This window comes from Chroicocephalus ridibundus, chromosome 10 (genome assembly GCF_963924245.1).
Source record: "Chroicocephalus ridibundus chromosome 10, bChrRid1.1, whole genome shotgun sequence".
Taxonomy (NCBI): domain Eukaryota; kingdom Metazoa; phylum Chordata; class Aves; order Charadriiformes; family Laridae; genus Chroicocephalus; species Chroicocephalus ridibundus.
Window position 1 is genome coordinate 22,662,231 of NC_086293.1, and position 142,138 is coordinate 22,804,368.

At 50.7% G+C, this 142,138-nt stretch overlaps 3 protein-coding genes and 1 long non-coding RNA gene across 38 annotated transcripts in view; 1 reads left to right on the plus strand and 3 right to left on the minus strand.

Annotated features, from left to right (window-relative positions):
• Positions 1-2,888: 2,888 nt before the first annotated feature.
• Positions 2,889-9,571, plus strand: DNASE1L3 (deoxyribonuclease 1 like 3). The gene is made up of 8 exons (XM_063348382.1): positions 2,889-3,335; positions 5,072-5,160; positions 5,770-5,862; positions 6,133-6,245; positions 6,779-6,891; positions 7,258-7,415; positions 8,334-8,430; positions 8,689-9,571. Exons 1-8 carry the CDS (start codon positions 3,204-3,206, stop codon positions 8,815-8,817), a joined length of 924 nt encoding a protein of 307 aa, XP_063204452.1. The 5' UTR covers positions 2,889-3,203; the 3' UTR covers positions 8,818-9,571.
• A 1,263-nt stretch (positions 9,572-10,834) lies between these two features.
• Positions 10,835-12,657, minus strand: LOC134521675 (uncharacterized). The gene is made up of 3 exons (XR_010072828.1): positions 12,250-12,657; positions 11,417-11,592; positions 10,835-10,962 (listed from the first exon to the last, which is right to left on the minus strand). It is a non-coding gene; the product is annotated as an uncharacterized LOC134521675 (long non-coding RNA).
• Positions 12,658-18,678: 6,021 nt separating this feature from the next.
• On the minus strand, positions 18,679-94,774 carry FLNB (filamin B). 4 transcript variants are annotated; one of them, XM_063348570.1, is made up of 47 exons: positions 94,390-94,774; positions 68,409-68,657; positions 67,323-67,420; positions 66,301-66,448; positions 63,114-63,232; positions 62,275-62,352; positions 61,323-61,485; positions 59,854-60,051; positions 58,007-58,144; positions 56,703-56,829; positions 56,002-56,138; positions 55,444-55,637; positions 54,976-55,089; positions 54,321-54,464; positions 53,839-53,962; positions 53,420-53,580; positions 52,259-52,349; positions 51,842-52,011; positions 49,527-49,644; positions 48,522-48,784; positions 47,305-47,902; positions 46,900-47,073; positions 46,349-46,511; positions 45,809-45,969; positions 44,481-44,648; positions 43,785-43,874; positions 42,837-42,960; positions 42,478-42,634; positions 40,592-40,781; positions 38,090-38,337; positions 36,287-36,361; positions 35,482-35,584; positions 34,435-34,575; positions 32,692-32,820; positions 32,067-32,240; positions 31,758-31,916; positions 31,161-31,364; positions 30,416-30,568; positions 29,966-30,088; positions 29,113-29,379; positions 28,526-28,663; positions 28,320-28,435; positions 26,317-26,449; positions 25,018-25,194; positions 22,383-22,601; positions 21,229-21,432; positions 18,679-20,514 (listed from the first exon to the last, which is right to left on the minus strand). In XM_063348570.1, the coding sequence occupies exons 1-47, from the start codon at positions 94,736-94,738 to the stop codon at positions 20,327-20,329; spliced, it is 7,959 nt and encodes a 2,652-aa protein (XP_063204640.1). In that variant the 5' UTR covers positions 94,739-94,774; the 3' UTR covers positions 18,679-20,326. The 4 variants fall into 4 exon arrangements, with proteins under 4 accessions (XP_063204640.1, XP_063204637.1, XP_063204638.1 ...); XM_063348567.1 differs by lacking the exon at positions 43,785-43,874; XM_063348568.1 differs by lacking the exons at positions 36,287-36,361; positions 43,785-43,874.
• Positions 94,775-138,521: 43,747 nt separating this feature from the next.
• Positions 138,522-142,138, minus strand: part of SLMAP (sarcolemma associated protein) — an 87,678-nt gene continuing 84,061 nt past the window's right edge. For 20 of the 32 annotated variants that reach the window (XM_063348530.1, XM_063348523.1, XM_063348518.1 and 17 more), the window contains one exon: positions 138,522-140,514. In XM_063348530.1, coding sequence (XP_063204600.1) covers positions 140,425-140,514 — 90 coding nt within the window. In that variant the 3' untranslated portion in view covers positions 138,522-140,424. Of the gene's footprint in view, positions 140,515-141,554; positions 141,645-142,138 lie in introns of all 32 variants that reach the window. The other 12 variants (XM_063348540.1, XM_063348534.1, XM_063348535.1 and 9 more) reach the window with 1 other exon arrangement.

Below are 142,138 nucleotides of genomic sequence, written 5' to 3' on the forward strand. Positions count from 1 at the left end.
TCCCCCAGAGCCACACACTCCCCTTTGCGGGGGGGGACAGGCTCATGGGGGTGTTGAAGGGGGCAGTGGGGACACCCTGAGGGGCTGGGGCTCGGGCAGGCTGGGCCAGCCCCAGCACCCTTTGCAGAAGGGGCAGAGCAGCACCGGCGTCCCCAGCAGTGCTAAATGCCCCCCACCAGCACACAGCCACCACGTTTGGCCCACGGGAGGAGGAATAAAGCTTCAGCGTTATTTTCAGGTGCCAAGCAAAGCCCCAGGGCCACCCCGTGCCCCATGGGTGCTCCCCTTCCCCCATGGGGCACCCCGGGGGTCACGCTGCTCTTCAAGCCCAGAACAGGCTTCCTCTGCCAGCGCAGAAGGGGACACGGGCTCGCCTGCGGTCTCTCCCTGCGCAGGAAACGTCGGAGATCCTCTCAGCCCACCTCCGCCAACAAAAACGAAGCTGCGGGTGCCCCCCCAGGGCGGCCGGGGCCACGGCTGGAAGGAAGTGGCCGTGCCTGAGGGCTGGGCGAGGAGGAACTCCCACATCGCTGCCAGACCCCCGCCGTCCCACGGGGACCCTGAGCATGGGGACGCATCCCACCCCTTCCGTCCCTCAGCCTCCTCCTGGGAGCGGGAAGATGACGGAGAGCTGAATCACTGCTCCCGAGATAGCAACACACCAGCCACAGCACAGGCCACCAGCAAAGCTCGGCTGAAGGACCCTCAGGAGGAGCCACCAGGGCCTGGGCAGCACCTACTCACTGCTCCGAGCTCCTGCCCAAGCCAGCTCTGGCACCATCCACAGCCCCTTCTCCTGCACCTTCTCCCCAGGGGGAGGCTGAGGAGGGCCTTTATTAGGGAACGTCCCGCAGGTGCTGCTCAGCTGCAGGTGATGTCCCTCACTCAGCATCATTCAGAGCAGGGGCCAAAACCCAACCCAGGGTGGTTTCACCAGCGGCTCCACCCCTCTTGCGCAAGGCCAGGACAGCCCTGAACTGGCAGGGTTCGCCAGCCTGCGTCGAGCGGGTTTTATGGCCTGATAAGGAGCGGAGAATAATAAAGAGCACAGAAAGTGCAGTAAACAGAGAGATAAAGGGGTGCAGAAAGGAGTGCGAGTTCCCTGTGTCCTCCCTGCAGGTCATCCCGCTGCTGCCTGTCCCTGCGGAGGCTGGCTCTGCCTGTCCTGCTGATAACGCCTGGGATGGAGGGGAAAGGGGATGCCGATAAGCGAGCAGTGCTGGGGACAAACATGGCACCGACGAAGGACGAGGTTCAGGGTTAAAGCCCTCATAGGCACCACAACAAACATTTGCTTTTTGATGCCAGGGTAGCCAAAGCAAGGCCAGTTTGGGGAGGGGGGGGAAGCTCCGGGTTCTGATGACTCTGACCCTGAGGCTGCAGCCGCCATCGCAAGCCCTTGGCTCACGCTGCGCTTTCAGCAAGGTCAGGCGGGAGATTTACAACCCCTGAAGCCGTCGCTTTCCCTCCCTCTTTACTGCCTTCCTCCCGAGCCTGTCCTGCCCCAGGCTGGCTCATCAGAGACCCAGCGGAGAGAAGGCACCCTACAGCCCCTCTGTCAGGAGGTGGGACGCCTGCTCCCCAAGCAGCTGAGTTCATTAGTGAGCACCAGGGCGTGCAGCCATTGCTCCAAATCCCCCCATCCAGCCAAAATGGAGTTATGGTGCCCATTCCCCAAGCAGCTGAGTTCATTAGTGAGCACCAGGGCGTGCAGCCATTGCTCCAAATCCCCCCATCCAGCCAAAATGGAGTTATGGTGCCCATTCCCGCTCTTGTAGCACGGGCCCTGGAGAGCCACAGCCACCCCCGCTCCCCCAGCAAGAGCGGGATCTCGCTGTGGTCAGCGTTGCTGGGAGCCCCCCACGTGCTACGTTTTGTGCCAGCTCCATCTGACCCGCTGTAATTGATTCACTGCACTTTGAATGCATTTTGAATTGCGTTTTACATGCAATTGAATGCTGCTGCATCTGCCTCTGGATGGGCCGCCACGCAGGCAGGGCGGCGGGGCGCAAGCAGCCTTCGTGGCTGGTTTCAGGAAAAGGCGAGAGGATGTGAAAGCAGCCTGTAAGCACAGGGAGAAAAGTCCAAGACACGTGAAGACGCCTTTTAGCCTGAGTTCTTGTTATACCTCCCGCCGTTCTACCCGACCGGGGGCCAACAAATGCATCTCCAGCCAAGGGCAGGCACCCCGCAGAGGAGGAAGGGAGGGCAGGGGGATGGTTTCTCTGCAAAAGCTGCCCCAGCTGCAGCGTCCTCACTCGAGTGTCGTCTTGGCCAAGCTCATGTGTCCCCTTCCACCACACAGCACGAGCCAGACCCACGTGCACACGCCTTGGGTCACCCGCCCGAGACTGCTGTGCTGGGGACACTTGGCTGGCAGTTTGGGTGGCAGCGCTGGGGACATCACGTACCTTCCCCAAGGTGCACCGCGGAGGCTGAGCCAGCGGACCCTGTTAACTGTGGGCAAATGAACGCGGCCACCCCACAGCAACCGTCCCGCAGCAGGGCACATCACAGCTCTGGGCAAAGGGAGAAGCGGGTAAAAGCACACAGCCTGATGCACTGGGCGGTTTATCACTTTCTCACGGCATGACTTTCTGACCAAACCAACAGAAGAACAAAACATGGACGTAGCCAAAACCCCCATGCCCAGGGTGTCCCACCACCATTGCCTTTCACTGGGGTTTCTCATACCCACCACCAGTGCCCTCCAGAAATCCCTCTCTCCCCACCGCTGCTTCCCAATCCCTTTCACCATCTGCCCCATCCACCTCCTGGTCCTTCAGGCTCTTCACCTCTTACCTGCGGTGGTCCAGGGAGCCCAGTCCTGGCCCGGCACAGCCCGGCATGGTCCCGAGCGGTGCCCAGGCACCGGAGGCATCCCACAGTGGGTGCCTCCCCATGGGGAGGGATGCTGGGGTCTGGCAGGTCAATTGTTCCTCCAGGATGTAGATTTTGGCTCCGAAGAGCCGGTTTTCCCCCCAGGGCAGAAGTTCAAAGTCCACGCTGCTTCGTGCCGGGAGATGGAAGTGAGGGAAAGGAGGAAATGGCGATTCCTGTTCATGTTCGTGATCGACACAGCAGACTGCTCAGCGTGACCTCCCAACTGGCCGCAGAGGGACGCAGGCACAAACACACTCACACACACATACATATATTTATAGCCACGCTCTCAGCAACTCATTTTGTCCAAGTTCCCGAAGATGTTGCTCTTCATCTTGCTTTCACTCTTCAACTTCAACCCATCTCTGAGCCTAAAAATCTGCTCCTTCAATGTAAGGTCTTTTGGAGAAACAAAAATAGCCCGACCTGAAGTCGTCGATGCCGTGGTGAAGGTACGTTCATTTGCCTGGATGAGGCAGACATTGGGCTGTCTGGGCATTTCTTAGTCTTGCACTTTATTTATTTTTCATGGTTGAATTTCAAGTTAAAAAAAAAAAACAAACAAAGAAAAGAGTTAATAATTTAAATCATTTTGTAGCCTTAAAGTGAAAATCAGCCTGTGGTTGAGTAGGGTGTTTGCTGTTATTTTAGCCTGTGCGGGAATATAACAGAAACAACATTTGCTGTTTCCTTTGGAAACAGAGTTAGGAAAGGAGGAAAACCTCTGTGCAGAGTGAAAATAATTTTCGCTTTGAATTCAGACAGCTTTGTTTTGCGATACATTATTCACCTTGCTCATGTGCTAATTATTCTGAAATATTATTCTCTAATTAAACATATTCTCATGACAGCAGAGAGCATCATAGCAGAGCGCGGTACAAAATTGAAAAGCCTGATTGCTAATTTATGTAAATAAGCCCTCACCGTCAGGCTTCCTCTGCAGCAGCTGAAGATAACTCAGCTTTTTAGAAAAACCATGTTTTGGATTTAAAGTTTTTGCAAGTCCCTTCCGAGACGCCACAGTAACGGGGGACGCGGTGCTCGGTGTGAGCGGGGCGGCTGCGTGTGCTGAGCGGCAGCAGCGAGGAACAACACCATTTATTTGGTCTTTAATCCTTTCACTGCAGTCGGAGAAGAGGGATTTGCCAGGGTTTGCATTTCTGGATCGTTCTTCCTATACTGTCAGCACTATGGGCAGTATATGCCAAATTATGGGCAATACATTAATTCCTTACAAGCTTCAGGGGGCAAAAAGGGGCTTTTTTCCATGAAACCCGCAAAGTTTTCAAACTAGGAAAGTTTGAAGAGGAACAAAACCGGGGGCAGAAGGAAGCTCCTGAGCGCGCCGGGCTGTGGGGCGAGCTGGGTTTTCCCGCGGGGAATCCCGGCACCGTCCGTGGGAGCTGAGCCGGCCTGGGGCAGCCTCGCCCCCTCTCCCAGCGCCCTGCGGCCCCTCTGCGGTGCCACAGCCCACGGGCGCCGGCACCCTGTTTTCAGCCCAGGGGTCACTTTTTGGCTCTACGGGCTATTCCAGAGGGGTCTGAAGCAGACGGCTGGGGCAGGCGAGTGCTGACAGCACACGCAGCTTTCAGAAGGCACGGCATAGGGGTAGGACCTTAGGGGTATTTACACCAGGAAAAGGGTGAAAACCATTGCGGTGGGTTGATGATAGACACTAACTGGCTCCCCTCGATACCCCCCAAAACCTCCTGCCACGTCCACCTGGGCACCCTGTGAGTTGGGATGCTTGTGCGCAGCACCGGTCCCAAGCAGAGAAGAAAAACCTGTGTGGCGGGGGGCAGGGAGGGGAGAAACCGGCCATAGGACCATGGCAGGGGGCTGAAAGCAGCACCCCAGCAGTGGCGGGGGCAGAGCGGGCTCGCAGCAATGGCTCTCGCTGCCCCTTCCCCTCCGCACTTACTCCTCAGGGGCAGACACAAAAGTTTTTCAACAAACCCGAAACCGCTCTTCTCCCAAGTTCCCTCTCCCAGCTCCCGCGGGGGCGTGTGGCGGCTCTGAAAGCAGAAGGGCTTCGCTCCGGCCACTGCCCCGCTGCTACGACCCCAGGCCGGGCTCCGCTTCTTCCACAAAGGACTTCCCCTGCACCAGTAACCACTTCTTTCTGGCGTCTTTCTCATCCTCCAAAACCCGCCGCGTGCAAACTCGCTTCTGCTCCTTCCCCTTGCAGATCGTTTCTCGCTGTGACATCATGCTGCTGATGGAAATAAAGGAGAACAAGAACCGGGTTTGTCCTCTCCTGGTGCAGAAGCTCACCAGGTAGGGTGGCCACGGGCAACTAGGCAAAGATTGGGAAAGATGCTCGGCAAGAGCCCGTGCTCTGCTCAGCACCACCTTACCAGGGCAAAAGCTCAGGGTCTGGGCTCTTCCTCTTCCAGCCGTCGAGGAAGGACTAGGCTCTGGCAGCCTTGCTGAAGTTCAGGAGCAAAGCCAGCTCCAGACCATTGTAGGACGCATGTTTTTAAACCAAAATAAGATTCAATTTGTTAAAGATTAATTCTCCAAGGAAAACAGAAGGGAGGGACGGGCCAGCACCATCTGCGTCAGGGCAGCCACCTTTCCACAGGGTTGGGATTTGCTTTGGACCGGGGATTCCCCGCCTGGACTGAGGGTCCGGAGGAGGGAGCAGCGTGCGCCTGGCCGGACGTGGGGCCCTGCACCAGTAGGGTGCAATGGGCAGCGAGTGGGTAGAGCGAAAGAGCTGATGAGGGAGCACAGGTCCAGACAACGGGTCCTGAGAAGGTTGTTTGTCTCTACCAGCCGCCTCTGAGGCCAGGCAAGAAACATCCCTGTACCCTCGGGCACAGGCAAAATTATCACCCCCTGCGAATGCAGAAATAAACTCAGGAAAACCACTGTTCCTTCCAGTCAGCTGAAGGGGTCAAAGGAGGAGTACAGCTGCGTGGTCAGCGAGAGGCTGGGAAGGAAGAGCTACAAGGAGCAGTACGCCTTCATCTACAGGTGAGCGAGATCCCCTCGCCAACCAGCGGGCCCCTCGCTCTGCCCTAGAGGCACGCGAGGCACGGCAGAGGTGGCTTTGCTGCGAGGGAGGTGCAGGATGTGTGGGTGGGATGGGTCCCTGGGCGCGGGATCGTCCCAGGCGCTGCCCCCAGCCTGGTTGTGTCCATCCTGGACCATGGCCGGGCTCCAGGTCAGAGCCCGGAGTCAGCGTCAGACGTGTCGCAGCGAGCTACAAGCATGACGTCCCCTGTCCTCTTTATTCTGCTGCAGACATCCTCTGGTATCGGTGAAACAAACCTACCAGTACCCTGACACCCAGCCTGGGGACGAGGATGCCTTCTCCAGAGAGCCCTTCGCCGTCTGGTTCCAGTCTCCAAAAACCGGTGAGACCTTTCAGAAACAAATCATTCCCCCACTGGCGAATCGGATGGAGCGCGACGGTGCCGGCTGGACCTGGGCATGTGGCGGGGGCAGGTGAAAGGGGCCGTATCCTGACCCCACGCTGCGTTTCTTACTCGAGCAGCATCCCCCTTTGGGGCTGCCCCCTCTGGCATGGCCCGCAGCTGGGTGCACGCCGCAGCCCCGTGGCCAGCAGCCCCAGGAGAGCCTCTGCCGCCGCCACGGGGAGCGGTTCCGTGGATGCGCTCCGTGCTGCTGGCACAGCCCCAGGAGCGGCCATTGCTTTGCAGGGTTTGCCCTGACACAGCACCACACCACGTCGCAGCTCAGCATCGGCTGGGCAGCTGATGGCGAGCACCGTGCAACCACACAGCCGTCACCTCTGATCCACAGCCAGAACAGAAGCCGTTTCTTCTTCAGAAAAACCTTCTTCCTTCCAAGTCACTCTCTGTTTCTTTGTGACTCAGTGTGTGTTTAACCGTTACATTTTTTCCTGTTCTTTTGCCTTGTTTTTAAGCTGTCAAAGAGTTTGCTATAATCCCTCTGCACACCACACCGGAGACAGCAGTACGGGAGATTGATGAGCTCTATGATGTGTACTTAGATGTAAAACAGCGCTGGAAAACCGAGGTTAGTTGACACATCTACATTACTAACAGCGGCTTCGGTACCGAGTCACCTGGCACACTCTTCACAGCCCGAAAACCTTAAAACCATTGATAACAAGCCCCAGATCTTGAGTATCTCTTTGATGTCTTTTCATCAAGTTCTCCACATTTCAATCGGTAAACCTGAGCTCCCGATAAAACGGCCGCTTTATCAGCATGCCTCGGTGGTGAGCCCAGCAGAAGGGAGAGGCCCCACTGCACTCAATGAGCGCTCACTATTTGAGCTGTGTGGGCTATTGGGAGCACCTGGTGATCCTAAAAGTCCTTGCGGGTCTTCTTTTGAAGATCTGTCCTCATGATTTCCTTTGAAAACCCTCCTACCTTCCAGAACTTCATCTTCATGGGGGACTTTAATGCTGGATGTAGCTACGTTCCACAAAAGCAGTGGAAGAACATCCGGCTGAGGATTTACTCCGAATTCGTCTGGCTAATCGGCGACAAAAATGACACGACAGTGAAGAGAAGCACAAGCTGCCCGTATGACAGGTAAAGGGTTCACTGCCAAACCGTTCCCTGTTTATGACTTTCTGAGAAAAAAAAAATATGGAAAGGTGTCAGCGATTGTCAGATAAAGCAAATGTGCATGAAGCCTTCAAAGGTGAAACGGTGTCCAAGGGGAAATGCGATGGGAACACTTCTAGTCAGGAGCACAAAGCACTTTGCCGCCTTGTTGGCAAGTAGTGTTGCAAAAAGGGCAAGATTTCACACAAGAACTAGCTGTTGTTGTGACTTAGGTGGACATACGTGACAGGCGATTACGCAGCACTTCTCATCTGCAGGGAGCCCCGCGGGCACCCAGGTGGAAGGTGCTGCTGCCTCCTCCCTGCTGGCTTTGTGCCATGGTTTTTGCTCTTGCATGGGTAATTTGGATTGACAAATGCAGAATCCAGTTCTCTCTGGAGGTGGGACACCTCACCTTTCCCGGACACGGGGCAGGTCCAGCTGGTACCTGCAGGTCCCTCAGCAGGGACAATAAACACATCAGCTTATTAGAGCCCAGAGGAAGTCAAGACTTAAACCTCTTGCACAACGAGCTTCTGGATCAAAGCAGGACTTCACTGAGACTCCAGTCATTGGTATCCTATGATTTTTGGTATCCAAAGTACGGCTTTGAACTTTGCAGCACTGTTGGGGTGTGTTTGGATACAAGTCATTTAACGTTGGCTTCCAAGGCCAACACACGCCATGATATTTAGGTATCTCACTCCCAAGGAAAGCAATCAGCCAAACTCAGCAGACAGCAGATGCGTGCTGGCATCTCTAAGTAGGCAGCCCACGGGAAAGGACAAACCATACGTATCTGTGACTCCATCAAGGCCACCTCTCTGGCCACCGGCTCGGTGCAGCATGGCTGCCGCTGGTTGAGCACCCCATAACAGCACCTCGTTCTCTTGCCCCTTGTAGGATCGTGGTCAGCGGGGAGAAGCTCGTCCATGCCGTCGTGCCACACTCTGTCAACATCTTTGATTTCCAGGAGGACTTTCAGATGACCGAGGAGCAGGTAGGCACAGCACGGCCTCTGCAGTGGTGGGAGAAGGGCTAACACAGGAGGGCAAAGCCAACGGTATCCAGGCAGTTTTGAACATGGTCTTGTCCATAAGACCGTTGTATCCTCCCAAAGTGATGCAATGCTCCCTCTGCGCCCCTCCCCCCCCCCGGCACATCCACCTCCCCACCGCCGCGGGGAAACCCTCTGGGACAGGGTTTGGAAAGAGCATGGGTGACCGGCTCCCAGCCCCTCTGTGCCCTTGTCTTGCAGGCGCTGGGGGTGAGCGACCACTTCCCTGTAGAGTTTGAGCTAAAAGCAAAAGGCGGCTTCTTCAACTGGCTGAAATCACAGTTTTCAAGGAAGAGGAGACCAAGGAAGAGCCGCCGCTTGAGCTCATGAGCATGCTGAGGCCTCTCACGTGCCGTGGAAATACATGGTTGCCAACAGACCTCGTAGAAGACTAGTGGAGATATATTCAGAGCAAGTGCAATATTTAGTGGAAAAAAACACAAATATTTTGTTAAAGTTCAAATATTTGGGGTAAGAAGGTAAATCAAACCTTTGGCTTATTTTCCTCATTGTACGCAAAGATATATCAGCTAGAAGCAGCATACCGTACTTACTGTACTGATCACTAATGCAAGGAGCTCCTGCGAGGGTAAAACACTTCTGTGTGCTTTATCTGTATCTGAAGGGCAGCGATCCCGCGCATCACCTGGGCCCTGGAGCTCTGCCGTTCCTTTGCAGGGGCAGGGGGATTAAAGAGACCTTCCTGCATCACGGGTGTCTGTGTGGATGCTTCAGAGCTGCAGCCGGCGGGACACGGGTCTGTGCCTGGCGATTTGCCGCGTGAAATGTTGCCGAACTTGGGAGCGTTCGACGGGTGTGGGTTTGAAACTGCCCACAGGATCGAGGGCTTGGGGAAAGAGAGAAAGAAAAGACAGAGGGAGAGGCAGCGAGAGCCCCTTTTCTGCAGTAACCCATCCGGAGACGGGCGGTGTTCCCAGCCCTGCCTGCCAGCCGCCGCCACCCTGCCTGCCACCCTCAGGCGACAAGTCCCGCGGGACCCAGGTGACAGCGCTGCCAACAGAGAGCGTCAGCAAAACTTAAATTAAAATCTGATTTCAGCATCCCGACGTGGAAGTGAGCTGCATCCCCCACCACGCCCCCCCCTCCCCCCAAAAAAAATCCTCCGTGGCAGCCTGAAGTTCTCCGCCAAACGAACCAGCCTTTAATGATGATTATTTAACGAGGTGGTGCAGCAATCTGTTTTCTCAGCTCAGCCCACAGGCTGTATTTAGTGCAAACCAAACCCTGTCACGCAGATGGCAGCTGAGAAGTGAGAATAATCCAACTGTTAGCAGAGGCAAATATTCACCCCCCTTCACCAGCACCCCCCGGTCAGGCTGCTGGCGGGGCAGGGAGGGCCAGAAAACGAGATACGCTTTTAGGGGAGGAAAACAGTTCGGCCTTTGCGAAACTCACTGTCTGGGGAGAAAGAATTTGAGGAAAGAAACTAAATAGAGAGGAGATTATCCCGGGGGGCGGGGGGGGGGTGTTGCACGCAGGGCAGACAACAAATCCTCCGACCTTCAGCAGCAATTCATCTTGAAACGATACAGCACTTTCATAAGCTCCCTCGGTCCTAATCCAGTCGAGGCAAAAGGAAAGAGCCTGATTTAGAACAAATATTTACTTTGGGATTTTTATAGAAATGCCACCGTCTGGCTGACAGCGGCGAGGGTTCATGTGAAGGCTGAAATCAGTCGACGTCTCTGGCCTCACATCTTCGTCCTACATAAGTCCCCGCTCTCTTCTGGCTTTCAGAAAGAAGCAATGCACAAAGGAATAAATCACACTCCAGGAAAGCAGTAATGGATGCATTCAATCATAAACAACACGTAAATATGACTAAGTTTTACTGAAAAAGCTTTGTCCTTATTCGTGATATTGAATATATTCCTTTACTCAGCGTCTGAAGATTAGAGACGTGTCCAGAGAGCAGCGGCTGCGGCCTCAGGCATGATGTTAGCGGCTGTCGGTCCGGAGATGCTCTTGCAGAGAGACTGGCAGGGAGACATCTTCATGCGAAACGATGCTCCTCCGTGGAGAGCTGGGACACGATTTTGTGGGACTCAAAGCGGACAGGCAGCAGCTGCGCTGGGTTCATAACATTTGATAGGGGCCGGGAGGTGCCCAAGGCTTGTACAGTCAGCACAGTCGGTCTCTATAGATATTCCTGTGTATATTCCATACAGGCATTAGACAGCATTATAACTACATCCTAAAACATTTAACAGTTCATGTCGTCTCTAGATTTTTTCCCCACCAGGGGATCATGACCCGGCTGTCCCAACTGCAAAGGGGTTTTTAAGTTGTTCCAGCCTGCAGGAGCCTCGACGTATTCTGCAGCCAGAACAAAGCTTCTCTTTCGATGAATGAGGCTTCTCGAGCTTTATTTATGATCAAGCAGAAGTTTCACACTGGGAATCCAAAATGGCCTAGAGAGACTTTGTCTCATGCAAGCCAGGTCTCAGGTCATGGCTGGGAGAGAAGCAAAGAGACTCTTCAGAAGCTGAAAACTCTGTTTCCTCCACAGCACCCCCGGCCAGGCAAGACCGCAGAGCAGATAGATAGGGTTCAGCTGAACAAAAATTGTCAAGACCCCTCAGTCCCTCAGGTTTGGGTCCTTGCGAAGCCTGTCTCAAACACGTGATGCCGGGGCATCCTCACTTCCCATAGACCCGAGGTCTCCACCACCCCGCAGAGACCCCTCTCCCCAGCCCCACGGGAGGTCCTTGCTTTGGGGATGGAGCAATGGTCCCTGCACTGGGGATGGAGCCAGAAACCCGCAGGAGCATGGCTGCTGCTGCCCTGGGGGAGTCCCTTGGCAGGGAAACCCCCAGGAACCCGCAGCAGCAGCCCAAGGCAGGACTATTTCTCCATAGCCTCCATCATCTCCACTGGCTAGGTTTGTCCATCTGCACCCGGGACTCACCTGGGCAGGGCTTGTGTCCTCTTCCTGGCCTTGGCACCGCTCCCCACTGGCCCCCGAGGGCCCTGACACGTCTCTGTCTCTGCTACAGGGTGAGACACGCTTTGGCCGCGGGCAAGGCTCCGTGTACCTCCTTTTGCCTCCTTTTAGGAACTGGCAGCGATGAAGACACAGGAGAGCTGGTACAAAACCCCACGGGGACCCACTTGGCTTGTTTGTTCGGGGTCTGTATGTCCCCAGACACAGACCAAGGCAGCATGCACCGCAATTGAGCATGCAGTATTAGGGGAACGTTAAGAAATGATATACAAACCACCACCAATCAGACAAACGAGCTGGGATGCGCTGTTTAACAAACTGCACGGGACGGGGGTCAGCAGGGCCGGGGACTGTCCCCTCTCTGCATCAGGGTAGGTGTCCCCAGCTCTGGAGCCCTTCGGCATGGCAATACCCGTGTGCAGCCCAGCCTCTTTTATTTGGGTTTACGTCCCCAGTTGCTTTGCTTTCCTGGAAGTTTAACTGTGCACAAACACACGCAGACAGGAGCCGTTGAAGCCCGAACGCCCTCCAAAGCTCCTGCTGCTCCTCTGCCACGTGGGCGATGGGCGAAGAGCAGCAGGTCCCAAAGCCACCACTGATGGGGTTTGGGCTGGGACCCCTATGCATCCTGTACCTGGACATACGGATGTAGGTGTGTACAGATGTACGGCCACACACAGATGTGCAGGAAGCAATTGAGCTGCAGCCCCGAGAAAGAAGGCTGTGTTGTGCTATCGCACAGCAGGGCTGGTACCACTGATAAAAATATCAAAAGCAGAAAAAATCAAAGAGCTTACCAGCACGGGACTGCCGAAACCAGCGGTTGGTCCCAGCCTGGCTGCTTCACAGCTCCCTTGGTGTCTGGAGGCATCGTGGGGAGCAGTCGGTGCCGCAGGCTGGACTTGGCCACACACTGATGGAGCACGAGCCACGGAAAAGGGCCAAGAGCGGAGCAGGGGCTCCCGGGGCAGCGCTCACATGGCACTACGGGGAGCTTGTTCTCAGTCTCCCCAGAGCACGGGGCTCAGTGGCCCCTGGTGAGGCTTTTCTCTGCTAAGAAGCCAAGGAGATGGAGAGCAGAAGGGGAAGACAGCAGTCATCTTCTCCCTGCCTTTATTCAAAAAGAAAAACAACGTGATAATTCACTTTCCTGTATGTTTTCTTCCACCTATCTTCATTAAAAGCATTTCCACAACCTCTGTCAGCCCCTTGCCCAGGATAACGCAGGTTCCTCGGTTCTGCGAGGGCCGCTGGCCACCCCACGGTGCAGAGCCATCATGCGTTACGTGTTATCGTGGCACCCTCTGGTGGCACCGCCATAAATCCCATCATCAGAGGGTTGTCCCACGGTATTTAGTCCCAGACGCCAGGGCACAGACAGCAAACCTGGCTGTGGAAACATGATTTCGTCCTTTGCTGGGAGCTCGTAGATCCGCGTCCCCATACGTGCCTCCATACAGAGCTTTCCACTGGCGAGACCTGGCCCGCAGCTGACCCCAAGGTGTTCCTGGTCTGGAAATGAGTTTTGCAACAAAAAGGTAGCACGTTTTTTGGCTCCAGGCCTGTTTATTCATTGCCCACAGTTATTTAACTAGGAAACACGCTGCGATGACCTTTACAAGACTGTCCTGCTTGCCAGCAGTGGCTCCCAGGACCAGGCACTAGCAGGTCATGGGGCACATCCCCCCAGGGGACGCCTCGGTGTCCCTTGCCACCCCTGCGCCACGAGCAGCAGGGCAGCTGGCTTGGTCCAGCAGGCATCCCCGTCTTTTCCAGCCCACCCAGCCCCTGGGGATGTCTTTCGGTGACTCCGCTTCTGCCCTTCGATGGCTCGGACCTGGTTTTGGGATTGATGCAAGGCTGCTCCGGGCATGAGCGGCACCCATCGTCCCCTCGCTGCCGGGCACCAGGCGCCCCGGACCCCTTTCTCCAGCACTGGGCGAAACTGAGATCTGGATCGGAGGCTCTTTCTGCACCCCCGGGGCCAGATTTAGCCCATGTTCCTCTTTGCCATCCCAAGGGCTAAGTGACACAACCCCTCCACGATCACCTGGCGTAACACTATGAACGCCCTCCCCACACCGCCTCGTCTTCTAGTCAGCGCAAAGAACAAGGTTAAATACTTCAGGTGTCATTTTAAATATAGTGCCTCAGCTGTCGGCGTTTGCAGGGCACTTTCTGTTAGTCCAGAGACAGATTTGTAGGAATTAATCTCCATATTGGCAAAGGAACCAGAAACCTTCCTTGAAAAGCTCTGCAAACGCCGGCATTTGAGACGTGACCTCGCGGTTGGGAGGGGGCCTGACCCCAGCCATTTTCAGCGAAGCCAGATGCAAAATCCCCCTTCCCCCCCGCCAAAAAAAATATTAAAATACCCCCTCAGGATATCGCTGTCAGAAAGAAATACCCTCCCGGCTCCTCCACGGGGCTCAAAGGAGTCCCAGGCTTCCAGCTGAGCGTGGATGTAAATATTTGCAGTACCAAGGTCCCGCAGAAAGGCAGTTCATCACAGGAAAGAGCTGTCAAACACACCTCCGGGTCCTGCTAAATCATATCTTGCCTATCAATTTTTTTAATTTTTTTTTTAAAATCACATATATCAGCCTTTCATTCATGTTATATAAAGAATGCGCTTTAAATCCTGGTCAAAGTAATAGCGACACAAGCTATAAATCCAGCCTGATTTAGTGACAATGTTTTTTCTAAGCGTGCAGCATAAATTCGCGACTACGAAAATTAGCCCTGAAAATCCGAGGAATTCTGAAAAGCCATTTAAAAGCATTTTCCCAGGAGGCCCTGGGGAAAGAGCCCCGCACAAGAGGGAGAGCTGGCAGCGGGGCTGTTTTGATAACCTTCTGCAAGAGGGACCTGCTGAATGTTAATGGTTACTGCAGGCTGCGGAGAACAAAATATACTGCTGTAGCCCGTCCTGCGGCTTCCTCTTCAGCTCGGATGGAGCTGTGGAGACGTGTCGCCTCGCGGCGGCATGGGGAATGGCTCCAAGTTGCTGTAACACAGGGGAATATTGCTTTTTAAAAATAAATACTTGCTTACAGGAGTTGGGGAGTTTGATGTTTAAAGGTGTGGGTGCCAGGCAGGTTTGCTCCGGGCCCAGCTCCGCGGCAGGGCTGGCTGCTCCGGCGGCTCGTCCTGCCGCTGGCGGTGACAAAACTTCAGCCACTCCTTTCTGCTACTCTGGATGCAGGCGGGAGATGTACGGAATAAGAAAAATTAAAAAAAAAAAAAAAAAGAAAGAAAAAGAAGAAATAAAAAAAAAAGAAAAATAAGAAATAAAAAGAAAAAAAAGAAATAAAAAAAAAAAAAAAGAAAAATAAGATCCTCCAAGCCAGCTGCCACAGAGAACAGAATAATCACCTGGGGATGCTGACGGCCGCTTTGCGAGACCCCGTCCCCTGCGTGCCAGCAGGTCCAGGGCTGTCCCTGACCTGGCAGAGGCCAAACTGGGCAACCGGTTTTGTTTGTCCCGTGGGAGAGAGCGGGGCAGCCAGCTGTCACGATAACAAATGTTTTCTTCAAGCAAATAAAAAACACTGTGTAAAAAAGCCTCGTGCCATTCCCCGAACTAGCGGTTTCACGCAACTCCACCCCAGTTTCTGTCAAGTGATGTCTGTTTATACGCAACCGCTTCGGACAGGCTTTTAAAAGTGATTAATACATAATTTGTGTCCCTTTTTCTAAGTGAGAAAGGTGCATTGTCTTGCCTGCAAGTACATTTTAATGTGGGGGAAAAAAAAAAATTGAAAATAAAATCACATCAGTTTGAAACAAATAACGTCTACAAGTTAAAACCGAGTAGAGAAAAAAGCAGGTTCCGGATTGGAAACTTCACAATCTCGCTTTCCACAGACAGTTAGAGGGAAAAGTAATTACGGGGTTTGCATAATCTGAACAAAAACCCAGAGTCCTGCTGAGCAACAGCCCCGCCACCTGCATCGCTGATACACCCCGTAAACGCCCGGGCAGCTCGGGGCGTCTCGGGGGGTGAAGGGGGGTGGTTTTGGACACACGCAGCACTCCGTGCAGCCCCAGGCCTGGCGGGGACCGGACACTTACTGCTGCAGTACCATCGCCCGAAAAATTAAGTGTAATGGATTGTCTTTTATATATATACACACACACACACACACATCTATATATTTAAAATACTTCAAGGATTAATTTGAAATAATTTAAAGATGTAATAAATTAAATTATTAAAGTAATTTAAAGATGCATATCTTTGATTTGTTACGGCTAATCGCTTAGGCTGATGTTGGAAAGGGCAAAGAGGCACCGCCAGCCCCGCGCTCAGCCCGGCCGCTCAGCCAACGCCCCAGCCGCCGCCAGCACGGGCTTCACGGGGGACACCATTTAGCCCGTGAATAAAGCACGGCACTTGGTGCTACACCCCAAACCATACCATCCAAGGCTGATTATAGCGCAAGAAGAATAATATACCAGGTCACAAATGGCACAAGGGCTATTTTACTGGCATGCAAGCACTGAAGGATGTGACCAACCCTGGATGGATCACCTTGTCCCTTGCCTGAGGCAGGGAGCCGAGCAGAAAGAGCACCTTATGCCTTTTAGAAGGAGCTGCACTTTAATGCTGTATTCCAAAAAGGCTGAAGCTACTTGGAAAAGCGGATCCCCAGGCTGCCAGGGTCACGCTGGGGCGAGTGATAGAGGTGGCAATGTTCACAGTGTGTGCTGCAGCCTGGCACCAGCCAAGGCTGGAAGTGCCCATGGCCAGGGTTTTCCCCCCAAAACGATGTTCTGCCGGGCACTGGAGCCCTGCAGAAGGCAGCTTTGTGCCCAGCCTGAAGGACACCCACAGCAAACCGGGACCTTTACGGCTGTCAGAGTGCCTGACAGAGCCGGGCCTGTAACAAGCTGCCTCCCCCAGCTAACGCGGGACCTCCTGCACCTTTTGTATTGGGCAAAATAAAACAAAAGGCGTCTGTTCACATTTGTGAGTGGTGCAGAAAGCGAGGGCCATGCCGCCAGCAGGTTTAAGGACACTATGAGTGTTTGGAGCGGCCAGCAAGCACCTCACCTCCCGCCAGGAGCAGCCTCCAAGGCGCTGATGGGAAGAGAAGTGGGGGATGCTCTCCTGATTGCGTTCCTGTAACAGAGCTGCACAGGACGAAATACAATTCTCAGTTTTGAGCAATGCCCAAGTACACAAGAGCTCTGCCATGCTGGCTCCAGTGACGGCCATCAGAAACAGATGGAGGCAAGGCCAGGGACACCCAGAGGGGTCTGAAGAGGGGACTCCAACAGCTCCCCAAACCAAAGGCGGCCAGCAGGCAGCAAATACAGGTGGCACCCCAGGCTATGGCAAGAACAAGCACAGCACAGGGACAGGGACTGCTACAGGACAGACCTGAACAGTGCGGAGTGAAGGACAGGCTGAGTGTGCAGGCTGTGAGGAGCTCCAGCTCCTGGACATCATCGCCAAACACTCCTTCTCCTTGACCATTGAGATGAACAAATGCTCCTGGCACCAAAACCCACCAATACCAGACAGGGGGATGGGACGCTCTTGAGAGTTACCATCCTTGGGTAACTGGTGTGTTGGGGGGACTTACCTTTCACCACCCGGCAAAACATCTTGTGAACCTCCTGGAGGTGGAGTGGGTCCCAGCAGGCTTTCCTATGTGGCAGTGCTGTGACTTATGGGCTGTCCTGGGTCACTGGCCACCAGCAGGCGAGGGTCCAGCTGGCTACCAAGGGCACTACCAGATCTAGCCAAGCGCTCGTGGGACAGTTTGGGCCAGCTGAGGAGCGATGGATGAGTTCCCAGTGGCACTCACAGGTGCCCAAATCCTACTGCAGACCACCACCAAGGAGAGAGATTATAAACAGAGAAAAAGAACCTAAGTTCAAACAAATTAGCAGAAAAAAACCAATTCCACAGCTAGAGGCAAAAAACCATGCCAGTCCTCCGTAAATAATGAAGAAAGAGCATCTCATACCATTACAGGTCTACCCAGCAAGAGGCGCTGGGACGCCAGTAACCTGGTAAGCTGCCACCCCAGCCCCACAGCTGCCTGCCAAGGTGGGCCCTGCAAATGGAAACCTTCGTCACGGTGCCGAAGACCGAAAGCAGAGCACAGTGTCCCCCAAAGCACCGCTTTGTGCCCAACACAAAGCCAGCCCTCAGCTGCCAGAGCTGGTGGAGCTGGCTGAATGTTACTGCCAAAGATCAATGCAGCCAAGTGGCACCAAAAGCTCTTCTCATCAGCACCACCAGGTCCTTGCTGCCCTTAGCAAGTTAATTGTCGTGGCCACCCCACAGCTCTCAGTGCCCAGACAAGGCAGAGTTGCTCCCTTGAAGCAGAGCTCAGCTGTCACTGGAGGTAACCTCAGACCCGGTAACAATCAGGGTCCATCGACTTCACCAACAGCTCCCATTAATTACAGCTGGTGTGATGAGACCAAGACGACAAGCGGTGACAGGCAAGAGAAGGCCAGACAAGGGCAGGGTTACTGGGAAACAGGAGTTACACAGGCCCGAGGCTCTCAAGGTTTACTCAACCCAACAGCTGTATCCAGGTTTTTTTGGTTTGTTTTGTTTAAAAACATTAAATAGGAGGTTCGGGCTGACGTAGCGCAGAGCTAATGAAACACAGTTAACTATAAAAAGGAAATAATCTGATAAACCTGGGGCAGGAAAGTCCTTGGCAGCCGCCGCGTCTCAGGTTTCAGCTGGGCTTCCAGCGGGAGCCGTGTTTGGGAAAACATCTGCTGGTTTCCATGGCCGGGCGCCGGAGCCGGCCGGCCCCAGGTGCAGCACCGTGCCGGGAACCACCTTCTGCAAACACAGCCCCGGGGAGCCCGCAGGAGCTGGTGGGCGCTGCTGGCATCATCCCGGGATCCGATCGGGGGCACCTCGGGGACACACCACTCTCCAGCTCTGCTGCCCCAGTACCTGGGGTCTACGGTAGGGGACAAACCGTCACGGCCACATCATGCCCCGCTCGCGCTCCGCCTGCTGCCACCCAGTACCTTTATGTCACGGCTTAAACTTTTGCCAGACATTTTGCTTTGGGGGGAAGGGGGCGGGGAGGGAATCAGAAAAAAAATAATGAATGGCACTGAGATTATGGCCAAGTTTTTCAGGGCTACCCGGGCGGCTCACGGGCTGGGGGTTAGTGGCTCTGCCTGTGGTTTTAGTTCGAACCTTACTGACTACATATGAAAAGAATCCAATGTTGTTGTTTTTAACATGCACATTTTTAATGAAGCAAACATTTCTATTTAATAAGTTATAAGATACAATTTTACAATCCTGCATTTTATTCCAGTTTATTTTGTTTTTACTTCCTAGTTTACAATGTAATGAGCATTTCACATTAAGGCACAAAAAAAGCACAGTAAAAAAAAAACAACCCAACCTTCCTTTATTTCCCCAATGACTGTGCTGGAGAGTAGTGCATCCACACGTTAACTGCAGAACCGTAAGCGTGAACTTCTCCCTAGGGACAGACAGTGACGTTTCGACAGGTTTTCAACAAATCCTACCTTCTCCTAATCGCAGAGTTAAAGCTCATTTGGAGAGTTTATTAAAGCCCCAGCAGCTGACAGCAATTCAGATACGCACTTGGGAAGTAGCACGGAGTAATCCAGGACAAACAGACGAGTTATAATGGAAGTTTTCGCTCCCTGACCCTCAGCAGGGATGCCTTCTGCAGCATGAAGGGGATTTCAGGGGAGAGGAGTGTGCTTCAAGCATGTGTCCTTGGACTGAGATACAATAAAACCACTTGCACCAAAGATGGGTTTGTTGATTGGTATCGCTATTATTGGTAAATTGGCACACCCGCCCTCCCTCCCGCCCCACACCCCACTACACGTGTGGGTCCCGTGCCCAGGCTGGCCTCTCTGCGCCATCGCAGCTACTCGCCTGGCCCACCGCCTCCAGGGAAACCGCCCATCCCCTTCCCAACGCCCCGCCGTGCTCCCGCCTCCAGCAACTCCGGGTCACGCAGGCGAGAGCTACGCCTGGCTCGGCAACTTTAGGGGCTTTATTTTAACTCAGCCAAACTGGGGGGGGGTGGGGGGTGTTCTTAAAATAAATCAAAAAAAAAAAAAAAAAGAGCGTGGGGAGTTACCTGTAAAGTTACAGAAATCTCACCAGAATCCCGAGCTAATTAAAAACCGCATTGCTAGCATCATGGCCAAAAAGCTACCTGTCTAGATTTACCAAGCGTTAACATAGAAAGGCTGAAAGCTTCCAGGAAGTCATTTTCAGTCTGCTTTTGGTGTGCTATAAAAGATAAACTTTTCCTAAATGTAAACCATTAGCAAAGCATTTTCAGAAACATTTTGATTTTGAGTGGTAAAGCCACTTTTAGTAGCTTCTTACAATGTTAAGCGTTAAAATTGATCAAGTATACAAAGGCACCTATTATAGTACCAGTTTTACCTCATTTCTTTACAGAAAAGAATTTGAACTGGGGACAGCCCAAGTCATATTCCATAACTAAAACGCAAAGTCTCCAGTCAAATAAAATCAGTAGTTAACATACCCAATTACAAAGACAAATTCCAGTTTTCAATTAACACCTAAAGTCTTTAACATCCGCAAGGGAAATTAGTGTCTAGTTATCCACATGATTCTCCAAACGTTAACAGTGACCCGGACAGTACTGCAAAGGTACAATTTGAGGAGGACATTAAACAGATTGACATTAGGTTGGTAAGTAGGATAGAAGTGAAATGCTTGTAAAAAATAAAGTTACAGAGTTTACTTCTGACTGTATTGAAATGTGAGCCGTGTGTATCTAGATACTGCACTTTGCGACAGGACTGCACCCCGTGTAACTCTACATCTGAATCGCAAACGCAACGATCTGACGCTGGAAGAGTTTAAGGAACGGTGACGTGGAAGGGACTCCCGGGGATGTGCTCGTCACCCCACTTCACCGCCAGTATATAGTCACCCCTTTCCTTGACGACGTACGTCACGTTGTACTGATGGCTGCCCAAATGCTTGATGGATACCTCTTCGCAGGGTATTGTAGGTCCGTGGACACCAACTAGCAACATATTTGAACCTACAGCAAAATAACAGACTGTTAGCATTCCTAAGCTTAAACAAACAAGCATGGATGTACCCTGATACTTTAGCTCCCTAACACCAGGATTTCGTTGTTTCAATTCACAGAGTGGCAGTCTGAGGTATGGCTAAGCTGATTTGGTATAAGAAGGAATTTGATTTAAAAAAGCCTTCAACCTCATAGAGGCAAGGGTTTATTTGTGCATTGCGCCGGACCTGCCGGACCACGATCTAACCAGCGCACGGGAGACACTAACGCTGCTTGTAGAAGCGAGCAGGCGCTGCCTTTCAGGTTCTTCATTAGAAGTTAACAGCAGAGACCACGAAGATTACAGCTGCCCTGTAGTCCTCCCGCCGCAAAGCTCCCCGGTGATGCTGACCGGCGCTCGAGGCTTACGGGAACACCATGCATTACACGCTACGATGCACCGCAAGGGGCTGCTTAACTGCAGCAACCTGTTTGTTCTCACGCCGTAACCCTGGGGTTTCTTTCAGGTGCACCTTGTTCAGATAAAGCCATTTGGAGAGGAACTGGCATCTTTACAGCCTCTATATTAGGACCGATTTGTTGAGTACCATGTAAGCATTTAGAGATTTTTCTTTAGATCCAGATCACCTCCCCAAGCTCTGAATTTTAACTTCGCAAGTTGGTTCAGGGCAAAAAACGTCCCACTAAACCACCCTGACATCCAGCGAGTTCCTGGAGCCGTACCTGCTTTGCTGCAGTCCACGGAGAAGGAGCTCTTCTGACCCACAAAAGCCTTTGAGAGTCCTGCTCCCCGGGAAACCACTTTGCTAGCATCCGAGGCGGATTTGGGAATGGCGCTATAGCAAGTTTCAGTTGACGACCTCGTCACCGACTCTACCAGGATGGAAGAAGTTTCGTTGGCACTGCCTGGGCTAACCAGTCGCTGTCCTGGAAACAGAAAAGACTTCTGACATTCAGATTCACCCCATCTGAAAGGCATTGTCAAGGAGGTTTCGAAACCCTCCAAATGACCAGCATGCATTCTGCATCCAAAATGCATTTTCAGAGAGGAGCAATTTCCTACTTGGGTTTTTAAGCCGACGTCTTCCAGCAACGCTGGCAACAACCCCATCCCAGAGCCCTTGAGTGGTTAAAGGACCACAGGAACTTCAGGATTCATTAAGCAAAGCTGGCTGCTTCAGAAGAGTTAATTGTGCTCCAATCACCAAATGCCAAAAATTACTCGAGTTGGCAGAAAAGCAGGTGCAATTTTGCAATAACCCATTTTGAAAGCAGAGCATGTCCCAGCCTGGGGGAGCGCAGTCCCCGCCGCCGCTCCCAAGAACATCACCGCGCCGCGGGCACCAGGAGAGGGTTCACTAGCTCAGGGGCAGCAGGAGAGATGAACTCCAGTCTGTGCTTAAACACAGCACCGAAGAGAGAAAGAGTTTCCTAAACCGGCCTTCCTCACGTCATCTAAAAGCCTCCCAGACATTACTGACCTTTGGTTGGGTGACACCTGCCCCAAAATGAGACCAAGAGGGGCATCACTTATGCTACAAGAGACCAGATTTCAGGCTTGGGGAGGGAAAAATGGGTAAATAAATCCCATTTCCCTACTGCCACTGCAACACCCTAGCACTATCTCAGGATTTAGTATTCCCCCAGGAAGCTGCTTTACGGCCCTCCACTGAGCCAAGCTGGCAAGCTCCGTGGCTAACGCTCCCGTAGCCTCTCCTGAGATCCCTCGTCTAGGCTCTGGAGGTGACGGGGAGAACCGCTTCGCTTCTCATGTTCTTGGGCCTCTAGAGCTGAACGTTGCCCTGTCTCGGAGGGACATATTTGCCGAATGACACAAACTACTTCAGGCACGCAGTAAATACTGGTTAGCTTTTTACCTGTAACCTTTGCCTTGAAGGGGCTGCCCACTATGTGGTTAGGTCCACCATATTTAACTCCAATTAAATAGTTTCCTGGAGCCATGGGTGTGTACATGACTTTGTAACCTTCTGGAGTTTCCTGGCAGTCCATTTTCACCTTTGATGGCCCTTCAATTGTAACAGAGAGGGTACCTGGACCAGCCTTGGTCGTGTTAATGAAAAACTCCGACTGCAATCCTAGAAAGACGGAGCACAGTAAGACACACTCTTCCCTCACACCCCGTGTTACAAAAACAGCCTGTTATTACATAGGAACGGGTAATTGGGTGCAAGACGAGGCCGCGCAAGGCTGCGGGCAGGGAGGGGCAGCGTGCCTCCCCCCAGCATCCCCGCACGGGCCAGCCCCAGCCGGGGGCTCCGCACCGCAGCTCCCTCCGCCGCGCGACTGCGGGGAAATGGGTCGTGAGAGCCCTTTAGGGCCAAATTGGAAGGATTTTGGCATCAAAAGACTGGCTTGGAGAGAAAACTCTTAGAAGAGCCTTCCTACTTGGCAGCAGAGCCCGCGCTGACACGGCCTCCTGCGTGGCTGAGCTCGGGAAAGCTCAGAGCCATCCCACTGCCCGGACCGTAAATCCGCAGCGCAGAGCCCACAAGAAAGGGAGAGAGACGAGGGGCAGGAGATCTCCTGGAGGAGACGGGCGTTTGAACTGCTCGGCGACGGCACTCCAAGCAGTTTGTGGAAACAAAAGCTTGTTTAATTACAGCATCTGGTTAACACAGCTGAATTACTGCCGCTAATACTAAGCCAATGACACAATGCCAGCAACACAAGAAAAAAATTAAGCAACGCTTTCAGCCCCCAAATAATTTACTGTCGAACTCTGGCTTCAAATATTTATGATCTTTGGGCTGTTGTATCAGACACTGCTGAGGAGGAATAAAGTGCTCGAGCTCAATCAAAACCAGGATGGTTATGGGAAAGTTCACTACGGCTGCGACTGAGGCACGCAAGCGTGGTGATAAACCAGGGAGATGTTCCTAGCTTTTCCAGGCAGGAGGCTGCTGTGTCGCAATGCTGGAAGAACCCGGCTCCCACAGAGGGTCGTACCGTCTTCCAGAGTTCTAGCAGTACATCGCGCTGGCACCGCCGGCCCGGGAGCCAGGGCAGCCAGCCTGCAACGTGCACCGCTCAACCAGAGCAAAATTAATTTCCAGAGCCAGCAAGCTTCACAGCTTCCCACCGAAGGCTTCTCACCCCGAAGTCACTGCCTTTCCCCCGCGCCCCAGATGAAGGCTGGCATTGTTGGAGGCTGCAGACGCGCTGCCCTCCCGGGGGGGCCGTTTCAGGTGCTCAGCCACCGGCTATTGAAACCTCCACACTGGAGCATTGTTCGGAAACGCTGCTCGGCAGCTCCCAGGGCACTCGGCTTTTGGCAGCGGCCAGGATTCAACAAGGGGGCACAGAGTAACTTTGCTGAAGTTAAACAGTCTATTTAGATTAAAAACAACCCCAAGCACCTTTACAGACGGAGAAAAACTCCCCTGACCCTGATGCATCAGTGGCTAGTATTAATGAGTGCTTTTGTTTCCACCTATTAAAGCCGCACAGGCTATAATATCTTTACTTTACACAGTATGTAAAAGCGTGTTTCCAAAACCAACTGCTTGGTTTCTCCAGAACAGCAGAAGCTTTGACTAACAGCGGTATTTTATTACTTTTTTTTCCCCAGGGAGAAAAAAGGTATGAAATGGAATCCACAAAAGACAGCAGAAGACAGGATAAGAGGGACTGGCTATCACACCTTGCATATCAAAACAAAAGAAGATAATATCAGTTTTACTCTGCTATTCACCTGTGTGTGTGGCCCAAAAAAGCACCCAATTAAATAAAATGAAGTGCATACCCTGGAATACTTTCATACTTTCTTAAAGAGGCCATAAATCATATAAATGAAAAAAAAAAAAAAAAAAGCCTAAACCCTACATTCTTGAGTTGAGAACTATCAGATGGGGCAGCCACAGCAGATAAGTAGGTGGCAGATTTCCAAGAAGAGCCAGCACTCACGCTGCACCTGAAGCGCGTATAGCGCACTACGAACAGAACAACCCACCGCACGCCCTGGAGTTTACACATCGCATTACGTTTAACTTGAAACTTCTCCGAGGTGCGAGCACTGGAGCAGAGGTAACTGGGTACACACCCTCACACCCATCTAATTAACAGAGGTACGCACGTTAAACAAGACTCCTTCAACTAGACAGCCAACTCAATATCTGCATTCACAAACTTGCAGACATCGTGTTCACGCGTGGAAGGGAGCTAGAGAATCGCCGGAGCTCCGAGGGACCACCGACACGGAGCTAAGCTCCCCGGCAGAGCCGCAGCCCAGCTGCTAACCAGTTCAAGTGCACTCCTGCTGCAGTTGCTGCTTTACAGAGGTTTTAGGTGTGTTAAGGCTCAGTACAGCCTGCAGACTCGCTGATTGACGGTTATAAGGCTTGAGGAGCATGCGAGAAAGCAAAATTAGCCTGTGCCCAGCTCGGCAGAGAATGTGGGTTAGTCATGTAAAAATACGCCTAGGAACCGCTTCTGTCTCTCTCAGAAAGCCAAAGCGCAAACGGGTCCGTATCAGAGCTGTGAAAGAAGGGTTACCCGTGGTACCGCTCTCCAGGCCGGATCCGTAGGCCGTGACGAGCGCGGGATTGCCCGCCTGCCCCGGCTCGCCAACACGCACTTTGAAAGGGCTGCCCACCACGTGGCTTCCGTTGAACTTCACGTCAATGGAGTGGACGCCGTTTTCATGGGGGATGAACCGAACGGCGTACTTATCTGCAAGAGAGAAGTGGCTCTTCTGACACATCAGCGATAACAATAAACCAATAAAGCAGAATTAAACCCAGGGCTGCTGAGCCACCCAAACGAGTTGTTTACAATGAAGTTCTTTACAATGAGACACTGGAACAGGTTGCCCAGAGAGGTGGTGGAGGCCCCATCCCTGGAGACATTCTATAAAACAAGGCTTCTGTAACGCTTCAACGTATTTCAGTCCCAGCTTAAGCAAACTCAGCTACACAAGCTGCTAAGCTCATATTTAAGCAGGAAAACGCTGCATTTATTGCAGGAGGTGTCACGGGTTGTATGTTCACCTCGTCTGCTAGGAGCTGCTCTGAGCTGTCATCTCGTCCGCGGGGTGGGTTTTAGGGTTATTTGCCTCACACGCGCACGAAACATGACAGCTTAATCACAGCCCAACCTGTCGGCGGTCGAGGGAGCCGCGCAGAGAAGAAAAGCAGCTGGCAAGACCCAGGCAACTCTCACCAGCGGGCTGAACGTGCACCTTTATTTAATACAGTCATTTAGCAATTTGCTGCTGTTTACTATTTTTGATCGCGCGTTAACCCAGAGGAGGGCCCGATCGGCCCCAGCCGGACAGCTGCTGCCTGTCCGTAGCACAGACCATAACTCATTCAGACCTCAAGCGAAGAAGAAAAGCTCATTGCTGAAACAGGTGTTGAGCTTTCTGTGGTGTTTGCTTATATTCAGCTTCCTTGACGTTTAGTATGAAGGAGTGAGTGCGAGTTAAAAATAAACTATTAGTCAAAGATGGAAGCATAGCTTTGAAAAATAAACTTCTTCCCCGGCTAAATTCAAGAACCACATCATATTTCATTTATGACTAATGTCACTGTACCCTCCCCGGCTAGTCAAGACTTAAATATCTGTATCTTGCACAAGGTTAGGGCTCAGCCACTTCCTGAGCTATCTAGGAAAAGCACGGACATAACCCTGACCGAACAACCGTGACACCAAGCAGTCATTCTCCACGCGAGGTCCTTGTCCCCTGGGTACGCTGTTCGCGAGCCAAAGGGACTAAACCCCCTCGCGATGGGGCAAGCGAGCGTGTTTTGGAGGTCACCCAGCTTGTTTTGACCAACGTAAAGCCGTGCTCACCTGGCTCCAGCTCAGACACGTGACATTCTTCTACAGCTCCGGAGGGGCTGTGGACTTTAGCATCGATCTTGCCCTTTGCCCCGTTCAGCCTTATAGCAAAGGATGCCGGCTGATTAACTTTTAATCCAGACTCCTGAGAATGCAACAGTCAGATTATCAAATTTAAACTTCTCATTTCAGACAGCACAAGATTTGCGGCAGGGAAATAACCATTTCAGCACAGTTTTTTTTTTTGGTTTTTTTTTTTTAAAGATTTCAACCAAAGGCGTAAAGTTGTGACTTGCGCTAACTCTCAAATCAGAAGTTCCCCCCATCTCAGTGGGTGGCTGATTTAGGAGTCGCCCACGTCGGGTAGGCTGATTTTTCCCATGGTAACAAACCATTTTCGGAAGCCAGACGACTCTGCCAAATCAAGCAGAGGCAGGTTTCCGAGACCAGTCACCCATTATCACTGAGGTCAGCCCCCAGTATTCAGGCACTTGATTTAAAAGATGTTTAAGATCTATCTCCATTTTCAGCCCGTTCATTCATTCCAGATTCATTCAGGGGAAAAGCCTCTGATAATCCAGTTGTCTGAAAGAGTAATGTGCATGTTTATATTTGCCACAAGAGGCTGCATTTAGAACGCCGCCACAAGACGTCTTAACATGAGAAAGTAATTTAAGACACGAAACCAGATGTTGCTGCGCTGTCAGGCCATCGGTGGAAGGCGGAGGCAGCTGAGCATCCCTGCTGCACCCGTCCGCGCCGGCGCAGCCCAGGCAGCTATCCAGCAGCAATATTTTACGCGGAACATACTTTACCTGGTTTTGTTTTCAACTAAATCCTGAAGAGGGAAATAAATGCAACTGAGTAGAACTGAGGTACAACGTATAAAGCAATTCCCTGGCGCGGGTTTAGGGGAGGCTGATGCTGCACACCGCGCTCTGTTACAGAATACTCAGCTTTATCTGCCTCTCCAGGACTTAATTGAAGCGAGTATTCCTGTCAAAGAGTCTTTAAATGAAACACAAGAGAAACATCAGTACCACAGCGACTAATTAACGCCCTTGTAACTCCTGGTTAGAAGAGATACTATCGGATTATCGGATCAGGCTGTCATGATTCATTGACACAGCCAAGGTGAAGGAGTCCTGCACACCAGGCAAACTCCTGGGGACCACAGCTGGGACATATCCAAAAAAAAGCCTCAACTGAAGTACTAATTGCTTATCATAACTCGATGAGGACTGAGGTACAGTATATTTAGACACAAACCCTCAGTCTCACGTCCAAGTTTCTGGCTTTGGAGATTTAAGTCAGGCCTTTCATGTTGTATTTTAATGCACGTAACCACACACACACAAAAATGATACGGTGAGGTTAACAGATGAGCCCAGACCAACTACAAAGCCGTGATTCACTCTGAGATCCGCTACTGTTCATGAATCATCTGAGCTGCGACTGTGTGGTTTCCTGACATCAGCCAGAGCAAATCTGCGCTCCGGCTTCATGGCGGGGCCCCCTCCATCTGCCCGTGTCAACGCTCCAGCAGCGTCCCAGCCACGCAGCCCGACACTGCCTCACCCGTGGAAACCCAGCTCTTCATCACTCCACGTGCCAACCCAGTAGCTCGGTACCAGCATGATCACTGGTGGCTCACATTCATGTTTCAGTTCTCCTTGGCGTTCCCCTAGCTAATGGGGTAGAAAGCGAGTTTTAGCTCCTCCAATGCTCTTTCTAGAGCCTCTTATTCTTAATTCCCAAGTGTCACAACCTGTAATACACTCACTTGAGCCTTCTGCCTTGAAATTCTGGCTAGACAGAGCTGGGCCAGCTCTACCGGCCCAAGCTACCAAGGGACCAGCTGCCAAAAAGCTCTCTGGCTGCAAGCTGAGCTTGAAAACAAGCACCAACCAAGGCAAGGCTACTACTAAGAAGAAAGGACAACCATTTTGGTCTTGGAGAACAAGGACGAAATCAGTCTGTGTGGCAAGTTGTGGAGATGTTTCCTTATGTCTCACCTGAAGGCTAGTGACAGTGAGCCTGCGAGCATCATCGGAGGGGGCGATGACGGGAACCAGGTAGGGGCTTTCAGGAATGTGCTCGTCATTGAACTTTATGGACACCTCATAGTTGCCTGCAGGGAGAAAAGAAGCAGTGAGTGCCCTTAATTTCCTTGAAAGTAGCATTCAGTGTTATTTTAGCATGAATTGGTCTTGGTGCATACCTGGCTCTTGAACTATGTACGATACACCACAAGATCCAACTTTATGGTCCTCAAAGGCAATTTCTGCTTTACTTGGGCCTTCTACAGCAATAGACAGTCCTCCAGCTCCAGCTTCCCGTGTCCATATACTGAACTCGGCTGTTGAAGCACAGGAGAGCACACACAAGAGTAAGGTTGCTGCTGCTGGGTTGCAGCTTCTTCCTAACAGACGATGCAGCATCCCATACGGATGTGTATGAGGAACAGTACCTCATCCCATCATCCTGGGTGATAACACTTAGCAGTTTCTCCAAGAGGGTCCCTATTAGCCTTGAATTAGCCCTGTATAACACACCTTACGACCTCAAGCTCATCCTGTGAGAGCAGTCAGTTTCCAAAATGTGGATTTCCAGACTTCTCCATCCACGTGACGCAGGAATATTACTTCTCCATGTTTCTCCACTGACCACCCCTGGCTTGGGGCGACCCTACAGTGTTACACCAAGCTCTGCTCAAGCTCTCAGAGGAGAGGCCAACAGAAACCAAAGCGCTGCGCTGCAGACCTGCGCACGGGGGGCACTGGAGCCCAGCGAGTGCAGAGGACTCACCCGGGACACCCGTCTCTCCACGCTCCAGCCCTGGCCCTCCGGCTCTCACTTTATGGGCTCCTCCCTCGCCCAGCGGCCCCACGGTGAACTGGAAGGGGCTGCCCGGCACCGGCTGTCCTCTGTATTTGACATCCACAGTGTGGACCCCCATTTCTTGTGGCACAAAGCGGACGCAATAGGTGTTTTTGTCAGCTTCTACGATCTCGGCATCAAAGTTTCTTCCAGAGGGACTAGTTACCTGGGCTGTCAAATCCCCACAATCAATTTCTAACAAGAAGAAAATAAAAAAAAAAAAAAAATGCAGATTAGAAAGCGACAACGGGGGTTAAGTATTTTGTTTTTGGAAGCAGGACCTGAGCTCAAGCGATTACACAGTACAAATGAGGGAAGAGGCACGCAGGTGAGTTTGTACGCTCAGCTAGATGTGTGCTGCTGCCCAGCGAGCCCGGCCAGCTGCAGCTTACCAGGTGCTACGGAGGCAGATGAAGAGGCTGGGTAAGTGCAGCCAGGTAAGACTGGCCTACGTGATCCCCATTTGTCGGACAGCAGTACAAACACTTAGCAGCCAACGTCATGATCCTAAAACCCTGGAGACAGGGTGAGCTCTGCAGCCCATTCTCCAGCCTGCTGTACACAGAATAGGTTAAGGCCTCCCTGGTATTTATTTTTCCCTATCTTGACCATGGTTATGCTTGTTTTTAACCATTCAAAGAGACCGCACTGCCAGCGTTTCTTCCCTAAACTATCTTAATATGAGGATTTCTTAACACTGAAGTTCCTATTTCCATTGCTTCGGGTACAGCCACACTACACAAGCGCAAGTTCTGGTTATTAGGATAAGGACGTTGCTTACCTGGAATTTTTAGGTTCAGATCACATATGCTTCCTACTGTGGCAACAGAGGGAGCCCGTCTTGTTCGTGTGATGCTCTCCTTTACCCTTCCTTCGCCACTTATCTTCACAGTAAATGGGCTGCCTGTAAGTACCACAGCAAGTCATTCCTCCTCTGCTCATGACACGCTGCATCCAGGGGAGGAGCGAAAGCTTCCTCTGACTTGTAGTGGATCACAGGGGACGTTCTAGAGCCAGCTAAGGACAGTCGGGTCCAAGCGAAATACACCCATGTAACCAGAACAGTTTTGGATCCTTGCTGCTTGTGGAGGGTACTGGTAGGACCTCCTTGAATCTTTGGGACTTATGGTCCATCCCAGATCACACAGCTCACCCGCAGCTCCAGAGCGCTGGACAGCTAGGCAAGACCTTTGTTGTACTAACCAAAAAGTTGCCCAACACTTCTGCTTACCTGGAATATGTTCATCTGCAAATTTAGTGGACACAATGTATACGCCAGGTACAGTTGGAAAATAGGACACTTTGCAAGTTCCGTCTTCTAGGTCTTCAGTTTGGATATCCACCTTGCTGGGGCCTTCAACTGCCAGTGAGATCCCACCATAACCTGCAATACAGCTAAGTTAGCCGCAGATTTCCACATAAATTTGACATAAAACAGTCCAAACCCGTATCAGTAGCTAGCTGGTAGCTAGTCCCATGGGCACGTGGGAGTTGCACGATGCCTAAATGACATTTTTGTAGCCCTAATCAGTCAGATATTCAACGCACCGCATGCATTCAGCTCCTAAAATGCTCTGACCATACCCCTTTTATTTCACTAATGTTGAAAAGTTAGCTTCAAAGACTGTGGCCAAGGCTCCACGTTAAACCAACAGGGAAATATCTTCCTCGTTCCCTTCTTGCTGTACACAACGATACTAGAACCAGCACCAGCAAATGAAAGAAAAGCTTCATCGGTGCCTCAGTGAGTCCCTGTTGGCTGCAATGGAAGACATCAGCCAAGACAATGCAAAGCATGTCAGAAGTTAGTAGCACTGTCTGTAGTTAATAACTGACAATAATGACCATGCATGCTCACTACACTATTTGCATCTGCTGCTTTGCGGCTTATGACCTGGTGGTCGCATGCTGAGGGAGACAACGCTCCCAATTTAGAGAGGAGACATATGTCACAGTGTCGTTGCGATGGAACTAACCTGCGTCTCTTGTGTCTACAATGAAGTCACACATTTCAAAGGTTCGTCCTTCTACCAAGCCACGCCCAAACACTCTTGCTCGTCTGGCATCTCCTATCTCAGACTGGACCACCATGATTGTTACGGGGCTGTTTGGTACATGGCTCCCATTTTTCTTGATGCTAACCAGGTGTTCTCCTACTTCCCGTGGAATGAATGAGATGCCTACAAGGCAGAGAAAGGTGACAGACAAACTTATTCACTTTTTATGCGTGTTTTAGTTGATTTAAATGCCTTAATCACACCCAGAAATGAAATACTGGAAGAGCACCCTCTTTACACATGTTGAAGTGTTGCTCCCAAATGGGCCACAAAGCCATTCACGTAGGCTGACAAAAAGCACTTCAATCACAACCTGGCACATCACATGCACACTAACACAAGAGGTCATTCTTCACACTCTCCTGTCTTTGGCCAACTGTACCAAACAATATCAACCACTTAGTTTGACAACGCTCTCCTGGGAAGGAGCAGAGAAGTCAGTCATTTTACATAGCACAGCAAACTGGAGTAGAGGCCACTATGCTACTCTCTCAGATCAAGACTGTCAGAGCTTACCGATGTGGTTGTTGGGTAGCCTCTTCAGAAGACAAGGCTCATCACGACCTGACGGGGCTTTAATGCTGGCTGTCAGGAGACTGAGGTCAGTCTCATTGATGTCCAACAGAAAGTCAGCAGCAGAACCAAGCTTAACCTGGGACCGTCTTCTGTTATCATCTGAATATATAAAGAGAAAGTCAGAAAATATTACACGGCTAAGTGCAGAACAAGTCAGAGGACTTCATCGTCTTGCCACAACCCAGGCCCCCCATGCCATCAGAGGTTAATTTTCATTATGAAGTGCTTCCAGAAGTCTAAACTTTATACCTGTGATCCTGGCGGTGAATGGGCTGCCTGGGATGTGCTTGTCGTTGTACTTGACCAGGATGCTGTAGTTCCCAGGTAGAGTAGGCAGGTACGTGACCGTGCACGTCCCATCTTTGTTATCAATGCAGCTGATCTCTGCTTTTGAAGGTCCTTCAATAGCCAAGTCCAGCCCACCTAGGAAACAAGGAGAACAGCACACCGTAAACCTTTGTACCAGATTTGGTCCAAAGACTCGGTCCAAAGACAAAGATTCAGTACTTGGTACTGAAAGTGCAGCTTAGATGCCTGTTTTCAAAGGACAGCAGCAAAAAGAGCTCATGCCAACCCACTAAGACCACAACCCTAATCAGGCTGTTAGATTTACCTAACAGTGACTCCACATCCAGTCATCATCCTTCAGTTCATTTTTAATTAAATGAATCATTTGCAGCCTGTAGCACAGGGTACATCTACTGCTCTCAGGAAGAAGTAATAAGGCAGTTTTGACTGTAAGTTACAGCTTGATGAAATCCGTTTCACCTGATATTTGCACAAGTCATTTGTGTGGCACCAGAGACTCCCAGTTGGACAGATGAATGCAAATTAACACTGATGCGCACTGCACTTCCACGAAGAACAGACTTACCCTCTCCTGCATCTTCCGTGACAATGGTGAAAACTGCTGGTTTATTGGCAACCCCATAAATGAGGCCAGGCCCATAAGCAGACACACTGCCGCTGTTTGGATAATTCACGTAGAACTGCAGAGGGCTCTCTAAAGGAAAAAAAAAACCAAACAAAAGAAGCACTTTAAGGACGTGTGGCCTGGATTGCAAGAACAAAACAGACAACAAGCTGCTGCGACCCAACGGGATCTTATTCTTACTGATACCCATGTTCTTCAATGCCATTCTCACTGCTTGATATTTGAAGAACCTTTATGTGACTGTAATGCACTTAAAAAAAACTGAGTAAGTCTCCCCCTTTCATCTTCAAAAAATACTTCTCCATAATTTGTTCCACATTCAGTCATGACAAAGCAACTCTTACTCAAATTACCAGCGATAAACTTCAATGATGTTGTAAAGGGTCTTATTCATTACAAGTTTATTTTTAGCACATTAAATCAGAACATGACTCAGAAGCAGGCTTTCAGTTCAGGCACAGATCCTGAATTTTGGTAGCTCAGAATTAGGAACTAGCACAGCACATTGTCTGGCTCAATGAACCTGAACTAGCAAATTTGAAGGGTATCCAAAAACATATTTGCCAGCCTCAGATTAGCTAAGCTGGTGCACAAGAACAAAAAGTACAGTCACCAACAGCCATTAGCGGCTTCAAAAAAAGGCAGAGAGCGCTCTTATGTCCAAAGTTAGATTTTGCAGATGAGACAGCAGCAAGTTTGATTCATGATAGCCTTCAAGAAGGAAACATTACAGCACGTCACCTGGTGCAGGGTAATGGTGTTTACCGAACCAATACCTCCAACAGTTTGGCACTTGTGGAGGTGCTACATCCATCCATACCAACTGCAGCAGCAACACGCATCACTTTATCGAGCTCCCTGCTTCAGCCAAAGTTATCCCGTGTTTCTGTACACCAGCAGAGCCCGCAGCCCAGTTCAGGCAGTGCTGAAGGTATTTTGTCTCATGTCTACACGTCCTTCTACAGATCTGTCCCTTTTTGCCCCAGCCCAGGCAGCCGAAATGCCCGGAGAACGGCGGGGCAGCCCCAGCCTCCGTAGAATCAGAATGGTTTGGGTTGGAAGGGACCTTAAAGGTAGAGCTTCGGCTGGGGAGCTGGTGAAGTAAGGACAAAAGAGGGGAGGAGAAAGGGAAGGGAAGGCAGTGGTTTCTGTTTGTTAAGCAGCAGCCGGGAAGAAAGAAAGATTACAGCATAGCGTGCATGTGTCTCTTATTTTATTGCACTGGGATGGAAAGAGTAACTACAGTGTTTTAGCCACTTAGTCCTCCCCACAGATGGGAGATTTTATGCCAATGCAGCTTTAAGGATAAACACACACTGTTAACCACTAGTTTTGTTGAGCACCGCAGCAGTAAATTTCAACCTGAAAAAAAATGGTAGTTAGAAAATTGTATGTTTCTTCTTCATAATAAAATGCCACAAAAGCTGGTTTCCAAAACCAAAATCCATTTTAAGCCTGGCCGGTACTATCAAACCACACTGGAGGCTCACATGTGCCGGCACTTACTCCTTTGCTCTAGCTGCTCTCTGGACTGCTCGCAGATGCGTCGCTGCTGAACTGCAAGACGCCCCGGGCAGTTCTTACCGCAGTGTGTATGGCTACGCTACGGAAACCTCACCAGGCAGCAGACGCATCAGCAGGACACTGCACTCGGATTTGTGTCGCCTGCTTTGTCAGACTCACCTGGGATGTGCTTTCCCATATATTTTATGTGCATTTCATGCAGCCCGACCTCCGTAGGAGCGTATCTCACTGTTACTGTGCCGTCTTTGTTATCCACAATATCTGGCGTATCCGTCTTTCCAGAGGGCATGTGTACTTCACCTACAAAAAGCCACCGTGGGAGTTACAGAAGGAGAAGCTGCCCGCTTCCCCTCTCCCACCCACCAAGAACTGTCTAGCCATTTTAAACAAGCATTGTAAATTGTTAAATTCCTTACCCACAGGCACAAATAGGAGACTAATGGGAACACTAACCAGACATGTTTTCTACTTAAGCTACATGAATACAACGCAGTGGTAGACATCTGGCAAACAGTCCTGTGACCTTACAAACTCCGCAGGCAGGGCTGTTTGTTTCAGCCACTGAACTTTCCACGGCAAGCCCCAGGAAAGGCACCCATCTTCCTTGTCGCAAGACGCTCCCTCTCCTGCGGCTCTTTTGAAAAGGAAAAACCGGACTGTCCCTTCAGCAGGGACAGACCAGGGCTCGGGGTGGGATTGCTGAGCTAGAGGGCAGGAGGGGACACAGCCCGTGCGTGCAGGAGCTCGGTGCAGCCGGGGGGATATTGGGGTGATGCTCTCAGCTGCCAGACCTGTGGAAGAGGGGTCGCCTGCTTTGGGGAAGGCATGTGGCAGCCACGCAGGATTAGACTGTTTTGCAGCATCTGTACAACATAAATAATGGAGCTTATCAAGTAGCTTATCACGTAGCTGCTCCAGAGGGGGAAAAGCAGCAACAGGTCCCACAGTGCAGTCGCTCGCAGCCTAGCACTGAGGACCACGGCAGCACCAAGAACCCCCTCGTTTAACTCAAACCATCGGCGGGGCATATCCCACTCACCCTCAGCGGGTGCCACTTGATGTGAAATTAAACAACTAAGCTGCTGGCAGGATACAATCCTCCCCCACACGCTGTGGTCTAGACCACCCAGATTGTTAGCTGCAAATGGATAATCATGCTAACAAGAAGCAAAACCTCCCTGAAAGGCTTACGCACACTCCAGGTACCTGTTATTTCTCCTTTCCTTACGGCAAAAGGGATAACCATATCGAAGGGCCTGAATCCCATGCCATTCATGTCTCCAACCGGGACGTACGCTTCTTCCGTGACCTAAAAGAAGCAAAAGGATGGGTCACTTCAAAAAGGATGGCAGACCCAAGCGAGCACTGAGCAACTCCACTGCGAGCGCAAGCAGAAGAGAGCGTGCGGTGATTATCGCAGCCAGCCACAGGATCGGGCTCAACCAGAGCTCTCCTTCACGACACCACCACACCGCAGAGCAGAGCCAATCACACACGGTGCGAATGGGAGACATGCTGGAAAAAAGCTGAGAGATAAAAATGGAACACAAAAGGGATGGAAGACAACGTAGTGCACGCAAGACCCAAAGTGGCTCCATCTGAAAGGGTTTAGTTGCTTAAGGCCTGGAAGAGAAAGTGATTTTTGAATGGGGCAGAGTGATTGCAACACAAAACGGACAAAAGAAACAAGTTTCACAACGCGACTCGGGACTCAAGACACTGTGCTGTTTGACTGAGAAAACAAAGCGATGCACTCAGGTTGCTTGTGCCAACATTAGACATTGCAGAAGTAGAAGCTGTAGGTGTAATGATCCTCTTCATGTTTAAATGAGAGTTTATTTGAAGACTCCATTCAAGCAGCAAAGAAAAAACAAGGTCTGGATCCCAAAGAACAATTGACCAAACAGAAAGAATGAACACAATGACCAGAGCGATTCAAGCAGTCCCAAGAAGCAGGCTGTCATCTGAAATGGAACACAGATGGGGGGGGGAAAATGTAAAAATTGTGTACCCAAGGGCGGAATCCGGGGGGGGAGGCGCCCACTGGCTCCTGTGACCGCACGACGGCATCATCTGCATCTACGGCCTGGGCAGGGGTAGAGGCAGGTTAGGTGTTATCCTGGCACGGAGGCATCCCCCCTTTCACAGTGCAGAACCCACAGCTCCTTCTAGCTCCTCAACACCTTCCTCCCACCACACAGCCCTCCCACAGTCCTCTCGCCATCGCCAAGGACCTGGATCCAGCCGGGGAGCTGGGAAACTGCCCCTATCCGCAGGGATTGGGCGCTGGGGGAAGCCACGAGTGGCGCAGCAAAGGGCAGCCTGGGAGAAAAGCTGGAAAGCCTGAACACCACCAGCCTGAACACTGCTGGAACTGAATTTCAGAGTTGCTTTTCCTATGGGACTGGCGCGGGGTGGGAAGCGAAAGGTTTAATAAAGATGCGAGTCCCCAGCGGGGAGCGCGAGCTGGGAGGCAGGGCAGCCTGCCGCCGTGGGAAGGCTGCTCCCGGCTCATGCGCTCGGGTGAAGGAACCCAGCCCACATCCAGTCATAGCTGCAAAGCCATTCTTCTGATTCATAGCTGGGATAGCGTCGTCAAGACACCGACTGTGTTTTCCCCCAGCGCAGCCTCCCTTCCCACCGGGCATGCCAAGAGGATGACTTGCAAATTCCCATCTCCCCCACTTATCCCAACCAGAGCGGCCGGGGCTGACACCCACGCACGCAGCTCCACCGGGCTCGGCCACCCCAGCTCCTCCTGCCCGTTCACACCGCTGCAAACCACCCGAACAAAATCACCCGCCGGAAACTTCGGCATGGAAAGACTCCACTAAGAAAACCAATGCAAAACAGAAATACTGCTGTTTCGCTGTTCTCTGTCCCCAGCTGAGACACCCAAGTCAAACACGTACTATCAGCCTGCTAGGAAGTGGGAATTTTGGCTGGCCAGGAGCGGGCTCCCTGACCTCGAGAGACATTTCCTGCAGTGAGCTTGGAGAAGTGACCAAGGGAGTCGTTTTTCTTGTGGAAATCTTCATGGACACCGGCAGCAATCTGCCAGGGTGGCAGGTAGGACTCGCCGGCATGCCCGGCCCCGGCCACACTCAGCACAAGTACGGCCACCTGGCTTCATGGACCGAGATGTGCCGGAGGCCACCTCGGCTGAGATTACAAGACCGAGACTTGTTTTGCCAACACTGAGAGCCGTTCTTCACGCGAAGGGCTTCTGTGAGCCCCGAGAGGCACCTTGTCTGCTCCTCAGGGAGGCCGGGGTTCTGTTTGCTTTTTAAACTTAAACACGCTGAAGTACTGCACGTTGGAAGGAACCTAATTAGAAGGAGGGGGATTTGGCTATAACAGTTTAACTAGCACTTGCAAATCATTTTTAAGCGTGAGCTAACAGCCCGCTTCCCTGGGATCTGTCAACAGACCGTTCCTTATTTTGGGGTCAGCATTGTAAAAAGTGAGAGACGGACAAGTCAGAGCACCGTATCTGACAACGGCTGAAGTAATTAGTCGTAGAAGCCGATTACAACCACCCTTACATCACTTAGAAAAAGAAATACGTGGTCAGGAAATGAAAAACGAACTTGTTCAGAGAAGCCAAGTCTTCATCCTCTGATGGCTTCTATCCCTCTTCACTTAACTGTATTGCCTGCTCAAAATAAGCTCTGCAAGTAACCAGGATTCATTAGCTCCTCCTAGTCTAATAAATGCCTAAACAAACGTTTACACACAGAGTTAACCTATCACTAAATAAAACATGGCAGCAGGAATCCGAGTGGGAGGTATTTTCGGAGCAGAGCTGGCTTACCATGACGGTGAAAGGACTGTTGGGAATGTCCACCCCACCAAAGCGGACATAAATCACATAGGTTCCTGGTTTCGTGGCGGTGTAGAAGATATCATAAGTCCCGTCCTCGTTTTCAACAACATCTGCTTCAGCTTCTGTCCCATCTGGCGTCAGGACGGTGCACGTCACTTTTCCCTTCCCTGCTGATTTGGCGTCTACCACAAAACCAACCTCCTCACCAGTCTTCACAGTGGGTGCAATTCCAGGACCTGCAAGGCAATTTTAGTTACGGTAAGCATTCAAAAGACAGTTTCCCCAGGCGGGCCGTCCGCGAGGCGCCTGGGAAGCACGGCACCAAAACACCGGTCCCGGGGACCCACAGACGCGGGCCTGGGAGCAGATGTACAACAAGGGACGTTCGTAGCGTTGGTCAGCACAGCGGCACGCAAGAGCTGGCCACCAGCCTTCCCTCTCCTCTGCAATCAGAGAGGCTGGATGAGAACAGAGAGGGAAAAAGCTACGTTTGAAGAAAGCAATGCCTTAACCCATTCTCTTATCGTCACACTCCTTTACGCAGAGCCAAAGGCACTATTTCTGCCCCGGCCAGTGACTCGGCTGCCATGGCTTTAACAGAAACCTCCCCTATAAAAGGGCACAGTAGCAGCCATGGCCACGTTTCCTCCTCCATTACCCACAAATGATTTTCCACTGTTCCGCCACACATCCCAAAAAAAGAAAATCATGAAACAATGCCAAAATTGTAGCAATCGGATCCAGATCTGAAGAACACTGTTTAAATGAGAACTATTAAGTCTTATTTGCAGTACATATTTAATACTCCTGCTTTCGATCGGCACTTGTCACCAGGTAAATGGCCCATTTTCAAGTGGCAACGAACCTGCCATTTTAATACCTTGACAATATTCCAGCATCTACTCCTACGGCGACTGTATTTCAGCTTTACAGTGGAGACTCAGAGGCACTTCTTGGAAAGGGGAAATTTAAGCTGGCATCTGAGAGCAATCACCATCGCAGTTATTTTCAATAGCCAGCGACTTGAGTTACTTGGAAGAGTATCAGATTCAGCCATTAAGGCCTCTCTTAGACAAAATTTTGAAGCAAAGGGGATACCCGCCGCTCCGTGTTTCCATTGTGCCAGGACGGTGTTTCTGTTTAAGCAGGCTCGGAGGCATCCAGCTGCCGGACGGGCACCGGGTACGCTCTGACTGCACGAGGCAGGTCGGCACAATGGCCAGGCACTCTCACAGGCCTACAACCACAGACGAAGCCTCCCTGTTCAATTCGGGCTTGCCTCATTTAGAATCCTAGAATGCGTTGGGTGGGAAGGGGGCTCTACAGGCCATCCAGTCCCACCCCCCGCAGTCAGCAGGGACATCTTCAGCTAGATCAGGTTGCTCAGAGCCTCATCCAGCCTGGCCTGGAATGCCTCCAGGGATGGGGCCTGCACCACCTCTCTGGGCAACCTGGGCCAGCGTCTCACCACCCTCAGCGTACAGAACTTCTTCCTGATGTCTAATCTAAACCCGCCCTGCTCTAGTTTAAACCATTGCCCCTCGTCCTGTCACTACGTGCCCTGGCAAACAGCCCCTCTCCATCTCTCCTGGAGCCCCTTCAGGGACTCCAGGTCTCCCCGGAGCCTTCTCTTCTCCAGGCTGAACACCCCCAACTCTCTCTCTTAAACATTTATTTATTTTAAACATTCGGCAGCACTCTTGTAACTAGTTCCTGTCACTTCTGCTCCCTGCCACAGCCTCCGGCTGGCTGGGAGGTGGCAATGTGCCACAGTGGCCAGCCCAAAGCTGCCTGACGACCACCATCCTGAGAACGGGTAAGGGTCGAGACTATAAGTGGGCTCCTACAGCAACAAATCTGGAGTCCCTCCCCTACACCAAGGCACTGATTTTTGAGGCAATGATTTTTTTTGAGTTGTAGTAACTTCTCATCTTTAGGTTCTCTCCTTCTACCCATGCCTTCCAAAAGTCTGTTCAGACCACGGCCAACCTTGACCAGACAGAAAAGCAGCAGAAACCTCTACTAATAACACCCAGCCTGAACAGGCTTTGCTAATGCAGAAAGCACGTGGCCAGCTATTTACATCCTCACAATTAATTCTGTTCTTGCTCAGAACGAAAAGCTTCTTGCAACGCTCGCAGCGCAAGGAGCGTGATGCACTGAACGTGCGCAGATGTGCTATTTTTAAATCAACCTCACTGCAGTTCCCAGCAGGATTTATCCAGGCCAAAATAAGCATCAGACTTTGGTTGCATCTGTCTGTTTATAACAACCCAGACAATTTGAAAGATTTTGCTTGAGATTGCAAGAGATTCCTGCTCACCCGCAGGGTGGACGCTGCTTTGTCTTTAAGAAAAACCCTCTTGTAAAAGCAGCCAGATTACACAAGTCTCCAGCATCTTCTACACCCACTACATCAGCTGTACCATGCTCAGAAGGCAGCTTTGCACCAGGGACAAACAGCAGCAAGAGAGAGGAGCCAACACTCACCAGTGGCCAAGCACTTGCTGGCATCCCCAGCTGGAGACGCCCGGATCCGATAGGGAGAGGACGGGATATCGTCTCCGCCATACTTCACGCCAATCGTATAGCGGCCCGTTTTGTCGGGGACATAGGTGACTGTGTAAGTGCCATCCTTGTTGTCGTGAACGTCCACTCTCTTGGGTTTGCCCTCTTGGTCCTGAGGAACGCGGAACAGAAGATTTAGGCACTATGAAGATAGTTACTAATTCCTTTAGCAGGGCGGCAAATCTGTTCACAACCGTATTCAGATAGTCTCAAACAGATACAGAACTGCAGCTTTTTGAGGATTAAATATATTTCACTCAAGGACTACTACCAGGAACAGACTTAGCAAAAAGGCATCAGACCACTGTAAAACAACCAGTGAACCAGTGCTATCGTTAACTACCCTTTGTTTGACGTGAGAATGTTTATAAGATGCAGCAAGCCATTTTAATGAACTTCCTATTAACTGTAAGAAGTTTTAGGCTTCGTTCATTGTTATATCGCTGCTGGAAATGAAGAACACTTCCCGGGTCCCCGAGGCACATATCGGGAGCCAGCTCTGTCCTGATGAAGCACTGGGCAGCTTTGGCCAGCTGCTCCCCGAAAGCTCCGCGGTCAGGGGGGAGCATTACCGGAGTCTGCTGTCAGCCCCCCTGCAAGGTCTGCGGTTAAAAGCAGGTCTATGTGGTCACTCCCACTACCATTTCTACACCGAATGCAAGAATTAAGGAGATGCATAAGCAATACAGATCCGAGCTTCAGCATCCAGCTTTCATACCTGCAACCAAGATCAGCACGGTGCATGATGTTACCGACAGAGCGACTCCCAGCCTTCAGGGCGACTCATGGGCTGCAAAGCCTGAAGCATTTTAGAAAGTCTTCCAGGCCTGCTTACAGGGAGCCGCATGTTGACCCCGTTCTGTATCTCATGAGTTAACACTGCCTGGGGTACAGGATAAGCTGCAAAGGACTTGAGATTCCAGGTACAGCGCGAAAGAGCTTACTTCTTTCAGGAAGGCTTGTGAAACACTTGACATTCAACAGCTCAGAACGGGAAGCAAACAAATGCTGTGAGGAGGATCACCCATGCACTCCCACCATGCAGGACTTGTGGAATATCATCTTCAAAGCCACAGCCAGGCTGGGAGCTCTGATAAGCCCTTTGGATCCTTTGAGAGCACACTTGCATGCCAGAATAAAGGCAACCGCTTTGGCGCACCTGAGCAGATATCGGGACAGCACAGGAGCAAGAATGCAGAAGGGCAAGTACAACCGGCCGTGCCATGACCTAGGCATGCCAGAACTGAGAAATGTGCTTTATGGTCCACTAACCAGAGACCTTTTTGCTGAGGCCACAGAGTCCAGGCACCAGAAATTTCAGGAAGACCAATAACAAAGTAAAATAAAAACATTCCTGTAGTATCTCCTCAAGCAGCTCATGACTTCTGGCAACCTTGAGGGAGACTTGTTTCTTAATTTATCATGTAATGATCAGTGTGGATGGTATCTTATGGCCTTGCTGAACTACACTGCGAGAAGGCTGTCTCCATTTCAAATTCCAGCATTTTCATAATCTTACAAGAAACTATTTATCTCATTTTGGGCGTTTGCAGAGTGCAAGGTTAAACATGAGCCAAATGCAGCACGGGTGATGACTTTAAAACAGAAGTCTCATAAAAGCAACCTCAAGAGCTTCACAAATGCAGAGTGCAAGACCTTCCAGTGCCAGAGCTTAAGGTCCAGCCAGCAGCCCAGCCTCCAGGACACCGGGTATGTCAGGGCACAGCTGTGGACAACTCCGATAAGAGCCACTCGTGTCCACCTACAACAACGTGTTTCCACTCCTGCTTGGTTTTGTAGTTACTTACAGTGATCTGTACAGACAGAAGTCCCTGCCCGGCATCCTTAGCATCCACAGTGAACTCCACAGGCAGGCTGGCTGGTATGCCGTAGGAACTGAGACCTGGTCCGCTCGCTGTCACTTTACTGGCATCATACGTAGGAAGCACCTTCACCTTGAAGGGACTTAAAGAGAAACCCATTATTGCCACCCCTCCTCCTAAGTCAGTGGCTGATAGCTACTGCAGGACACGCTGAGGTGCGGGGGCACCTCCCCTACGGTGTCTCTGCTGTCGGCACGGCAGGCTCAAACCACCGCTGAACCCTGAAGTCGTGCGATCAGGTCATTAAATCTTCAGTTCATTTAAGTTTATCCTCATCACCTTACCTGCGAGGAATTTCTTCATCAGCATATTTCACAGAGATCATATAGGGTCCCTCCTGCGTAGGGGTGTACACCACCGTGTGGGTGCCATCTCCGTTGTCTACGACATTAACAGGCTCCACAACTCCTAAAAAAGCAATAGACAATTTTCTCAGCTGTGCTATTAAAACTCAGATCCTCACCAGCCATTTGCCGCACAAAGCTCCAAGATGCACTGCTCATTTACAGTTTGCAACAAGCTAAATTTCAATTTTTTTTAATTTTTTTTTTTAATGAAAGCAATGGGCATGGATTAGCAATCAGTTTCCCTTATTTTGTATTCATGAGCTATTGACTTGAAATAGATTTATTATCCACCGCTCTCCGGCCTCCCATCTTCTCACTGTAAAAAAAAGCTAGCATGAAAATACTGGAGAAAAATCTGCCTCTCTGTACAGTCCAGTTCAAGAGCAATTGCTCAAAATACACTGAAGACCTTTCGAGAAAGAAAATGAGTAATGGTTATAACTGCCTGAACTGTCATTTACAAGATTACATACTGTTACTGGGATTCACTGCACAGAATTGAGCCCTAAAGCCAGTTGGTGTGCAGCACTCACCAGCCGAGTCTCTCACAATTAGGTATTTGGGAAGGCAGGCTCGCTGCCTGGGCAGGAGCTGCCAAAGTCCAAAGAAAGCAGGATCAGTTATTTCGATTTGCATTAAGCTAAAGCTACAGCAGATTACATGACATATTGGTTCAGATCAACACACAAAGCAGTCTACAATTACAAGTTAGCTTTAAAACACAGGAAGGATTTGCAGCAAAGCAAGCACCAAAGAAATGTATAGTTGCCATGCAAAGCCTAAAACCAACACCGTTGGTTCCCATTCCCTCCTCCAGATGATTCTTGCTGCTGGCAGTTGGATTTCCGAGAGCCAAAATTGCCAGTAGTTATTGAGAGTTCAAACCTGTCTCAGTGTCACCCTTTGGATCTCCTTTAAAGAAATCCGAAATCGCTTTCAATGGGGAGCGCCATCCCTGGGAATCCGTCTCATCCACTAAAATTAAAGAAGGGTTACCTGAGAGGCACCAGCGTGACCTGACACTCGAGTGGGGAAGCAGCTCTCACCCTCCCAGCAAGGTGAGACGTGCAGCCAAAAGGTACTCGCTGCTGAGACACTGTGCCACCGAGACACAGCTTCCCAGGTCAATGCAAACATCATTAATGCTATCGCTCGAGGGCCTTGCTGCTCTCTGGGGACCACTGAGGGGTTCCACCATGTTTCAGGGTCTCCTGCAACTCAGTGACACGGGTTTCCCAAGTCACCATTCACAGGTGAGACTTTGGATTTACTGTTTGATGCCTAAATCTAAGTCCCAATTGTTCACCAGCGATGGTTACTCATGTCACTTCTCCCAGCTCTACAGATTAGGATAAAGCCATCAAAGACAATGCCCAAAGCAGCACTACCTAGGACACAGTTCTCCTGCTTTTACACCATGACACATGGGTCAGTTATCAAGGTGCACGCACCAGATGAACAGGAACAGAGGGAAATGCTCATTCAAGTGGTATCACCACCTTTGCAAACAGGGCCAGGACCGTGTTACCCACCCAAACACAGCGATGGGGGCACAGTTGGATGGAGTACTTCGGTTCTTACCTCTGGGTCCTGCCACCACCACCTCGAGGGGTGCTACTCCTGCCTTGCTGGTGTCTACAGTGAAGGACTGTGGGATTTTGGCTCGAACAGCTGTTCCCAGACCTGGTCCTACTATCTTCACCTTGCTGGGATCCACAACATCCTTCACAGGAACCTTGAAAGGACTGCCTGGAAGTTACCACAGGAAGCGTTAAACACCACAGAGTTAGAGGAAACCAAAGGTCTCTTTCCCCTACTTTTCCTTGGGCTTTTTTATTATTACCCCTCAACCTCAGGCAGGAATGACAACCCCACAGCCTCCACCCTACTTCTCTGCTTCCGCAAAAGCCAGAAGTGTAATGATGGTGCTTCTACGTTTTCACTGTCTACCCAACAATTCAGTTGTGATCCATCTGCTTCTCACACCTCAGAAAACAATGCACGAAAGAAACCTGAAGGGCAAACGAAGTGACACGCAGACACTTGTTTCCTTCATATTTTACCAAGTTCAGTATGTTGACAAATAAAATGGGACCAACAGGAAAGAATCGGCTCGCTCACAATGGCTAGGAAGGAATACCTAGATGTACGCTGTACGACAGCATGGAAGAACTTGAACAGGGCAGCAAACTGCGTCTGGCATTTAGAAGCATTTAATTCTTGGTATCGAGCAAAATATCTTTCTTTTAATCATGAACTGCTGGATGCCAGATGTACCTGGAAGATTCCTTAAACCTACTTCACTTCAGCTTAACATCCCGTGCAAACGCGCACACAGCTAAACATCTGGTTTAGGGAACGGTTACTGTGCTCTCCGCAGTGACCAAAACTTGCAGTGTTTAATGTAATCCCCACGACAAGCTCTCCCATTACACCACCTTAACGGAGAACCACCTTACTGCAGAACACAGTCTTGAAGGCATCCACTTACCAAAGGGCTATTTTCTTGACCTAATGTATTACGCATCATTTGGGCATAATTACCAGTTATTTGTCAAGGGCTGGTGTCCCTTTCCCTGTCCCACCCATCTGTACCCGCTCTGTTGTTCCCCCCCCTGCGGGTGCTACAGTCTCGACGAGGCTCCTCCACATCCCCCCAGAGGCCGTTTCCGAAAGCAGAAGAGACTGCAGCCCTTCCTCAAAAACTACCGCACCACAGCACAAAGCGCTCCACGCTCCCCTGCCGGGTGTGAGGAACAAACGCCACCCGCTGTTTCTGCCTGGATTCCCAGGAAAAGCAGAGCGTCAAAACCTCAACATCCCCCAGCACGAGTGAGACGCAGCCAAGGCACCGAGCCCTCAGCTCAACGCCTTCCCTCTTCTGAAAGCCACCGAGCAAGAACTCTTACCAGGAATATGCTCTCCCCCGTACGTGATGTTAACGTCGTAGTCTCCTGGAACATAAGGAACATACTCGGCGCTGCAGCTCCCATCCTTGTTATCTTTACAGCTAATTTTAGACTCTGAAGGTCCTTCAACCGTTATTCCAAGGCCACCAATTCCAGCCCCTCTGCAAGACAGAAAAACACTTTGTTAGAATTACCTGCTTCTAACAGCAGCTTCGCATGCTCTGGCTGCATTTTTACCCTTATTGGAAATGCAGTAACCTTGACTTCCGATGTCCAGCCTTCGGCATGCTCTGGCATGCAAAACCGTTCAGCATAACCTCACTGGCATTTTCCTAGAATTTTATCCTCCACCACTATCAACCCCTTGTCTCCGCAGAGCAGAATGCTCAGCATGCGATGAGGTAGCACACACAGTAATCAGAAGGACACAGCTTGGCCTTTTTCTAAATATTTGTATTGGGTTTAGCATCCTGCATCACACCCCCCACTACATTCCTCCCTCCCTCCGATATCCCTTAAGGATCAAGTAGGCCCAGCTACCTGGTGACAACTGAAAAGGCGTTTGGCTGATTGGTGAAAGCTTCTTTGAGTCCAGGTCCTTGTGCCTTCACACGTGACGGATGGCAGCCCTCTGTCACGTTCACTCTGAAGGGACTGTTTGGCACAGGTACATCATCGTACGTCACACTGACTGTGTGCGGACCTGTTAAGAGGAGGAAAACACGTCCCAAATTCCCTAAGTATTCTCATCACTTAACATCACTTCTACAAGATGTTACAGACTTAAATGTCAGTATACGGGTAAGAGCTTCAGCCCGCATTTCACAAGACTCCACTGGTGTTTCATAACCGAGCTGCCATCTACACACTGTTCTTCTGAAGCCAAATTACTGTAAAAGTCAGTTCTTCAAGTTAAAATAGAGCTACTTCCTGCAGAATTAGCTCCTCTACTGGCAACAATCTTGCTAAGATGCCAACAAGTTACTGGCAGACCTCAGCAGTTTGCCAAATGGAAGTGTCAGAAGAGCTGCCTGCTCTTGGTTTTCCCCTCTCAAGTAAAAGAAACCAACAAACGAAAACGCAGAGGTTACCCTTTTCAAACGGTGTGTACTCTACTGAATACGTTCCGTCGGCATTGTCTTGGATGAGACAGTCCGTGGGGGAGCCGGACGGGCTCGTGATCTGCGTCCTGATGTGGTCACCACCAGCCTTCGTAAGAGGTCGCGCATCCACAGTGAACTCGGTTGTTGCTTCTCGGAAGACATCTGCAGGATACATTTTTAAGAGTCACTTCAAGAACCGCATGTATTTCCGATGACAAAATATTTCATGAAGCAGCATGATAAACAATTCATTTGGGAACATAACAAAACACCCCCGTCCGAGGGTCACCATGGGAACACCCAAGGCTATTACAACTTTCAGTGCTCAGAGAACTCTGTGCAGGGTGAAGGACCGCAAGTCCTATGAATTCTGATAACAACAATTATTCTCACCTTTTCCTTCCACTCCTGGCCCAAACACTTTAACTCTGCTTGTGTCCACAGCTGGCTCCACTTTGACCCGGGCTGGGAATTTAGGCACTTGCTCGCCTCCGTATCTCATCTTGATCGTGTACATGCCAGCCGAGAGCGGCACGTACGTTACAACATAGGTCCCGTCTTTGTTATCATCGATCTGGACCTCAGCTTTGGAACCAGTATCCGACACCATGTCCACCCGCAGGTCCCCGGGACCCGCTTCTGTGCAGTCGACGTTCAGCAGCCCTGCCTCACCTACTTTACCACGTTCCAGACCCGGGCCCGTAGCAACAACTTTAGAGACATCAAATGGCATTTCTATGTCTGCCTTAAATGGCGAACCAGGAATGTGAACTTCTTCGAAGAGGATGTTTACGAAATACTCTCCAGGCTTCGTAGGCAGGTAGGAGACGGAGCAGGTTCCATCGCCGTTGTCAGAGCATTCAATTTTAGCCTCACACGGGCCTTCTACCGTCAAACCCAAACCTCCAGTTCCTGCCCCTTTGGTATCTATCGTGAATTGGGCTGGTTTTCCAACGAGGCCCCCTCGAAGACCTGGACCATGAGCTTTTACCTAGAAGAGAAAACGCAGTTGAGTTAAACTCATTTTTTCGTGTCACTGCCAGCACAGACTGCCCAGTCAGACTTGTCTGTATGTGGGATTCGATTAACTAGCTCTTCAAAATATACAGCAAGCAACGTCTCCTTTGCCCCTCCTCCCAGGTTTACTGTAAAGTTGGTGTCTCTTCTCCAAAGGTTTCTAGGCAAGGATACTCATACTCTCACCATAGCTGTTTTTCTATAGCCATGGGATACAAAAGGTAGAAACATCAAAATATTTGATGGCTGTACACATGCTTTTCTTGAAATCTATTTCCTTAGAAAGAAGCATCTCAGTTAATACAGTTGAGATGCTCATGAGGCCAACTTCTACTAAATTAGGAGCAATGCTTGTATTTGCCACACTATGCAGGATGCTTGCAGTATTCTTAATTTGTTCAATGGTTTTTCAAATACAGTGTTACAGGAATGACTTGCACGAGTCACAGAACCTGCCAAAGGAACGACTCGGCGCTCTGAGTAAGGATGCTCCCGGGTCTGGTTTGGCCAAAATCAAGCCAAGTCTCATGCAATAGCCCACAATTCAGTTTTCCGGTATCAGTTGCTGTTACAGCCCTAAACCTTTCACTCACCTTGGAGGGGTCTGGAGGTAGCGTGGCCTCCACAGTGTAGGGGCTCCCTGGGATGGGGTTGCCATCATAACTGACATCCACCACGTACAGCCCTTCTTCCCTTGGGATGTATTTTGCAGTGCTGCACTCCTTACCCAGAACCGGTTCCACCAGACACGGCACAGCTTTCCTCATAGGACTGGAAATATTAACATCCAGTTTACCTTGCCCGCCTGCTCCTTTGGTGTCAATTACAAATTCCTGATCCTTCCCTACTTCCACTCCTGAAAAAGACAAAACCCACATTACTACGTTAAGTACTCAACGTCAGACAGTGCTCCAAGAAACCTCTCATGCACATACCACCACGGGAGCAAGCACTGGCAGGGCCCTGCTCAGTCTACATCCCTCCACATGCAAAAAAACCCCTGCCAAACCAAATAAAAAAAAAATAAATAAAAATATAATAATAAAAAAAAAGTACGTTGGTTAACTGGAACTACAAAGCTACAGTGCTAAACAAGCCTGGAGGACACGGCCTGACAACACCGGAGGCTCATTTCAGGAACGCAACAATATTTCACAGCCCTAAGTTCTTCTGCTTTTAGAAAAAAAAGACTGTACGAATGACATTCTGCACTGCAGCAGTTACACGCATCTGGCCGAACAGCCATCTAGCCCCAAGGAAACCAGATTTCATCAGCAGGTTCCCAGCCTGGTGAAGAGTCCAGCTCTGTTCACCACAAGGGACCAAACCCCAACACAAACTTTGTCCACGTTGCTATGTAATCTTCGCAAAAAAAAATTAAAAAAAAAATATATATAAATCGAAATTTAGTCCTCCAGAGCATCAGTTAAGTCAGAGCGGTCAAGCTATAAGGTTGGGGCTGGTTGATCCCCAGCTGGAGCAAGTTAAAAAAGAAGTTTGTTTTGCCCACTTCTGTGCCAGCAGAACGCGTCAGCTATCACGGCTTCAGGAGACACGCCGGAGGCAGGCCATGGGGCTTCCAGCCCAGAGGTACTTACTGTTTTCGAGTCCATTGACTTTAACTTTGCTCAGGTCTAGCGGAGCAGCAACGCCCACCGTGAAAGGGCTTTTAGGGATAGGATCACCACCGTAAGTTACCAAAACCTTCATTGGACCCTAGTTGGAGAATTGACAAGTTAGCTCAGCTCCTCACGTCACACAGATGCACTAACATCTGAGCAGCACGCAAACCACTTCACCTCATCCATTCCAGCTGCCCACAGCCAGACTTACTGGTTTATGGACTTTCAAGCTCTCATCCCACTGCAGCCCTTCAAAGCATTAAATGGTTTTTATTTAATGCAGGAAGAGAGAAAAAGACAGTTCTTTCCAACGTTTAATTAGACTACATTCAAGCTGCCTGGCAAAACCTCCGGATCTCAGGCTGGCTCCCACCTTCCCGGCGCTCGGACCCGACAGCCGAATGAATGTCCCAGCGCTGCAGACCAGGTATCCCCTCCCACCGCACGGAGAGGCCGGGCCAAAGCCAAGCCTGCAAAGAGGCCGTATTATTACAGCATTTGAAATACCAGGGTTTTTAAGCCGTACAAGTCAGAAAGATTAATGCTTTTGTGTATTTTGGCTGGAATACTGCGCAGCCATGGCAAGCTCCAGCCCACGATGTGTGCTCCTTTTATTCTCTCCTACCACAGTCCATATTTTAGCTATATTCACTGTTTGCTTACTTTTCGCTCTTGGCCGGTTCAGCTCCCAAGTGAAATAATCATGGATGTTTCACACAAGCTAGTGAATAGCTTCCATGATTATTCTTGGTTGTTTTTAGAAAACACACACACGGGTAGCTGTAGCAACACCGCAAGCGAGATAGATAAGGCTGAGTAAACAGCATTAAACCAAGGCTCCTCTGCTGCTGACGCGGCCCCTCAGGAATTTAACTACCTAGTCCGTCCGTCCCCCGCTCTGAAGGGTCCAGAGTCTCATTCGTAAGCTACTGCCTACGAACCGAGAAAGGCAGGGTCCAGGAATGACCTACCTCCTCGCAGCCCGCAGGGACAACAAGGCTACTCTAATTACTGCGCAGTCTGTTTTCATCTCCTCTTGTTAACCATTGCTTTCCTGCCACTGCTATCCGTGAGCGTCTCCTGTGAGTCCACAGCCCCTCCGTGACCCAAGGTACTTTTCCCACCTGGGTCTCCCATCTGGGGGAGCTGGTTTGGGCATCCTGGCCTGTTTCACCGCTGCTTTTTGGGTGAAACACGGCAATCTGGTACCACTCACACACGCACACACGGAGTTCAGACAACTTTGCTCCCTCCTGCATACCAACCCTGACTGAACAAGCAAAAGCTTCTGCAAACAGGCACACCAGCCACATCCTGAGATCACGCAACTGCTTTATCCAAAAACAAACGCTGGCTCTGTGGTGCTTCCAAGAATGCTAATCCAGCATTATCAGACAAACAATGCTGCAGTCCCCCGTATCAGTCCACTTTTACACAGCTACATTCAAGGAAGCTGGTGCAGAGGACTGAGGAGCTCCTGTGTGTGTTTGTTCAGCAGAACAAGGGCAGCAAAACACTTTCATCTCAGCACTACAGCACCTGCGCCTGCAGAAATACAGGAGATGCCTGCGTTCTGGCGTTTAATGGCCCTTTACAAACGCGCAAGCAGAGCATAACAAAAAACACTTCTAGAAATTAGCAGCTTCCACTTTCAGCTCTTTAATGGTGTTGCCAGGAAGCATCTGCCTGGGAACCAAAATGAATTCGACTGATTTTTTTTTTCCAACCCAAGGGCAAACCCTCAAATGCAGACAAATACTTTGACGCATTTAACCTGCAGCCCAGCTGCCTTCCTCAGCACCGACTCCTTCGCTTTCCTACCTGGGAGCTGCTGCCCCATCACCCAAACGCTGTGGGTTTTGGCCCTGCTCGGGTTCGCACTACAGCTCCTTCGACAACCGCAACTTGCTGAGAGGCGGCTGCGCACGGCCCCGACTTTGCCAGACTACAGCAGCCCAGAGCAGCCGGAGCAGGCGCCAGCTCCGTTTGGGATCCGGGGAAGGTTCGCCACCTTTCCTCTTCCACTGATAAAGCGCGGAATGACAACATGAGCTGCGCGCTACCGCTTCGATATCTCACTTGTTCCCAGAAAAGAAAACAGTGACAAGCTATCAGTAACTACACCAAAAAAACACATTACTGCTTTCCAATCCCAATTGTCCTGCTGGCTTTAGGGATCACCGACAAGTTTATCTGCTCGTTCCTCTCTGCACAGGTACCAGGGAGGGAGGCCACAGCACTACGGCAACATGAGCCATTCACTCTCGTATTCCTACAGGATTCAGACCTACCTGCTGTATCGGAGTGTACCGAACAGTGTGGGAATAGTCATAGTTGTCAATAATATCCAGATCTGCCACCGCCTCTCCTGGCACCGGGCTGCTGAACTGCACATCCAGCGGCGCTTTTCCAGCTCCCTTGGTGAACACAGTGAAGTGCGTCGGCTTGCCATTTTCCACGCCTGAAGAAAAACGTTAATTCTAATTTATGCAGAGCTCACACACAGAAACTCTTCCCAAGAAGCACTGGGCACCTACAAAGCCCAGTCAAGCAAAATGCCAAGGGAACGGAGTCGTTTCCAGTCGCCTGGCACCGCACCCCCGCTGTCTCCAGCGCTGCATCCCAGCAATGCTCAGCCAGGCGGCGGCTAACCCCCAACAGCCCCTCGCGGTCCAGCACTGGCCGCGCCACCTCAACCCAGGTCTCACCAGTTTTGTTCAGCCCAGGTCCTTCAGCTTTCACTTTGCTGGCATCGTGCGAGGGGTCCACTTTAACCCTGAACGGGCTGGCGGGGATTTCCTGCAACAGAGACACAGCTCTAAACAGGGCTAGCGAAGAGTGATATAGTTACAACGAGACAGATAATAATTTTAAAATACTCCTGCTTTAACTCCAGCACCATCTTGAGCAAAATTTCACCTCACTTAAACGCTCTGCCCTTCCCTACTGAGTACTATCATTCAAAGTCTAGGGCAAAGTTAACAGCTGGGCAGTTTGCACAGGCCTCTCTCCCTGCCCCCCCCCCCCACTTTCTTTTTTAAGAAAAACCTATTTGTTTTCCCCTGGTTCCTTGGGGAGCCACTGAGGTTTTCTATCCTTTAGAAAGCAGCTTTGCCCCATCACTGAGACCACACTCATCATGCCACCTCAACACATTACATAGAATCCTAGAATGCGTTGGGTGGGAAGGGACCTCTAAAGGCCATCCAGTCCCACCCCCCGCAGTGAGCAGGAACATCTTCAACTAGATCAGGTCGCTCAGAGCCTCATCCAGCCTGGCCTGGAATGCCTCCAGGGATGGGGCCTCCACCACCTCTCTGGGCAACCTGGGCCAGCGTCTCACCACCCTCAGTGTAAAGAACTTCTTCCTGATGTCTAATCTAAACACGCCCTGCTCTAGTTTAAACCACTGGCCCTCCTCCTATTGCTCCATGCCCTTGCCAACTGCCCCTCCCCATCCTTCCTGTAGGCCCCCTTCAGGGACTGGAAGGCCACTATAAGGTCTCCCCGGAGCCTTCTCTTCTCCAGGCTGAACAACCCCAGCCCTCTCAGCCTGTCTTCATAGGAGAGGTGCTCCAGCCCTCGGATCATCTTCATGGCCCTCCACTGGACCCGCTCCAGCAGGTCCATGTCCTTCTTCTGAACATGCCTGAACTTCATTGTCTCCAGCCAACCCCTCTCATTTCTGTACCTTCGAGTACTACAAAAGTGTTTTTAAAAACAGTGATCAGACAAGGTGCACGTGAGCTGAAGCGGAAGGAGGCAGCTGTAAGCCAGCACAGCCAGCTGTGGAGCGGTACATGCTCGGTGATCACCGAGCAGATAAACAGACCCTAGAAACATCAGGCTGTAGAACGAAGACTACGAACCTCTCCTGCAAAAAGCACTTTAATAGTGTAGCGCCCGGCAGCAGGTGGTGCGTATTTCACTGTGAACGTATCATTAGCATTGTGGATGATGTCGAAATCTATGTCTTCTTCCTCATCGCTGACCACACGAGCATCACACTTAATTCCAACACTGACATCACCTAGGAAAAGCAAACGGAGGTTTTGCCACAAGACGGTACAGACATTGCTAGCCAAACAGCCAGCATATTCCCGTTTCCAGTAGTTGCTCAAGTCACCTTGTTAATCGATGTAACAGATCCCATCACAATTCATTGCAATGTTCTGCTTCCCGAGGTTTTCCCACGAAACAAGGAAAACCAGCATGGAACAGGACATAATCCCCGCCCTTGCATGAGCCGTGGTTCTGATGCCACAGCAGCAGCCCAGCCTGCCTTTACCTTCTCCTGCATCCGTGCAGTCCACAGTGAAGTGGGTCGGCTCGTTCGCTTTTAGGCCAGTTCTCTCCACGCCAGGTCCGAATACTTTCACTTTCTGAGGATGACTCCCTTGACCTATAATGACCTACGTGGATTCACAAGGGTCAGAATCACACATCTCTCTCACGCTCGAGATCACAGTCAAAGAGATCAAATCACAAGTCCACTGCTTGGACAGAGGCTACGGGAAAACAGTCCCAAGGTAAGAACTAGTTGCCCCAACTCCCCCAGGCTGCAGCTGGACCGACAGGAGACCTCCGATGTCTAAGCTTGTAAAAGCAGAAAGCTTTTTGCAAGTGGATAGATTCCTAAAAAAAGGGAACAGAAGGGCACACCTCCTTGAAGTTCACAGAAGGGGTTTATCATCATAGTTGTAATGACGAGTAGTTGTGAGCAGGAGCGTCCTACTTGGCTAGAACTAGTAATTATCCATCTCTACTTACCCTAAATGGGCTATTGGGCACGTTGGCTCCTCCCCAGACAACAGAAATTGTATGTTTGATTGGTTTAACCGGCACATAGGAACAGGCAAACACACCATCAGGCTTGCTCTTTATCTGGATGTCGATAGGGTTTCCTTCTCCATCCTAAAAAGCAGTAATACAAGCAGAAGGTTCAGGTACTTTAAAAATGTTTGTATAGCTTGAATAGCCCAAGACTGTTCCAAAATGTGGGTTTTTTTTCCAGAACTGCATCTCAGAAATACCGAAGAAACATGCAAATTGCACTCCTGTAAGTCTTCCTCATCTAGCACTTGCTCATTTCTAACACCATCCTAACAACACATATTTTAACAAGCTCAGGGGCACTTCGCGTGCTTCCAAATGACAACTCCAGGAAATTACAGCTTGCTTTGCTGAAGAGACTCCAAGTGAGTAAGAAAAGCCATGTATTTCGTATGCCAGGGAGAAGTCACCTTGTCTTGAGTGAGGTTTGCTGCCTGACTACATTACACAGATCAAAGCACAGAGCTCTCAGAGAATTACACATGCCCAGAAATAAGTGGTGTGTAAGCGAGCAGAAATACTTAAGGCATTTTTCTCAACTGTATTAAAGACCTTTTGCTGAAGTTCCACAGAGCTGCCTTTGGCTTTTTACCTGCGCATACATCTTCAGAGGTGCTTTCCCGGCGTCCTTGGTTTCAACTGTGAACTCAGCAGGATTGTTCACTATACAGCCAGTCCTCTCCAAGCCCGGGCCGTAAGCCTTCACCTAAAAAAAACACCCCAAGAGCCTTAGCTTGCAGTTCAGAAAGAGAAGTAAAACTAAGTGATTTATTTCTGAAGACCTTCCCCCTCCCACAAAACCCATGAAGCACGGGATACAAGTAGAGGCTAGTGTGAAAGTTGAGGATTTGGACTAATTCAGCAAGTTTTCATTACATTAAATCAAAACCACAACAGTGTTATTAGAAAAAGCTGAGTAATATCTGGCTGGAGCACGGCGAATTCAGAGCTTTACGTAGAGACAGATTAAGGGTCAGGTCTGCCACCAGAAGCCTTCAGAAAGGCCTCTACTGTGGATACCAATGACGTGCTATGCCACGGGTGAGCTTTTATACACCACCTTATCTGGGTTGAAGTCTCCTGAAGCCGGTCGGATGAAGGCCATGTAAGGGCTGTCTTTTATGTCCTCATCATCGCACATGATGTGCACAGCATATTCACCGGGCTCTTTGGGCCAATACTTCACGTCACATGAGCCATCGTTCTTGTCATCACACTCAATTTTAGCCTGAGAAGGGCCTTCTATTGCAAAGCCTGAAAAAGGAACAAGTAGGTTCCTCATGTTAGGTTTGTGGTGGCTACTAATTTAACACCACTTCCCCAGACTGCTTTTTATTAGCCATAACAACGCCTGATGCTCTCTATCACCCTTCTTCAGCAATATAGGAAATAATCCATCATTCCCTTCTGGATCTCATCTTGCAAAACCACAGATTAACACTCCCCAGCATACGTGTTCCAGTCTCCAGGACTTGCTTTTGATACTCTGATGTAAGTTTGTTTAGAGCAAAACATCTTACATGTTTTTTCACTGCTGGGAAAGCTATTGTTTCTCATGAGCGTGTCACTAGTGTTGTAATATATAAATATTTCAGACAAACTAAGCAACGTAACGTACCAAGAGAGCCAACTTCTGTGCCAATGGACTCTACCACGAAGTCAGCCGATTTGCCCACAATCCCCTCGTGCAGCCCTGGCCCCCAGGCTCGCACTTTCTGAGGACCTGCTTCATGACCCACTTGAACTTCAAAGGGGCTACAAGAGAAAAGCAAAGCACGGGATTAGAAACGAGGACAAAAACAGCATCTATGTTTTTTTTTTTTTTCCCCAGGCATTTTAATGAGGTTTTACATTGGATTTCCCAAATTAAGAGGAGCTATCATGCGGTGGCACGGTGCCCAGCAGTCTGTCTTTCTAGCAGAGAGGTCATCCAAACCATCACGTGCTTACGTCTTGCACCACAAATCCTGAGCGTCAACTATTTGGCTTGCACTGCTTGCTGCAGCCCTGGACACTAAAAGAACAGATCCCTTCAAAAAAAAACTCACAGCGAAGTCCAAGCTGCGTGATCCACCAAGTTTTATCACTTTTTGTATTCATCATTTTGGGTTTAGCAAGACTGATGTGAATCACTCGTCAAAGCTTTCCCAGTACAAGCCGCTGCAGCCCTAAACCAGGCTGTAGATAAACTGTTGTAGCAACCGCTTGCCGTTAACTTTGTCAGAGTTTCTTTGAGGGTCAGCATTGCTTTAAAAGCCCACCAAGCACACAACCCACGAAAGGGCACAAAAAACTCCAAAAAAGCTACTTCTAACTCACCTTTTTGGGATGTTGTGCCCACCCCATGTAATCGTGACAACGTACTTCCCTGGGGTAGCTGGATAATATTCAAATGCATATACGCCATCCATAAAGCCTTTTTGTTTCACCAGCTCCTCCAAGCCCTCTGTTGAAAGATCAGTTCAGCATTAAACTTAACAGCTTCCATCCTGCCTTCAATTACTCAGACAAGTTCATGTTTTCTAGTATTTATTTTAGCTTGCAAGAATAAATTTCTTCCACCAGAGAAAAAAAGGTCAGGTTATAAGGGAAGTTAGTTCTAGTTGCCCTCTAGGACAAAGACAGCAAACACTTCCAGAAGAAATACAGCAGAAAGTATTTTAAGTTACCAGACTTAATAGGTTCCCTTGTGTTTTATTTTCTTAGTCTGCAGTATGATGCATGTCATATGTTAAAACAAAAAAGCTTAACATTTGTCAGACTTTGCAACCACAACTATGCGGGGAATGCCTACTTTTCATTTTCTTCCAGATGAAGAATTTAGGGAGAAAAGCTTAATACACTAAAATTTACATTGATACGTCTGTTGCTTCCCCCCTCCCCGCCCCGTCTCTAACCGCATTAAGCCACACAGTCAGAGCACTGTGCGTGGGGAGGTGAAGGCAACACAATGCACCTTTTAATGCCGTCCCAGCCGGGGGGAGGTGACGGGCTCAAGGACGGCAGCTCCCCGAGAGGAGCAGCCGCCACCGCTGGCAGCCCCAGGAGCCCCACACACGAGCCAGCGGCCACCGCCGCTCCCATCGCCCCAGCCCACATCCAGAGCTCAGGTCACAGCAAAGGACCTGAGGACGGATCCTGGGAGAAGGTCTCCATGCCAGCCCACACGTTCCCTCAACCTTCTCCCTCCTCTGCTCATGTGCCCGAGCACCCGGGAGCGCTGCTCTGAGCCATTCCTAGCTTTACAAGAGCAGGATTTCCACCCTGCCAGAGACCCTGGAGCGTGACTTGCTCCCACAGATCAGATGAAGTTGCAAGGCGAACCCATAAAGCTTGGAGGCCACGGCAGGCAGACGTGTGGTATTTCTCCGTTTTGCTAACCAATATGCATTGAAATGGAGAGACCTAAAACCAGGCGTAATCTTACCCAGCCCTGCAGATCAAAACCTTCACACTCGACACAAAGTACCAGAAAACCCTTCTGAAATCCGATTTTTTTATGGGGATACAAATCCCACCAGTTCCATCAGGCCACCATCTCCTTACTGCTCTTCCCTTTGCGGTCCCCCCTCCTCCCTGTTCTCCAAAATGCATCCACAGCACAGATGCACCCGAACACTTACTCGGTCCCTTTATAGTCACTCCGAGATCTCCGCTCCCCGCTGCTCTCGTATCAACCTTGAAGTCAGCCGTTTCCCTCATGCGGACACCCTTGGGCTGCAGACCTCTACCGGTGGCACGACACGCGTTCGGATTGCAGGCTGCAAGGGAATTTCAGACATCAATTCTGTCTTTGATTCTCAACGTACACGTAGCCTAGCCAGCCTGGAACAACCTGTAGTTCAATGTTGACTCAGGGCAACCACCGCTTAGCTTTCAGCGCAAATTTTAAGGTTATAGCATTAAGGCAGACACTCGGGAGTCTGCTCAGCCACTGCCTATGTCCCACGGCTTTCAGGCAATAGCGTTCAGTGCAGCCAGGCAACACTGACCCCCTCCAAGGGCCATTTCTTAGAATTAAAGCGAACCCCAAGGCCCTGTTGATTTCCAATTTGATGCCGGTTATCAATACAGAACTGTTACACGGCCGTCACATAGGGATATTCACCGTACTAGGCACAGCCTCGTTGATGCCTTTCGCTTTGAGAGGCACGCTGCAGCATGGGCTGAAGTTTGCCTGTGCAGATAAGCCCCAGTGAATAGCACAATAATGCTGTTCCTTCACAAGCACCTGACTGGAATAACTGCTATTCGCAAAAACGAATTCTGCACGTGCTTCGTTAAGAGATGTCGCGTCAAAACCCCCTGCTTGTCGCCGTTCGCACTTTCAGAAGCAAGGCCATCAAGCCCTCTGCAGACCAAAGCAGCCATGGGCAGGGGCAAGAGGTTACATATGGCTGAGGTTAAGCTTACGCTTGACCCCTTGACTCCAAGTGCTTCTCCGGGCCAGCAGAGTGGCTACGTAAATCAGCTAACACACATTTATGAACAGTTTTCATTACACAATCCCACTACCACGGGGTCTTCAACTCCAGAGATCTGAAGGGTTTGAAGAGACTTACAAATAACCACAGCTTCCCAGCGGTGCAAACCCAACATGCATTTCCCCAAAATATGCCGTGCTTACAGCAGGAGCACAAGTCTGCCAAGCGGCTCCTTAGGTTTTTTCACTCGTTTCGATAGCTTACGAGTTTTACCCTGCAGCAGCCAACATCACTCCGCCTCCTACACCGGACGGTGTAAGCGAAGATCGCGTGCCATCTGCTCGCCCTGAAAACTCGGTGGGAGCATAGAGGAGCGTGCCCAACGCGGAGTGGGAACGGCTCGCAGAGCCCTCACACAACTGAGTCAGGCGGCTCGTGGTGAAGCCGGTTTCACTGCCTGGGTCACGCACCGAGTTCGCTCGCAACTTTCTTCCCCAACCCCAACAAAACCAAAAACCACTTTGGCCGGGACAAGCTGCAGGCTAGAAGCTTACGAAAAGCAAACATGACGGAGCATCCTGCACACCTCTTACCAACTATGAAGCCATTAGCAGTGAAGTCCAAAATTCCACAAATGGAGGGTAGCTCAGGAGAGATGAGCAGAGATCTAAAAGCGTAGGAGCACGTAAGGATGGAACAGAAAGCAAGTTAGGTGTCAGTTAAGGAGGAAACCAGTAAATATAGTCATCTGAGGAACAAAGGTGGAAAACAGCAAGACACTGCACAGCTGCATAAAACACTTCAAAAAAATACAAAGGGCAGCTAACATTCGGAGGTCTAGGCAGAAAGGAAACTCTAGCAACAAAAGCCGTATTACTGTTAGAGAGCACTGTTTCACCCTGGGAATGCCCAGGTGACCCACCGCATCGGGTCTAAGATGTTGAAAGGTACAGAGAAGGTGCAAGGCAAGATTCAAGTGTATTCTGTGATCACATCCAAAGTAAAATGTGGCCATCTACATTTAGGTGTATTTTTAAAAAGCATACCCTCTCCGACGAGAACAGTGCAAGGAGTTTTGGGAATTGCCTCCCCAGCAAAGGTCACTTTGACAATGTGAGGACCAGCTTGAACAGGTTTGTAGGTGCAACGATAGACTTGGTTGCCTTTATCCTCTACTGCAACTTCGGCAAGGCTTCTCCCCTGCGGATCCTCCACTTCCACGTTGACGTCACCCACACCGGCACCTGCAAAGGAAACAAGCCCAGCTGAGCCTTGGCTTCCCCACAGCAACACGGGCTGCGTTTAGGATCACAGCCGGCTCTGTGGGCTCAGCCACCCCTCCTCTGCCGCCATTCCTAGGCGCAGCCCGAACGCTCAGCTTCCGCTGACAGCCACCAGGCATTTCAGTGGGGAGGGGGGCAAGACGGGATGGTGGCATCTCCATGAAGCCATCAAACCGACAGGGTTCTGCTGCTCCATTCACAGCGTTTCACAACAGTATAATAACACTGAACACACACCGAGCCTGGTTACCCTACTGCTGCCACCCTGCAGCGCCTCTATCACGGACTAGCCCACAACTTCACCAGCCTGTTCCACCTCTCAAGCTTTGAAGCGGTTTAGATTAAGAGCTCAGACAACGCGCACGCTGGTCTGGACAAGGATCTTTCCCTGCCGGACTATACGTACCCCCACTTTTGTTCAGACACCTGCTCCTCTCACATTTTATTCAACTCATCGTGCAACAAAAACAGTTTTCCAGACGCTTTCAGAGGCCAGACATGTCTTTACATGAGTCAGACCGCTCCCTCTCCCAATTACACTTCCCCTCGCTATAACCACATTTAATTTTACTTCTAAGCACCCTCAGGCAGGAGGCAATTTAAAATATGCTACTCAGCATATTTCAGTGCTTAAATACTTCAAGTAACTGCTCTAAGTAGTTTCGCATTGTTCTAAATGAATTAGCATTTGTAGCATCTTATTGACTCGTTCCTCTAGGCTACAGCATTGGCCTAATAGCAGGCAACAAGCCACGTGACGGAGATGCCCTCGTGAAGATAGTAGCCCTCTAATAAGTACAAGAGAGGTTGAAACCAGTTTGGCATTGAACTATGAACTCAAAGCAGCACTGTGGCAGATTCTTTCTGTAAAGCTAAATACAGCACACGTTAAGCGTTTACAGTTTGCTCACAGTTCATCCTTCAGAGGTGGGCATTTCACATCCCTGTTTAAAATGAGTTGGGGGAAGAAACCAGCCAGGAACTCGCCTGCTGCCATTCAGCAACTTCATGGCAAATTTCTGGGTAATGCTTAGCACCTTCCTGCCCCAGCCCAGCTCCATACTTCACATGTTTCACACACAGCTGAAGCCTCCAGAGCTATTATTTCACCTCTGAACTTGATGGGGCTGCAAGTCCTCATCCCCTTTTCAGTTTGTTTATTCCTCCAAGCCTTAGGTTCTCCTCACATTTGAGGAAGCTGCAGGATTTCGGCACTCGTTCGTCCTGCTTACCTGCTGTGTAGAGGTCAAAGTAGGTAGGCTTGTTGGCAATGTTCCCTGTCGCCTCCAGTCCCGGTCCCTTTGCTGTTACTTTGCTCGCATCTCCCTGGGCTTTGTCAACGTTGACTTCGAACGGGCTCTTTGAGATGTGCTGCCCGGCAAACAGGACCGAAACCTAGAGACAGACAGCGTCAGCCCCGACCCACACAGAGCTCAGTGTCACCACCACGGAGCCAAGCAAGGGGTGAAGCCCCTGCGTTCCTAGCACGGAGAGTCTATGCCTCAGAGGTGAGAGACACCATCCGTCCCACAACCTTCATCCTGCCCACGCAGCGTAACTGCTGGCCACCTCCTTAAAGTGCTACTGATCACAGGGCCAGCCCCACCAGCGGGGATGCTTGAAACTGGATGGGCCAATAAGTGGCATATCACCACCCAGCAATGAAGTGGCAGCAGAAGTTGCATTTATCTCTCCAGGCCGGCTGGAAGACCATCCATCCAGGCAAGTGCCAAGCAATGGGATCACCCATCATAAACCTGCTTCTGCAGGCGCCTGGGGACAGAGCTGGGTGGGGAAACCTTCTCTGTAAAACCCCTATGGTGGACAACATCATCAGCAAAGAAACGCCTTATAGAAACAACCTGGTACTTTCCTCTGTGACAACCCACAAAACTGGCTTCATGAGCTGCAAGAAGCGGCCCCACATGAGAGGAGAGCCAGCTGTGGGACTTCATACCCAAACACCCACACACTTTCTCCCAACACACACACCCCCTTCCCCCTTGAGAAGGGGGCAGCCCGATAGCCCAGACTGAGGACCAAGGCCACCACATCAGGCTACCTTTTCCTCAGGCTGCCCAGAGTGGCTGTTACACCGTCAGTAACCTGGCAGCCCTCAGGGGCTCACAGCCAGCACAGCAGCTCATTTAGCAAGAGAATACTGGTTACTGACACACAACCTACCTTGTGAGGTCCAGTAACCCTTGGCAGATACTGAACTGAATAGGTCTTGTTTTTGTCACTGGACGGTGTTATCTTCGCCTAGGAGAGAAAGCACATCCATCGTTGAGCTGTGCCTACACATACCAGCCATAAGACTTTTCTGGATAGCGCTTGATACCGCAAACTATGTCCAGAGTCATCCATATCAGCGACATGTTTCTGTGGGAGCAGGGACTCTTGCTACCTCCTCTTCTCATATGGAAAAAACCCCATTGATTTTGTCCTTACATGAGACAGAACAAGCTACCTTCTCCCCAGCCCTCTCCCTTGCTGTTAATTGCTCTACTAAGCCAGGCCAAAACTGAGGAGACGTTAAGTCCAACGTACAGCTGTATTTTTCTGGAATGCTGTAACATGATCAAGTGGAGCACTTGGATGAGAAGTTTCTATAAACATTAAAACCAGCATTTTAACTCAAAATGATTCATGGCATCTAAATAGCTGCTTTAAGCCATTCTTGCAGAATGAGTAAGGGCAGACAGTGATTTAGTGATGTGTGTTATCTAAAAGCGTGTCAGAATGTACTTGGCCAGTCAACCTAAAGCACCGCAACTACTGGACATCGGAGTTGTGTTGCTTAGTTGCAGATAGTGACATTTTTTCAAGTTCATCCAGTAAGGCAATTATGAGGAAAAGACTGAGGCTTGCACTTTTGATAGATTTTTTTTTTTTTCCTTTTCCAACCTCTTTTTAGATAACTCCACTGTTAAGACCTCACTTGTGAAAGATGAAGGTTACTACAAAATTTTCAGCGTTCAGACCAGCTTTACTTTTCCACACAAAGTATTTAACATACGTACCTCCTCTCTGTTCCCTTCTGGATCCTCTATGAAGACCATCAGGTCCCCCTGCCCAGCACTGATGGTGTCTACCGTGAAGATGGCGGGCTGCTTCACCATGTTCCCATGAGGCTCAATCCCTGCGAGGCAGAGCGGCGTTAGCTGCTGCTACAAAACCCAGAAGGTAGTGCAGAGACTACCCCCAAGCTGTCCAACCCGTCCTCCCGCACGAGTCCCCAGCACCAGCCGCCCCCATCTGCCGCACAACACCCCTTCACCAGCTGCCCAGAACACCATGCTCGTGAAAAACCCTACTTTTATAATACAACCATTTTTAATAGTTGGTTGACTCATTGGCACTCGGCTCATCACAGGATCTCCAGTCGAGTCAGGAGCCTGACCGGCATCTGGTTTCAGGTGAGAGCAAGTTACCCCGTCTGACAGAGCAACGCGGTGAGGGTCACCCCGTGGTGAGTGCCCAGCCGCCGCTGACAGCGAGCAGGGTACGTCCATGAGTTGCTCTCTAGGAGCTGCTCTGCTTCACACGGGTAAATGCTGCTGCAATGGTGCTGCACCGCAGGAAGGACAACCAGGGAGGCGGGAGAGAAATTTTGGGAAGCCTTTTGGTAAAGGCATTACCCTAAAGCCAGGGGTGAGAGACTTATTTAAGCAAGGCAGTTCTTGCCTATACTGACTCATTTTACTCCATTTTCAGAACTCAGCTGTACAGGCACTGCTCAGATTTCCTATTTTGAAAGCTGCTCAACCTACTTTGCCAGAGCGAACACTGTACAAATGGCACGCAGGAATCTCTTTAAACCACGAAAATCCTGCAATTCAGTGTCACTTTCAATTCACTTTTAGTCAGAGTTTCCTTATTCTCCAGCACAGGGCCTGCTACAGCGTGCTTTTACCAGCAGGGTTTCATCATCTCCCCATACTTAGCCCCAGGTCATGACACCTGTCATGGTGGAGTCAGACTGAGTGGGCGGAAGAACTTCCCAAAGCTGCTGGTTCCGGACTAGCCCAAACACATATACCCTTCCTTCCAAGGGAATTATACCTCGGCTTATTCATAAAACCGTGGGCACTACTGCCCATAGCACAATTAGTGGAAAGTGCAACGTCTGATAGATTATAAAGGAAGTGGTTGTGAACAACAGAATTCCTGAACGTGTTTATCTTCAGAAACAATAACTTGAGAGCAATGCAAGGAAGATCATGTTTTTACTAGGAAATCTGAGCATTCTGATAAGGTGTTAACAATTGACATATTCATTCTTTCAAACTAAGCCCTAGATTATCATCTAGTTTAAACAGCTATAAATTCGCTCCGCGTACCTTCAGTCCACCACACGAGCATTAGGACATGGTATTCGAGTTAAGTGTCGCTCCTTCTTGCAAGCCCAAGGAGAAGGATTGCTTATGCCCTGATGACAGCTTCAGCCAGGACAGCATTAGTCACAGCACTTTCTTAGCCTGCTTTTAATCTACCAGATTTTACTCTCTTCTCAGGCATCTGCCTTGGCTGGGTGAATGAGAACTCCCGGTGCGCCAGTGATGATCTGCGCAACCACCAGCACAACCATGGTGATGCGCTGCAACCACGGCTCACGGTAGGAGGTTAGGAATAACTTACTGCAGTACGTGAAAAAGCAATAATAAAAAAAAAAGCTAAGACTGACCAACTTTGCACCTGACAATCACCTTTTTCTGGAAGCATGAAGACCTGTTATTCGTTTGTCCAACAGACCCTGCCCAGTTGGGCAGTGAGGCCCTTGCTGCTGGAGTCACCTTTCGGTTCTGACAGACGTTAGCAGTCACCATTGTCAATTATACTCAGCGACTCTGTTTTGGCAATCAACTTTGGGAGAACATCAATCTTTTAAGAAGAGCCGCTCACCCCTTATGACCTCCATTACTATGGCTCCAGAGCACTCCATGCACAAAAGTAGACAATAAAATAATTCCAGTTTTTGAAAGAATAAGAACATGAGTAAAGCCCGACTTGATAGTCCGAGGCAGGCTGGCCAGTCATTTCCACAGTAAGTGGAGTGTAGGTAGTCCACATATTTGGGATCTGACCAACGTGTCTATGTACTGTGGGTTGCTGGGGGAGACACCGACGAAGGACATACACCCCAAGTAGGGTAAGTGCTAAACCCACTTCTGACTACTACGACTGCTCGTCAGTGCAGAGACAGTGTCCGTGTCCGTTCATTCCACTATTTAAGTTTCAATGGAAAATCAGGTTGGGGAAAAAAAAAAAAAAAACAAGGAAAGTTTTGTTTCTTTCCATTACACTCCTATGCACCCAATTCTGAAACCCACTAATTCTAAAAATCTCGAAGGACCACACCTGGCCCCAGATCTAAAAAAAAGATGGAAATGAGAACAACGTGTAATGTGTAAGTGACGCCTTGCTACACACCAAGCACATTAAAGGTAAAAATCTGTTATTCATTCAGTTGTGACTGTACTCCAACCTAGAATAGAACCACCTCAGAAGTTACAGGAATTATCCGTCAAAAGGCAAGTTAAAAATACGAATGCCTACGTAGGTCTCCAGTTGCATAAACATCTATGGGGAAGTCCTTCCAATCAGCAAGCACAGCCTCTACAACAAAAGCTTGGCACTATTTAGTGTTTGAAGGGCTACCAACCCACCTTTGTGCGTGTGCAAACAAAGTATTCACGCCTACCGATCGATTCAAACATCTTATTTAGAATTAGCCAACCCTAACACGCATCTGCCACCAAGCCTGGGAAACGGGAGACTCTGCCTCTACGGAGAGGCTGCTCAGAGATATACACGGATCTAAAGCGGTTTTTCCTCTTTTTGAAGGAGTGCTTTATCACAAGAAGGATTCACCGCGAGATCAACCACCGGCAGCAGCAATACTGCTGGCTTCGATTTCATGCCAAGGCTGTTTCAGCCCCGTATCATGCTACTTCTTCCAGCTGTGGACTGGGAGGCTGGCAGCTCGCAAAACAGGTTCCGAGACTTTGGGGAATTTACATGTTAGAACTAGGAGTGCCTTTTGGACTATATCCACGTATTTCTGAAACTAGGCACCACACCAAGAGCATACAAGTGAAACTTTGAAGTCAGTTACAGTAGGTCTGGAGTTCAACATAAGCAAAAAACCCCACCCAGCTTTCTGAAGAGTTAAATGCTCTCCCCAGCTTAAGCTCACCGAGTCCTTACCTCTGCCATAAGCCCTTGCTTTCTTTGGATTCAGTTTGGGCTTTAAAGGAGCTCCTGGCTTCAGCTTGGCTTTGGGGAACTGGGACAGGTAAGTCATTACAGAGTGCTCATCCACATCAGGGTGGATAATTTCTTCAGGGGTAATAACCTGAAAGACAGTGCAATTAAGTATATTGTACCAGCGCTTGGTTACCGCATGGCAACACAGAAACAGAGCTGCAACAGTCCTACATTTCAAAACTCCCGCATGCTAATGTGACTTCTTACATTTGTTTTCCCTTTGATACACACAACATCATTTATTATCTCACGGCAAGAAAAATCAAGAAGCTCATTATGTTCCGAATGTGGTGCGGGGGCTTTTTGTGCCTTGGTTATAAGGGGTTCTCAGGAGACCGTGACAAACTGAACGGCAGCGAGGCAAGACAACGGTAGCTATATTCCCCTGGAAAAGCAACACGGGCACAACTGAAAGAATTAGCAGTTCGTAATCCTGTGCGCTCAAGCTCTGAAATGCAGCGCTTGCAACGTGAAACGTGTGACCAGTCTCTTCTCCTGCTCCCACGGCACAAGCTGCTCCGGCAGCTTCAGAGACTTCAGCGCTTTCGCGCAACTTTACCAGCGTGAAAACAATCCTGTTTGCAAATGCATTGTTCCCTGCATGGAAGTCATCTTTGCAGGTGATTTCCAAAGCCAGTGAGTTTTCCTTCTGTGGAATTCAATGCAGCAAGACAAACTCGCTCCGTGGGCTAACAAAGCAGGCACATGCACTTTCTCCCTACCCGAGATGCTGCAACACCAGCTGTCTTCAGCGGAGACACCTACACAAAATCTTACAGCCAGAGCTCTGAAACGTAACAGTGCGTTTCATTACAATTTGCCTTTTCTCGGGCAATTTCACCCGAGTAAACTGTAACTTTTGGAAGCGTCCAAGCAACCTCACCCGCTTTCCTCAATCTACGTTGAAGCTAGTCGTGAATCCAAAGCTTGGGTCGCTGTGCTTCCCGCAGGCACAGCCTTACCTGTGGCACACCCAGCCAGTCGTCCGCCTGCTGCATGGCTTCCCGAGCGTTGTCAACGGGCTTCTTCGGGTCCCAGGTCTCCCAGTCAGGGCACAGGCCTGCAAGCACATTTCAGTTGTTAGGTGTTACCTTCAAGGGAGCTTCCCTAGCGGAAGAAACCAAGGATGAACTCCACAGCCACTGGTTTTACACTGCTATACAGAAAGACATTCAAAGATTCGCAGAAGAAAGCAAAACAAGACAGGGACGCTCTGCTCACTGACACGTTTCTAAGACAACAACCAGCACCTCCAGGGGCCCTTATGGCACAGGCAGTAACAGCCGGTTCAGAACGGCTCCCACCCACCCTGCCCATCGACTGAAGGTGTACCGCTTCTCCGTCAGCCACACAACTGCACGGCTTTACGTTTAAGCTGTGCAAGACACCACTCTGAAGTCAGCACGAATGCATCTAGCCATCCTTTACGTTTCGCCGGCCTCTCCTGCGGCAAATTTGGAAAAGAAAGTTTCAACTGCTTGCCACAGCTCCCCAGATCGCAGTAGACGAACACCAGCAATCGCGCTAGCGAGGCCGTTTTACAAGAAGGTGAGGAAACTGTGCCTTTTTCACACTTCATCACGTTACTCGCCCTAAGCAGCACAGCCTCAGCTTGCTACACGCTGAAATTCAGGTAGTGAGCAGCTCCTGGCTGCTCTGTGCTCCCTCTGCAAGCCCATTTCAGGAGAACACACGAAGCCTCCTGCTGCGCCCCGAAGTTGAAAGGTTGTTGGCACTTGCTGTGGGAACAAGCCTTCCTTGCATTTAGGAGCCAGCATTTGCGCCTTTGTCCCTTGCACCCAATACAAAGCTCAGACACGGCGCCTCCAATAACGCAATCACACATTCTGCTTTAGGCCAGTATTTCTCTTGGCCAAGTCGTTTACAAGTTGCTGCTTCCCACAGCTGGCCTCTTTGGACTCAGGTTTTCTTGAAATCCTCGTTCCCGTCTCCAGCTCAGCAGTGAACACCACCTCCCGCAGGGACAGCGGAGCGGCCACGAGGACGGCGAGCAAGGAGAACGCCAACCGTCGGAGCAAGGGACTTACCTGGAGCACAGCTGTCAACAAGGGCCCCCAGTGCTTTGCCATCCTGCCAGTTTTGATTGAAGTTCGTGATCGGCAAGTAAGGAATTTTGTTCTGGATCCAGCCCAGCAGCCTCTGCTTAGGGGTCTGCTTCTTTGCATCATCATCACCTTCATCCTCCCACACCGGCATGGAAATGGAGTAGTGGAGGATAAGGGTCCATATCAGGCCAAGGATCAACTTCAAGTTTCCATCAACTATGGCTTTACTATCTGGAAGGCAAAAGACACGCACCTGATTATTTCCCACCCTAAAGGAAAGAGGCATGTTTTTAAAATACCGTGCCTGCACTCGTGCCCAGGTAATCAAGGACACGAAAAGCAACCCAGGTCACTGCAGGCAATTGCTCAGGCAGAGACACCATTCTTCTCGCCCTGCACTGGACGGGAGGGAAGAGAGGAGTCCCAAGGCTTGGTGCTCTCCAGCCGTTCTGAGAGCCCAGTGCTCTCCAAGGGTCCTGTGACTTGCCCTTGAAGCTTTACAACGTTAAGCTTCGGAGAACTGGCAGTTTAAGAACTCCGGTATTTTGCGTTTGGATGATAAGTGCCACCTGGTATTATTAACAGCATTTGTGTCTTAGGAAAGAGGCCAAACAGCATGTGATGGGGTTCACAAGAACAGCATCCCTACAGGGCGCACCTACAGCACCACTTAGGAAACTGCAGTTATATACAGAAACGTGCCTCCCCCACACATCAACAGTTTGCATAAAAAATGGTAGCAAAAAAAGTGCTATATGATGAAGTCCAGCAAAGCCAGAGTTTGGAATTAGAACAGAATCCGGATATATCACAACCTGGGCACAAACGGCACAGCGGGGAGCGGCGGTCCATCGGGCATCCTTTGCACCACCACACTCCTGCCTGCGCAAAACGTCATCCCGTCACACTACAAACTGAGAGTCAGAGGAAAAGGAAAACCCAACTCTGGATCCAACGTTCTAGCCTAGGAAAAGTTCATCACCTCAGCCGCAGCTCTACTTTAAGACACACCACGCGGCTGAGCTTAAGGCTGCTGGGCATCACGACCAGACTGTCGCGCGAGCTGCCTGAGGGGGCAGGGTATTTCTCTGCATCAGTTTGGCCTTACGACGTGACCTCTACAGTTTTGTGAATATTCTTGCAATTGACTTCGGTTTTAGTGAGTCACCGGTCAGATGCACCCCCGCTGAACTCGTAGCTGCTACTCAGGCTGCATTGCACTGGCAGCAGCTCCAGTTTGTCCAAGCTCAACCAAACCAGGGCCGTTCTGCAACGTTACGGGATGCCCTCAGCCTGACCGATCCTGTCATTCACAGCAACGCATCACAGCAGAGCATTTTTCTGTTCTTTCCTCCGTTACAATGAAAACTACTAAAGAAATCCCTTTTTAGTCAACAGAAGTTACAAGTGACCTGGAAGCCTTTGCCTGCTCTCCAGCTCCCGGAGGAGATGCTGGAGTAAAGACAACTACGGTGGTATATGCTGGAGCGAGTGCAGAGGAGGGCAACGAAGCTGGTGAAGGGCCTGGAGAATAAATCCTACGAGGAGCGACTGAAGGAGCTGGGACTGTTTAGTTTGAGGAAGAGGAGGCTGAGGGGAGACCTCATCGCTCTCTACAACTACTTGAAAGGCCATTGTAGAGAGGTTGGTGCTGGTCTCTTCTCACAGGTAATTAGCGATAGAACAAGAGGGAATGGCTTCAAGCTGCAGCAGGGTAGGTTTCGGCTGGACATTAGGAAAAAATTCTTCACAGAAAGAGTGGTCGGACACTGGAATAGGCTGCCCAGGGAGGTGGTGGAGTCACCATCCCTGGATGTGTTTAAGACTCGTTTAGATGTGGGGTTGGGGGATATGGTGTAGGGGAGAACTTTGTAGAGTGGGGTTGATGGTTGGACTCGATGATCCCAAGGGTCTTTTCCAACCTGAATGATTCTATAAACTCACTATCATGCACCAAAATAATTGTACAGGGATCTTAATGAGTGTTCAGTACTTCAATGTCCTTCTCCAGTTCATATTGAGAGTGTTTACAGGTAGAGTCCTCCAAGGCAAGCCCCACCATGCCCAACATCCACCGGGCATGCCTTACTCGCTCCTCTTCAGCTACAGAGACCTCAGCAGCAACCCAACACCATCTTATCAACACACAAAGATCTCCTGACTTTCAAAACAAGTGATTATACAGAATAGTGACCAAGAACAGTAAGCACCAGGGTGTTCCCTTTAACCCAATGCTCGGGAGAAGTGGTTAATATTTACGTGGTTTCACAATAGGGCGGTATGTCCTGAACAGATAATACTGTAACTTCAGACCTTGAATGGCGTTTGGCCTTTCTCGATAGTTAACGTCTGGTTTCTACTCAGATTCTATTTGTACTGGACTTTTTTAACATTAGTTTTGACTAGACTTACAGGATTGTGATAAGTGTCTGCCATTTGACTGCTCACTGCTGATTTCACATCCACTCTGAGATATACAACAGATAGCCATGAGGCGACTGAGCCCCGCTGGGTTTTAATTACAGGTTCCAAGGTAAAAGTCTGCATCATGTAAGTAGCGTGTCTCCTAGCAACAGCTAAACAGACAGTCCCTGCTGTTACCCATTCCCTCCCTCTTCCCAGCTGAGCTGCAAACTGCTCAGGGGAGGGAAGACACTCCCTTACAAACTATCAGGGAAAGCTTCCTTGAAAGAAATGGCACCGGAGCAGAAGGAAGAGCTGCAGTTTACCTAAGAGAGAGACCCCAAACACTGCTGGCAGGCTCGCCATGGCACCTGAGCTCTACAAGCTGGAATTAAGGGCTGGAGCCTCCAAAGCCGGACCATCAGTGTGAGCCCCCACCACCCGCCCGCTCCCTGTATCCCACAGCACCTTCATCCTGCACCCCACGGCAGGACCAGCCGCTCAGCACCCCTCCCGCCAGAGCATCCCTGCCCCAGAAACATCCCCGAGCTTCAGATTTATACTGACATCGGCATTTTTACTGGAGTGGACGCAGTGATGAGTTACGACACGACAAGTAAACTCATTTCGGAAAGCCATCCAGCATTCATTCCCAGGGAGGAAAGCCAGCGGGACAGAGTCACCTCGAGCACGCTGCTACACGCACGTTACTCGAGACAAAGAATGGCCCGTTTTGTATTTACAGCACATAAATAGCATCTGTACGCGGATGCGCTGGGGTTGCCGCAGCAGCCGGCCGTGTGCTCAGCGCCTCCTCCAGCGCCCCGTCGCCACCTCCCAGGGCAGGGCTGGGCAGGGGGCCTCGACCCGGGCGGAAAGAGCCCGTGGACGAGACAACTTCACACCCAGGGCAAGAATATCCCGTCTCAGCAGCCTCGTCCAGAGAGGCCGGGTGTGGGGACGCTGCCCCGATGACAGGAAAAGGTCACCGCAGGAACGGGACGGCTCTTCCTCCCCGGGGGCTGGTGCCACCCCCACCGCCGTGCTTCGTTAGCAAAGTTAGCGAGCTCTTACAGCCTCCCGGCTTCCTGACGGGCATAGGGATCTCATGATGTAATTTTTTCCAAGCCTGATGGCAGGAGGGCTTGTCTGCTTTCCTTTGGGGTGGGGAAGGAGGGAGGGAGGGAGAAGAACTCCTGGGCAGGACAGGAGACCTTATCAGCACCCAGCAGAGCCGCCCGCCTTTCCCACAGGCGCCCGCTCCCAGCCGCAGGGGATCCCACCGGCAGCTCAGCCCCTGGCCAGCCTGGGCTCGTGATCTCTGCCATGATATAAAAGGACCCTCCAGGTCCAAGAAGAGACCAGAGTCCAGCCCAAAGCAGGCTTGGCTTCCAAGCGCTGGTGTAAAGCTCGGCTCCACCCAAGCGCTCAGCCTCTCCAGAAGAGCCTCCGCTTTGGTGCTGCCTTCTGAAATAACCGACCGAAAACTTTCAGTGTCTTCTCCGTGAGGTCTCTCGGGTGTTACGATGCAAGCATCTGTTACCAGCTCCTGCACAAGGAGCACAGAGCTGGTCTGGAGAACCCCGAAACCCACATTTGCAGGCACCCCCCACCAGCTCCCAGTGTAACACGGCCAAGATTTTGGAACAGTGAAAAAAAATATGTGTTTCCAAGGACACTTAAGCATGGACAATCACTACTGCAGGCACTGCCCTGTACCCCAGCTCAGCTGGCTTTCCACTGGATTCCCCCCATTCCCTGCCCTCCTTCAAGACACATTTTCTGGCCATCCCAGGCTGGAAAATGGACTATATGCACAGCAGATCTTGCAACGCTGCTTTCCTACTACAAACATTACTTTTAGGCGTACTTATTACTCACACAAACTACGCTCAGAAGCTTTACAGAGCCTTTCAAGCTACGCGACTCCCTTCCTGCTCTGGAGCTCGCAGTAAGCGCGCGGCGCAGAGATGCTCGCTTGTCAGCGCAACCGCCCGGCCCCTCAAACACGCACCTCCATCGCTGGCAGCCGTGTTCGGCTTGCAGCTTTGGTGAATTAGGTAGATGGGAGCAAATTGTCTGCTTTCAGCCAAAACGGAGAGCGTGTGTTCACTCCACAGCACCAGGCAAGTTTCCACAGGCTAAAGGAGCCTCCTCCAGGCAGGCGACAGCCACCCATCCCGCCTTCCCGCGGCTCGCAGGGAGCGAGCTGCTGCATCTCACCCGCCGAGATAACTCAGCAGGGCTGAAAATATTCTTTACAGCACCATTGCAGACAGCTTTAATGTAACTTTTTGGTTTTTTTTTTTTTTTTTGAGAAAGCGTGGTCACCTGCAAAATTTGCTTTATTCACATTACAATGTCTACGTTAACACCCGCAGGATGCCCTTACACACATGCCAGAGTGCGCTCGCTCCCTGCTTCCCTGTACCCGGTAGGAGATGCGTGCTTTGGAGATCAAAGTTCCTGCAGAGCTGAGTCACGCCACCGCACCGGCAGCGGAGCAGGATACCTGCTGACTGCCATTTGACTTGTACTTTCCAAGGACACGTTTTTATGGGGAGCCCAGGCACGAAGCAGGAATCCACGGCTGGAGTGCCACAGGACCTCTCGCCTGCCCCAGAGCAGTACTTAGGAGGACTTCATCTGCGGGGGAACCACAGGCAACCACCTTTAGAGGTGCCATCTGCAACGGCCAAAGGGTGAGAGGTTGGGGATTGTTTTTTTCATGAGAACTCAAAGAGTTTTTGGGCTGTTACGTACAAGTCCTGCTGATAGCTGCAGACTCCAAGTTTGTGAATGCTGGTAGATGACCACTTTCGGACCATCTGCAAGTTACCGCAGCCAGACACACGGTCCAGAACCAGCAAGAAGCAGAAACGCTCAAGTCTGGCTTTAACAGGAACCTTCGCTCCCACCTACACCGCTCAATGTGCATTTTAACTTCAGCTACCCCAACTCTAACTTCGCTTTCCTCATCGAAAAACACCCGATGGCAACCCAACGGCCAAGGGAAGAGCCACGGCCGTGCAGCGGGGCCAGGAGAGGTTGCGGCCAGCTCGCCGCCGAGAGCTCCTGGCGTCGGGACGCGGCTCGACGGGACCCGCGGGCTGACTGCCGGGGAAAACCTGCCAGCAAGACTTAAGCTGTTCTGCAGAATCAACACCAGCACTGAATAAGCGAGCTCCCACTCTTCTCTAATAAAATAAAAAAAAAAAAAAAAGCGCCTATATATAGCCTACGACATTAAGTTTTATGTAGGAGTATCCTGCTTCTTAGTCAGCTATTAGGATTTAAGTGGCTGCCTGGTAGGGTGAAGAGGAAAACAGACCGAAACAGAGCTCGTTTGCTTCCCCCATCACACCTCCCAGTCTAGATTGTAATTCTTACCCTTTTATTATCCTATTAACTAAGTGGCAACCGGCCCAAAAAAATGGATTATGGCAATTCCATAGGCCCACAGTACATGCCACCAGTCTCAGTCTTGAAAAGGAACCAAGTTGTAACTGCTCAAGCTGATTTATAATTGTTGCTCTATACTAAATATTAATTCGATATGTTACTCTTGGACTGTTAATATCACACTCCTTAAAGCACAAAGAAAGACGTTAAAGTGCCTAGCCTTCAGCCAGCAGCGTGACAAGCCTGAGCCAGCAATGTGACCGTCTCGAGACAAACGTGTGTCATTTTTACAGCCTGGGCCACAAAAAACTTCCCAACTCAACCTACTGAGTGGAAAACGGCCAGCGCTGCAGAGCCTGGTCCTCTGTATTTGCGTATTTGCCCCGGGAGCAAGCGCCCGCACTGAAACCTGGCATTGGTTTGAAGCTTGCAAAGTCGTCGACTCCAGGAGACATCCCTAAACTCTACCTGCAGCCAGCAGGGGGGCAAGGTCTCTCACTTGATGTTGGCTCTTTAAACAGAGCTGTCGTAGGGCCCTTAAGTCACAATATCGGTGGCCAAGTAACTTCAGCATCTTTTGCCTTTAACCCAAGCGCCTAGGGCACGTTACAATTTAGTTTTAGGCATCTTCAGAGCTGTAAGAATATTTATTAGACTTACAAACCATCATCGCTTGATTTCAGGAGCTAGTGTGGCAAGACAAATTCCCCTGACCTCACGCATCTTTCACAACAGCTTCACTCGTCCTTCCTGGGCCTTTTCCCAGCCCAGCGTGCACCCTTTATTTCAGTTAGCTCTCTACTGGAAGCAGCACTGTTTCCAGAGGGGTGGGGGGAAAAAAAAAAATAAAATAAAATAGTCAAAAGATCTTGCAGACTGGGAGTCCCCTCACTCCTCTGCTCAAAAGGGTTTCCAAGTTGCGACATGGAAAATTCCAAGCAGATTTTTTAGGAAAAAGGGAAAAAAGTCTTTTCCATGAGGGCTGTCGCATACTGGGACGGGAGCCCCGAGGCCACCAGGACTCCATCCTCCCAGGCCCCCAACCGGGCGCACCCTTGAGCAACCTGATCGAGTTGGGTCTGCTCCGAGTGCAGGGCTTGAACGGCATGATTTTCATTAGGTCTCCGCAAAACTAAATTATCCTACGATTTTTTAAAAAATAACAACAACGACAAATCCACTGTTACAAACCACTTTGTGACTAGTATCTTTTGCTCACCTGCAAGCCTGCTTTGCGTTCAGATTAGGCACAAGTACCACCCGAACTGCGGCCACGCTCCTTGAACTCTGCCCTACAGCAGAGCTGCAAGTCATTTTCTGCCGGACAATTAGTGGAAACAAGATAAGCTGCCGCAGCAGACAGCTTCCTTACTAAACCGAGCTAGCCATACAGACCGCGCAGAGCCTTGTGAAACAAATGAAGGACTGAAAAAGCAAATTTTGAGTAGTGAACTTAAGAAAGAGCTTCTTGGCTGAGGCCGCGGTCAACGCGGCTTCTTCACAGCCTGGGCAAAGCCACCTCAGAAGTTTTGCTGTTGATCTTCATTCACACGCGGAAGTTCTACCACCCCAGCGCTGATCTTTGCGTACAGCTTCTCTAAAAAGTAGTCACCCTCTCCAGCCCTGAGGTCTTTCCCCATTTACAATTTTGGTTTATGCACGGTATAGAGGAAGAACCAAAATGCATGGTCCCTAACACAAAACAAAAGAGCAGTCTCAACAACAGCCTTTACTCTCCATTCCCAGACACGGAAGGAACTCTATAGCGCACAAAGTTCAGCTCAGTTATGGATCATTTACGTGCAGACTGCAGGAATTTCAAATCCTGGTATCTTGACGTTTCTGAGTACTTCCCCACCTCTAATTAAACAGCTATAGCAACTGGGGGACAGAAAAAATTAAGCACTCATTAGGGCTTAATCTTCTGCAACGGTGAGAACGCCACATTGACTGGAGCTCTTCCAAAGCCCTGCTCCGCACCGTGTGGATGCCAAAGAGAAGTATGCAGATGAGATGGAGCTGAGCAAGCCGTCTAAGGGAAGTCTTTGCTGAAGCCTACAGTACGTGTTCACAGGCTCAGCGCGCCTGCTAAAGACATCAGCCACATCCTCTGCCGGGATACTCTGTCTTTAGATCAATTACACGGGCTCCTCTGTGCTCTGAGAACACACTGCAACCATTTCCTCCAGTGACCCTGCAGGCCAGGTCCACCTCGCGGCTCGCCGGGGCTCAGCGCACGGCATGTCCCCTGGCCACGTGCAGCCGGCTGTCCCGGCGATGGCATGGGGGCACTGAGCTGGCACCAGGGCGGCTGAACTCCGGCCGGCTCCATGGATTCCTAGCCGTGACCTGCTAGCCTCCAACGGCAACGTGCTCCGGTCCTGCTGCACCTCGGCTTCTCGGTCATGTTCGCCGCCGGTGGGGAGACCCCCAGGAGAGATGCTCCCCAGTATCCAGCTCACCTGAACACCGGCCGGCGTTCAGCCCACCCGCTCCCAGCTCACCCCTGCGCCACGCCAGGACATGGCCAGCCATCAGCTTCGCTAACGAGCCCAGGCTGATTGTCACCCCGGGGAAAGGTATCTTCAGGAAGTGCAGGTGATGCACCACATACACAGACCCACTAAGCTTTTTACGAGGGGAGTTTTTCAGAGGAGGAATGCCATCCCACCGGAGGGTTGTAAGAACAGAGTGCTCACCCGGGCACAGACAGGACAATGGAAAAAAAAAAAATGTTGGATTTTGTTTTTTTCTTTTTTTTTTTTTCTTTTTTTTGCAAGGGGACATACACCATCTTCCTCTATGCTTACCGGGATGCCTGGTTATCAAAAAAAAAAAAAAAAGTAAGATTCCTTTTTGAGACTCAACTTAGGATTTGAGATATTAAACACTGCAGTTCAGAGGCTTCCCATAGCTTTTGCTTTAACTGGATTTGAAACCATCCAGATCAGCCCCAGAACTTCAGGCCACTATCGCACCCGTCGCCCTGTACTGTCCACTGGTGCGCGTTGGGCCTCTGGAAAGGACGTCTCATGAGGTGGAACAGGCAACTGTAAAAATAAGGTCAAATCCAACCTTTTCAGTGTAGGCTTGGCAAGAAAAAAAAAAATCCTACAGACTTTTAATATAGAAAAGAATAAAAAGACTCAAGCTAGTGGGGCTCACAGGAGTGAAATACAGGTTGAAACAGCTCTGCCCAACTTCTTAATGGGCACCTGGAGCCCACTAAAATATCACATGCAGAAGAGAAAGCCGTAACACGAAGCAAGTTTAAGCCAGCAGTACAACAGCCGCAGCAACCAACCCAGCTTGTGCAAGAGAAAGTGGAAACCCAAGGGGGTTGGAAGGAGAAGTCAAGAATTTCAAAATTAGGAATTGTTTGGGTGGGTGGGGAAAAAAAAAAAAAAAAAAGTCAAACTGCGGGTGGCTCAGGATGAAATTCCTTAACACTTTCAGTCCGAATGCACCTAGGGTTCCCGTTGCCTTAAGAGCCATATCCCAAGTTATGGATAGGAGAAGGTAAATGTGCGGATCTGAGGCTCGGGAAGAGCCCCAGGCGGGCGGCGTTAGAGCACAGTGACTGTCGCTGCCAGCGCTCCTGGGGAGGAGCAGCTCCACTGGGACGGGACCAGCCAGGAGCAAGGATGAAACGCAGCAGAGCAGGAGCCGCCGTTCACTCCGGCTATTTCAGACGCAGTCGCTCGCTGCCAAGCAGGTCCCCGCTCGTGGGACTGCAGGGCAGGCACCCAGCCGACCCGCACGCAGGAATGCTGCGCTAATTATTTGAGATCCTTTTTTGGGGGGAGGGGGGAGAGAGAAAAAAAAAAAAAAAAAGAAAAAAAGGAGTCTGAATGTCCAGCCTTTGTACAGCAGCAAGTTTCCATGAGTGCTGCTTTGTTTGCAGCGAGCGAGCCCCTCGCCAGCTCCGCGGGCACCCTGCCGCCGCGCTCTGACCCCGAAACCCCGGCTGGGCTCGTTAACCAGCGCGGCCGAGCGCCCGGCAACACCGTACCGTTCCCGTAAACCCCCCGCGCCCGCGTCCCGCCGGTGGAGCCGCGGGCCCTGGACGCCCCGCCGCGCGCGGGGCCTGCCGCGGCACGCTGCCGTCCATGACATCATTGCCAAAACCGCCCCGACAATGGGCCCTGTGAGCGCGGCCCCGCTCGCGCCCAGCGAAGCGCATTCCCCGCTGCTGAGCTCATCCCACCGCCCCTACGGTGCCGGTGCCGGCCCCGGGAGCAGCCGGGATACTGCGTCTTCCGCTCGCGGGAAGCGCCCCGGCCGAAGGAGTTCAGCGCTCTCCAGTGCAACCCAGGGCGCTGAACTCCAACCGCCACGTTCGGCGGCGGCATTTTGGAGGAGGACTGAGTGGAAGCCGGGCGGCAGGGGCAGAAACGGTCTTGCAACCCCTTTGTGCCTCACCACGCAAAAGGAGCCCAAGTCTGATCGGGACGTTCCTGCTCCCCATGGGTTCGGGGTGACTCAGCAGCCCCCCATCCCGCAGGGCAGCATGGCTGGCAGTACCCCAAAGAGAGGTTGCATCGACCCCGCGGGCAACAGGCGGCTTGGGAAAGTCCCTGGAAAGGGGCAGGCAGCGTGGGATGGGGCCGTGGGAAGGGCTGCGGGATTGCACCCACCGCCCCAGGGTCAAGCGCCCGAGGAGGGATGCACCAGGAAGCCATGGGGACAGGTCAATGCAAGCAGCTCGAGTGATGATTAATCATTCGGGAATGACCGGTGAAGGAAAGTCCCCGCAGTGGGGAGTGAGCATGCCGGAAAGTGGATTTCTGTTAAATGATGGAGGGAGTGGGGGGACGAAAGCAGTCCTCCTGCCTTCGCCACGCTCTGCTGAGAAACGCTTGGCTCGGCTTTTGAAACCCAGTGGCACGACACAAGGCACACCTCCCTCCGCCGGGGACGGGACGGGAGAGAAAGGGGAATGACCCTGTGCCAGGTCTGCGCTCCCCGGGGTCACTGCAGTGATTGCCACAGCACTGCAAGGCTTCGCCCTCCCACCGGAGCTACACCCGCGCCAGCAACACCGCCGCCCAATTCGCAGGAAACAAGTTCCACTTTAAGCAACACATTAAAGTGTTAGTCAAATCCGAAATTGCCCAAGCTTAGCACGAAATACACGTCCAGGAGTCTGATAGAATCACAGAATCTTCATGGTTGGAAAGGACCTTCGAGATCATTGAGTCCAACCATACACACACACACAAAAAACAAACAAACAAAACCAAACAACAGAAAACCCAAGAACCTACAGTCTCTGCCGTTCAGAGCATGCCCTGAAGTGCCAAATCTAGACGTTGATAAACTGGAGGTTGTTATTTCATGCACAGATGCAGACAGAAAAGCCCCTCCTCACAACACATCGCGTGCTCCCACAACCGGACAGCCGAGCCTTCATCAGCAAGGCTGAGCTGATAAAAACGGCTGCGGAGTCACATTTCTGCAAGTGTCACACAACAAAACTGAGAATTGCCTCTGAAGGACGAGAGGGCCGTAACCATCTCTGCGGGATTAAGGTAATCCTAAATCTCACCGGGTCGCTTCAGGTTGCGTCAAGGTTAAAAACCTGTCTAGGTCTTGCAAAGACCTCCCCGGGGCTGGCAGAGGCATTAGGTGACAAGTCATTAGCACTGCTTCGTATCCTGCGTTACTGAAGGAAGGTGACCAAGCTCCAGCGCAGGGGACCCGGGGGAAGGTCCACCCTCAGGCACCAGCGTCCATTGGAGATGGAAAAGGTGCAAGAAATGCGGCTGCAGAAGAAATGCCCTGACGAGGCCGAAGCGCAACGAGGAATCCAGAGGTTTCCACACGCCAGAGTGACCTTGGCACTACCGAAGAGCGTGTTTACTCACACTGGGGGTAGGTCAAGATAGTTGTAAGAAACAGCATGTAAAATCCTGCCGAGATAAATGAGCCCATTCAGATAGGGCTGTCCTACATCTTCTGTGTGGCAGCCGCCAGGCACGAAAGCTGCAATGGATGGAGCTTCTGAGGCCAAAACCAACACATTGGAAATTATCAGAAGTGATTACTGTTTGGGGAAATCCTTGGCCACGACAGACACCAAGATTCAATTTTTCCATCTGAAACCAGAATCGCTGCACTTGACTGTGATTCACTGCGCGCAGGGCTGTTGGAAGGAAATCCCCATTCATCCAGCCCTGCATGGCTCAACCCATCCCCGCTCCACGCCGCCGCACCGAAGCATCCAGGATTGGAGCTTCGGGGTTGGTGACACATCTGAAAACACCCAGCCAGTTACTTTAGCTACGCAAAACATTTGCGGTTTGTCCCGGTGTTGGCAGCCGCTGATTTTGAGCACCGAACAGCACAGCTCCACGCAGGTTTTCTTTGAAGCATTTAAGCACAGATACGCTGTTACAGAAGCTCTACAGCCCTCCTTAGCTTAGCGGCAAAGTTATTCCAGAATTTATCAGCAGGTCAGCTACCTCACTCCTACCATTTCCCTGCGAAGCAACAGGAAAGGTGATTAATCTCCAACATGCAATTGCACCCCCACTGCAGACAGGAACGGCCGCTTTGAAAATCTCCCTCCAGCATCCGAGCCACTTCAACAATTCATTTTGACATCCAGACAGAAGTACGCGCTCTGAACATAAACACGCAGCACCGAAAGCAGCCCGACACCCACGCGCCGCCACTGGAACGTGTCTCGCCACGCCACTGCAATTCAACGCTGCCGTGACGGTGCAAACCCCCCAAAACCAGCCGTAGTCCTGCCTCCGAGCTGCAGCCACGGCCGTGCCCGTCAGGAGGGGGACAACACACCCGCACGAGGCAGGCTGCCGGCTGCAGCCGCGCACCAAGCGGGGACGCTCGGGGCTGTTGCACCATCGCTGCAAACACATGCATCCCTGCATCCCTGGCAGGATTTTCCGTGTTTTTCCAGTTGCTTTTCCATGACCACTATGAAGATGTGTTAATGCTTTTGTACGTAAGCCAGCTAGATGTTAATTCTTCACGAGCTTTCACATACAGACACCTATTGTCCCCTCCACCGGGAATCATGACCATCCCTGTCCGAAAAGGAAAACGACCATTTTCTTCCCAGAAGGCCAATCCTTAAATAAAAATAAAAAAATATTCAGCGTGGTGCAGCCGCTGCTTGAAGGAAGAAGCTTTCCCCTCTTCCCGGAGAAAGGAGTGAAGTTTTTTTGAGCGTATTTTTGTGTACTTGTGCAACCCAGCAGCAAACACTGCCATCCGCGCACAGCGCAAGGCTTGCCCCTGCGCGGCCGAGATTTAAGCCGTGCGTGCGTAACACCCCACGCAGGACAGCGCTGTCTTTACACGGTTTCAGCTACAAGCCGCTAACGGGAGGAATAGACGCTTGGCTTGAGGCCCAGGTAACTCCTCGGCCGGCGGCAGCCCCCATCAGACAGACCTCTTTTGAGGGGAGCCTTCGCCAGCGGGAGCGCGGCGCTGAATCCGCAGGGGCACGGACCGCACGGGTGGTCTCCGAGCACCTTAAAGCGGACCAGATGGGATTAATGGTGCGGCTCGAGCACATATTCGCTGCAGCTGTGCGACGCCCGTCCCCGTGCTAGACCGTGTCCCCGCTCCTCCCACCCAAACCCGCTCGCCCCACGGCGGAGCTTTGCTTCGGACGCGCGAGTCCCGCAGGGCCCCCACGGCACAAGGGACCCCGGCTCACTCCGGCCGCTCTCCCGTGCCGTGGGGCCGGTGCCGTGCACGGGCTCTCTCCGGAGGCTGGGCTTCAAACCTTCCAGCTGAAGGCTTGGCGCAAGGCTCTCCAGACTTCACAGGCTCGCAGCTCTCGCCCTCGTCTTCGGGGACACGGCTCCACCACACACGCTGACCGAGCGGAGCGCAGGCAATTACCCAAATCCTCGCCAGCTGCAAGATCTCATTTTCAATCTGCAGTCTCACATTGTTCACATTTGCAAGCCTATTGTGTTTCACATTTTTAACACAACACACACACAAAAAAAAGAAAATAAAAGCATTGGCTCTAGGGGCAATTTTGGAATATTTGCAGCAACGCTGCAAGCTGCGCTGCTCTGCCTGGTCTCCCATACCCCTTCCAGTTACCTACAGCCTTAGGCCACCTCGTTTGTTACCAATTCCTCCATTTCACCACGAAAAATGTTTAGGAACATGCTATTCCCTCCGTGCAGACAGAAACAGGCATTTCTCCTACTCCTAGGCTGCTCCTTCCAGCTCCTACAGCCCAGTGTGAACACTTTTGCTGCCCGGTACCACCTCAGAAGCCTGAGCTCCTTTTCTCACAGGTAGAGCATGAAATATTCTGCAGTTTGTTACAGCCTATGTGTAAGTAACAAAGCTAGTTAATTAAAATATTTACGCTTCCTCTGCCTTAGGCAGTGCTTTTGACCGATAGCTGCAGCACTTCATGTGAAGCCGTTCAGTTTTCCTCCTTGCAATTAAAAACCCGTTAAAGGCACACAGTTTTCCTCAGTTATTTACCTATCACAGAAAAGGTATTTCTTTTGTTTTGAACACAAGAGCTAGGCTGCAAAACCACAGCAAAATCTGAAGTAGATTCATTGAAGTACGGTTTTATGCCACTAACTTCAGGGCACTTCCCTGGCCGAGCCAGGGTTGTCCAGCAGAGCTTTCCACCTGGGAAACCTCAGGCATTTCCACTGTTTTCCGGGGCCTTGAACTAGCAGCTCCTCACCGGAGTCTGCTGCTCCTGGTGCTTTCACGGCAGAGCAAACCACCTCGGCGAGCTGACCCTCGCAGAGTAGCTCCAGGCTGTTTCCTCCCAGAAAGCGGGATGTTGGGATATACTCAAGTGAGGATCCCGGCAGGGACGCGGTTAATTCTCTGGGACAAGGTCTTTGTGATACCCTTGTCCAGGAGTCCCATATGCCCCTATCTCTATAACTGCAGATGTCTGCAAGTCATTAGCGTGCTCAGTAATGCGCACTTAGCAGCCACTAATCATCCAGCGCGACAGCGCCAAGGGCAGCCTGAGCCGCTTTACTGGGACAGCCGGCTGAAGGCAGAGCTTCCATTAAAGCTTCTTCACCCCTACAGACTGGGAGAGAATCTGAACCACCGGCAGGCAATCTCAGCCTATTCCAACTCTCTTTTTGGGTGTAAAACCTCTAACTGGGTACCTGTGAGCTGCGCCGGCTTCTGCTGAGCGCCGGGGCTGCAGCCCAGGGCCACGGACGGGGATCTGCAGGCGCCCCTCGGTAGCCTGGTGTTGTGGCCCCGCAAGGCGACATCCCGCTTGGCCTTTGGCGACTTGATTGAGCTGGGCATCCTCGCCCCGGCTCGCCGCTCAGGTTAGCTAGAGGAGCTGGTTTGTCAACACGCAGCCAACCTCTGCCAGCCGGGGACTTCTCTGACAGCAGCTGCGGTAAAAGCCACCCTCCTCCCTTTGGCCACCCAAATTTGATGTAGCTCTTCAGTTGCCCAGCGCACACGCTGCACCCTCTGTTGCGAGTGTCAGACTCCCTTCAGCCAGCGCTGGGTACCACAGGGCTACATAACCACACAGCATTAAGGCAGCACCACTACAGAGGGTCCCGTGGTCCCGGTTTAAAAGCCTCCGTCCCTTTGTCCCCACGTCTGACAGCCACAGCGTCCGGCACCGCTGAGCTCGGGCTGTGGCACTGGGAGTCGCCGCTTTTGAAAGACTCCCCACAGATTTTCCTAGCAGCCACCAGCCTAGTTTCTCCATTTCTTCATAGCTGCATTTTTACCACAAGCCTAAAAGAATTACCAAAAGAAATAATTCTCAGAGACAGCTAAAGCTGTTTCTATTTGACTTTTAATTAGATCATTGATCTTGTTCAAGCAGTTACATAAGCTATCAGATATTTGCATCCAGCCACTGTTAATCAACAGCCGGAACAGAGCTGAAACAACACGATTAGCATCCGAAGTCTTCCCACAGCCGGTATGTTAATTCTGCTCTGACACCAGCTCTTCCCCCACAGGGGAATTTGATAACCAGACGAGCATCTCAGCAAGGCACAACCGTGACACCAGCAAACAGCAGCTCTGCGGGAGCATCCAGGTGTTGGAGCAGGCTCAAGGGTGCCTGGGCTTTGGATTATTTGGGAGACCGACAGGCAGAACTACTCCAAGTCTTGCAGAGAGAAGGAAACTCCACAGAAACTCACTATTTAGCTATGAAGGTGAAGTAACACTCAGTATCTTGCATCATCAAGACGACAGTTAGATACCAACTTTGTTGGGCAAGCCAGCGTTCCCCATTCTGTAGCGAGGATCAAAAGCACTCAGATTAATCCAAGGTTTGTGTCTGACACCATGACAGATAGAAGGAATGTCTGTCATCCTGCCAGTTCCCAGCCAGGGAGACGCACCGGAGCCAGATGTGGGACCCCGCACCCCGGCTCTAGCTCTTCGCCCCCGTGGTCCGAGCCCAGAGGGACCTGCTGCTACACTCACCTCACTACCAAGGGCGGATCTGCACAGAGGGAAAGGTCACCTCCAAAATGTACTCATCAGCGTTTTAGCCTTGAGCCCTCAACTAGCTCCAAGACCTGGCCTGCCAGTATTTGTAGAGAGGTTGGTGCTGGTCTCTTCTCACAGGTAATTAGCGATAGAACAAGAGGGAATGGCTTCAAGCTGCAGCAGGGTAGGTTTAGGCTGGACATTAGGAAAAAATTCTTCCCAGGAAGAGTGGTCGGACACTGGAATAGGCTGCCCAGGGAGGTGGTGGAGTCACCATCCCTGGATGTGTTTAAGACTCGTTTAGATGTGGGGTTGGGGGATATGGTGTAGGGGAGAACTTTGTAGCGTGGGGTTGATGGTTGGACTCGATGATCCCAAGGGTCTTTTCCAACCTAAATGATTGTATGATTCTATTTGCCTATGGGAAGTCCACTAAAACAGCTGCAAGGCTGTGCCGAGAAAGGGGAATGTAAAACAGTTAATTATAACAATTAAAGGAAGCACAGATAGAACGCGTTAGTATCTAGCCGAGGGGAACAGTATTTCCTCTTCTGTGTTTGAATAACCTTCGGATGCGCATATCACGGGTGTTTGCTCAGAGCAGCTCCGTGCCCTGTGCCTTCTGCTGCCGGGCTCCCAAGGGGTCCGTCGCAGCTCACCAGTTGCCACCTACGGCTCGCCTTGGGCCGGCCAACCACGGCAGCGCCCTTTAACATAGGCTCAGCCATACAGACCCGTACATTGTCTCCTCACAAGAGCAGCCACAGACTAATCAAAACCAGTAGGCAGCCCGAGATGGCCGGGAGCCGCGGGGGAGAGCCTGCCGCCAGCATCCCACCCCCAGCTCGGGCTGGAGCAGCCCCCAGATCCAGACGCGCTGGCAGCACCCAGGCAAGGCGCGGGAGCCGGCGTTGCGGGGCAGCGTTTCACTCCTCAGCCCAGAGCTCATCTCGCAGACGGCGTGAAGTGCCCCCCACATTTCGGCACAAGAAGCTGGTGGAAACGCGGCAGCCGTGGGCTGGCAGGAAGGGCGGCTCCGCTGCTTGCGGCCACCGCTCCGCAGACGCCTGCACCCCACCCAGGCTCGCAGAAGACGGCAGGAGCCTCCCCAACGGCGCGGGGAAGGCAGAGGGTTGCTCAGCACGGCACCCGCCCATGCGAGCATCCTCTGCTGCGACGCCGGGATGTGCCGCGGCCACTGCTCTTGCCCAATTTTCCCCTGCAAAGAGGGCGGGCTGGGTGACAGCGTGGCAGTCTGTCTGCCCGTCCGTGCCCACCTCGCCCCCAGAGGGCCCAGCGTTTGGGAGCTGTGCTGCCGCGCAGCCCGGCCAGCTCACGCTGGAGTCATTCAGTGCTCTGACAAATAAATGCGTCATGATTTACGGCATGGCCTGAAGCAAGGGAGAAGGAGACGCGGCCCGCGATGTCATTGCGGCCCATAGCCACTTTTGTGCTAATAATTGGGTAACAATGGCAGGAGGGTTCATGCAACCTGCTGCTGCTGCTAGATGAAAACAGCTTGTCCCTTCGCAAGACAGATCTCAGCCTGGACGTTCAAAGCTCTGCCAGCACCAACTTACCAGCCTGATGAGTAAAACTTGCTATCTTTCAGTGACCCAGGGAAAACAACTCTGAAATATCAGCTGAATTTATGCTTTAAAGTTAGAGATCGCCTTCAGTATTTATTGGTTCCTTCCCGTTATATTAGTTGTCTAATGCGAGTTGTAAGGAACAGCAGAGGACCATCACCTATCTGACTCGGAGGGAACATCCCATTCGCAACCAGACGGTGCAGCCGTATGTGTGGCCACTCTTCTCAGATGGTTTTAGAGACCCATGGCTGCTTTCTTCCAAAGGCATTACCAGCAGGAGGTCCAAACAACTCCAGCCCATCACACCAGGAGAGGCAGGACTCAGCTGCTCCATCCTCTGCCCACCCCGGGGCAGCTCCAGGGCAGTGTCTGCTGTGTCACTCGGCACAAGGGAGGATGTGCAAGGCAACCCCTGCTTCTCCAGGAACTTGGGCAAAGCTGCCTTTGGCTGTTGTTTGAAGTGGCCTAGCTTGTTTTTGCTAACACAACAAAAAAAAAAAAATATCCAGTTTATCCCTGCAGTGGTTGTACTACAGTTGCCTTGTACTAGCACAGCAGGAACTAGACGTCGCACACTTCTCTCTCTGGATGTTAGACTTCGACTGCTTACAGCAGAGTAGCATTTACACGTCGCAACCCACTAGCTGAACCCAAAGCCCACCAGAGCGGATCCAGTCCTCACTGTCATGTGCCAGATATTACGTAGGCACCTCCAAAACTCTGGGTTAGTTGCAGGAGGGGCAGAAAGCTGAGGGAGGCTCACGAACAGGTTAGAGCGCACGTCAGGGCCCAGAGAACCATCTAGTTATGATCCAACACAGGCTCACCGCAAGGCTTTCAAGCACAGGAACTAGGATTTATCTCCTAATGATGACCTGGAAGAAAGCGTCTTCCCTATTAGATTACAGAGTACTGGTCCTTCCTCAGGAGGAACACAAACAGGTAGGAGTGCAAGCTGCGAGAAACTTTTGCCTTATGGGGAAAACAACCTACACCACGTTCCCAGAAGCAAGACCTTGGGGGGGGGGGGGAGGGACGGGACCTCATTCGAGCTTCATTGCACTAATCCAAATCAACAGGCAGAGCTCGCTTAGCGCATTGAAGAGCGAACCTCAGACCTCGGCTGACTCAACTCTGAACCCGGGGTCAAGTTCCCGGGAAGAGCAAGGGCAGCTCTGCTCACCCCACCCAGGCGGCGGCTGCAAGAGGGGTGGGCGAGTACCCACCTCGACCGCACACACACACACTGCTATCGAGAAAAGATATGGGAGCAGCTCGCACTGGTTTCACAGGCACAGTATTTTCATAAAAACTGCTAGTTTCATTTCTCCAAGCCCAACGTGAAGGCACATAGCTGTTCCCCCCCCCCCGCCCTCAACATGAATTCGGCCTGAAGCAAACTAAGCCTTGTGAGCAGTGCCATATTGGTGATGGCTGTAGCAAAGACTGCTCAGATCTCCTTGCAAGGACGGGCAGTGCCTTCCCTTAGCCTTTTCTACATGTATTCTGCTTTGGGTTCTTCCCCCAGCAGTTAACACTCAGCTAGCCGGCATTTCCTTCCTGCAGCATGGACATGCTTGGAACACCTGACTGTTTGTCCTGCCAAGTCCAAGCAGATTGCAGGAACCCATCCTCGCCTGCTTCCACCCTCCCATCCTCGCCTGCTTCCACCCCCCACGCATGCCCATCACTGCCTTGGTGCGCCTGCACGGAGACGACTCCCCCTGCCCACGGGTGGGTGCTCTGGAACAGGACCCACAGTGCTATCAGAGCACACACACAAAAAGCAAGAAAACCTCACAGGAACCTACAGGCTTCTCTACAGAGAGCCCGGCTACCTCACCAAGAGCCAAAGTCGGGCTTGATGCTTTGTAAGCAAGAGCCGCTGGGCCAGGCTCTTCAGGCACACCGGTACCCAGCACCAAGAGAGCCAAACCCCAGGTCGCTGTATCTTCATTACTGCAATGACTTACAGGTCAGGGGCCATGTTCGTGAGCCGTGTACCACGCCAGGCAGCAGAGGAAGACGGGTCCACGGGCAGGTCTGCCTGATGCTGGTGGCAGAGACCTGGCGAGTGTCACAGTCTGTTCACACCAGCATCACCTGCAATGCATGGCTTCGCTCTGGTGCGCTTGCTTAGCGTGTATTAGTGGTCTAAACTTGTCAGGCCCTTGTTCGGGTCCCAGAGTAGCTGCACATCGAAGTCTGTTTCTGAGGGGCAGAGAGAAAACAGAATTCCTCTGCAGCTCGGGGGATTCAGAGATCATTGGTTTACCTCCCATCGCTTGGAGCGGACACCGAACAATACTGGCAACGCAGAAGCATGGCCACACACAAGGCTAAGCACATTCTTAGATTACAGTTATAGGCTAGAAAAAGTTATCCTGACCCACTTAGATTTAAACATCCCCATGTAAGTCAATACAGGACATGGCATTAGAACATGGAGCAGTTAAGACTTCAGTCCTCCTTGAATAGCTGGCATGGCGTGCAGTGCCTGAAATGAAAAAGCTGTTTAGCACATTAGTCTAACTGGTCCCAAGTAATTTTACTGAAGTTTGATCGGTTTACAAGTTTCCGCTCATATGTAAAAGAATGCAAGAACGGTCTGTGTAAGCTACCTTAAAGTTTCCTGTAACTTGGAGCAAACAGCTCATGCAGAGCCGCTTTTGCTGCAGCCCAGCAGTCCAGCTAGTGAAACAGAAGGTCCTGAGGAGACCAACCACTCTCAGAAACCAAAGCCACCTCCAGTCTCCAGCAGTGAGGCCCACTGCCGTGCTATCAAAAGTCATCTTCGAGGGGAAGGATTAAGTGTCACATTTCCAAGAAGCAGAAAGTTGCTTCCAAGACACACTGGATCTTTTCCAGAAAACAGCCTCCAGGGAAGTCACAGGTAAGTGGCAGACAAAAACGCAAGTGTATTTAGACTACCTCCTTACGATGTGTTAATAACATCTGGAGTGAGACAGAGAGAGACCCTGAGCGTATACAGGCTGAACGCACATTTTCCCTTTTTTTCCCAGTTTTCCAGCACCTAGCTCTAGGCACCACAGGACAATGCATTTACCAAGGTTTAGAAAAGACGAATATTCCTCTAAAAATTTAAGATTTGCTTTGTCACCCTTCAGTGAGCATATCAACAGCCTAGTTGGTTTTCAACCATTTTCCTAACATGATATTTCAAGAAGGTACTCAAAGGACTCCCAGGTCAAGATACTTCAATCTTTAGAGCACGCTGGAGGTCTGCGCTAGAGCACAGCGCGTAGATCAAGTACTTGGTCATTAAGCAAAAACCCACCCGATACAGAGGTTACGCTCGGTCAGAAAGAGCCCTTCCAGAACTACTCCTGCAGCTGGGACATCCCAAGGCCACCAACTTCTCCACAAGGCATGTCCCAACAGACCATGATTATAACTTCATCCTCTCCTCACTGGCACGGCTCAGCTCCCTCCAGGCACCGCAGCGGGACTCGGGACCACCGTAAAGACAAACCTTGAAACCAACCACACAACAGCAGCTGGGGCTGGCACGGGATCCCAGCGACACCCTGCAGCTGGGAGGCAAGCCCGATCGGCTCGCTCATCTGGTGAGAGCGCAACCCGGCAAAGAGAAGCTCCATGTTTTTCACTTTGATCAATCTGACTGCTGCAGTCTAAGATTGCAGTTTTACCAAAGAAAAAAGCCAGCCGCTCGGCATCCATCCTGCCTCTCCGCTGGGCAAGCCGTAGCCATGAAGACACTGCCAACAGACACCAACCAGCACCACAGCACACACCTAGGACCTGCCGGCTGCAAGCTTGGGTACAAATTGGCAGGTCACAGCCCAAAACCACCTGCCAGGCTTCAGACACTGAACTCCTCTGTTTCTAAGCTAAATCAGTTGACTCCTGTTGCCCAGTATCAGGGTTTCTAGGGGCAAGCTCTGTGCCAAATTAGCTTCAACCCCCCCTTCTCCACCACTTGCTGCAGCTTTTACCAAGGCATGATGTGGCTCTCATACAAAGTAATCTGCGGAGTCAATCGGCTCCTTCGGCCAAGAGCAAAGCCCTTGTGCTCTGCATTCCTGGCATCCTACTCTGCAGCGCCTGTCACGCCGCACGCCACTCAGCACCCAGGAATCCGCAATTATCTCAGTCTAGCAGACAAAAAAAAAAAGCTAGACTTAATACTTGTTAACACTTGAGTAGCATAGCAGCTCCCTCGTGTCAAGCAGAAGACTCACAGAATGGTAGGGGCTGGAAGGGACATTGCCCCTTGTCCTGTCACCGGGCACCACTGAAAAGAGTCTGGCCCCATCTTCTTGACACCCACCCTTTAGATACTGATAAGATCCCCTCTCAGCCTTCTCTTCGCCAGGCTAAACAGACCCAGGTCTCTCAGCCTGTCCTTGTAAGAGAGATGCTCCAATCCCCTGATCACCTTCGTAGCCCTCCATTGGGCTCTCTCCAGTTTCTTTACCTGGGGAGCCCAGAACTGGGCACAGTACTCCAGATGTGGCCTCACCAAGGCAGAGTGGAAGGGAAGGATGACCTCCTTCGACCCACTGGCCACGCTCTTTTTAATGCGCCCCAGGATGCCATTGGCCTTCTTGGCTGCAAGGGCACATTGACCTCAGTCAACTTCTTGTCCATCAGGACTCCTAGGTCCCTCTCTGCAGAGCTGTTTTCCAGCAGGTCAACCCCTAACCTGTACTGGTGCATGGGGTTATTCCTCCCTACTTGCAGCACCCTACACTTGCCCCTTTTGAACTTCATGAGGTTCCTCTCTGACCAGCTCTCTCTGAATGGCAGCACAGCCTCCTGGTGTGTCAGCCACCCGTCCCAGTTTTGTGTCATCAGCAAGCTTGCTGGGGGTACACTCTGTCCCCTCATCCAGGCTGTCGACAAACGTGTTGAATAAGACTGGAGCCAGTACTGGCCCCTGGGGAACACCAGTAGTTACAGGCCTCCAACTAGACTCTGCGCCGCCGATCACAAGCCTCTGAGCTCTGCCATTCAGCCAGTTCTCAATTCACTTCACTGTCCACTCATCCAACCCACACTTCCTAAGCTCACCTATGAGGATATTATGGGAGACAGAGTCAAAAGCCTTGCTAAAGTCGAGGTAGACAACATCCACTGCTCCTCCCTCATCTGCCCAGCCAGCCATGCCATCATGGAAGACTATCAGATTGGTCACCTCCTTCGTGTCCAAGTCACCTGCCCTAACAGCAGCTTTTCCAGAGCTTTCAATCCCATCTTTGCTGGAGGGCACGAAGCACCTATGTGCTTTATGACTGTTTTTTTTTTACAGTAGACCACACATGTGGTCACATCTGCACTGAAGTGAAGGCCCTTCACGCCTAGGAGAAAAGCATCTTGAAACTACCCACAGACTCTGAGCCGAGACTAAACAAGGGGTAACAGCAGCAGGAGAGGCTGGACTCCTAATGGTGCATCCAGAAAGGGCTGTAGTCAAACACTATAAATTTAAACCGACTTCTCTGCGTCTAGGCAGACTTATTTTAAATGGACAAAAAATGAATGCCAAAAGCTTGCTACTGAAAGAGTTTAAAAGTGTGGTTGTAGTACAGCAGCAGTAGCTGAGCCATAATACATGGCTTCCAAAACGTTCCTGGAAGTTAAATAATAACTGGAACAAGCACTGCATCCACTTAGCAGAGGTCTGATGGCATTATTAATGCCAGAAATCCAGCAGCCGCAGCTGTCAGGTTTTCCCGGCTGATTTGGCTCGGAGCTGGCCCTAAACACCCCAGGCCCTAAAGAATAACCTGGTCATAAAAGTTCTCTACCTAAGTGCCTTTACCGGTACTCAGCTCCAGACCCCGTAACAGCCTTGCTTTTGTTCAGCACCACAAAAGAAGAGACTAAAAGCTACAAACAAAATGAAAGCCCCAAGTTCTTCAGAACCCGCAGGGAGAAACGCACCCAGGGCAGGCAGCGAAGCCCAGGGACACCGCGCCTGCAGGAGGGGTGGTGTGGGCTTCAGCCCCTTCAGCCGAACGGAGCACCGCAAGGCTTCCTCTGAACCTCTTTTTTGGAAAGGGGGCTCAGGATGTTTTTTTCAGGCTTCAGTTTATCCCGGACTGTACGTATAGCAGGGCTCCTGTGCTACCACTCGGCTCTGGTGGCACAGCTCGGATGGAGCTGCAGACCCCTTCATGCAAAGGCTGGGAGATGGCAGAGGCACTAGCAGCCTATTTCATTCTCCAAAGCTTCAACTGCAGGGTTTTTAGGGTTTCTTTTGTTGGGTTTTGGGGGTTGTTTGGTTGTTTGTTTTATTTTTAATAGCCAACACAATGCAAGTAAGCTGCAGAACAGTTAGACGAGTCTTAAGTGATTAGGGCCAGCCTGCAGCTCAGTCTCATCCTGCAAGGGAGCGGTGCTGCTGCCGCCGCAGTGCTTCTAGGAAGGAAGTCGCTGGAAGCCAGGCCTGACCGGACTAACCTTGATCTCCCAAACCCGCAGCCCTCGGGAAGTCCCGCAGACAAATAGGAAGGCAGCTGGAGCAGCAACGTTTTTCTAGGGCAAACAATACAACAGAGGGGGAGCGCTGGCCTGGCGTTAGCCCTGTGGCTGGTAAGGAGCTATTCCAGCGGCCGAGGTGGGAAGGTGAGCTCCGACGGCAGCAAAAGCAAGCTCAGCCCAGGAGTCGGCAGCTGCAACTCGAACCCCTCTGTGTGCGAAGGGAATGCACCTCTCAGTAAATAATTAGCGCCAGCTCCCTTCCCAGCTGCAAGCACGTTAGCTCTTTTGCCCCAGGAGGATAATCAGCCATTTGGGACCCAACAGTCCCCATTTGTCCAAAGCTGTTTTTACCTCCTAGTAGAGAGGAGTAACAGGGTACCCACCTACCCCACCCAGCCACAGGTTTCCAGAGAGGGCCAGGTCTCTCCCAACTGGAGAAGTTTGTATTTTCTTGCTATTGTAGCTGAAGCCTCTGAAGGGAAACAGCTTTCACCTCGGCCAAGAGTTTTAGGCAACTGAGCAGAGCTGCACTCACCCAAATTCAGCTGTGCAATTCATCGAGGCCAGAGTCATCAGGAGGCAGTAATTAGAGTTATCTGGCAAAGAGCTAGAAAAGGCATTCGCATTCCTTCCCAGAGATCTCTCAGGCATTCAAATTATTGCTTTACAGACTGCGTTGCAGCCACACCTGAGCTATTCCCAAAACGGTTACCACATGCATTCCTGAGGGATCATCTGCAATTTGACATTTGTGCATGCCAACAGCTTTTAATTTTCCTGAGCAGCCCACCAGTTATCTAGCGATTGCACCCTCCAGCATGGCATGGAGAGTCAAACCTAGTGCCAGCCAGGGCAGGCGTTAGCTCACACCACCCACCTCCAGGAGCTAGCAGAGGTCCTCGTACATTTTCTGCCACAGCAGGAAGATTAAGGAGAAAGTGCAGCCTGTTCAAAAGCTGCAACTGCGCTCAGGCAAGCATCCACGCTAACCAGAACACTGGCATCATCTACTGGGCTCACGAAAAACCTCCTCACGCTCCTCTACCACCTATGGTGGTGCCTATCTCCCCACAGCTCGCCCCACAAGAGCCAGGCACCCTGCCAGAGCCCTGGTACCCCCGCCTGGACACAGGCTGGGGCCAGCATCGTCCCGGCCACATCTCCTGCCAGGGCTGCCAGAGGGGTCAGTGCCTGGGGAAAGGGGCTGCGCAGGGAGAGACCGTGCTCCGGCATTGGGCTTCTTCAGGAAAAGACCTGAGAGCAAAGCCTCACCTACGAGACAGCGGCTAAGGGAGACGCTGAGGAGGACGGGATGGCATTGACAGCCAGGCCCCACCACACACACTGCACACGCAGTTTTAGACCAACACTACGCCCAACGCTTGCTCGTCAAGGAAAGAGACCCCCAACGCTTGCTCTTCAAGGAAAGAAACCCCCAACGCTTGCTCTTCAAGGAAAGAAAAAGCAGCCGTTCCTCAGTTCCCGATCCCGCGGCCCCGGGGAGCCCAGCCGGCAGCATCGTCCACGCTCCGCGGGGCAAAGGTCCAGGTGCGGAGGGGGGAAGAAAAAAAAAAAAAAAAAAAAAGAAAAGGAAACGCAATAAAATGCGAAAAAACCCCAAACCCACCCGCTGGGGATGCACTCACCGATGGAGACCAGCTTGATGCTCTCCCGCTCCAGGAACTCGAGGGCCACCGAGACGTTCTCCAGCTGCATCTGGCGGAAGGTGGGCCGCTGGTGGTACTTGCGGTACATGCGCTTCTGGCTGAGCACCTCCAGCAGGGCGATGAGGCGCAGCCCGTCGCTCAGGTCGTGCTGCAGGTTGCCGATGCGCTTGTTGACGCAGCGCAGGTGCTCGTTGCACCAGCGGGTGAAGGTGTTCTGCTGGATGCGCTTCCAGGGCGCGTCCTCCGCCAGGTCCTTCTCGGTGGCCGGCATCTCGCCGTCGGGATCGGCCGCTCTGCGCCCGCCCTGGCCCCGCGCCTGCGTGCTCATGGCGCGGCCGCGCTCCGCCTCCTCCTCCTCCTCCTCCTCCTCGGTCGGCTCCGCTCCGCCCGCGCCCCGCCCGGCCGCGCCCGCCCGCCTGCGGGGAGGGAGCGCGGCGATCAACGGTGGCCCCGCTCCCGGTCCTGTCGCCTCCTCGTCGTCCCGCCCGCTCCGCGCTGCTCCCCGGCTCTGCGCCGGCCCCGCGCCGCCGCCCGGCCTTTATCCGCCGGCAGCGGCACGCCCTCGGCTGCATCAGCCTCCCGCGCCCCGGCCCCGCGGGGGGGGGCTGCCGCGACGGCAGCGCCGCCGGCTTCCCCTCCCCCCGGCCGGGACGGGGGTCCCCGCTGGAGCGACCCCCAGCGGTGCCGGCGGGGGCCCCGCGGGGCTGCGGGACTCGCGGGAGCGGGACGCTTGGGGGCACGGCCCCGGGGGGCAGCGCCGTGGCAGCGGGGCACAAGCTGCATTGCACACCCGCCGTGGCATCGGTGCGCAGGCAGAGGGCGACTCACCTGGGCTAGGGCGTGGACGGGGCTGCTAGCCCCCTTGCCACCAGGGCGCGAGCACAGCTGGCACCCGCAGCACGGCGCCCCTCGCACAGCAAAGGCGGCACCACCCGACATGGAGCAGCTCGGGGGGGACCGTGGGTGGGCGACCCACCCGCCATGGAGCGACTGAGGGTGACTATAGGTGGGCGACCCACCCACCGTGGAGCGGCTGGGGGGGACTATGGGTGGGCAACATACCCACCATGGAGTGGCTGGGGGGGACTATGGGTGGGCGACCCACCCACCATGGAGCGGCTGGGGGGGGACCATGCGTGGGTGACCCACCCGCCATGGAGTGGCTGAGGGTGACTATAGGTGGGCGACCCACCCGCCATGGAGCGACTGAGGGTGACTATAGGTGGGCGACCCACCCACCATGGAGCGGCTGGGGGGGACTATGGGTGGGCAACATACCCACCATGGAGCGACTGAGGGTGACTATAGGTGGGCGACCCACCCGCCATGGAGCGACTGAGGGTGACTATAGGTGGGCGACCCACCCGCCAAGAAGCGGCTGGGGGGGACTATGGGTGGGCGACCCACCCGCCATGGAGCGGCTGTGGGGCACTATGGGTGGGCGACCCAGCACCAGGGCCTGCGGAGCGGGAGGCTGTGCGGGGGAGGCCGGCAGAGCCCAGTCCCTGCCGGCTGGGGTGGGATTCGCTTCTGGACATCTGTAAAACGCTGCAGCCGTCAGGAACGCTGCGCAAAGGACAGGCTGGGTCGGGAGGGGGTGATGGTGCTCGCCGAAGAGGCAGCAGGCTGCTAAGGGAGCGCACCCCCTGCGCTGGTACACGCTATTTTATCAACCAGTTAAAGAAAATAGAAACTTCAAAAAGCAATCCAGTGATTGAATTGAATTCTCAGGGGAGAGGGGGTGGTCTTTCCTTTTTCCCCCCACTTTTGTGCCTGATTCCTGCCGTGCCACTCCCTGCTGACATACAGACTGTGACTTGCCGCTGACTCATTTGATGACAGCAAAGAGTCAACAGAACTACCCCATCTGCAGTTGCTACACGCTGGCTCTGTACACGCTGGCTCTGTACAGGGTGCCGAGACGTCCCACGACACGTCCCGTGTCAGCGAAAGCTGCAGCGAGGTGTCCCTGCGTGTCCCTGCCCCGAGGGCAGCCTGTGCCCACCCGCTCGCCCTCCCCTGGGGGGCTGATCCCCCGCACACACTCACAGTCCTGGCTCGGCTGCCGGGGCTGCTCCACCGACGTCAAGGGAAGTTTTTGTGTGTGTATCTACTTACATCAAGGCCGTCACGCTGAAAGATGTGAGAGTCTGTCAGAGAAAAAAAAATCCATTGGAACACAATCAATAAAGTCTAATTCGGTTAAATGACCATAGCCACTCACCACTAAAATTAGAATACAGATTTCCAATGATTTTCTTTCAAGGTTTTCTTTCTAAAGCCTTTACTAAACTATGGCACTGTGGTTTCTCTCCAGTGACCTAACTACTACGTAAGTTTTATTAAATAACTTTGCTCACAGGAAAATAAGAAAGAAGCAAAGCGGAAGATGAGGTAAAGTGGGAGCTACACCTAAACTTCCACTGCTCCCCAACCCGTAAGCAGCATCACCTCCTGTTTAAAAACTACTGAAGGAATCAGAGAGCAGATTGAATACACTGAAGTGATGAGGTGTATCTCACGGCACAGCATCCGCTGCTCTTTCCTCAAATTATCGAGCCAAGCAGCAAGACAGATTCAAATAAAAACTGACTTTAACTGAGGGATTTTATTTACAGAGCAAAGCCGGCGACAGGCCGTAGAGGTGCCCCAGTCCCAGGAAAGCAGGCTGAAAATGGAGCTGAGCCTTTTTTCAAGGTCTTTTCACCCATCCACCCTATACTTCGTCTTTTAATGGATGCTAATTGCTTATCGACTTTGGCCTGGGTTGGGACTCCTTACCAACCATTCCACATCCGGATTATCTGATTGCTTATAACACTTTTATTTCCGTCCCTTTCCACTCCCACACCTAGCTATGCACACTCTCTTTAATAGCGTTTTGTGCCCAGGCCACAGTGAAAGTTGAAGCTTAGGCCAGTTTTTTCTGCAGCAAAAGAAGTGGATAAAAGTTAAACACGGAAAAGGCGGGGGGAAAGGACCTTCATTTTTAACTTAAATATTTAGCTAAAATTTTCAATAGAGGCCATTTCTTCCATAGACCCAACAAAGAAAATTTTCATCCCAATGATGTATTGTGCAACGACATGTAAGGACAGAGGTTTCTTTGAGTGGTTTTGTACCACTGTCCGTCCATCCGTCCATCCATCCACCCACCCACCCACCGCACCAGCAGCACTCAGGCACCAAACCAGCTGTGAAGCGCTCGGCAAAGTGCCGGTGCGGAGCTGTGAGCCCAGCTCCCCCCGCCAGCCTCGGGAGAAGGGCAGCGGCGCAGCCGGGGCTGTTGCTGCTCGGGACCGCGCGGGGTGGGAGGGACGCCGGTGGTCTGGATGCAGCAGCCCGCGTCGCAGCCGCCCTTCCCTGCACATCACAGGGCTCTTGAGCGGAATTTGGCCTTTTGCGTCCTGGTTGCTTTCGGGATTATTGGGAAACAAAGGCTGGTTTATGGGAAGAGAATGAAAAAAAGCAAACTCATTTCTGCTCTGAGGAACAGATCTTGTTTCCATCCTTCCTTCCCAATCCCAGATGACCCTCCCAGCCGTGGTCTGAGCAGCAGAGGGGGCAGCCCTGGCGTGCCCCCCATCGCCTGCACGGGCGTTTGAGATCAGGAGAGGCACCGAGTCTGGGAGCCGCCTGGCCACAAGTGTGGCAGCGGGATGTGGCAGTGACCGCTGTGACAGGCGGCTCCTCCGGCACCAACGCCTCGTCCTCCTCCCCCGGTGAGAGAGTCCCCCTGGGCTGCCCCGTGCTCGGGTCACGTTTGGCCTGAAAAACTGGATTTCCTTTGAAATGAAGTTGGGAGACACTTCAACACAAGTGAACACATGTTTCAAGTTTCATCAGGAGGCAGAGAAGTAAAAACAAGCTAACCCGTGAATTGGTACTTGCCGGAATACCGGCTTGGTGCTGTATATTATTACAAATGAACTAATGTATGCCTTGCAGAAATACCTCATGTGTGTATTTGTACGGGCAGATGTTTGGGTGGATGTATGTGTATATGCAGAGAGGGAGAGAGATTTCAACACTGCGCTCTGGGGCAGACACTTTTCTCTTTTAATTCGTGCTGTATGACGAAGATCCTTCCATCCCGGCTCTTCCTTTACTCACTAGATGCAGATATAAGGAAGGAAGAACGCTATCGTTGCGTTTTTGGTTCTCTTGAAGCAGTTGCAAAAGCACAGCATCGAATATTTTCCACTGTTTTAAAAATACTCTTCCTCCCTCTTCATGATAATTCACTGCAAGGCTGGACTTTAAAAAGACTGTGTTTAAAAGACCCTGTCTTCCGCTGCCACGTACCTAATGCTTTATCATAGAACCGCTCAGAATATTTTGCGTTTTTAAATGCATCCTTGACAAACGGAATGAATCGTAACGGCATTTGGTTTCTCTATTTTTAGCAAAAAGACACTGAAGAATGTCCCTCAAACCAGAGAGACCAGGCTCTGTGAATTTTCAGGGAGTGAATTCCTGCTTTGCAGGCAGGAATAAAAAAATTAGGAGCATAGTTTAAACTGCAAAGGTAAATAAAAGTTGGCTGGCCTTTACAGGTCTGCTGCTGCTCTCGCTGGAACCTGTGATGACCCTTAATGGAAATTTAATCTCAGCGCAGATTATTCCTCACATCTTTCAGGGCCCTGGAAGCGTACGGTGGGACTCCGCAGTGGACATTTTACCATTAGATTTTTGGAGCATCCTAAAAGCAGGGGGAAGTAGCGTCTCTGACCACCGGCTGCTTCGCTCGGGAAAGGCCCGTTTAAGCCCGGCTTGCAAAAGCAGAAGGGCGTGGGGAGCAGCGGCGTGGGGCCTGGCTGACATCAGTGGACAGGCAGCGCATGATGGGGTGACTAATGAAGTCTGATGTCTGCTTCGGGGTAATCGACTTTATCACGGTCCCACGTGATGATATGTTCTTGGATTCTTCCAAACCATGGGCTATTTATGAGGGATCCCAGCCATTTGGGACATGGAACGTGTTCTCTGCATTATTCAGCAACAGCTTGCTTTGATCGTAAGAGGGCAAGAGTCGGAATTAATATCAAATGCTAATCCAGCATTTGCCTAGAGCAGGGATCGGCCACGGCCGAGCACTCGGGGCTGAGCCTTTGCAGGTGGAAGGGCTTTTCTCCACCACTGGCAGACCACGGTTCAGTCATCGCCTCTCTGAGGATCTAAAAACATCATCTTTTGAAGATTTCAGCGGTGCTGCTAATACACACGAGCAGCGCTGATTCTTTTTCCCACGCTACAACTGACCCCCACGCAAATGTCTTTGAAGATGCATCACATCTCAGCAGAAACGTGCGGTGAAAAGCCAGGAAGACGCGTCCATCCTTTCTGTCAAAGCTGCAGCACCCTGAGGCTTTGTACCCCGGGGCTGTCGAAGCTTGGGAGTTGTCAGGGCAATGGCTTGGAAAAAGAAGAAGTGGGCCACGGGCTACAGCACCCAGCTAGCTTTAGAAGTTTATCAGGAGATTTTAAATATTTATAAGTTTTTGGCACGTAATAGCCTTATCCAAACACAGGACAGCATTGTGCACTGCAACAAAAGCCATGTGCAACAAATGCCATAAAATAAATTATAGCACATTCATTCAAAACACTGTGCAGAAGCTAATCCTCGCAGCGCCACGGGGAGACTCGGCCGCTAATCCAGCACTCAGCCAGCACCGTTAGAGGCAGAGAAGCTGAGGCTCAACGTAGTTGAAGGTTTGGTTTTTCAGAAGCGGCAGACAGCGTAACTCGATGGGGTTTTGTGACTAAGTGACCATAAATGGCATTGCCGCGCAGCCGGCAGCACCGATCCCGGCTCCGCAATCACAGCCAGGTCCCCAGGAGCAGCTCCCGGTCTCCCACGTCAAAGGTTTCCAAACACACTGCACATTTTCTTCTCCTGGTACACTATTTACTGAGTTTTTAAAGACAATAGAAGTGTTTCTTCTCGACTGATAAAGTAGTCATTAAGCCTCTCCTTTTGTTACTGTGATCCCTACCAAGCGAAGCAAAACCGAGACAAGTCGTTCAAGTCAAAGCATGAATTCAATGGATTGCGTCATGGATTGCAGCTTATTCAGCAGCTCTATGGAAGGCGAAGGAGTTCTGCATTATACAAATATTGGCTAGGACATTTGATACAACTTGTTCTGAGTTTTTCCATCTTCTTTTTCCTCCTCCCTCTGTCACCCAGGGAAGACAGCAATACGAGAGCACGCAGCGGCAGTTCGGTCCAAATGGGACAGAGGGATGTCTTCAGGCAGAGAAACCTCGAGAAATACGCTGAAAGATATTAAGACTTTGTCTTGGAATTTATATTGAAATTTATCATTCAAAAGTCTATTTAGGCAACAGTTGCTTCTGGTAGCAGTCATGTCTGGGGCATTTTTTTCATCTCTCTGTGTCTGGAAGAATATGATTTTTCTTCTGTACATAGAGGTCTTGCTGCATTATATATGTGTGTGCGTGTATATATATATATATGTATGTCTTGCTGCATTAAATATGTATCCAGAAGCTGAAACTGGTGCCAAAAGCAGCCATCCATCTGGCAAACACGGTGCTTTGCCAGAACTTACAGTGCTGCTGTTGTTTTGGATCCTGGAGAGGCTCGCAGCTGGAATTTAAAGCTCTGGTTTTGACACAGGCTGTAAACGGCCTGAGAGCAAGGCTGCTCGTGCTTTTTGCTGCCCTGTGGCAGCTGAAATCGGGGGAGACAACCAAACTGGAATGCATTGAGCACCTACTGGAAGAGCAAGGACAGGGCATTCCTCGGGAATGTGTCTCATTCAGGAATTCACCTCGTTTCTTTGTCCAAAATACCCTCACTGCTTGTTCCTATGGAAATGCTGCAGAGTTCATCTATTTTCCTAGCTTCATCTATTTTTCTGATTGATAAACTGCTGCGGGGTGTTTAATTTTGGTTCTAATTTATGAAGACGGTTTTAAGTGAAGAAAATGCATGCTCACAGCCATGGATAGTCACCTCCCTCTTTGCAAAAATCCAAATGACAGTTGTGTTGGTACCCGAGGACGATGCCTGCCGGTCGGTGCAAACCTCCCCAGGGCAGCTGCTCCCCGCCAGAACCCCCGCTCCGAGCACCAGGAATGCAGCGACAGCCGCGCCGCGGGTGTCCGAGCAAAATGTAGCTTACCCAAATAAATGTGACTTGGCATATCAAAACACCAAGTTGAAAAATAATTTGAAAGGGCAACTCGTTTTTAAAATAACTCAGGATCTGATTTCACGACCTGGGAAGCCAGATCCTGCACAAAGCCACACAATGCTCCAGTGTGCGGCTAATCGCGGCTTCCTGCCCCTATCAGATACCGCGGGCACCGTCCTCATTAGGCGTTTTCGGTGCTTGCTTCCAGCTTTACCTGCTGCTTGTGTTTGCATTCGGAGTAACCGGGGCTCTCTTCCTAAAACGGTACGCCCATTTTTTCTCAGGGGTTTCAGCTTCTTTCCTTGCGCTTTTTCTCCGCGAGTTGGAGTTCACAGGGGTGACGGTGTAAAGTCAGAGTAAACCGTCTCACATCTGCCGGAGCGCGTGGAGCGCACAGAATCCCAGGTGTTCCCCGGTTAGTCTCCGGGAGATGCCCTAACCTGGGGTACAGATGAGGAGTTGTGTTTGGCGGCAGAGGAGCGGCCAAGCTCCTCCTTGGGACAGCTGGATGAAGCGGAGGAAGGAACGCTTTCCGGGGGAACAGCGTATATTTTTTTAAACAAACTAAAGCCCTTCTGTGTAACATAAACAAAACCGTTGACCTACGGGACAGCCAAAGGGGGAGGGAGGTCGTTGGGCTCTCCGGGCCCGCGCCCCGGGATGCGGCAGCCGCAGGGATGAGAATGCCCGGGCACGGAGTGAGTGAAAACACGCACGTCCCGGCTGTTTCAGAAGAAAGGCACGATGCTGCGCAGCGCGCATCTCCGCCGTCCCCATGGCGGTGTTCTCTCATGGTGGGGAATAATCAACCAAAAAGAAAAAAAAAAAACAACCACGCTTTAAGTGGATTTGCTTTCTGCAAAAGGGCTGAAGTCACTCTCTTTTCTATTTTTTTTTTTTTGTTTTAAGCATTTCTCACAAAAATGTTCCCAGACAGAAATCTTGCGTAAGAAGCCTTAAGTCTACTGACTCATTTGGAAAGCTACTTCATAAGCCCCTCCACGGGCTGGTAAAGCCTTGGCTGGCACATAAGGGCACGAGGGCCGTGCATTGCTCTGCTGCTCAGCCCGGTGCGGCGCTGGCAGCCTGGTCCTTACCCAGCCAAGCCATTGGGGTATTTAACTTCCTCCACAAACGGCTGTATGTGTGAGGCCATGTCTCTGGGGGCATTTCTCTGCCCGAAAGTGAGCTAACCTTTTAAACACGTTGCAGAACCGGGAGGAACGGCAGAGACCCCCCGCGGGCAGCATCACGTTGATTTGGGTGAGAATTAGGAATGATAAAAGGTGGAAGAAAAACACTTGGACCTGGCCGGCCGTCACCAGCCTCAACCCACCGTTCCCCCGCGCGGCTGTTAGTCAGTCCTGCTGTTAATATATTGCAGCAGAGCAATGTCCCGCGCCTGAGCTCTGCCCAGCAACACCCTGCGAGGAGGAAAGGCGGAGGTGGGTGCGCGGGTGCAAGAAGCACCAGCCGGGGGAAAAGGGCAGGGTGTTGCCGCTGTCCCAGAAAATAATGGGAGACGCCAGGCCGGGGGTGGGCGGGAGGAAGGCGGCAGCTCGGGAAACCCTGGGCTGTGCGTCCCGGCACAGCCCCCAGCAGGAACTGGGGGGCTGGACGTGCAGGGGTGGCTCCGCGGGGTTCGTCTGGAGAAACTGGAGACCCCAGATGGGAGAAAACAGGGCAGGAAAGAAAGCTGAGCAGATCACCCATCCCCGCGGTGTGATCTGCGCCTGACCTATTCTCAGGAGCTTTTCTGTGAATAAGCTTTTCCTAAAAACTCTGAGATTCCCCTGCGGGGACTCTTGCTCTGCTCTGGCTCTGCCCTTGTCTTCCAGGGCAAAACCTACAGTTCCCGTGCTGCATCTTGTCTTACTGCGAAATGGGGATAACGGCGATTCCGGCCTTTTGCAAAGCGGCTCCAAAATCACCAGTTAAAAACAAAAAAACGCAATAAAAGGTATGCTACTGGGAGAAGATGGCATCAGAAAGGTGTTACTGGTGGAGCTAGCTGGGCAGCTGGCACCGCTTGCTCCTTGTGTGTCTGACAGAGACCTGAAACAGGAGATAATATCAAGAACGAGCCGGGTCACGTGCTGTCTGATTGAAAAGGACCAAAAGTAAAAATAGATCTTTTTCAATCAAAGAACAGCGTATTTCAAAGGGCAATTCAGCCACCCTCAGTAGTTGGCACTGCACTTCACATCAGCCATCTGGTACTGTGCTCCCAGCGAGGAACCTTGCCTTTGTAATCCGTAGGCATTGTGGCTTCCCTACGGATTAAAACACCAGCAGAGAGGCTGGTGTGACACAGAGGGGAAATAAGGAGCCCCACCAAGCCCAGTCCTGCTAACCGGAGTGAGCAAGAGCGAAACAGAACAGGGGAACGGGGTTGGGGCATGGCTTGAGACCCTTTTTTGAGGGTGGTCACCATGCCTTAGTCCCAGCTGCCCCATTGCTGCAATGGTGGTGTTGGAGGCAGGAGAGGGAAGAGTGAGATATAGATACGGCAGCCTCAGGTAGGCGGTTTTATCTTTACAGCCGTGGTGATAACATGGATTGCAGCAGGATGGAGGCGATCCAGCTGGGGCCAGTCATGCTACGTGGGAGCCCCACGGCGGCCTGGAGCAGGGACCCCCCGGGGGCCCAGGCACGACTTCAGGAGCCTGGCGAAGCCCTGGGTTATCACCGCTGCCCTCTCGGAGGCACTGGCTGCTTGCACAGGCACAGCACGGTGGACGCCCAGGCGACTCCGATGGCCCTTGTTTGCTTTTGGCCTCTGTGAGGCTCGAGCCCTGGCAGGGAGGTGGCAGCAGCTCCTCTGGGGACCAGAAACCCCCCAGTTTGCAACACCAGCAGGGCCAGGTGTACCCACAAGAAGCCCCCTTCTCCTGCTTTCTACTCAGTAATGGTCTTCCAGGTATATCTCCTTCTTGTTGGACTTTGTGTGTAAACTTTTCCTCTGCTCTGCACAGACTTTGGTCCTTTGGCACCAGCTGTCGCTGGCTGGCAAGCTCCTGCTATGAGCTTGCCATACCAGGAATGGTCGGGCTGAGTGGGGCGAGCGCCAGCACACCTGCGTTACCTCCGGCTCTCCGGGAGCAGCAGCTGGAAAGACTCGGCAGGGAGAGCCTTCGCTCCTGTGAGAAAAGCACAAACCTGACCATTAACACACTGGTGCTGCCAGTGCCCGGCTGGCACGGGAACCGCGGTGCATCCGCAGCCTGGTGCCTGGGAGCTCTGCATGGAGGGACAAGCCATGCCCTGCCCTGTGACAGGCTGGTTCGGCCCCACAGGAGCCTTCCTCCTCCTGCCCCTTCACCAGCCTCGGCAGTGGTGTGCCCGGCCACATGCAAACCCAGGGAGGCACCAGCCCACTGTGTTTTCTGTAGCCCTCACAGTAGCAGCGATTTTTCCTTCTGCAAAGCAAAAAATCCTCACCCTGGTTCCTTGAACAGCAGCAAGTTTCCAGTAGCAATGTCGGGGCGGGCGGGGAGGGGGAGTGCGTGATGAAGTGGTTGCAAACTGGCGAAGTGCAACTGGGAAAGAGCTTTGCCATTGGTACTCCGGGCTGGAAGGCCGAAGGCAGGAGAGCAGCCGCTGGAGCAGTTCGGTGTTTCCCATCCTGGCGGATGCCAACCCCTTTAACAGCTCTTAGAAACACTAATTAGCGCGAAAGTCCGTTCAGCTGCCGGCCTCGGGGGACGAAGGGATGCGGTGGAGACAACCGCTGCCCCAGAGGGCTCTGCGAAGGGCACCTCAACCCGGGGCCGGATGAAAGCCCGGGAGCCACCCGAGGGTTCGAAGCGAAGCCGCGCACGGACGGGCGGGACGCGGCGGGGCAGCGGCCGCCGCGGGTGGGTGCCCCACGCAGGACCGGGGCGGGACCCGGCGCTGGGAGCGGGGCGGGGGCGGGCAGGGGGTCCCGGTGTGCAGCCGCCTCCCACGCCGTCCCCCCCCCGCAAACACTTCCCAATGCTGCCACCTACCGCCACCGGCCCGCCCGGCCCCGCCGCCCCCGCGGCCGTGCCCGGGGCTGCGGGACGCTCCCCGCGGGGACCCGCCAGGGCTGGCGCCCGGCCTGCCCCCACCGCCGCTCCTCGCCCCGCAGGGCACCGGCCGGCTCCCAGCACGGGGCGAAACCCCAGCGAAACCAGTGAATGGGTTGAATTTGATCCAAATCCCCCGCAAAGCCGCAGCGGGGAAAGCCGTCCCTGCGCCCGGCTGGGTGGGAGGCAGGGAAAGGGGATGTGCTGCCCCCGCCGCGGCCGGGGAATATCTCCTAATGCCGCAGGAATGCGGTTATGTCATGGCGAGTCCCCCACACGCCCTGCCACTGCCTCCCAGCCGTCCGCCAGCGCCGGGGAGCACCGGTACCGCCGAAACGGAGGCACAAATTTCTGCTGGAGGGGCTCCTGGCTGCGGAAACTTGTAAGCCGTAACAACCGCTCGCCGCGACAAAGTCGCTCCGACACATTTCCCAGGTACCTGTCCCATCCGTGAGAGATGAGGGCAGGAGGAGGGGGGGAAAAGGTTCTTAAAAAACTTTTCGTTTTCCTTACGTAGTTGAGCGTTACCGGGGGCGATATTTCTGACCCTGCGCGAATCCTTCCGGCTGAACTCACGGGGCATGACGCACCCACGGGAGGGGAAAGCACGCCCGAGACGAGAGCAGCTGAAGGGCTCTCCTGCTGCGCTCTCTTTCTGAAGATCTGTATTTCTTTTTCCAGCCGAGGAGCTTTATTATTATGGAAAGAACACGAGATTTTTATGAGTGATTTAACAAATTAGTTTCTCAAATTGTTTGCAGCAGCACAAGAAATGTTGCAGTCATTAAAGTTCATAGAAAGTATTGAGTGCTCCAGCGCTGCAGAGCTTTTCTGTGTACAGCAGAAACAAAGCAAAGCCTCCTCTGGCATGTCTGAAGCCTGACCCTAAAACGCTGTTCCTCACCCCCCCAACCGGAGCCATCCAGCCACTCATCCTGCCCTTGTGCACATCGGTGGAATGAGCCGGGAGCTAAACCAGCACAAACCCAGCTACAAACACGATTTTAAAAACAAATAACTAATTATTTCCATTCACTGCATTTAATTTGGGCTCATGCAGAAATGCTTTTCATCCAATAGTCCAAAATATGTCACGTATTAGGAGCTAAAGGGTCCAACCCAATGAATGAGTCATCACCCAGTGGATGAAATCCCATATCTTCATGGCTGCTCATAAATAAGACAAGCTCAACTTTATAGTAAGTCATAAGTAAACAATGAACTATATGAAAATCAGAATCAGCTGTGTTATAACTGCACGGGCACGGTGCCCACGCAGAAATGAAAAGCGAATGTGATACCATCACCGCTTGGCTTCGGAGGCTGAATCTGGGGCTGAAACTCTTAACAGGGGTTTTGATGCGTGTAGCAGGGCGGTCGGACACCCAGACCTTCGAGGCCACTGCAGATGCCTGTTTGCAATAAACAACACATTATCCCGGCCATTACCACTTCTGAACGCAGCCTCACATCCCGACGGGCAGATTTTCTGAAACTATCGTCTGGTATCTTCTCACTACAGCCCAACATCTCCAGGCGGTGCTCCTGTGCTCTCGCAGCGTGCTCCTGCGTCAGCGCTCTCTCCGAGGTGGAAAAGAAGGGCAGCAAAAAGCTGCTCCTTCACCCTGCGGCGAGCATCAGTAAACGCCGTGCATCCCCCGTAACCGCTACCCTGAGGGCTGGGCTGGATTCACAGAGCTGGGGTTTTTTCTTTTGGAGGGGGGGGTTGGTTTGTTAATTACAATTTGAACCAGTGTTGTGGGAGATGGCAGGAAATAGCAGAAAGTATTGACCAACCTCTGCCTCCCTATAAAATTAACAGCGAGTAAAACTCAGCATTGAAATAACTGGAAGCCTGACCACAGTGCAGACAGCACAGTGAAGGGCCGGGCAAGAGAAGACACATTCTCAGCATGGGGAAAGCCTCCGGTGAAGGGACCATGAGCAGTGGGGGCAGCTGAAGCCACCTCCAAGTTCCAGCTCCATCACCCCCACAGGCGGGGTCTCCCTGGCCACAAACATCTCCCGAGGCTGTGAGCTGGCTTGGCAGGGACATTTACTCCAAAAGAAGCTATCTTGTCAAAGATTTTGGGAAATTAATGGTTTTTCTCTTCTCATATCCTATTCATGTCCAGGTTCATGGTGCAGGTGGGATACTCATCCTCAGAGCACCGGAGGAAGCAAATCCTTGGATCTGGGGGAAAACCAGGATGTGCTTGGGCGGTGCTGGAGGGGAAGCGGCAGGTGGACAAGGTTGACCACCTCAGAGGATTCTGAGTTTTCATTAGTGTGACACCGCACAGGAAACCATTAATGGCAGAGGCACCCAGAGCTGCTATTGCCTGAAGCGAGTGCTCCGGGGATAGGTACCAGACCAGAGCAGCCTTTGAAGACTTCCAGGTCCACGTGGTCTCGGTGGTGCAGGCTGAGGCGGAGGTGTCGTGCTGCGCCCTCACCCCAACCTTCTCCTCTTCAGTGCAACGGAGCAGCTCGGCCTGCCATTAGAATAGTTATAGGGCCAAGACAGTAGCTATAGGAAGGGGGGAGACCAAAGTAGCTTTTTCCTGAGAGAGCAAAGCTCCAGCGTCTGCCAAAATACACAAGGACACAGACTGCCTTGCGACTGTCCCTGCAGAGCAGGGGCCGGGGCAGGTCAGGATATCCTTTCCACAGCGCTGTGTCTAGACACGGGGGACAGGACCTTTAAGAGGCGTCAGAAGAATGAAAGACCAGAAGAGGCACAAGCCTGGTCGCCCTCGCTCGGTCCATGCCAGGGCATGCAGCATCTCACACTGGGGGACGGGGACTGGTTCCCTCCCCCGCTGTGGCATTCCCACGTTCCCATCACCTTGGAACACATTGCCCTAAAATGCTGGGAACGGCAGGGCCCTCTCAGGACTCCACCGATGATTCCCAAGTCCTCTCAGGAGAGTTCCAAAGAGGTCCTCTGGCTCCCTGGGTTCCTGATGGTCCTCAGCCCAAGCAGCTCCAGCTGTCGGAGTGGGGTGGGCAGCACCACGACCCCGGCGCAGGCTCTACCCCCCCCGGGGTGCCCTAACTGGGGAAGGCGGTTTATTTTCTCAACCCCATTATAGTTGTGATAGAGCAAAACACAAACAAAATCCAACCAAAGATGCGACTGCACAAGCCCAAGTCTCTGCTTTCTGTGCAAGCGGACGTCCTCCATATACGTTCTCTCAACATCGGAACATTATTGTACCTTGTTAATAAGGTTCTGCAAATGGATGAATAATTTCGGGAAAGGAAAGAATGTAAAACTTGCATTGACGCAACATTACTCCCGATCAAGTGATCTTCATAATTCTCCAGAACAAACGGAACTTCATATTTTCCATACGTAACCATCTTTGTCACCCAAAGCACTTTGCATTCAATAAAAACACCAGCTTCCATTAGAAAAAAAAAAAAAAAAAAACAAAAAAAAAACCCAAAACCCTTCTGGTGCAGAGTTTTCCTGGCATCGCACATCTCTGGTTCCCTCACTCAACATGTTTAGAATTAAAACACAAAACCTTAACTCACCCTCTAATGATCTGTTTGTTTCCAGATTCATATTCCCACAATATGTTTGCTGACAGCCCTTGGGCTCTTTGACAAGAGACAAGTATTTTTTTTCCCCCCGCGATGTACATGTGCTTCCTTCTGGTGCGTTACAGGGGCAGGGCGCAGGCTGTACGAGCTGTCACCAGCACTGTGACGGTAAGACCAAGGGTAATTTATTCACTACAAACCAAGTGGTTGTACTACGTGCTCGTTGTTCCGAACACTATCGCTTCAACGTTCAGCTTTTGATGAAGAGAGCTGTGCGAAAGGTTGAGCCCTGTTTTGAAACGGTTTTTAAATTTAGCGCGGCTACAAGCCGCAGCCAGAATCCCGATGCGTCGGGTTCTCGGGAGGAGGATGGTTAAAAGCTGCTCCCTCCGGTTTCAGGCACTTCAAAACCGTTCTTTTCATCTTGCTATTACATGTTGGGACAGAATGAAAGCAAACCAATTCTTGAAAGGATACGTTGTTTCAAAATAAAGCCAAAATGTTACACCCCAAATAATGTTGGATGCAGTATTTTGACATTATTGCAGCTTATTTCTTTTCTTCCGCCCTTAAATTAATCCCTTGAAATTCATATCGGTTTCCCAAAGCACTTTGATCTCAACAGAAAAGGGGACACACTGGGATGAAACCGAAGCACACTCGAGGCAGCATGAAATCCCAGAATCCCAGACTGGCAGGGGTTGGAAGGGACCTCTGGAGATCACCCAGTCCCACCCCCGGCCAGAGCAGGGTCACCCAGAGCAGGTGGCACAGGAACGCGTCCAGGCGGGGTTGGAATGTCTCCAGAGACGGAGACTCCCCCACCTCTCTGGGCAGCCTGTGCCAGGGCTCTGCCACCCTCAGGGTAAAGAAGTTCCTCCTCATGTTTAGGTGGAACTTCCCATGGTCAAGTTTGTGCCCGTTACCCCTTGTCCTGTCCCCGGGCACCACTGAGAAGAGCCTGGCCCCATCCTCCTGACACCCACCCTTTATGGATTTATAAGTGTTGATAAGATCCCCCCTCAGCCGTCTTTTTTCTAAACTGAAGAGACCCAAATCCCTCAGCCTTTCCTCATCAGAGAGGTGTTCCAGTCCCCTCAGCATCTCGGTAGCCCTTTGCTGTCCCCTCTCCAGCAGCTCCCTGTCCTTCGTGAAGCGCGGAGCCCAGAACTGGGCACAGAAACGGGGTGCTCGAGGCAGCAGCGACAACAGGGCATTATTTAATACACCGGCGACACACACACACAAGGCAAACCTAGGTCTCTAACCTCCGGAGAGCCCTGGATGCGGTCCCTTTTAAAAGCAACTTTTATCTCGTATTTTTCTGGGTCTAATGCAACTTCCTCTATCAGCAGAATATTGGAGTTTGTTAGTGGCACGAATGGCCTGACCCCACCCAAACGTGCTGGAAAACTGCACCCAGGTGTAGCAGCCACCGCTCGGGAAAGACGATGCGAAAAGGGAGAGCGGCGATGGGGATGGCTGTGGCACGGGAAACCCACCTCGTAGCCGAGGGCTTCGGGAGCCCGATCTGCTGCTGAGAAGGTCGAGGCCAGACGTGGTCGGGGTCTGCAGCACCTGCACGGGAAGAGCAGTGTCAGGGGCGAGGGGTCCTCCCTCGCGGGGGAAAAGTCCTCACTGGCAGAAAACCGCAGCTAAACGACGCCCCGGGGAAATGTATTTCCAACCAGGAGCAGCTTCAGCTTGTGAACCACTCATATGTGTACCCTCTTCCACCTATTACGATAGATCCTCCGCCACTGCATGTGGAAAAATGTTTCTCTAAAATACACATAATTTAAATAGGAACTACTGAAAGTGGTTGTCCCACCTGTTACACCTCACCACTGAGTTCACAGCCCCCATTTCCTTGAGGGCAATTTGTCCTATGAAGAATGGTTCCGAGCTTTACTCCCAGAAAGAATTAATACCTCACTACCACCTCCATTTTCCACAGCGACTAGAATCACTCTTATTTGCTTACTGCAAAAATATTTTAGGCGCAACGAATGAAAAACCTCCAGGTTCATCCGAAGAAAGGAAATCCTTGCTGCGGACTCCCCTGGGCTCCCCGCGGAGGTGATGACTCAGAGACTGCAGGGTCCAGCGTGCCGTGCCGGGGTGTTCCTCTGGGCGTGAGGCTGGCCCTCCGTGTGTACAGATAACAGCTTTATGGCACCGGCATTGTTCTGCTTCCCCAGTGCCCTGTTTTCACAAGGCATTTGATGAATAGGCTCTCAACAGCAAAAATACAGGCTGAGATTCAGGAAGGCAAACGACCTTTGCGCTTGTGGTTGCGTGTTCACATAGTTACACTTATTTTCCTCATTAACATAAAGGTATCCCTTCTTCTTTAACACGATACATTTAATTTTAATAGGCTTTTTTATTGTATTTAAAAATGTGGAGGAAAACAGCAAAAAAAAATATCCCATTGTTCTCCCACATGTTTGTTTTCACTACAACTACTAAGAGGAAAAGCCCTTTACAAAAACAGGATACAGCAGACTCCGCTGCGCTGCCGCACCGCGCGTCCCCGCGCGCTCGCACACCCCGGGCACGGCTGCAGTGGCAATCGAGAGGCCACAGAAGGTCATCAATACATGAAAAACACCGATGGGAATTTTACTGTCCGCTCGAATGGGAGTAGCATCAAGTCCCTAGTGAATGAACCCCACCGGCCGGGGCAGGTTGGCCTTGGACGCGTCACGCTCTGCCTACAGGCGTTTTTCCCCGCGACTTTGGTTACAGACAATGAGGGGCAGATGGGGATGTCCCCACGGCAAACCCCACCACCGCGGGAAGGCGTCGAGCCAACGAGCTGCGTGGTGAAAGCCGAGGCATCCAGCATCCCTTCCCGGCTCTCCTAAGAGACGAAACCCCAGGGACCCATCCCACGTCACCTACATCAGACGCTGCCTGGCCCCAGGAGATGCCCCCAGATCCCCCGTCAGCCTCACCGGGCAGCCACAGCCTGTCTCTGGGGTGCGCTCAGAGCGGGGCTCCCCCCTGCATTGCCACCAATGACTTTTCAGTGCTCCTCTCTCAACGCATCCCGCAGCCTCCTCCTTTCCCCCCACTTGGATTATTGCTTCCCCTGCTTGTTTCCCGGCCAGCCGGCGGAGGGTCCCCGGCCGTGCCAGCCCCCGGGGAAGGCGCCGGGGCCAGGGCAGGAGGACTCACTGCAAAGCACATTTCTGAGGGCTGTTGTTAAGAAGATAATAAAAATTGCTGTTTTCATCCTCCCCACACATTAGCATTTGGAGGAGTTCATGCTTCCAAAGAATGACACCGACCGGTTCTCCGTGATACGGAAGAATAACTCAAGTGCAGTTACCAGGAGATCCGCATTTCTGTAATCAAGAGCCTCATCTCTGGCCAGAAAGCACCTTGTGGGAATTGGGTTGCAGCAACCAGGAAGCCAGGAAAGGGAATTTGAGCTTTTCCAACTCTGAAATACGGTGATTGCAATTCCATTTGCCTGGCCAGAAACTACCGCTTAGCAGCCACCCGCCCGGCAACCTCCGTCAGACGCCATCCCAAGATCAGTTTAATAATAATTAAAAAAGAAGAGCCTCAGATTTTAGGAAAAAGATGTAACGCTGTAAGGGTTGAGGGTATTCTTTGGGGAGAGGGGAACAATACGCTATTTCAGTTTTAGGTTTTTTGGGTTGTGGCTGTACTTGTTTTCCTTTAAACTAAGTGTTTCTTCAACAGAAACGATTGCGACTTTCTATTCAGCCTTGATTTCTGAACAAGGGGAATTGTTACTGCAATGCAAAATTGCTACGTTTTACAATGTAAATGATATGATAAACATTTATGCAAATCCTTAGGTAAGACTACACCGCTTTATTACTGCAAAACAAACATCCGAATTACTGACATGGTGCCTTTGAACCAGTGAGTGTTTCCTTTCATTCAATAAACTGAGGAGCCGGGGAGGCAGCGCAGACTTAGCACAACAGACTACGCCTGATACTACTTAGAATCAGATCACCAAGTTTTCAGCTCAAGGAAAGAAAAGCCAATTCCTGCCTGTACCGAGAAGACCTTTCATTGTTTAGAAACCGTAAACTGGCATCCCACGCTTTTTGCGTTTATTGGCAAATAGCTGCCTATCATCGGAGGACGGGATTATATACACCCATCAGAAATAGACCCAGGTAAACCCACAACATCCTCCCTTGCTGCACGCAAGGAGCTCAGCTACAAAGCCATGTTGTTCCAGGAGCCCCAGGATCCGCCAGCCGTGCGTCCCAAAAGGCAAGAAATCGCATGGCTTCGGTATCTCGGCCATTCCCCGGGACAAGCTCACTTTGAGCAACCCCTTTTCCGAAAGCGGCTGAGGGACAGCCCTGCCGGCGCTCCCTTCATCCCAGGGACAATCACACCCCGCCGTCACCCTCCCGTCCCAGCCCCGGGGTCCCGCCGGAGCCGAGGACAGGTCCCGCTCCATGCCCCGACACCCCTCGCACCTACCGGCCACGGCCCCGCCGAGCGATGGATGGAGCTGCCGGGCTCGGGCTGGGGAGCTGCTGCTGGCCCGGCAGCGGGAGGTCACCAGGCTGCTGGTTTGATCTTCAGTTCGTTTTCCATCCGAAAAGTTTAACTCCTTCACGCCCTGGGAGGCGAAATACCACCAGGGCCGGCTGCGCTGTCGCACTCGTCCCTCGCCGGGGACGCTGAGCACACCCCTGTGCCAGGCTGCCGAAGACGCGGACACGCACCTGAGCGACACCAGGACGCGGGGGGAGCCGGCGTGGGCTCTGAGACTTGGGGGTGAGTTTGCTGCGGAGAAGCCCACGGTGAGACGTTCCTCTTAACAACTTACACCGCCCCACACCCATTCCCGAAACCTCCCGTATTCCCACGCATTCCTGTGGCTGCCAAATCCCCTCCAGAGACCCCAGGGGCTTGTACTTGGGAAGGGAAGGGGAAAACCTTTGACAGCACTTTTTTTCCCTTTCTCACCAAGCCCTTGGGAATTTGCAGGGGGTGGAAATTGCTTCTGGCAGAGAGGAGAAACCCAGATCTGCGAGGGCAAGCTGGGAGGTGGCCCAAAAGCATCCCGGTCCCGCTGCCGGGAGCACCCAGCTGGACCCAGCCTGGCCGTGCTCGGCCCTGGCACCCACCTCCCTCCTTGCTTTGATCAGAGAGGGGATCCTGGGGACAGGGACGGGGTTTGGTGGGCCATATCAAGATGAAAGGGCGTTCGCTCGTGTGAAAGCAGAGGGAAGAAGATGCCTCTGCTTGGCCCTCGCAGCCCACTGGGTTTCCCACTCCCTGTGCGCTGGCACCAGCACATGGTATGGCCATAATGCACAGGACGGGGTAGGAGCGGCCACTGGGAACTCAGAATACTGCTACTTCCAGCAAGATGCACAAAATGGTTGTGTGATGATGTCAGCCCTGACCTCCCTGTTCCTCTTGCACTCCTCTGCTGTACGACTGTAGAGCGACGGAAACGCTTTTCTGCATTTTGGGGCGCTGCTTCTGCCCGGACGCCCCGCACCGTGGGCTCGCCCTCACCTTTGGCCACCACCCGTGCCCCGTGCAGGCTGGTCACAGCTGGCAGATGGGAATTTTTAGGCTCCCGCCCACCAGGAAACGAAGCCTGTCCCTGGCGAAGGCTTCTTCAAACACAACGTGTTAGGCATGGAATCGTGACCCGGTACAAACCCTGCTCTGGGAGTTGCTGCCCCTCGCAGCTGCCCCTCGCTCCGGCGGTGCGGGGAAACGGACAGGCGTGAGCACTTGCCAGCCTCCCGGGCAGGAGGACCCGCAGGGTGGGCAGGCTGCAGGTCGTCACAGGGAAGGCCATGCGCAGCGGGGACAGGAACGTTTCACGGGGCCGGTGGAAGGGCCAAGCTGGGGTGGAGGTTTGCTCATGGACACGATGCGCCCCGGGGTGTTGCAGCGTCCCAGGGATGGCGCACGCTGGCATGGGCACACCGGCACGCACTGCGATGAACCTCCGCATCCTTCCCAGGGCACCAGCCCCGGCACCCACAGGAGCCCAACGCTGGCAGCAAAGTGCTCAGAGCAAACAACAAACACGAGGGTCCTGCAGCTCCCGGCTCAGACACCGCCGCCTCCCACCCCTCACCCTGCATCCGGGCTTCGCATCCGAGCTCCCCGCGACAAGGGCTTTCCCCAGACCCTTGAATGAATTCAGTGCATTTTGGCCCCATATAAATAACGTGAACCCCAGCCAGCCCCTCCGGGGTGGATGCACCCATCGGCACCTCTTCCTGCCCAGGTGGCTACCGAAGGACTAACAGTGGCCACAGCCAGGCCCCTCGCGCACCCAGGCACAACAAGTTATGTGAACAGTGACTTTTATCCCCAACAACAGGAGCCTCGATGAAAGAGGAGCCCGAGCGAGGCAGGGGAGAGGCGCCCTCCTGCCCTTTTTCCCCGGAGCAGGAGGCTCCGTCTGCAGCGCTGTAATTCCGGGCGACGCACGGCGTCCCCGGGGCTTCACCCTCGACGGAGCACGAGACGGCGGCCACACGTAGTCCCTGCGCAGACACCCTCACCGAAGGGCTGCAGCGGCTTCTCATCTCATCCCCGAGATCAGCCCCACGATTTGACTCGACTCAAAGGCCAACATTTAAGATAATTTTTCAAGCCTTGCCCTGGAGGGAGGGCAGCTCTGGGGCTTTTGCTTTCAAGTATGAAAAATGTAATTATGGATAACGATGCCTCTTGCTGCAGCGCCAGCAAGAAACCTTTCTGTGTTTCACGTCTGGTCCCTGTGTCCTGAAGTAAAAGAGGGTTTCTGCTTTCATTACAAAACATATTTGTATTTCAGCCCGAAAGGGCTTCTCATCTGGGAGCTCTCTAGCGGCCGGCAGTCTCTCCTGCATCTGGTGTTACTTAGCCAGCAATTTTTCTTCTGCGTTGCCTGGGGGCCAAAAGTACTCCCCAAAACGCGAAACACGGGTTAAAATTGTTTAGGGAACAAAACTCTGTTAGAACGTTTTATTGGAGTCCAGGGAAATTACTTTTAAAATACATACATATAATATTAGCAGCAACAACATACTTTTTTTTTTAAAAGTCCCCTGTAAAAGTAATGATGTTTCAGAAGGGAGCCGGCGTTTCAAACCCGTCTGTACGGAGATCGCATCAGACGCACGGATGAGGTTTCCCCTCTCCGCGGCGTGAGAGGAAACACGTTGCCAAACGTACGTACCTTTGGCTGACGTTTGCCCAACTCGGGCAGTTTGGTTGTGTACTTGCTGGAGCGCAGAAAGCTGAAATCGCGGGGGTTTTATTACCAAATACAGTCTTCCCAGCTTGCATCAAACCCACCCTCCTCAGCCCTCACTGGGTTCTGTTGCTACGAGGCTTAAATCCACTGTTGTATTTAAATTACTACAAGGTGACTAATTAATCCAGGAAAGGAACAGTGAACGCAGGACCTGTCCCAGCAGCTGTCTCACAGCGTTACATCGCCAACCTTTAGGCTCACCTGGTTGACTTCAACCTTCCACCTTCCCCTACCATTAGGCGAGGGACGGAGGGGCCGGTGGCCAGGGGGGAGCCGCGCTGGCCACCCCGCGGGACCCTGCCCTCCCCCCGCGCAAGGCAGCTCCAGCCCCGGCCACCCCTTAGACCTTGCTGATGTTAATTAAGCAATTCTATAAATATAATTATAGCCATAAAAAAACCAAAATCCAACCAAACTAAACTAATGAGGTTTTTTTCCTTATTTCTTAAGTCATCTGCTATGTTTATAAATCAAAAAGAAACATCCAGAGGTTCCTAGTTTGAGATCTCGTTTCCTTGTTACTCAGAGATACACTGAATGCTTCTCACTCTCCGTCTTCAGATGTTGCCTTCTCACAGAAATTACCATCTAAAGCATCATCTTTTTGTTAAAAATACACCTTTTCATTAAAAAAAAAAAATGTTGCTTTTTCTTTCTTATTACAGCCCCATGTTCCTTTTTTTTTTTTTTGATGTGGGAACAAGCATTTTTCTAAACCTAAAGAAGCCCTTCTCAGAAGGGGTGGAGGTGTGAAATATTTCTAAGATGCGGTTTTCTTTGATTTCCAAATAATTTGATTCAAGTGCTAGAAAACTGTGGAAAATAATCCCAGTGAGAGAGGAGTAACGGAGAGCCAGGTTCTTCCTAAGCCTCTGAGACCCTTTCAAGTTGGTCTGAAAACCCCACTGTTAATCAAGATAATTGCATGAGAACCAATCAGGAAACCCGGAAACATTCAAAATGAACGCTTGTCATTACAAATTCACCATCGTGGCTAAAAAACCCCAGATTATCTCTCTCAAAAGCTGTGGGAAAGTTTGCTTTGTAGCAGGAGGGGCAGAAATAAATATTTGCCCAGTCTGTTTTGTTTACCCTAAAAATGTATATACACGTGCAGCGCTTCAATTAAACACTATTTTCTTTTCCCCAACGCGCACATCGTTCGAACTGCCCTCGTGAGGAGTTTTTAGAGCATCTCTCCCAGGAGCCCAGGCGACGGCTGGACGCCAGCGAGTTGCCCGGAGAGTTACGGCACGGCGGGGCAGGTTGGGCTGCTTCGAATTTTAAGCCTCGTTTCTTCAGTCTCACCTCTGAGCCCATTTAAATGCAGCTGACCCCATGCTATAATTTAAAGCAGAGGTGCCAAGTGCCACTGAAATCGTACCTGCGCGCGTGGTGTTATTTTTGCCGGCAGATGCCGGGCGCGTCCGCGTGGCCGAGGCTGGCGCTTGCCGGGGAGCAGGCGCAGGGTGGAGGGGTTCAGGTGCTGGCAGGGTCTGTTTTGCCAAGAGAACGTGCAGATTCCCCCAATTACAGTATTTAAACCATTTCAGAAATTGTGTATTTTCTCGAGGAAGAGTGGTGCTGGGGATGACCGAGTCGGTGGAAGAGCTTGACCCCGTGCGGGGACCAGCAGTGGAGACCTCTCTGCAGCTGGTCCAGGGAGTATCCCCAGCACCCACTTATGCCGCGACACCCAGCACCACGTGGCCTCCCCGTGTTGGCCCTCACCACCCCGACCGCCCCCAGCTCGTCTCCCGTGGATCCCCCTCCCTGCTGACGGGGTCCCCGGGGGCTTCTCCCAAGCGGGTCCTTCCCTCCCCAGTTGTTCAACACTTTCAACCAATTTCAAGTCAAGTGACTCCTCGAGCAAGGGCTCAGCTTGCCTGGGGACACCAGGCTGAAACAAGCAGTTTGAAGCACAGCCGTTTATAGTCCTGCGGTGGTCACAAGCCTCTCCTGGACATACCCTGAGAATAAAGTCTTCTGTGCCGACCGCTGCTTCTGCAGGGACACATTCAGTTACGGATGCGAAAGGTCTCCAGTCTGGGTTCTCTTGTAACAGCTGTCCGCAAAGTTAATGGTGCGCCTTGTTTTGAAAATAAGGTCCAAACTTATAAACATGTCATTTTAAAATGCAGTTGTTTAAAAAACAATCAGAAAAACAAAAGGAAAAAAATTCCAGCCCAGTGCTCCAACCCTCCTGGTCCACTCCCCTGCGGCAGCAAGGTTCAAACAGGTGAAGAGGAGAGGAAAACAAGGGCTGGAAAAAGAACGAATGGCCACCACGTTTAAAAACACCTGCTGGAAGTGACCGCAGCAGAAAATAGTTCAGAACACTTTGGGAAATACACAGATGACGCCCATAACCCACCACTGCTCCTAAGGGAGCCGGGGGCCTCTGGGAGCTTCACCCCAGGACCCCACCGGAGCGTCCGCTGATCCCGCTGGCATCGCATGAAAGTGCAACAATCCTCTGTGAGGTACAAAGACCCTTTCAAAAATCTCCTCTTGCCTGAAACAACTTACGGCTAAACAAAAATACGGCTTATTTCATCCAGATTTAGCAAGCCTTGGCTCTTCGTCGTCTCAGGAGAGCAGGGTCTTGGTGCTTCTCCCACTTGAGTCACCAGGAACGCTGCCACAGGCTCCAGACGGCAACCAGACCGTATCCTATGGGCTTATCAGCCGAGCTGACACCTTTTAATTTCCTAGTGCCTCTCACAACGATAAATTTGCCCGAGCTGAGCATTGCCACAAGTGGAGAGGGACAGAGAGCAGCTCTCTGCTGCTGCGCGGGCAGGTTGGTGATGCTCCGTCGCATCTGCTGTGGGTCCCTCCCAGCTCAAACCCCGCACCCACCGCTGGCACCCCCTGCAGTGGGGGCTGAGCTGGGGGGAGCACCCGGGATGCCCCCAGCCCTCGACCCGTGGTTGAGGTTTCTCTTCCCTGGCCACGGGGCAGCACCGTGGGTGTGATACGCGTTTTAGGAATGAGAAATTCTGGCACTTTGCTCCCGCTCTCCCTCCTGGCCCTCGCAGCGCAGGTAAGGGCTGGCTCACCCCAAAGTGCTGCAGCCGGGACCAACCAGTTCCGTGACAGTGCACCGGTTTGCACGCGAGCACCGCCAGTGCTGTGCGAGGAAGACAACCGGGTTGACAGGACGCTCTGTGTCCGAGGAAGAGGCGGTGGCAGCTCCAGGGTGGTTCCCTGCACGGTTGAATTTAATTTTCAACCCGTTTCTGTAGGATGCAGCCGTGAATTTCTGGAAAACTGTGGAAGCATCCCCTCGCAGGAGCATCGCTTCTGGTGCCCGACAGCAGGAGCACGCGCAGCCCCCTGCCCCGCTGTGCTGTGGCACCGCGATGCGACCCGTCGAAGCCAAGGGGCAGCTCTGACCAGCTATTTCTGCCCCCAGGTACACACGGACGGGTCTGCCCCAGCAGCACGGGCAGAGGAGGCACACCGCGACCAGCGGCAGGCACCTTCTTCCCACCCTTTGGAAGAAATGGAGAAACCAAAAGGGAGTGGAGGACACCTTGAGAGAGGAACAGAAACCAACGGGGAGCTGTGCTGGGAGGGAAAGCGCAGGATTACAGATGAATAACATGTGGAGTGTAATTAATCTAGATTAGTTTTTCATTTTATGGCATTAAGAGCCCGCGGTCCCAGCGTGCGGAGATGGGGTCCCGCGAGTTCCCAGCCTGCGCGGGGCTGGGAGAGCTCCAAGCACGGCCCCATGGCGCAGGGAGCCGAGCTGGTGACTCACCGCCTGCCTGCTCGCCTGGAGACCGATGAACTCATACCCGGCGCTCCGGCCCTTTCCACGGCCCCCCTTCCATTAATCTTCTGGTTAAAAAGCGCAGCGGTTGCTCAAGGGGGGAAATTCCCACAGAGCAGAAGGATTTGTGCCGGCAGCCCCCCGCTCCCCGCGCTGACCTCCTTGGCGGAGCCAAACGTCCGACTCCTCCGACCCCGCAGCCGTGCTGGGGAGCCGCTGGGATTTACGGCTCTGCCTCCCCACTGCCCTCGGAGGCTGGGTCTCCTGCAACGCATGCCGGGTGATGGGGGTTCGGGCTCCAATTCCTCTCTCGGGGATGAAATGCAGACGCAGGGTCTCGCCCTGGTGTCCGGCAGCTCACAATGACATCTTTGCTCCCATAAAAGATTCATCTTGGCACTTTCAGGCAGACTCCATGTTTTGCAAGAGCAATTTGCCTATCTGAAGTGCTCGTAGCCACCCTCACCGCCCTCCTGGCCTCCCCCCATACACACCCTGGAGATTTGGGGTTTCGCTTTCCCTAGATTAGAAGTTGCTGCATGCTGTCCCATCACCAACATGCACTGCCCCTAAGGGGCCCACAAAACTGCTGCGCCTGGAGCACTAACAGCTTTTCCAGCCTCAAAAGAAAAATGGAAGCATAGTTAAAAGTTGTTTCTTAAAACTTCCAAGATACAAGAGCCTGAATAGCAGGAAAACCTGAGCTCTTGGAGACAGGCTCCACGGGTGAACACCGTGCGACAGAATTCGATCTGTGCTTCCCTCTTCATCCAGGAGTGACTGTATTTAACGTCACGTCACCACGCGGAAAACGCCGAAATCATTCTAGGGATGGCAGAGACCTGCAACCGCAGACTTTGTCCCAGAGGCTTTGCAGCCTTGGGGAAGGGGACAACCAGTGCAGCCGGGGACCAGGGGTCCAGTTACCACACAGCTACTTTACTCCATCCTTTGACTTTATTTTATATTCGTATTTCTTCAATATAATAGAATACAACTTATTTTACATAATGTATACAAACTATATCACAATGCTTTACAGAGCAAAGCATGAATTACGTGGTAAAAACTGGGAGAACAAGGATGAGGTCCTCTGTACTGCCAAGCCCCCTGTTTTCTCCCCGTTCGCTGACCTCCCAGGACACCCTCAATCTTCTGGAAAACTCCCCCCTGATTAATTACTGTCCCTAAGGTGAACTTGTCCTGTCACCAACGCGCTCCCCCCTCTCCAGGGCACGGGCAGGGCTGGAGCCCCACCACCGCCGCTGCCCGAGGGCTTGTAACCTCCCCTTCTTCTTATCTCCATTTTTCCACAAACCATAAAAAGCAGCTCTCTTTCTTTTAAGCAACATAATTAGTCCCAAAATAATTACTGCAAACTCAAGGGGAAAAAAAAAAAAAAACACAACCCCAAAACATGAGGAGGAGCTATTTTTTTTGCATAGCACATGGGTGGCCCCAGATAAACCACGGGGTTTGGCAATGCCGTCTGCTGCTGCATTTATGAAAGCGGTAAATCCATCACAGCTCGGCAGTAAGAGAGTCGGGACGGGACGCGGACCCGTCTCCTCTCATAGTCTCTTTTTGTAGCTGCTTGACGAACACAGCTACAAATGGGATGTTGTAAGTGACGTTAGACTGACGACCGCCAGGTCCCCAAGGCCTCGCGCTGAGAGTACGAGGGGAAAAGGGAGGGTCTGGGGGGCTGGGAGCGCGCGGGGCGGTGGATAGCAGGAGCTGCCGGCAGTCACACGCACGGTGGGGAGATCGCAAGGACAGAGGGAGGGAGACTGACCTTACTGCCAGAAGTTTTCAGATGGATCCCCAAAGTGATCCCTGTAGGAATCCTGAACGAAACACGCGCACCTAAGCAAACCCACATACACGTAGCAACAAAAGGAAGGTACCGGCTGCAGCTTCCCCCAGCGCCTGCGTTACTGCAGAGCATCCCATTGTGAACAGGCCGCTATTTTAACAAATATTTTTAATGAGTAATAAGAACAATAAAACACCCATTTTCCATTCTCTAACCTAATGGAATAAACGTATAAGTTCACAGCATCTGCACAACAATGTCATGTCCAGAAGCTTCTCCAAATATGGGAAGATCGGGATCCCTTCCTGAACGAGCAAAATGGAACACACCCATGGCAGAGCTGATGACAATGGGCAGAAAAAGAGCAAAGGCAGGCGTGTAGGAATAAGTTTCTCTACAACACTTAAATTGGAAACATCAGTCAAATATACATTTGAGGGGTAGGAAAAAAATGGTTGGTGGACGAGAAACCAGAGAGTTTTCCTAACTTCAGAGTCTACTTCCCCTCCTAATCCCTTTCATTCCAGTTCCACATCAATGAATCAGACTTTGACCTAAAACCCTGCAGCAGGAGACTTAGCCAAAGGCTTGAATTAAGTATTGCTTATAAAAATCTATTTCCTTTTCTTAACAGCAAACTTTCCAACTGGGAAAAGCGTTTGAGGCCCACATGCTTTCCAAGTTTGTAGAAATGGAAGTTTCTCTCTCTTGTACACCATCCCTCATAATCTGGAAGAGATACAGCCTTACACATCGAATTGTTTTCCAGGAGAGACTCAGCAGGATATTTGCTTAACCAAGAGGAATTCTCTACATCTAAACGATCCTTGAATGATCTCTTCATTTTTGACCACACTTCCTGTAGTCCTTGAAACCACTTCAAGTACGACGGGTCTCTGCTGACCCTGGTGGCTGGAATTTCTCCTGACCAGGACCCGGAGCATCTGCTGCGGCTCTCCTGGGCCCAGCAGATGAGGGATGAACCTACCTCGGATCGACTGCAAGGTCAAATGCTGCTGTGAGGTCACTCCATTAGGAAAAAAAAAAAAAATAAATAATTAAAATCTCAGACCCTGCCCGCGTAACCGCACCAAGGATCCCCCAGAAGAACCAAACCGAAAAAAGCCAAAACCATGTCCCTCTCAATTTTATAATATATTCAATTACAATCTCTGGAGCAGACCAGCCGTGGCTCATTGAGTACACACAAATTAAGCCTAACAATGGCCTCGCAAATAAAATAAACCCATTGCCAGATGACATGAGGTCACACCGGCAGGGGTGGCTGAACTACAGCTTACAACGCTTTCAAGAACAGACTAAGACTGGAGGGATAGGAGCGGATCCTGCCCGGCTGGTTTTGCTTTTGCTCTACGGAGGTACATGGGCTTTTATCTCCGCTTACAGTTTGGACATGATGCACAACTGATGAGGACGGTAACTGTAATCTCAAATACCAAAACAGCAAAGTGTTTATTAACTGGCTAGTCCATACAAAGCCTCTTCCAGAGAAGGTTATGGCTATGATTAAAAAACACTTAAAGCCTAAACAGGACTTCGGTGACTGTGTCATGGTCTCATTTTCTTAGTCCGTCAGTCACCACTCGGCTCAGCTTACGAGCAGCAACCATTTCTCAGACCCTGGAAAGGAGGCTGTGTCTTCCCTACAAGCAAGCAGAAGACCATCATGTTTAACTAACGATGGAAGCTTTGCCTGTGGAAAATATCATCATTGAAGTTTCTATATTGGTGGCATAACTGGAATATCTAAGTAATGGAGTGAGTATTCTCTTGGACTAGTTTTAAGATTACTGCATAAAAGGAAATGCTTTGAAGTTCTGGCAAAAACGAGAACTGGAACTGGTGGCGTTACATCCTGCTGGGCCTTTCATGGGCCATAGGCATATATTTAGAGCAGCAATTAGGTCAAGCTTTTCTGTTGTTCTCAAGAAATGTTTTTACGTTACTTGAGAAGTCTTCCTTAACAAGAGAGGAAAAGGAGGCAGCTCTCCCTGTTTCGCTCCTGACTTGTAAAGGCTGGGTCTACGCCATGCTCTGCGAACGCACAAGGACGGGCTCGAGGAGCACAGGCACTCCAGGGCCCGCTCCTACAAAGAAGCCCATGCCCACAAACCTGCGAGCACTGCGGGCTTGAAGGAACCCACTGCTGTGGTCCGTGTACATGCAAAGACATCTTCCTGCCCTCTCCATCTCCACCACGAAGGCGTGCTCCAGCCACGGGGAAGACGCCCTGCAGACCTCGTCCAGTGAGTTTCTCTGAACCCCTGCCTGGGGCCTGATGTCCTTGCAGGGACACGGGGCCGTGACTGAAGGCAAGATCACGACACAGACCCTCCCAAACCACCCCGATGCAGATGGCCCTCTATCAGACGGCTTTCGCTGCTCACAGCACCAATCCCCCCCTGCCACATCCTGCTGCCTCCATAAAGCACGTGAGACACGTACAGCAAACTTCACAGAAAAGTTATTTTGGTGGGTAAACAACAACTAGTGGACAAGACACACACAAAAAAAGGCAAAAAATTAAGAGTTTAGTACGGCACCAGTTAGCTTAGAATATTCTTTTTGCTTTAACCCCCTTGCTTCAATTGGATCAGTACTTTTTAATGCAGTCTTTATCATATCTTATTAATGAAAACATTACTCACTTTTGTTGAAGCAAAATAGATTGCATCACAAAATATGATTTCCTAGGATTTCATGCTCGTGGTGTGGTAAGTCACGTCGATCCCTGTTCTAGATGTGCAAATGGAGATGTGTCGAGTTTTGAAGGACAGAGAAGATCCTACTAAATACCCACGAAACAGCCCTTCTTCAGGAAGCGCTATACGTAGATATAAGGACCACTGAAACGTCCTGGAAAACGCAGACCGTATCCTAAGGCAGTGATGCTTCAAACATGTGCTGAAGCCCATAAAAATAAGTTAAAGGCTGTGTTGACAGACAGGATGAAGGGAAAATCTGTTTCTGGGATTAGTAGTTACAAAAGGTCTTCCAGACTCTGGAGTAATCACAGGATGAGATTTCCAGATGGCTAACCAGGATCTTAGTAAGACCAAGGAAGGAACAGGCACCCCTAAAGTTACCAGGGCACAGCAAATCTTCTAGATAAATGGTATCTCAAGGATACTCCTGAGAATTGTCACATGAAGGTGGCACCCAAAATCTTCCCTAAATGAGGGACAGCCTCTCCGAAACCGCTCCAAATCTCCTCACCTTCCTGGAAGCAGGAGTGAAAACTGCCTCTTGCCCTACTCGCCAGCCAGGACACCAGCCTGTAGCCCTGGGCATACCCACGCCAATGGAGGGGGCACACCGAGCCCTTTCGGGGGGGTTTTGCTTGGAGCACTGCTGTAAGACAGACAATCCTGGACCCCGCGAGGAGCTGGCGTATGTATCTGAGATGCCTCAAAACATCTCGCTTCTGCCCCCATGCCAGCTGGGCTCATCTGCCTTTATAAAAGCTGCTATTTTGGCACGAGGGTGAAGACACTTGATAAGCTCAAAATAAGGCATGAAGTGCCATCAGGGCGTTACCCCTCCCAAAGGGAGCTGAAAAGACAGAACATCTTCAGATGTGGTCTTCCTCAGGCTTTAGTGTGAGGCTCAGGCATTAGAGCCAGTAAAACATGGCAGGAGCCATAAAAAGCAAGTTGGTGGCTTCCTCCAAACCATCTTGGCAGCACCAGCTGACAGGTCAGTCCACGAGCGCTTCCCCCGTTCCGGCTGGCAGCCTGGCAGCACTGTGAGCAGCACCGGGAAAAGGTGTTGCCTTTTGTTGCCTCTGTGTGTTGCCAGACAAGAGAAATCAGGAATCTGACTCGAAAGTTTGCTGAGCCAGCCCTGGCTTAAAGCAGAAGAAGTGGCAACAGCCACGACAGGAGAAAGGTTCAGGAAACGCTGTTCTGCCCCTGGAATAACGCAACATTTGTCTTCCTTTACGGAGGAAACAATTCAGAGAGGACAGCAGGTATGCAGGCTCAGGACACAGCTGCAGGACAGGAGGACCGTGGCACCAGCCCAGCTGTGTGCCAGCACCCTTGTGCCCCGCAGCTCGTCTAGCAGAGAGGGCTCCTGCTCCTCGTCAGCAGCGTGGAGCAAGGCCCTGTGTCGAGGAGGGAAGGGCGCCGAGGCTGGGGCAGAGGGGGTGGCAGAAGAGCTTTCTCTTAAGCTTCAGGAAAGGAGAAAGGTAAAGGCAGGGGCTTAAGGGTGAGTGAGCCGGACTCCAGGCTCTGCCCTCCCCAGGAGGGCTGTAACACTGGCCCTTCACATGGTATGAGGTCCGGTTTGAAAACAAAAAAAAAAAAACAAACAAAAAAACCCCAACCAAACAAAAAAAAAAAATCACTGAAAACCATCACCAATGCTTGCTAAACACTTTTCCATTCTTTTTTTAAACAAACAAAGGCAAACAACTTTCAGCCTCCTGTCCTCGCATGACTGGCAGAGGTGAAGCTGCTTACCCACAGCGAGAAGAGAGGCACGCTGAGACCACGGCCCCGCGCAAGGGCAGGTGCTAGGAAATGGGGAGCGTACGTCTACTTCCCTCACGGCAACTCACTACGGCACCAACCCTTTCTGGTAAATATGGCACGGAAAACCCAGGTGAGGGGAAAAGAGGGTTTTCCCTCTGCCGCAGGCAGCAGACAGACACACCAGCGCGTTGCTGCGGAAGAGCAGCGGGTGCAGAGGTGCAGCCTGCCAGCCGCGGCTGCCCCCGCGCAGGGAGTCGCCGTCTCCCCTGCAGGTACAGAAGGGACGCCAGAACCCAGCCAGGCCAGCGCTCTCGGCCGCTCACAGGACGCCTCTAAAAAGCTGAATGACAAGCTGTAGAGCAGATGTTCGCCCTTGGCGGCAACTCCAGCCGTACTGTGGCGTATCGTTTTGCTTTTTCAGCTCCGGCCAAAAAAGATGCACATTTCCTCCACGCCGCGTTATGTAGAAGAGACTGAACCTGAGTGTGGTGATATTTTCTAATAGACATCAGCAAACTTCTCCGGTAGGAAACCAAGTGCTTTACTGGCAGTTCATCAGCGCCCTGAACACCACCGCTCCGAATGACTAACACATGGAATCCCAGAAATGAGACAGCGGTTACCGTTACTTTATGGTTCAGGCATCATTTACAAAAGGCCTTTGGAGGAGTGCAAAAGCAGATTTCTGGAGGAAGCTGGAAGAGGACAAAAGAGCTGCCTGTGCTTTGCCTAGCGCTCCCCAGCAGGCTGCAAGCACCAATTTTCACATATTTTAAAAGGAAAAAAAAAAAAAAAAAAAAAAAAAGAGTGAATAATTCTTGCTCATAAATTACAGTTTGAAATGGAGTAAAGTCAGATTTACAGAGCTGATTTGGCGCAGGATACAGCGTCTTTCCTAAATATGTACACTTGGAGATGAATCACATATGTCTCATAAGGACACTGTTCCTAAAATTTGCTCTCCCGTAACTGTTTAAGGTTCCCGTTCTGCAATAAAAGATGATGTCATTATTTATATTAATAAAGGCAATGGTGCTCAGATCAAATCTAGGAAACCAGTCGCTTCCCTCTTAAAGTTCAGTAACCACAACAACTTTCTTACCGGGTCGGAGACTGTAAGAACTGGCCAGGGTATAAACAAAAACACAGAAAGACGAAAATGGTGCAAAAGTGACCCAGAACACACGCTTGACACATATTTCTTTTGTTCTTAGAAAACTGGCTAAGTTAAAAGTGATGTAGTTCTCGTTGCTCTCACTCTGTCCATATTAGGGAGCTTAAACTTCTGCAGAGGAGAGCTGCAACTGAAAAATATTGCCGTTATACTAAGCACAAATAGCTTTTTCTCGAACACCGAGCATGCATGTGGCCTCCCCTCTCCCCCCCAGCTTACATTGCACGAGATTTTTGGACAGTCAGAGAAAACTCTCCTTCCATATGTTCAGGATGTTAAGATTTCAACCTCCTTGCAGCAGGAAAATAAAGTCATCTTCTTTGTAACGGCACAGCACCGAGCACACGCACAGCACTGACACGGTAACGCATGAACTGATCTCTGCCATGGCTGAGAACTGCAGGGATGCCGGAGCAGGTCTTGTTCCTGTCATGTCTGCAGATGCTCTGTTAAGGACTCCAGGGACATAGAGCAATTACTAGGGTTTGTTTCTGCTTTCCAGGAGCAGTTCTGTTTAGGAGAGAATAGAAAGGGATTATTTTTACCTTATAGTTCGGACTTACAGGGTGTGAACTGAATTTTTCTTCCCACAGAGATAACATCGTCGTAACAACTAAGTATCAGAGTGCCTGGTAACGGGGGGCTCCTTCTGAGCAGTGTACGCAATCCCAAGGGCTAACGAGGGTGAAACGCAGGGCCCAATTAGCAGCTGCAGGGTGGAAGGGACTGCTGCGTTTGGGCCACACACTGAGGGTTGCCTAAAGGGTTTTTTTCTTTTGTTCTGGGGGGCTTTGTTGGTTTGTGGGTTTTTTTTCACTTTGACTCTGCTATACTTGACATCTGCTTCTGGTCAAATTAACAAACTCTCTCATTTTATTTAACATTGAATGTAGGATTAAAACAGTACTGTGAACTGCATTGTCTGAATCTGTGGGGTTGTAGGAAGTATCTACGAAGCATTTTCCACTTGCATGTGTACAGAGAACAAAAACATCTAAGTGAAGATAATTTTTTCCATATATATATTCCGTACATTATTCTATACAAGAGAAAATCAGACAAAACAAAACTAGGACAAAGATTCTTTGAAGTTTCAAAAGAATCTTTGTCCGTCTTAGCCATAGGGATGGCTTAAGCGAAGCTCCACGGATGAGGCAATGGATGAGGCGACAGATGCGTCAAAGGCATCTCACTCGTCATACACGATTTAGCCACAGCAATACTAAGACCACGCAAAGGACGTGCTGACACCAACATCGCTCTTCCTACAGCAGAAGAGGTCCACAGATCTTACCTTCTCCTGACGTGGTCAGGCACAGGTCCGCCCTTCCTGGTGCCCTACCAGCAGCTCTGTCACTCTCACCCCTGGAGCTGCCGTTACCCAGGGCCGCGCTCACACCCGCCATGGCACTGTGCCACCACGGCACCGTACGCAGCCATACTCTGCAAGACGGTCTCCACCAAAGCTCACCCCACAACGTTTCCTGCAGCAGTGATTGCTGAGACCAGAGCCTTTGCTTCTTGGAGACCTCAGTGACTAGAAGGATGTCTCTAATTAAAAACCCCTGGACGTAACTGGCAGCCCCTTTTCTTTGGTGATGGTGACTCTAGGGTGACTCTAGGGATGAGTCACCATCCCTAGAGGTGTTTAAGGAACGTCTAGATTTGGCACTTCGGGGCATGCTCTAGTGGCACAGATTGTAGGTTGTTTGGTTGGACTCGATGACCTCAAAGGCCCTTTCCAACCATGAAGATTCTATGATTCTTTGTCGTTCACCTGCTTAATGTTGCAAAAAGCAACAGAAGTCTTCTGCACTCGGGAGAGGGCAGCCCGCGGGCCCGGCTCTCCCACAGCGGTGGAAAGAGCTGGCCTTGTGCGGGCGAGAGGAAGCCTCGGGTCACAGCGGACCCGCAGGTCAATGCCAGGAAGGGGAAAAGAATGGAGCAGGCTTCCCACGAGGTTCAGGCACAGGGCAGGAAGGCAGATATTGTCTCTAAGGCCCCTCTCTCACACAGCGCGTTAAACGGCACCTTCCACCTCACCGCACCCAAAGTCAGGCAGGGCCAGCTCCCCCCTGCCCGGGGCAGATGGTGGCCGGTGGCTACCCACCACCACACTGGCTGAGGGTGGGAGGCAGCAGAGAGGAACAGAGAAGATAGGGATGGTCTCTCAAGATCTCAAGAGTACTTTTCTCCTCTGAGGTAATGCCCAGGAACACCCCCATCCTTCCCAGATCGGCTCACTTGGCCTTTCCCTTCCTGATGCCCCCCCGCCCCACGCCTCTCCTTTGCATTGTGTGGGACCTTTCTCCAAAACATGGTGTTTTCCTCTCATTTCCTTCCTCTCGAGACACCTGGAAGTTCCTCCTGCAGGCTCCTGCCACCCCTCACGGTGACAGGGGCCAGGCCACACCAAAGCAATCACCCACACAGCACAGGGCTGCTGGGGTGACACACTCGGAGACAACACAACTGCGGATACAAGGGCTTCTACATACTGAAGATGTAACTTATGCCAGCAAAAATAGCCTGACATATTTGAGGAAAAACAGAAGCAGCAAGTGCCAGCAAGGCCTCCCTCCAGAAGGCTGTAGGGGAAGTATTTTCCATCGTGAAAAATGCAATTAAATGTATTTTTAATTTTTGCTTTGACATCTCAAGCTGTTAGTAGAAGCTCCTTGTTTAAAAGAGTCAGTTTTGCACACAAGAAGCAACGCAGCACAGAAACAAAAGAAAAAAAAAATCCTTTCCAGCTTCAATGCCAATTTAAGAGTTATTGGGAAGCAGCCAGTGTATTTAGGGAAGCTTTTTAAACTCCCTCTTGCAAACTGAGAGATGCCTCAACAGAGACCTGTGCGCACAGCAAACGCCACACATCCCAACTCCAACTTCGCCCTTTCAACACGCTGAATTTTAAAAGCTTGAAGTAGTTTTAGTTTTACCTGAACCCAGCCCATTAAAACTGTACTGAGAAGCACAAAGCCCCATTCTGCTAAGAGGCTGCGTCGGGAAGCGGAGTTTTAAGCTCTGCTACGGCGTTCGCTTGATTCAAGAAGTCAAGGCAAACACACCTCTTGGATCACTGGATGTTTATGTGTAAAATAGAAGGTGCATAAATACACTTAACAAATGCTGGACTCCAGCTGAAAGCCAACCCCACAAGGCAGGCCGTAGTATATTGAGATGCAAGAGCAAGACAGTGCTTTTCACCCACGGGCAAGCGTTCAAAGCGTGATGACGTGGGTATCGCCAACTACTGATGTCCAGTTCTCCCACTCCCGAGACATGTACACGCTGGAGCAGGTGTAATGGCGTTTAATGAATTCAACCCTGGATCCCATATCTCCAAACCCATCAGAACCCGCATCACAGCAAATCCTCCCAGCCTGTGTGATCGCAGAGAAAACCACCGAGTTATAAGCTGGATGTAAGCAAGGCCATTGCATCTGCCCGAGTCTGTAGACAGCTGCCACTCAACGACGGGGCAGCAACAGCTGCCACCCGTGGAACGTGGGCCCACCTGCCTCCAAGACCTCCATAAATGCAGCGTGGAGCTTGAGCTGCTTTTGAACAGGTAAGCTACCCGCATACGAGATTTGGGCAGCCACAGATCTCTGAGGGATTGGCTTTCCCCTTTTCACATTTCAAGGGTCCTCTTTTCACGTCTTTTCAGCTCCATTAGTCAGAACCAGGAGGGTGAAGCGGTGGTGTCCCTAACCAGTGCTAACAGGACATGACTCTGCCCTGAGTCATCATCCTCTTTCTCCTCAACTGGAGACGGCTGCTCGCACCTGGATCCCCGGACACCTACGGTAATACTCATCAGGGCAGACAGACTGCTTTCCAAGCCCGCTCTTCAGAGGCTGCACGAAGCAACCTTCACATTCAAGGGTAATAACTTTGTATTTTCACAGTATCTTCACAACCAGAAGGACTCCAACACATGCTCAAAATTTAAAGAATACTATAGCAGTTTTCTGATGAAGTACCTGAGCCAGCAGGATCTAGCTGGAGCCCTACTTACAGTCCAAGAAATTAAAAAGTTATCACATACAGCTGCAGAATATGACTAAATATCCAATTATTGTTCTTTATTTTAGCATAAAAAACTTACCATGTTTTAATATTCTCCAGTGAAATGTATTTCATGGGAACTGGAAAACATTTACATTAAATGAACACCACTGTTACACGAGCCCGTGGGCACGTGAGCAGAACGGAGGTGCCTCAGTTGAGAAAGATCTCTGCCAGGACGGCAGTCACACCTTCCACCTCGACACACGCCACCCCAAAGGCTTCACCGGTGAATCTCCTTGCCCGTCTAAGGGCAGTCAGCAGCAAAGATGCCCAGCAGACCCACACTCCCAGCAGACGCAACATCCTACGCACCTGACAAAGCAATTCAGTTCTCACCACGGAAATATCCCAGAAGCACTCGCTCTGCTGGAATTATTCCAGTGTTTGTTTCTTAATTACTGGGGGAAGCCAATTTAGGGCAAATAATTTTTTTACCACTCTCCCTAGATTTGAAATGAGAAACACCATGTAATCAACAGAGGGGTTTTTTGGGGTTTTTTTGCTATTTGTCTACTAAGCCTGCTCCTGAACAGGGGCATGGATGTGCTAAGGAACACCCTCGCTCACTGCATGAGCAGTCTTTCACGTAAAGTAATATGGGAGACTGTTAATAATTTGTTATTGGTGGGGACATAATTAAGGAATGTGTAAGTACGATACTACCCTGCAGGTGTACCATGGCAGCAACTTCAAATTTACTGTTTAAACATATGGGTGACAGCCTTTTAAATTTGAAAATATTGGAAACTAGGGAAGAATTACAATTCAGAGAAGTCTGCAGAGGAAGGACGCACAATTGCTGGGGCATGTAGCGCAGAGACACCAACACCTGGCAGCCCAAGCCTGCAAGTGCAGTTAATAAAACCCCTGTGAAGTTGCTGCAGGCTACATTTTCACTTACATGCCATTACAATAATTACGAAGTGGAAAAAATTGAGTAATCAATGTCTATTAAGATGCCCAGCTACAGTTGGATTACGGTCAAGTTCTGCAGCAGAAAAGCTGCCGATCAACAAGATTGGCCAAGAAAAACCAAACACCTTTAGTATCACAACCTGACCAGCCTGTAATACCGATACTGAATCTTTAAGAAAGAACAAACCTTTTTGCTCACCACTTCCCCTATACCATTAGTCAGAAACAAACTAACGCAGCGTTTCCCTCCTTGGTCTAAGAAAAAACGCTCTGCACCAGTATTTGGGAGCCAGGACTTTGAGACGAGGTTACTGGTAGATGTTAGGTGTGATCTCTGCTACCAACAGCATCCCATGAAGAGCAGCTAGGCAGACACATTTAACGCTTTTTTTTTAGGCTTCCCTTCTCCCCCTCCCCATCCTTGTTTGAGGATACATCTAATGCATCGGGTAGAATGTTTTAATGATAACTCTGGTTTTAACTTTTTAAAGAGAGAAACAGAAGAGACGCAAGTTACCTAGCCCTGACACCAGGACTTAGCACGGCCTGGAGTGGAACACGCTCACTTAAACTACACCCAGGGTGGATCCAAACCACACGGCAAACAGGGAGGAGGGGATTTTACTTCCTCAAACTGCTCAAACTTGCTGAAAGCTACATAAATGACTGAGTGAATGTCCTTCCCCTGAGTCAGCACTGAAGCAGAGCTCCGGAATTGCATCTGGTTGACAGTGCAGGTTAAAGACTGCGGGATTGTTGGTTTTCTTAAAGGATGATCTGTGAACGATACCTGGGCGGGCGTCTGGTCACTTGAAAACACGTAACTCTTGCACAAACCGAGGTCACCCCCGCACCCTGTGCTCCAGCCCTTCTCCCCCGGCTCCGCGCGTACGGCTCCACCACAGCCCACAGGGAGGGAAAGGTCCCACGGCCGTGACCACCAGGTGTACAAAGCAAACAGGTAAATAGATTCCAATTTTAAAGTAAGTTTTAATTGATTTCATTAACTAGTAACTTCTCTTCTGCTGCAGTACAACAGCGTGCGGCAGGTTATTCAGATATTGTGGAGTGCTGAAATTTGGAGTTAGGCTGAATGAAAGACTATGTACAATACAAATCAGCTTTCGGTTGTGTTGTAAATTTATTCTCGTAATTTTCACCATTTATTCATCCCAAAAGACATATTGCATATTTGGAACATTTTTAAATAAGAGCCACTGTATTATCCAAGACAAGCAGTTTTGTCACATCAAAACTGATGACATGCCCAATAAAAGTATTTTCCAGAGAAGAACTCCTTACAAGAAATATAAATAGAATATAAACTTCATAAATGATCTAGCACAAAGATTAAAATAGTAAATCCATTCCATACTGAAGGCAGTACTTCACCACTCAGAGTGTGTGTGTGATATTTCTAAAAAAAAAAAAATAATAAAAAAATCAGTTTCCTAACCGAGGGTACTGAAACAAATATGGGCTAGCTTTTGGATAATTTTTATTCCAATAGAGCAGAACGAATTCACCATTTAACCCTTTTCTCTCAAGTTACTGATTAACATGATCAGGTAAGAAAAAGTTAATTTAGTTTAACCCAAGTCCTTGATTTGTTCCTCTTCATCAGGTACGATGAAGTGACGACGTGCTTGGAAGCACATCCGCATTTTTCAATATATCACCTGACAGAATAAGAGAATTACGTCTCCATGCTAACACCTCCGTTCCCACAGTCGAGAGCTATTTGAGAACCTCCGTTACCTCTCTGTTCTCAAGGCTGCCAAACGCAAGCAGCCACGCTCCATCTCACCGCATGCAAGCGCAACCTCAGAGCAGCACGGTGTACGCACGCACACCCCCCCTCGCTGCGTTACCAGCGTTGCGTTTCCAGCACCGGGAGTAACGCTGACCCAAACTGAGTAAACTGAAAAATTTAAACATAGTCACACGAGCAACTCAGAATTAGAAATGCCTTAAAGAGGGAAGCAGCAGGAACAGGCAACACTGTGATGGGGCTGAGGGAAGAGAGCAAAACGTGTTATCTTGGAGAAAGGACTGGTTCTGCTTCACCACAAGATCTAAGCAAATCTCAGAGGAATCTACGGGCAGCAACCAGCACAGAATTCAAGCACGCAGAGGAATTCATGCTTGTCAAAGCATCTTAAAATAAAAATCCGCTTTTAAAATTTTTAAGAAAATGCGTAAAAAAAAAAGCATTGCTGCTATTAAACGAAGTCTTCTGTAAATCATTTGACATTCCAATAAAAGTGGTCACTACACTACTATCACTGTAACTAATAATCCAGATTAAAAAACAGCCGGCAAACCGCAAAAATTAAGTGAAGGAATTATTCTATGAATGTTTTCCCTACTGTCCCGCAGGGATCTGGTTCTGGCTCACTACCGTTCCACGGTGTATGATCAATAGTCTAGAAAAGCTTTGGTTGTCATCCTTGTTAACACCTGAAGGGGGCAAAAGCCAACCCCACTGACAAGCGCGGAGCAGGGCTGGGAAGAGGTGGCCGCCTTGCACCGCTCGCCTACTGTGGTTTTTAACGACCAGTATTGCAAAGTCAGATACCGCGGGGCTGGGGTGACGCAAGGAATGCACAGATTTGATTCACGAGATTAAAATCCAAACGCTAGAACTCAGTGAAGCCCCCAAAGGGTTCCGGTAGCCAGCCAAATAAGAATAGCAGAGCAGGATATAAAGCTTATTATCTATTTATATAATGTTAGTGAAGTCACTACTGTAAGGACATGTTCTGTTCTGGCATCTACTCTTCAACAATGAACATTCAGAAAATTAGAAATAGTTTAAAAAGCTGGCAACAATAACTAGAGGGATGAAGAAAAAAAAATTAAGAAATTGGATCCGTTCGTATAAAGTAAGATTGGAAGGTATTTTGATCACGGTATGTCAAATCCCTGGATCAGGACAACATTTGCAGCAGCAGAACATCCTCCAAGAGAGATATATTGAAGTGCAATGGCCGGGAACCAAAGCGAGATGAACTCACACACAGGGTTGGGGTGGGTTTTGTGGTTTGTTGGTTGGTTGTTGTGGTTTTTTTGAGAGGGCAGTAGCTGCTCAAGTAACTTACCTACAGAGGTGACCAATTCTTTTTCTGAAGCTCTTAAAACAAGACTTCTTTTTTTCTAAAATACATACTTAACTGCTTGACATTACGCTTCTGATGTTGAGATCAGCCGGTGAAGTTTTATGACTGTGATATTGAGAAAAGCGATCAGATATGAGTTTCCTCTACCTTTACCAACAACTGGAAATGGGAGCCCCTGATAGCCCTTACCCCCGAAACCTTTAATTGCTAATTCACCTTCGACTTCAGGGAGCCTTTAGTCCAGTACTGGGAGCACCCACTGTTTTTAAAGCAGTAGCGGGTGCAACCCTCTCCCCAGGCAGAAGAACCTGGCCCTGTGGGCAAACTTTGGCTCATGAATTTGAGCGAGCTGGCACAAACTAAAAACCCAGGAAGACAGAAAGAACGGGGAGATCCATACTGCAGCCCAGTTCCCCACCAAAGAAAGGAATTCCGTGTCCAGAAGCACACACAAAGAGGGACTGGGAGGAGTAAATCGGCTGGATCAGGGGAATTCAATGCAGCTCTTTGCTGGGAGCAATCACCCTTCAAACAGATCCAGAGGTACACACGAGAGAGAGGGGGAGGGAATATGGCTTCTAATTCTTGCATACGATCAATTGCTATATTAATGGAGACTCAAAATCTTGAGACAGTTGCTAATGAAATACTAACGGTGGATGAAAAGCCAGAGGGGAAAAAAAAGGCCCCTGGTGGAAAGCAGCCAGCCCAGTTGCAGAGCCAGTGCAAACTACGGTGGCTTCCCAAAAGCCGTTGTGGTGACCTGGTGTTTTAAAGCACTCAGATGCTGCTGGTGGAATGAATCTCGGCAGTGGATTTGCCACGGCAAAGATGCAAGCTGAAGAAGTGATTCTTACAAGTGGTAGAACCCTACAGATTAAGGCAGGAGACATTCAAAAATCTTTACATAAAGCACACGGAAAATTTGAACACGTAACTTACTTCAGAAGACTTGATTAGAAAAAGAAAAATAACTTCAGAATATACCCCAAAAAGACATGCACAGATGATTGATTACCTTTGCTTCAGCTGTCAGTCATTTGATACTAAACCTCACTAAAACTGTTTTATGAGAAACCTTTACAATATATTGTCCAGGTTCACAGTTCTCCATTTAGCACCAAAAAAATCCAGAGATTCTGCAAGAAGGATCAGGCTAAGACTCTGGAAGAGCGCCTTTAATTGTTACAAGGAACAGGAAAATTATGCAATATTTTTTATATTTTGTGTATTTACATTTTTAAATAAAAGGCCTGCTGTTGTAGTCCCCGTGTATGTAGAATTCATTTAGAATTGAAAAAAAGGTGCCTCCGTCAGGATACCAGGACAAAACTGAAGAAGTGTTCAGATATTTTATCATATTAGACCTTCCAAATTGAACTAGCTCAAGTAAAGCAACTCTCAGCCTAATTTTTCTCGTTTGAGGAACCTTTTTAAAACCTCAGACTTCAGTGCAAGCTCAGGGCACTTATTTTACAAGTAGACTTCGAGCACCTGACACGTTTGTGAGAAGCTGCTCTCGTTACAGTAACTCCAAGGCTTAGCTAATCAAGCCTCACAACTAAAAAGCAAGAGCCTAAATATGAATGTAAAAGAGCACACACATTTACTACAAACAAATGCAACAAAAACCAGAGGTTTGTGCATGGAGTGCTTGGAAAATAACTCCTCTTGCTGCTTTACTATCAAAGCACTGAAGAACAGCAGCTTCCCAGTTATCCAATCCTTCTCCAGGGATTCTCACAAATGAGTGAACTGTGCATTTTAGCTCATTCTTGATCATTTGGAACATGCAAATGTCAGGAACTCCTGGGAAAGGCACTGTATTAGGGAAGCACAGGTATACTTACAAGCACAAACCCCCATGCAATGTGTACTACGCACCTGTGTCTGCAGTATAAATATGCATGCATGCACATAATTAAAAAATTATTAAGTTAGAAATCTTTCTCCTTTAATACAGCCATGTTGGGTCTCAAATTTCAGCTCTCTGATGCTCTAAAGATTTCTGAAAACACTTGTCTTTTATACCAGGACAAACTTATGTCTTGGGCAGCGTTGCTCGGTACGGGGCACCAACTGGCAGCGCAGCCCGCCCCAGCGCTGGTCCCAGGGAGCTCAGCACCTTCCCCACCGCCAGCCAGGAGGGAGCACTGCTCCACCAAGCCCCACTCCACCTCCTCACACCACGACTACATGCTACTGGGAGGGAGGAGGGAACAGAATCTACTGGAAAAGAAACAGTAGCTGTATAGGAGGGACAAATCGGGAGCTGAAGATGCCAAGGAAGAGAGGAGGCAGCATCAGGCTCCCGTCCCCAGGAAGGGTTTTCCACTGCTGCCCCGCTCCCTGTGCCCACTGCTCCTCCAGCGCCACTGCCCCGCCACAGCAACAAGCCGCTCTCAGCTGTGAACGCTTCTTTCCCGCTCCCCCCGACATGGCAATAATGCTCCCAAGCCTTTCATCACGCTCTCCTCCCCCCTTTGCTTTCTGAAAACCACAGCCAGGAGAGAGATCAGCTAGACAAAACCTTAAACCAGTGCAAAGGTGAAACACGAGGTAAAAAACAAAATCTTTTGCTATTACTGGACATGCTGCAGACATTGTGCCTAGTAACTGTGGCAATATCTAGCACAAAAGAAACTTAACATGAATCTTTTGTTTTTAAATGACATTCAACTCATGCATAGGGAGAGTAAAGTTATTTTATTAAATCATGCACATCACGTGTGTTAGTGCAAATAGTTTAATCTGTACTCCAGAAATTCTATTGTATTTTTATATCTTTACAAAATAGATTTAAAACAATTATTTACTTTAAAAAATGTAATTCTGAAGTTAAGCATTTCAGAACAATATTTGCAATAACCTATATACAAGAGGTACTAAGTACCACTGGCATACGAGTGTTCTGTGGTTGGATGGCTTCCTGCAACTGAAAAGGATGAAATGAATGAACTAAATGACAATATTTATTTTCTACAAGTCACTTGTGGACTATTTTTTCCAACTAATAATCCTCCCATTAGCAAATCCCACGTAACTTAAGATAGAACCTTTAATTAAAGGACAATAACCCTTAAAACCTCACAAAGTAAATTATATGCTAAATTTCTATTTAAATATTTAAACTATCTGTCGATTGCCATAACATTTTTTAAAGCCAATTCAATTGCTGAGATTACCTCCCTATTTTGAAGTTTGCTTTAGCAGAGCCATTTTACTTTACCATTCTTTAGCATATTATTTAAGTCTTTAATAAACTTTTTTTGACAGAACTGTTGAGCTGAACAAGACAACTACAGTCTACATTTAATTCAGCACTAACTACAGTGATTCCCACCAAAAGTCAGCAAATAGCAATAGTTATAGTACTTAGATAAGGAAAATAAACTTTGTAATGGGGACCACTGCATCATACTTACAGCCATGTGATGAGGATGCACAAAATTTTACTACCAAATTGAAATCACCTTGACCCGACAATACATCATATCAGGTATATGATTTCAGTTTTGTAGTATTTTATGTATCTTAGATTTATTTTTTTTTTCAGCTAATCACAGACTTACTGTAGCAGTTCTCTTAACAAAGTTACGCCAACAAATGCTTATCTAAAGAGCTTCTCCAGCTCAAGTCAAAAAGTATCAAATGACTGAAAAAATAAATTGATACATGTGGTATGTGAGAAAGTATTCATACTTTTAAAGAACGCATCTCTTTAAATATATGAAATTCAATAAATTACATTCAAACTAAAGTTAACGTAAGTTGAATCACTGCACTATGTCCATCAAATGACCAAGTACTTGCTCCCAGAAATACCTCAGTTCACTCAAGAACACACACATGCTTACACTCGCACACGCGCACACGAAATACTCTAGGCTGGTCTTCACCATCAATATCTCTGTCTCTTTAAGGCTGGACATGAATTGTGTTTATTTCCAAAAATCATTAATAAAGCAATCCTTATCAAAGAAAAATACGCTTCCTTCAAAAGGCGTGGTAAGAGAAGTTTTCTTAAGTCTTGTTCCCAACAGCTCAGTGACTAACAGCAAGTAAAATGGTATACTAGTTGGTTTTTTTTCAAAAAAAAAAAAAAAAAACCAACAAAACTAAACAAAGCAAAATCGTACTGAAAGGCACTGAGCACACTGCATCTGTTTTCCAAGTATCTGCAAGGTTACTTGGCTTGGGTGTCCAAATCAGAAATGTGTTTTTCCTTTTAAATCTGGCAATCAGATTCTAAAGTAAGCGTCCACAACCCTAGCCATTATAAATAATTTGGTACCAAGAAGCCTACTTTAGGCCACCATTATAGTATTCAGAATCCCAACGTACTAATTTAAAACTTGCATGAAATTGTAAGCAAAAATATTGCTCACAGTATGATGAATCACAATTTTATTCCCTCTTTATAGACAGATACATTTTATACAGTTTAAAGCAAATGACCCTACTGCTGTTCTCGCGCAGAGCTGTGCTGTATTAAGAGGTAAAAAGGAAGAGAATTAATCTGTTTTCCCTCAGTATATGAATGTTGCCAGCTTCTAAAGGGAGGACGGTGTATGGATTCAACAACAGTTCTCATGGAGAAGCTCTGGTTAGGCCTGGGTACAGCACGACGGCTGTTACAGCAACCAAAGCTGCCATCACAGGCATCCAAGGCCATTGTCTCTGTGTGGAGAGAAAAAAAAAATCAATATCATATTTGTTCTAATTCATACTAACCAGTTTACCCCGTGGTTCCTGCAAGTCCTGAGTACCTGTTGGTAGGCATCCCTAGACCGTTACCCACGAGCCCTGCCGCAGGCTAGCCCTGACTTAGAGCATCACAGTAAACCGTGTTTCTCTAGCAAAGGCAACTCCACGACTCTTCGTGACTGCGGATCGTCAGGAGAACTTTGGGCAGTCCCGTATTTCCAGCTTCATTACTGCACGCACCTCAAAGGAATCTGCTATTAAACACGTGAGGGCTTAAGATGTTTAAAACATCGCTTGTGCCAAGTAATCGCAAGACACAGGTTTATGCAGTACTGGCATCTTTAGCTTTTGAAACTTTAAATACAGGTCTATGAAGTTAGCTTGTAGCAGATCCTAACATAATTTCAAACGGATTGTCACAACATTTAATGACAAGAATAGCATTTTAAGAGGAGGACAGTGAGAGACGTTAGAGAAAATGCAAGCTGAGAGTTCAGGATACAAACCAACCACCTATTTCTCATCTTGTCTCTTTTTCCATCTTCTTCATAGCAACAGTGAGAAAAATTAAAGTGTTTAGAGCCAGAGAGGAATTTCTTAGTCCATAAACAGGAACCAAAGCTTGTCGATTTTTATTGTTATTTAGAGGCAAACTCTTCATTTTCCACAGTTAATTAAGCAATTAAGTTCTCTTACAGGCCCTAGCATCGCAGCATTGTGCAAAAGGTAGCCCATTTGCTAAAGACAAACTGAGACCAAGTTAGAAGAGGCACATTCAGAACCGGTTAGAACGAAATTCATTGTTAGAATTAAAGAAATCACACAGATGTTAAATGATTAGTTGATTGCTCAGCTCATCAGTATCAACAGAATGGCATATTAAATGAAGGGTTTGCTTCAGGTAAAAAAAAAAAAAATACCTGTGAGCATTTCACCATGCACTATTTTATACAGAAATGGCACAAACAGGTGAGAGGGACAAACATACATTGACTGAACAGTAGTGCTTGTACCTTTCGCTACCACAATGGGCCGTAACACCAATACAGGAAAGCCAGGATTAGGCCGATGAATACGGCTGGGACGGGTTGTAATATGGAAGGCTAAAGAAGGGAAGGGATATTAAAAATCACTTTGTGCTATAAATCAATCAGGTAAAGATGATTTAGAGAGGGGGGAAATAAGTCAGTGAGTTTTGTTTTAATTGAAATGTATTAAAGACATCTAACACAATACAGCATGATCTAATCTGGTATACAAGTTAGTACACCGTTCTACTCAAATGAACAGGGATGTTTAAAATTAAAGGGAAGTAAGCAGAAAATGTTCTAAGAAACCTCTTGCAACAACTTGGAATTTAGCACTTGGAAACAATACAAATCTTAAACTGATTTGCCTGTATCTTACTCATAGTCGGTTTTAGCTTTTTTAAGTGACAGGAAATCCCATCTGGATTCCTTAAGGCAGAAAGACTCACACCAGATATTGAATTTTTCAGCTACTTCTTCATTCCTTGCAAGTTAGCCTTTCCCATTTTCCATCACCAGCCTCCAGGAAAATCAATCTTTTTCCTCCATCAGTGAATCAATTACAACTA

Coding starts and splice junctions, on each gene's coding strand:
- DNASE1L3 (XM_063348382.1), top strand. CDS start 3,204: ATGTTGCTCTTCATCTTGCTTTCACTCTTCAACTTCAACCCATCTCTG. Junction 3,336..5,071: donor TCGTCGATGCCGTGGTGAAG/GTACGTTCATTT, acceptor TTCCCCTTGCAG/ATCGTTTCTCGCTGTGACAT. Junction 6,892..7,257: donor AACAGCGCTGGAAAACCGAG/GTTAGTTGACAC, acceptor CCTACCTTCCAG/AACTTCATCTTCATGGGGGA.
- FLNB (XM_063348570.1), bottom strand. CDS start 94,738: ATGAGCACGCAGGCGCGGGGCCAGGGCGGGCGCAGAGCGGCCGATCCC. Junction 55,638..56,001: donor CACAGAAGTTGGCTCTCTTG/GTACGTTACGTT, acceptor TTCCTTTTTCAG/GCTTTGCAATAGAAGGCCCT. Junction 52,012..52,258: donor ACCTGGGCTGAACAAAACTG/GTGAGACCTGGG, acceptor GTTTTTCTTCAG/GCGTGGAAAATGGCAAGCCG.